The sequence below is a fragment of the Molothrus aeneus genome, chromosome 9, assembly GCF_037042795.1.
Source record: "Molothrus aeneus isolate 106 chromosome 9, BPBGC_Maene_1.0, whole genome shotgun sequence".
Lineage (NCBI taxonomy): Eukaryota > Metazoa > Chordata > Aves > Passeriformes > Icteridae > Molothrus > Molothrus aeneus.
The window spans coordinates 24,064,920-24,186,815 of NC_089654.1; the positions used below are offsets into that span (position 1 = coordinate 24,064,920).

General features: G+C 44.5%; 1 protein-coding gene across 1 annotated transcript; it reads left to right on the forward strand.

The window, feature by feature from the left end:
• The first annotated feature begins 18,452 nt into the window (after positions 1-18,452).
• Positions 18,453-121,524, forward strand: C9H1orf21 (chromosome 9 C1orf21 homolog). Its single transcript, XM_066555947.1, has 6 exons — positions 18,453-18,573; positions 62,826-63,031; positions 80,422-80,516; positions 109,727-109,803; positions 113,482-113,542; positions 120,748-121,524. Exons 2-6 carry the CDS (start codon positions 62,938-62,940, stop codon positions 120,784-120,786), a joined length of 366 nt encoding a protein of 121 aa, XP_066412044.1. The 5' UTR covers positions 18,453-18,573; positions 62,826-62,937; the 3' UTR covers positions 120,787-121,524.
• Positions 121,525-121,896: the final 372 nt, after the last annotated feature.

Consider the following 121,896-nt stretch of genomic DNA (forward strand, 5'->3'; position numbering starts at 1 on the left):
TCCTCAGGCCCATTTTGCATCATGGGTATTTCCATGAGATGGCCATGGGGGTTTCAAAGGCCTCTCAAGGAGAAGGATTTGCCTGGCACTTGTGTCCCCTGACTAGCCAGCCTTGTCCCACAATGTCATGGCATCGGTGCAACCAGGCCGTCAGCCACCCTGCTCTGCCTCAGGAGCCTGTGGCAGGAGAGGACAGCAGAAACATTTCTCCCAGAAAAACATGTCCAACCCAGCAAGTTCACCAGGAAAATGTTTGCCAGCAGCTGGGTTTGTGGCAGCCCCTCAGGATCCCCACAAGACAACTCACTCTGAAATCCAGCCATCCAAAATCCTGGGAGGAGTGAGAACATGCAGGCAGTGTCAGTCTGATCTCACCAGTGCCCTGAGCCTTGGTCTGGGGGCTCCGTGGCTCCTCTTGCAGCCAAGCATTTTGCAGCCATCACAGGAAAGGGATGGGAGAAACAGGCTGTAATTCCTGCAAGTCCATGAACTTCTCCAGTCAACTACAGCACCTTTGGAGCATCTTTGACTCACAGCTCTGAGCATCTGGAGGTATCCCTCCTTCTCCTACCAGGAGAAAGAGATGTTCTTGCTAAAAATGGGGACTGGGGTGGGGTACATAGAACCACAAAATCTTAGAATCATTTAGGTTGGAAAAGACCTCTGAGCCCATGGAAGCCACCAGCTGCCCCAGCACCACCACGGCTACAACTAAAACATGTTCACAAAGCCACGTCCTCATGGCTTTGAAATCTCTCCAGGGATGGGGGCTCCCTCAATAACTGCCCTGGGCACACTGTACCAGTGCTTGACAACCTTTTGGACAAAGAAAAATTTCCAATATCCAACCTACAACACTCCTGGTGCAACATGATCTATTTTCTCTTGTTCTATTGCTTGTTACTTGGGAGAAGTGACCAACACCCCCAAACCTTCTAAGGACCTTCTAGCCTCTCAGGACACTTGCATTTGAACCTCAGATTCATCTTGAGTTAGAAGGAGAATGCCCAGCACAGACATTAAAACAGCTTGGCCAGGTGCGCTCCTCCTCCCTCAAACCCTGAGCTGCATTTTCCTGCAACTGCGACTGGTGCCATCAGATTGTGGTGGCAGCTCTCCATTTCAAATAGTTACTTTTGCTTTATGAGATCAATCCCTTCATTCATTTGTTTTTCTGCCATTACTCCAGACAGCAATGATCAGAATATTTAAAATATTGGACTGCAGCTTTTCTGTAGTGGCCAACAAAAAGTAAATCTGGAATACCAGAGGGTAATGGCAAGGTGACTGGATATTAGGGTATTTTTGTGGTAGGTAGAGTTCATATTTCTGGCCATGATTTGATTTATATTAGACAGGGAAAACGAAGTTTTAATTTAAAACTTGAAGGAGTTGGGGTCCTGAAAGCAAAGAGGATTCTTCTAACTCCATCTACCCTGAGAAAAGATATTCTCCCCCAGTGTTTTGTGTTCCCTGCCCAAGCAGACAAATCTGAAGTTACCCAGACCATGATCTTTGTAACTGCCTGTGGCAGCAGATAGCAGCCCAAAAGCAACACTCATCCAGGGAGATGCACCTGAATAATTTCATTTTCTTTGGTACTATCTTTGCATTGCAAAATTATCCAGTCTTGTCTATTTGTGGTCTAGGGCTTAACACAGCCCAGGTTTATATCATCTGAGTAATTACCAGGATTTGCTCTGTGAAGCAGAGGAGTTCTGGGCAGACATTTCAACTTCCATCAGCTGTCATACCCTGGGAAGATAATGAAACACTCTTCATTTTCCATTTTAAATGATATAGAAATGCCGGACATTAAACCCAGAGAGCTCTCCAAAAGGGAACATGTGGGTAGCTTCAAACTTTCCTTTGGCACCCAGCCACCAGCGAGGGTCAGCCCAAGTTCACCATTTCCCATTGTGTAAGGCTATTTGTTTAACATTTCTTTTGTCTGAAGTGGCCTTGTCAAATGAGATCTCCACATAATTTTCATTTGGCCCTTCACTCCCATCTGAGCTGTCACTCCCATGGAAGCAGTTTGACTTTGAGCTTTACAGGAATGTAGGCATAAGTAGAAAAAGCTTCAAGAAATTAATATAATTTTTCATCTTAACCATAAAGGTATCCCTAAAAAATGGAGTAGGCAGCTTCAGAATCTCATGGTGTAAAAATCCAAAGACACTTCCAAGGACCAAGGCTCAATAACTTGGTTCACTCTGCTGTTGTAGACAGGCTGGTCCAGGTTTTGCAGCCAAATTTCAATCTCTGTATTTTGACTAGATTAAAAAAAATAAGCCTCACATTGTTCTGAGGGGGGACACATCCTCCTTCACATCCTGTCCTGCATGGCACTGCTGAGCAGGGCTGGAAGCTGCCCCTCCTGCAGCGTGAGGCCACCACATGTCGCAGGTGCACGTCATCCCCGGTGCCCTCGGGGTCCCTGTGACACACTGCATCCATGCGTTTGCTCCCTGTGATGCAAGGACATCCCCTGGAACAAATGAATGTCATCTCCTGGCAGGTCTGTGCTCCAGGTTTTAGCTGGGGCTGGAGCTGCAGTCGCTGTAGCTGTTCTAGTTAATCCTCCTCGGCTGCAGTTGTGTTCCAGGATTTCCAGCTGGGCTCATACCTGCTCAGGTACTTGCTCACCAAGCTGCTACTGAACAGGAATGGTGGCAATTTCTCTTGTTTTAAATCTAAATTAAACAAAATATGGAATGGGATGTTGCTGAGCATTTTTATAATTACAAGTGATATTGCTGAACACTGTACAGATCCACTCTAGTGGTATTTGATGTGCAGATGAAAGAGACCACGTTGCTGTTGGCACAGAACCACATGGGTTGGGAAGGGCCTCCAGAGGACCTCTACTCACTCCCACTTCCTCATCAGTGCAGGCACAGAGAGCTGCTTAGAACCATGTCCAGTTAAATTTTGATATCTCCAAAGATGGGGCTTTTACAGCCTCTCTGAGCAACTGATGTCAGTTTTTCTCTACCCTCATGGTAGAAAATTCTTTTCTTCTGTAGAGCTGGAATTTTAAGCTGACATGTACAGCAAGAGGAAAAAACATCTTGCTTTACCAACAGCTAAAGCTGCAACTAGAAGCTACACTCATTTCTGGTGTGGTTTGTAAACCCTTCAAAATTTCTGCTTCCTCCTTAGCATTTTCCCACTGCTAACAAAATAACATTTCTCTAATCATCTCCATTTTCCATACGCTCCATTTGTGTCCTGGAAACTGCCAAGGTTGTGTCTCATTTCAATTTCTTGATGGCCTTGCTCAAAGGCCAGTTGCCATTGTATGGAAGTCCAGTATATTTAAAATAATCAATTACAGAAAATGACACAGTTACAGCTGCCTTCCAGAAAGCTCCTTTGGCAGGAGTTACACACTGCAGCAGGAGCACATACAGGGCTGTCTTCTCATGGGTAAATGCAGAGAAATTTGAGAGTTAAATCAGGAATAGATATTATTTCAATGAGATTTTTAGAAGACTTTTTTTTAGTTAATCATGGCATTGTGGAAGAGCTTTGAACAATCCCTTCCCCACTCCAAATCCCAATCACATCTTCCAAATGTGACGTGGAGTAAAAAGGATGATTCAGATTTCAAACATCTGAAATTATCATTGAAAATGAAAGGTTATATTCTTCACTTTTTAAAATGGGGATAATAAAATACTACGCTAAAGCAAATCTTTAATGCAGCACATTTTTCATGTAACAAGAAAAACCAGGCAATAATTTCCACCCCAGTGGAAGAAGGGCAGCTCTTTGCACGGTGTTCTCAAGCAGGCTCCCTCTGTGTTAACATGCACCACAAGCTGTAGCTATTTTGATGGTTTTTAGCTTCAGCATTCCTACATGTCATTGAAAACATCCGGCTTTCCACTAAACAAATCTGTACTTTATTGAGGTATCTGCCTAGAATACATATTTCTTCCCATGCTATCAGATAGGAAGTTTGGAAATGGAACAATAAAATACACACAAACCAGACCAAAGATGAACATCCTGCCTCCATGGTACAAGGTTCTGCTTATGCCCAGTGTAGCAAACTGTTCCTTCTCTTTCCACAGTTGTTTTATTATTCCATGCCTTTTTTCAGGGCTGATCATAAAATCTGATCACTTCCCTGGTTCTCTATCTATGTGACTTTGCCTTGGGGCTGTGCCCATTCCCTGGGGGGCCTGAGCAGTGCCTGCCCAGTGAGGGACTGCAAAGATACCAGGGCATTACAACATCATTCAAATTTCCAATGCTGCAGCAATAAAACCAGCTCAATGTGTAATTTTATGAAGAAATTCTGTCTTCAGGTCTCAATATGTGTATGTCTCTGCCAGTTCTTCTCTTCTTTGCAAATGAAATTTTTATCTTTGCATCAGTTTCTCCCACAGTTGGGTTCCAAAGAAGGATGTTCAGTTATCTAAACACTGAAGCTGGTTTGGGTGCTTGCCAGCTTCCAAGGCATCATGTTCACTACCCACTGGACTGCTTTGAAGGATGCCTTTCTTCTAAAATACTACACCCTTTAGAGGTATATTTTACTGGATCTTTATTTCTAGAAGTTTCTTTCACCCCTCACTGGCGTGCAGAGGAAATTTTGTGGCAAGGATGAGGTAAATTAAAGCCAGCTATCAGAAGGGAAGGGTTATTTCTGCTAATGAATTCAGCAAATGCCTCTGTCAGGAAGATGTGGATCCCAGGAAGGACAGTTGCTCCACATGAAGCAGGAATACTGGGTTTCCTTAGACAGCACATTTTAATCCTTGGGCAGTGGTCACAAGAGATGCCAGTGGACAATAAGAGGGAGAGCTCAGGACACTTCTGGTCTGGCTCAGAGGAGATGCAGCATCCTGGGGCCACGGGAGGCAAGACTTCCTTGTTTTCCCTTTCAGCTGAAGATCAAGAAGCAGCAGCACATTGCAGCCCCAAGGTGTGCACAAAGAGGAGCTGCAGAAACACAGGCAGCCACCTCACACCACGGGCACAACCAAGAGTTCATCCACTGCAAGGCTGCCAAGGCAACTGCTCGAGCCAACCCACCAGCCTTCCCTGAAAATGAGCCAGAGCTGCTCTCCAGACTCAGCTGCCTGAGGTGCCCTGTCCTGAGGGTTTACATTTGCCTCGGGTTCTGCTCTCTGCAGCTCAGAAGAGCTGCTGTGAAAGCATCTCTGCTCCCAGCCTGTAGCCCACATGGGGACAGGAGCTGTCAGAGCTGTCCGCAGGGAGAACGCGCCTGCTCACATCTCACTGGGCTCTGCTCATTCCTGTGGAGTCCCTGCTCCTCTGGGCACTGCTCTGCACCAAGGTGTCTGCTCTGCCAGCAGCTGGAAGGAAGGCACAGCTAAGTTCTTCCAGTGCTGGGTGATCCAAGCCTGGAATTTTATTCACACCATGCAATATTTCTTCATTAAGGGCACTGTGAAATATTTCTTCGTTAAGAGCACTGTGAAGTCCTGAAGCCAGGGAGATAACAGTTGCTGAACTAAGTCATTGCTGACAGGAAATTTTCATCCTGTGCCCAAGACATGGTTTTTCTTTATTTTAGGAATAAAGTTTTTTCACTATGTTGGGTTTTCACTAGTTTTTTTACTATGTTGCGTGCTATGATGTCTTTCATGACATTAGTGTGGATTACAGAATCTGAGGACACAGTGACAAGCTGTGCCAAGGGAAATATAGGTTGGATATTAGGAAGAAGTTTTTCACAGACAGAGTGATAAAGTTCTGCAATGGCTGCCTGGGGAGGTGGTGGAGTCACCATCCCTGGATGTGTTTAAAAAAGCCTGGATGTGGCACTGGGTGCCAGGGTTTAGTTGAGGTGTTGGGGCATGGGTTGGACTCGATGATCTTTAAGGTCTCTTCCAACCCAGTCATTCTGTGATTCTGTGAATTATCAAAGAACTGAGTTGGAGCATCAGATGATGCAGAGGTCAAAGTGTGTGTTGGTGGTTGAATACAAGATTGGAGTTAAGAGTTGAAATAATCTTCCTGGGAATTGTTTGCCTGGGAAATATTTGAAAAGTGAAAAACTACCATAGATGATTGATAGACTTCGTCCAGTGTAGATTAACTTTCTGAACTTCATATGAATAATTTGTGTCTGTAATTTTAGATTTCACCTAAATCTCTGCCACTATGCAAAAAAACCTGAATGATAAAAACGCTTAGAGGAGTATTTTGCCATGACTTTGAAAGATAGAAAATATTAAAATATGTGAAGTAACATGAACTTAAGCCCACTAACATACAGCAGACAGAAACTGGCAATGGTTACTGGCTAGAAATGGAGAATTTTCAGTAGCAGAAGAACAAGTTCTTTCTTGTGACCCTGTCTAGCAACCTCTGCTGTGAACAGAACTATTGATCCAGGGAGGGTGTTTTGCTCAGAGGCTGGAATTCAGCCTCTCTGTGTGCAGGCAGCTCTGCTCCTAGCCTGCTGCCCAGCAGGGCTCCAGCCAAGTGGAGATGACCTTGCAGTTCACAGTCTCTGTTTTCTGACTGATAAACCCAGCCCCAGCCCAGGCACTGGTTTCCCTTTCAGCTGCACATCTACCGGGGCTTTCTTCTGCATCATTTCAAAAATGCAGTTCCTCTCTCTCACATTGATCCAGATTTCAGTCCAGCTTTCACTTGCATTTCAACCTTCCTATCATCTGCAGCTGAGTCATCTCCCACGTTTCCTGTAGTCTGGATTAATCCCTTCTTTGGCAGATGGGATTTCCACTCCCACTCTTCCTCCACAGACAACTCCTTGAGCAAGTCATCTTGCTTTTCTGCCTTAGCTTTTCCATCTCTAGCATGGGAATCAGGACACTTTCCTTCCTTGGACCAATTCTGAGAACAAATCCACTTCTGTCTACAGAGTGTTGTGATGACTGACCCTGAAAACTGCAGCGTAATCAGCGTCATCTTTAATGTGCTTTCACAAGGGTACCCATGAATAAAGAAATCCACTGTATTCCTCTTCCCAGCTAACCACACCCTAGGAATGGAGAATTACAGTCACAACTATATTATTATAACACAGATGCTGAAGGACAAGTGTCAGCTGTACCACAGACAGGGGCGGTGTGGCAGGAAAAGGACCAAAATGGAGCTCTCCATGTGCAGCTGAGGATTTGTGGGGCTCAACCTGAGCCCACAGAGAAGGAGGAGGAAGAGAAGAAGCTTAATGGACCGAGCACAGACATCTGGTTTCTGGGACAGAAGCAACAGTGATGGAGAATAAAGCTTGGAGAGCCTTTGAGCATCATTCAGGAAATGATCTGAGATTTTAGTAGACAGCCCTGTAAGTGCCCTTCCTCCACAGCCTTGGTCACACCCTGGTGACAGAAAACAATCTCCTGGGGAAATCCACAGAGCTGTAGAGCACTGAAGTTAATGAAAACATCATCCAGCTCTCCACCTGTCAATATTGACCAAATTGCTGATGATGTTAAATAGACTCCCTCTCATTTGAAATGCAAACAGGTAAATATTAGTGCTACCTCTAATGAGACTTGGAGAATGCACACACCACCCCCTGCTCGTTACCCTTAGGCACAGCCTGGAGGGTACAGAGCAATGGAGAGGCTGTGCTCTCTCACAGCTCACTTAGACCCAGCTGGAAGAAAGCTAAAAGCAGAAAGAGCACTCAGATTATACTGGACACAAGCTTGTGCATTGGAAATTATTCCAGATTGCTCTGTATTCATGTTTCATCTGTATTTTCTCAGCTCAGAGTAAGGCCTGAACAACTCCTCCTGCAATCAGAGGTGTGTGAGGACACTGCAGGATGGATGTGCCTGAGGGATCTCCCAGTGGAGAGTGGGACCAAAGGACACCTGAACTCCCTTGGTTTCCAATAATGCTTCAATTTGTTTTCACAGCCACACCAAACCAAAGAAAACACAGCCCTGCACACCCTTTGTATACATTCTTTGGACTCCTTCTTTGGAGAGTAAATAAAATATTTACAGTCTATAAACCTAGGAAAATCGTTTCTCTTTCAGCAGCAGATTGACTTCTCTGGCCTGCTGCAGGGCAAATTGTGTACTGGTCTCCAACTCATCTCCTTGCCTGCAAGATTTCTGTATTTTTAGAGCATCTTGGAAAAGATTCTTGTGATTTACATATGATTTATTTTGCCAGAGAGGATACTAGGGGCTTGTCCTACAATACAAATTATATTCTGCAACCATTGTTACGAGAGTCTTTTGCAATACAACTTTGTAGGATGCAGACTTTCTATTGCTGGCTTTATTTATATCTGCTGTGTTTTATGGGCTCTGCAGCACTCACATTTCTCAATCATTTGCATTGTTCCTCATACCCTTTTGGCTGAGAGCGGTGCTGGGTTTTACACAGCACTTTACAAGCAGGACATGCATGTTGAAACAAATCATAATGCTTGGGATTGTATCCTTAAAGTCCTCTTCAAATACAGCCAAATACAGCTTTGCACCATTGGGGTAGGGAAACAAGAAGAGTTTATTGCTGTTTCAATGGAAATTGAGTGGCCAAAGTGACACTGTGTCCCCACAAAAAACCCCATATGTGCCCAGGTGGGACATCAGTGCTGGCCCCCACCACGCTGACGGAAGAACAGGCTCCTTTTATTTTGGAAATGGTTACTCACACTCAGAGGAGACCTAATGCCATTTTGGACCACAGAAACACAACCTTTGGTGTATTTCCATGCAGTCTCAGAAGTTACTGGCTGATTTCCTCCCTGTCCAACACCACGGAGTTGGGCAAGGCTGAACCTCCTCCAGTGCTTCTTTGGTTGTACACACAAACACATAATGAGATTATGCAAGGTATGCAGGCTCCTCTCTGGTCACAGTACACAAAATATAGATAACACTTAATCCAGTTAAATGGAATAAGATTCATGGGGGCAGTTATTTTCCAAAAGGAAGTGCAGGAGCGCAGGTGGTTGCAGACATGGATCGAGTAGTCTCATTCTCCAGATACTGGGATGTGTTTTAGGACATTTAGGAGCTTGATTTGAAACAAAAACCAAAAAAAACAATCATCCTCTGCTTTTTGATAACTGGGATGTGCTCAATCTCTTAGTTACTCTGGTTTTTCCTTCATTTAACTGCTCCACCACCACTAGTCATAAGCGTGGGCATTTGCTAAAAGAGTAAAATAGGTAAGGCTTCTTCCTCCACCTTCTGCACATTAAATGAACTAATGAAATGTGAGGTCCTGCTCATCCAGACACCTCAAAGCCTGACATGGAGTAGGCCAGCCTAAAGAAAGATGTTTGAGGGCAGACTGACACGTGCTATGACACCAAATGCCACGGCCACTGGTGTCAGATGCCTTTAGGCCCCGTGTTTTCAGCTGGTCTTTACACTTCAGATTCAATCAGGCTTTGCACACCACTCAGACATATCTGGGAAAGGAGATGCACAAGGAACTATGAGAAAGGTTTCCAACAAAGCTGATGGGACAGTGTTCTTCCATTTGTGAAAGGCTTTTCTGGACAGATTCTGGGTACTGAGAACTGCCTTGCCCTTTTTGGTTGAGGGCACAAGTCACAAATAGCATGAGCTGTAGGTTCAGGTTTGCCCCACGCCTTTGCAATGCCAACAGCAGGTCACAGAGGTCAGGACAGTCCCAAGGCCACCGAGGGAGGAAACAACACTTTGCATTCCCTTACCATAGTTGTGCAAAGGTGGGAAATCTCCCTTTACCATTGCACAGATGATGAAAATCAGGGGTTTTTAGAAGCCAGAAGTGGTCCACCTCTGAGCATTAGTAGAGACTTGTTTAAGGATCTTTAAAGAGTTTTCTTTTAATATGGTTCGGTCCCACTTTTCTTTAGCATGGCACCTGGGCCTCTGAGTCACAGCAAGCTCCAGAGATCGGCAGCTCTTTCCCTCTCTGAAAAGCACACACACACACACAGAGCACTCAAAACAAACGACAAACCAGTAACAGATGTTTGCATGGTCTCAGATGTAGCATACCCATAAAAAATGACACTGCCACAGTCCTTGGAGGCAGGTTAATATTTAGTTTGGCTTACAGTTCCTTCAGACTCCCAGGGCAAGAGTAACCTTAGGGGAGATGCCTCCATAATTTTTGGAGCCTGAAGCACCCCATCCCAGGAGCAGCAGACTGCAGATGCTGTTGGAGCTGATGCAGAAGGGTTGCAGCTTTCCTTTCTTCTTCTGTAGCACTGTCAGTAAGACTTTCATCTCTTACCCCCAGCCAGAAAAGGCTGCATTATCTCTATATTTAGCTGGATCACCTGGGTGGGTGTTAATACACAGTCATGTACCCAACTCCTGCCTCTGCTGTGGCTCAGCAATTTAGGGAAGTTGTTAGTGACCTTCAGCTGGTTTTGTAAAACTGCAATTAACATGGACTGTCACAGGCTCAGACTTGGAGGAAATGTCTCTCTCTTTTATTCCTAAGGTCAGATTCCCTTCTAGTCCCCATGGTCACTGGTGACTGACATTCTTCTGGGTATCCACTGTCTTTTTGCCATGAAAAGCACCATTTGACCCACAGGCAGACTTGCATCTCTCCTTGCAGAGATGTTTTCTGAAGGGGGTGACAGGAGGCTGGCATCCTACTCAATCCATTTGGGACCCTGCACAGGGATAAGGAACAGCAGTAGATTTTCTGTGCAGTTCTTCAGAGAAAGGTTGTACCAAAGCAGACTCGGGGAGGGCTGGGCAAGATGTTCAGCCTTCTCCACATCATCCTGTGAACCTGTCCTGGCTTTCCCCTCAGCTCTCCTTATTGTTCAGCAAGAGAAGAAGCTGGTGAGAAGACCCCACTTCACAGAGGTCTTTGGACTTCAAAGAAAGAAATACAGCTGAATTTTGTGATAACAAATAACACAGAACTGCATATTGCTACTGCCTTTCACTGGTTTGAGAGTGGCCAGAATGTTTTCATATCATTTTTAACCAAACAGCCTCTCTGCAACCTCTCACTGGGATGTATAAATCTTTGAACTGGACATTGAATCTGAATTTCTAGGTCCATAATGGCCTCCATTGTCCAGACATTATAATGGAAAACACATTTTTTCATTCTGCTTAAACATGCATAAATAACACCCAAAAAATGTGTCATGTATGAACATATTTTAATTTAAACACTTATTCTGACTTGTCCCCAGACCAACTAAACTTACCTGGAATGAACTCCTAAGTGATTTGCAACTTTAAATCACCTTGAGTTTCTGTTATGACTTTGTGGAAGATTTGCCTTTTAATGTCTCCTATTGCCATCCCAGTTCCCCTCTCTGTGTCTAACCTACAGAGATGATTAAGACAAACCATCCCTGCCTTTTTGTAAGGAACATCCTTCTCTACTAACTTTTTCCTTCTTCCTCACAGACAGAACCTTTTGAGCAGCCTAGGGAGCAAGGGAATTTGTTTTGATAATGAATTGAAAACCCTTTTTTCAGTAGGTACTGCTGAAGTGGGAGCATTTTCACAGATCTGCAAGCTGAAAATGACAAGGAGGAAGAGGGATAGATAGACACTAAAAATGTAGGGAAGAAAGAAAGGAAAGATTTTTGATATGTTTATTCAGAGGAAGCTCCCAAAAATGATGAGGAAATGATTGTCTTCCTAAGCACCATAAAATTGTTCAAGGGTGGATTCACCTTACATTGCTTAGACATCAGGACATAGGTGCCTGAGCTTGTGCCAGTTATCCCAGCAAAACACAAGTCTCTGGAAGGTCATTCACTTCATCTCAACACCAACCAGCCTTTGGAGGTCCTTGTTTCCCTTCGGTGACTCTAAAGGGATCCATGGAGGAGTTGCTGCAGCACTGGTATCTCACTCTGAGATGTCAGGAGAAGGCAGGCAACTCCTAACCCACAGCTCTGTACCATCACCTGTATGTAAAAGCTGTGATGAAAGTGCATTTATGATTAATCACATATCCTTATAAGTTGGGGAATTCCATGTAATAGTTCCCTTATGAACCATAACACACACTTCCTGTCAGCTTAATGTTTTCTCTAAAGGTGTGCAGCAACAATTGCTCCAGAAGAACTCAGTGTTTTGGACCAAGTTACAGTTTCTAAGGGAATCATAACTTTGCCTTGATTTGAATGCAATTAAATTCTCTGCCATAATAGCAGCATAATGACAAGAATATTTTTTCTTTATTTCCTCAGCTTGGAAATTAAAAGGGAATAACACACATTGGTGCACAAGGAAATAGACCTCCAATTCCATACAGACACCAGTATTCTCAAGTAAGTGTGTTCTCCTTTCTGGTATGGAAAGGGATGCAGGAAAACCCAATTATATATTTCTTTTTAATGCCCACTTCCTGTGCATGAGAAGGGGGAAGTTGTGCCAGCAGTTAGAACATAGACTCAGCCATGGCTTGTAGCTTTTCTTCTCAGCCCACTCTGGGCTCTAGGCTACTTATTGAATCTCTGTTTGCCAGCCTGAGATGTTGAGACCTGAGACTTGATCTGATAAAAGCTGTGTACAGGTTTAAGTTTGCATGTGGCACACAGTCCCTGGCTGTGATGCTGATAAATGCCCTGGGTAGAGCACAAATGATGACTTCATCCATGTCAGTTCTACTGCTCAAAGCCATCCTTCAACTAGTCATGAACTTAGAATGTTGTTTGTTGGTTTTTTGTTTGTTTGGGTGTTTTTTGTGCATAAAATACATTTTAAAAATCCCCAAATTCTTCATTACTGTTATAGTCACCTGTTTTTGCTTTATGTTCTTGCAAGCAGTGTTTTTATGGGCCCCTGAAAGACTGATTTACATAAAATTTAACGGTGTTTATCTCCTAATGTAGGAGATACAGTTGAGATCACAACAAGTAAACTGCTGTTATTGTTATAGGTTTTCTTTTTGTCACTTAAAATTCTAACTTAAAACTAGGCTTTAACTTAAAGCTGTGTATATTCCTGAGGGAGGTGAGGAGTGGGAGTGGTTCTGTGCTTTGCAAACAGCTGTGCCAGAGGAGAAATCACCAGTGAGCAGTGTCCCTCCCAAAAGGAGATGTGCACCTCTCCACAGGAGGAGGTAGAACAGCTCTCACAAGTGTTCTCTGTATAATTTAGAGTCAGAATGAGCTGTGTTAAAGCATAAGAGGCTTAAAGAGAAAGTCATGCAAGCCTAACTGGGACTGAGAAACAAATGTGCAGCCTAGAAGAAAATGTTCTTGGCTTTTTTGGTGCTAACTCAGTAAGGAGCAGAACTCAGCCTGTGCTTTGCATCCAATTCTGCACCTTGGAAGGCAGAGGGACCTTCTGCTGGTGACCTGAACAGGACCACAGCACCCAGTGCTCACCTGCCACTCCTTCCCTGGGTTTTCAGACCATATATTGTCTGTTTAGAGAAGTGTCACAATAAAAGGGGGAGGGGTTCTGGTGAACTGGACCTTCAGGCACACAAATAAAAGTCGATCTTGGGAGCTGGATTTGGTGATCCTTGTGGGCCCCTCCCAACTCAGGATATTGCATGATTCTGTGATTCTCTGATCTTCACTGATTTATCTTATTCTAGCACTGGCACATGGCCTTTGATTGCAGCCCCAGCACAAAGCACTCTTCAGGCTAAAACCCCAGTGTATGACTTTGGCAGTATCTGTGCTGCATCCAAATGTTGAACAGTTGGCAATTGAAGTTCCTGCTTAGTCTTTCCTCTCTCAGCCCTTGCCTGAAATTACCAGACAGCTTTGCTAAACTGTTAATCTGGAATTAGGACCTCAGGATTGGATGTTCTGCCACAGACCTTTTCTTCTTGTTTATACAGCTTCCAAAATGTGGGTGGTTTATTGGAGGGTTTATCTACCTATTTTGTCTTATCTTTCCTAATTGGAAGCTCAGGTATAAACAGAATAATTGAATCTGCAGAGTAAATAAACAAGCACTGCACACAGAACTGGGATCAGTAAAGATTGCCTGAAAATTCCCAGGTGTATCTGTAGGTTTCCTCTACAGCTGAGCTTGCTTTCTGTCCTGGGGTTTTGATGTAGGCCCTGCTCTGTGATGATGAAGTTGTAAAACAGAAAACTCTGGAGGATTATGCAGCGTTAAGTGACGCAGAATAATCTTTGACTCTTTCAAAATATTTCATTCTCCTTTTTGCCCTCTGAACAGGTGTAGTGCTGGGTGAGGTGAATGAGAGCAGTTTCTACTTCCAAGGGCATTATTTATTCAGAGATAATTACTTATTGGTTAAAATGCATTCTCTTATATGCCCAGAATTTGCAGTCCACGTTTTTCTGTATTGCAGATTAACATCCATTTCCATTTTAATAACAACAGTGAATGCAACAAGCAGGGCCAGACTGTGCAAAACAAATGTCTGCTAATTTGTAGTTTTTTAAACATGTAAAGCTAGTCTTTGATGTTAATACACCATTAAAAAGGAGCTGGCAAGTTCACAAGTCTGTTCCTGTGTCACTTGTCAAGCAGCAGAACAGCTCAAAGTGCAGCTTGTTGGTTTGCAGCATCAAACTCACCTCAACAACTTTGGCATCCTATAAAAAATTCTGGTACCTGACATCTTCAAATTTTATAGAACATGCAAAATCCATGGGAGGAAGCTGCATCTGCAGGACTCATGCCTTTCTGTGCCCTTTATTCTTTCTCCAGCAGCAACAATGGACAATGTGGTCCATGTGAACCTGACTTGGCTTCTCCAGCAGTCCTGGGGGATGGAGGAATAGCCACATCACCCTGGCAGTGACCATACTTTCCAACCCTGGGGATTATGGTTACAAAAATCCTTGAATATAAACACAGTTAGGAAATAGTTCAATGTTTTGGGACTACAACACCTGAAGGGAAAAAGAATTTGTCATTGTGAGGTTTACTATAGCCAGGGTCGAGGTGATAACAATTAATAAAAATCCTTAAACTGTTTCTGACAGCAGCTCGTGCAGTGTTTTAGTTTTTCTTCTGAACTCCTGTTAATTGGAAAAATGTGCAGCAATTTCACTTATTCTTCTATAAGGTGAGCCATGACTGCTCTCATTTCTCCCATTTCTGAAGTGGAGAGCTTCACTGAAGTATCAGGAAATCATCAGTGCCTTTCAGAAAATAAACCAGGGTAACTTAGGCATTTGAAACAGTTTTCAGCTTGAAACATAGACAGTTGTGCTGATAGCAGCTACCTGATCCAAGAAATGGTCTATTTTTCACCCATAACAAGTAGGGCACAGGTATAGTATATATACTTTTGGCATAAACAATGAACTGCATTCCCATTTTTAGGGGAAGACAGACAGAGCCTCATTAGCATTGCTGTATTGATATAACTGAGACAACATGCAAGGCATGCACACACTGATTGCACTGCAGTACTGTGATGAAAGCCAAATCTTTTTTCCCCTCATAAATAGGCCAAATTGGTGCTTCTACACCACTGTTTTACCTGCTATCTTAAGAAGCTTGTTCCTTTCTTTTGGCACAGAGGTGGAGCTGCTTTCAAAAGAAGACAACCAGGTACAAGTTATTGACTTTCCATACTCAAATATATTCTCATCTTTCATCTTTCCAAGAGTTTTGAGGGGCTTATTATTATAAAAATAATGATAATTTCATCTTTGCAAATATTTGTCTCTGGCTACTTTTAGTCCATGACTCTCCCAGATCCAAGTCAATTAATTCCTACAGCAGCAGGAGAACTCAAGAAGGAAAGCCAATTTCTGTTCCCATGTACAAAAAAGGGAGGATGAAATTTGTCCTCCTCTTGCAGGAACAAACCTCAGCACTTGGTTTTGATATTAAACCAGTAATTTATTTGTGAGTTAATAAACTAATACCTGGTTTGAGCATCACTAGGCAGGGGCAGAGCACAAGGCCCAGCTGATGGTACTCTTAGTACCAAAATTGTCCTAGATATCAGAAATTGTTTACACTGTTTATCATTTTTCAGCTTCTAAAAATAGCTCTCCAGTATGCACTGTCTCATCTCAGAAATGAGTAAAACAAACACCAGAAATCAGGGAAATAACTATTTTCTGCTTTTAAACATTTTGTTGACTACATGAGAGTGGCAGACATAGACTCCATCAAAAAATTTGTGCATAAGGAAATGGATTTTGATGTAAATAATTATTATGAATGTTAACTAGCTGCACACATCATCAGGAAAACATCAGGGAAGTTTGTTTGTGGAAGCTAAACAAAATATGTTTGCTTCCTGCTGTTCTTTTATGGGCATTTTTATTGGAAGCAGAGTTTATAGAGGGATGGCAATCATATATGTTTCACTGTAAAAGCACCATGTTTCTTTGGAAAGAGTATCAGGCTCTCTGCAGAAAAACAAAGTTGGCCAAACTTCACAGTTATCAACCTAGAGTTGAAAATATTCCCTCTTCTGGAATGTCTTGATGTTGTTTATGTGCATCTTTCTGGTAGTGATTTCCAGTGCAGCGAAAAATAATTAATTGCTAGAAAGTTGAAGGTAGAAATTACTTCAAATGGGATCTTGCCAAGGATTTGGCAAACAAGCTGTTATTTATTTCAGCATTTTCATCATGGTGAAGGAAAAAATGTCCTTAGATGAAAACTTGTCTGCCTGGTTTATTGGATGATACTAAAACTGTAAGTGATGAAAAGGATGTAGGCTTGCTGGAATCTTTCTAGTTCACATGGTAGCACTTCCTGGCAGGAACAGTCTGAGACAGCTTTTATAACCCAATCTTCAAACAGGCCTCACCTCCATCTCCAGTTTTTCAGTTGTTTTCATTAAAAACTCTGCCTCTGTGTACAGAAAAGCACAGGTTTCCAGTGAAAGTTTGGGTGCATGGTGCCATAGAGCTGATAGGCATTGCATTCCTGGGAAAACAGCTTCCATGCTAAGGAAAAGAAGCACTCTGGTGTCCCCCTGCTGAGTGGGGCATGGACACCAAAGGCACAGGGGGCTGTGTTTGAGAGCCACATAAATATCCCAGAGGCGGCTGTCAAGACGATGGGGCCAGACTCTTTTCGGTGGTGCTCTGTAACAGGATGAGGAACAATGGACAAAAACTGAAACACAGGAAATTTAACAACATGGAACCATGGAATATCCAGAGTTGGAGGGGACCCACATGGTCATCCAGTCCAGCCCCTGACCCTGCCCAGGCACCCAACAATCCCACCCTGTGCATCCCTGGGAGTGTTGTCCAAACACTCCTGGAGCTCTGGCAGCCTTGGGGCCGTGCCCGTGCCCTGGGGAGCCTGGGCAGTGCCAGCACCCTCTGGGGAAGAACCTTTCCCTGAGATCCAACCTAAACCTCCCTGGCACAGCTCCAGCGGTTCACTGGGTCCTGTCCCTGGGCACAGAGAGCAGAGATAGGAGCTGACCCTCCACTTCCATGGGGATGAACTTCTTTCCATGGAGGGTGGCAGAACCCTGGAACAGCTGCCCAAGGAAGGTGTGGAGCCTCCAACTCTGAAATATCCCAAACCCACCTCTGTCACCTGCTCCGGGTGACCCGCCTTGGTCAGGAGTTGGACTGCATCATCTCCAGAGGTCCCTCCTACCCCACCGATTCCGTGATTCTGTATTTGTGCATCGTGACCTCACCGGGCGCCTGCTTCCTCCCCGCTCAGAGCCCCTGCCCTGCGACACTGAGGATCCGCTGCGGGATGAGCGGTGCCGGTACCCCGGGATCTGTGTGCGAGATGAGCACTCCCGGTACCCCGGGGTTCGAGTGCGGGATGAGCGGTGCCGGTACCCCGGGATCTGTGTGCGGGATGAGCGGTGCCGGTACCCCGGGGTCCGTGTGCGGGATGAGCGGTGCCGGTACCCCGGGATCCCTGTGCGGAATGAGCACTCCCGCTATCCCGGGGTCCGTGAGCGGGATGAGTGGTGCCGGTACCCCGGGATCTGTGTGCGGGATGAGCACTCCCGGTACCCCGGGATCTGTGTTCGGGATGAGCACTCCCGGTACCCCGGGATCTGTGTTCGGGATGAGCACTCCCGGTACCCCGGGGTCCGTGTGCGGGATGACCGGTGCCGGTACCCCGGGATCTGTGTTCGGGATGAGCACTCCCGGTACCCCGGGGTCCGTGTGCGGGATGACCGGTGCCGGTACCCCGGGATCTGTGTTCGGGATGAGCACTCCCGGTACCCCGGGATCTGTGTTCGGGATGAGCACTCCCGGTACCCCGGGGTCCGTGTGCGGGATGACCGGTGCCGGTACCCCGGGATCTGTGTTCGGGATGAGCACTCCCGGTACCCCGGGATCTGTGTTCGGGATGAGCACTCCCGGTACCCCGGGGTCCGTGTGCGGGATGACCGGTGCCGGTACCCCGGGATCTGTGTTCGGGATGAGCACTCCCGGTACCCCGGGATCTGTGTTCGGGATGAGCACTCCCGGTACCCCGGGGTCCGTGTGCGGGATGAGCGGTGCCGGTACTCCGCAGCCGGTGGGGACCCGGCGGGCGGGCGGGCGGCTCCTCCCCGCGGTGACGGCCCCGCTCCGCCCCGCCCCGCCCCGCCCGCTCCCCGAGAGGCCGCTCGGCTCGGCTCGGCTCGGCTCTGCTCCCCGCCGCCGCCGTACAGCGCCCGGGAGCCGCAGCCGCCCGCCGCCCGCTCCGGCCCGGGGGAGCCGCTCCGAGCGCGGCTGCCGAGGTGAGCGCCCGGGACCGGGGCAGCGCGGGTCAGGGGCCGGGTGGAGCCCCCAATCCTCCGCTCCCCTTTCCATTCCCTTATTTCTCGTATCCCGACCCCCCTGGCCGCCGCCTCCGGGCGATGTTTTATTCATGGCCCGGCGGGCTTTGTGCGGAGCGGGCTCGCCGGGAGCGCCGGACCCGCGGCCGCGGCGGGGAAATGGCTGCGGGTGGGCGGCTCGGAGCCCCCCCGGCGCTGCCGGGCCGGGGCCATCGCCACCGCGGGGCTCGGCTGCGGCTCCACGGCCGGGGCGGGAGCGAGCCCTGCGAGCCGCTCTCCGGCGGGTTTGTACGTATAGCTGTGTGTCGATATCTGTGTCTATTTACGTTCTTTTTCGATGCTCGGCAGCAGAGTATTGCAACACCGAGCGCACCGTGCGCCGGGCGGCACTTACACCATCGCCGAGTTAACTGTAGATGTCAGACTGTGCTTGCTCTGGGGTGATGTCAGATTGGTAATAACGCGCAGAAATGGGGATTCGGTGCGGGCAGAGCGTGATGGAGACGGCACGGACCCAGCTGGCGCGGACAGAGCCGGCGGAGCCGCTCCGCTCCCGGCGCAGGGCCTGCTGCGGGGCCAGTGCCCAGGGGTGCGCGGGCGGAGCGTGGGGGCACGGCGATAATTGGCAATTATTTGTGGGTAGCTGCGGACTCGGAGGAGCAGATATTTATGCCTGGAGCGGAGATACTTGGCTGGTTTTGCCTTACGAAGGTATTCAGGCGTGTTTTGGTTAGAGAATCCGCTGATGCCTGTCTTGTCTGCCAGTTGTGCCATAAGGAAACCTCCTTGGCTATCATCAGTCCAGAGGAAGAATTCTGTTGTGTGCTGTGGAGAGCTGGCTGTGATCAATCAAGGCAGTGTAATGTTAGCTCCTGATACCGCCTCTTGATTTCTCCCAAGCTGATCATGGACCAGTGAACTAAAGCTGAGAGATGCTGAAACACATCCCTTGCCTTATTCAGTTCCCCATTCGCCTGCCCTTCACTTTCCCTACACCCTGGTTGGTTGGATTTCAATGGAAAGATTCTGATTCTGGGCCTGTTCAAAAAAATCCGTGTGTTTTGATTTTACTTGTCTAACTTGCTGTTTAATAATAGCTGTGAGGCTGAAGATTCCTGTGCCCAGGGGCTGTGGGGGTATTTGCCCTTCCGTACAAGTGAAGTTAACCGATACTGCTTGATGCTGTTTAACCTTGTATTATCTTAGGTGTCATATGATGAGGCAGCTTGATTTGTTTAAGGCTTTGTGATGATGCAATGCAATAATAATTATAAATCTTCTCATTGTCTGAAGAATCTTTAAATACTATTCTGTCTTGGGAGACATGTGTGTTTATTCCCAAGAGGCATGGGCATGGATGAGCAGATGATATTAATCACGTTCATTTTGGGGTGGGAGCAGTTTGGCACAGGTGCTTTAAGTTGTAATTTATGGGTGTGATGTCATGTGCTAGATAAGCTTTCATAGGATCTGCCGTGTAAATTACAGCCTTTGTTTATATACGTGCAATTTCACGTTTTGGAAATCCACGCTGTATGGTTTGCTTGCGAGCCTGCGCCGAGCTGTGAGTGAGCTCCAGCAGAATGTGCTTCAGTTGCGCAGTGGAGCTCAGGGCTTGGGAACATCTTGCTTTGCCTTGTGTTCCCAGCCTGCTCCAGGTGTGAATGTGCCCCGTAGCATCTGCGTGCTGCCACGTGTCTGGTGGTTGGCTGTGAAAGCAGTGGCCAGGTACTTGGTTTGTTTTCTTCTTTCTCCACGATCTGGTCTGTTCCGTGTTTTAGAAGAAGCGGGGTGCTGAAATGACTGATTTCAATTAATGTGTGCTGGAGAGAGCAGCTTGGTTATTTCAGGCTGCTGTGGTTTGTTATGCAATCAGATTAACAAAGGTTGAAATGATCATTCAGCCTTGGGTAAACACGATCTATAGAACAGCGTGGATTAGGGCAGCTGTTTACATCGGGCAGATCTGCTGCACTTGGCGTGTTGCAAATACTGGGTGGAAACACAATGAGTGGACACAGTAATGTACTAAACAAATTTTCAGCAATCTCTTTGGGATTATGATGTACTTACTATCGATTGTCAGTGCTCCAGGAGCTTCTGCAGCGCCTTAGGTGCTGCCTGCACGCATGGGCAAACTTACTTTTGGCTTCATTTAGTTGACAACCCAAGGCCTCGTGGCAAGTCTTTGTGCACAGCTGCTGGTGCCTGGGGTGCTGTGCAGTCTGTGGGCTACTGCAGTCCAGGGCTTGGGTCAAGCAAGATGACCGATACTCAACTGGAAGCTTCCTGAACTAAACAAAAAATACAATTCCAGCCGTGTTGGCTGAAGCTGGCAGCCCCTCAACTGGTTCATTATTAGTTGGCTGTTCCTTTCGCTGTTGTGGCGGTGGCATTGCTGCAGGAGAGGTTCTCAGGGCTTGTCTCTCTGAATCTGCTCAGCGAGCAGGCAATGACACGCAGGCATTGCCACCGTGCTGGAGGTGACAGGAGCTGAGAGGGGAAGGGGCAGGCTGGGATGTGGGGGAAATACCTGGAACGTGGGGAGGAGAGGGAGGTGTTGGTCAGCATGGACCTCTCTGTAGGTGTGTGCTGGGACCCCCGTCTGCAGCTGCACTGCGGTGGGCTCGCCTGGGCTCTGCTGCTCCAGGAGGGCAACTTCTAACCCAGAGCCCTGTCTAAAGTCTGCTCAGGACTGGATCAATACTCCAGTTAAATCCCTCAGCACTGGCATCTCTTCACTCCAGAATTACCTTCCTTTGAAGCAAGCAAGTGGGCAACTTGTTCTGAAAATACAGGGTGTGATGGCATCAAATGTTTGGGGTAAAGGAGGAGTAAGCAACTCCTGCAGTCAGTTTTCCAGAGGCCTTTGTGTTGGTGTGGAGCCTGAGCCTTCCAATCTTCCTCTCATGCAGGGAAAGGTAAGGGACCCTCGAGGATGCTGCTTTTCCTTGAATACATGCCCAGAAATACTCTGAAAAGAGTTTATTATTGTTGTTGTTGTTGTTATTTATTTCCTTGCTGCCTGTGTTTAATTCTATATAACCAGGTATGTAATTGCAAAGGGATTTCACAGGCACTTGTGAATGTCTGTCACTGTGCTGCTGGCTACTCTGTGTGCTGTATAACATTGTGATAAATATACCCAGGCACATTTTGGGTACACTGAATCTAAAGAGGTACTTCAGGGAATAGGTAATGATATTAAGGCTGTGTTGTAGGATGTTTGGAGGAGGCAGTGTGGAATGTGATATGCAGTCAGTCATGTTAAGGCTATTTCTTTTACTGGTACAAGTTTACTTCAGCTCTGATTTATTAACAGGTTGCTTACTTGTCATCTTCAATCTTGTGAATGAAGTAAGAGCAGTTATTCTCTGTCAGACTAGAGGTCTGTCTGGCTTGGTAGCTCTTCTGATGGGACCACTCCCAGGTGCATAGAAAAACTGCAACAGTGAAGTTCTCCTCCTGCTAAACCCTTGTAGCAGTCACCACCCTAGGAAACCTTTGGGCTGGCAGCTCCAGGGAGGAATTAAACTGTGTTTAATAGCTGCTGATGGATTGTCTTCTCTAAAAAAATGTCCTAATTAGTTTTGAAAAACTTCATGGCATTAGTGTTCGCAGCCTCCTCTGCTGGTGAACTTCTGGTCCAGTCTGAAAAGGATTTTTTATTTTCATTTTACAGTTTGATCTGAATTCTAGAAGAATATATTTCTTTTTAGATTTTCACACAGAAATTAACCCTATGTGGGGGGATGTAAGTGATCTTAGAAGGTAAATGAAGATAACTGCTTTATATTTGCAGTGAGGTATAATCCCAGCCCTGTTTGCAGTCACATTTCAGGCATAGGTACCATTATGGCTGTCATATTTAGGGGACTGCATGCAAAAAAATGTTCAAATACAAGAAGTGATTTCTGCAGCTGTGCATCCTTGACATAGATTGGGGTGAGTCCTGACTCAGAAATCCTCAGATGACAAAAGAGTTGCTGCAAGCCAAGGAGCAATTTCTGCAACTTTGTTGGAAGATTTACCAAAGTAAATCTTAGTAAGGGATCTGGTGCAACGTTTTAGGGCATGCGTAAGAATGCAGAGAACAGAATTTAAAAGTTGTATTAAAGAGCTTGAAGTAATACAGATTCCAGTAAGTGCTGCATGATGCAGAAAAAGCAGTAACTCAGTCCCTGAACTGTTCCATAGGTTGGCTTCCACCACACCATCCTCTACCATTTCAAGAATAGATGGGTGGTAACAAAGTTGTGGTTTAAATTCCATTTTTTCTTTGTGTGGCAGGGAAGCAGGATCCTTTGGCTGTGAATTGATCTACAGTATTTATTTTTGTGCTGGTGGTTCAGGAGTCTGTCTGGGTTACAGGAGCCCTCTGGGTCACAGACTTCTGGATATTGGTGGTAAAGTTGTGTTTGGTTTATTAAAATAAGCTCTTCAAAGGTTGGTAATTTATTCAGAATCATACAATCAAAGAGTATCCTGAGCTGAAAGGGACCCATCAGGAGCATGGAGTCCAACCCTATCCCTGCACAGATACCCTCCAGTCCCACCCTGGATCCCTGGGAGCATTGTTCAAACACTCCTGGAGCCCTGGCAGCCTTGGGGCTGTGCCCATTCCCTGGGAAGCTTGGGCAGTGCCCTTATTGTGGTGGCTTCTGAAATCCTGTTGATAAAAAAGGGTAGAATTTTCATGTTTCTAAAGCAAATAGAAATTCTTGATCTTGTCATTTCTACTACTTTTCTACCCTTAAGTCTGTAAACTTATGATTAAAGTGGGTGGAATTTCAGCCTGATGGTTTATGGGTGGGATAATAGTAGAGACTGACCAGACAAATGTTTTGTTTTAAAAATAGAGAGGCTTACATAATGATGCTATACACAACAACAGTATATGGATATGGATAAGATCTCTGGAGCAGTGTTAATCCAACAGCATCCCTTGCCTACATGTCTGCTGTTGCTTGCTTCAAAGGAAGGCAATTCTGGAGAGAAGAGATGCCAGTGCAAAGTGATTTAACTGGAGTATTGATCCAGTCCTGAGCAGACTTCAGGCAGAGCTCTGGGTTAGGAGTTTGGAGAAACAGGTTTTTAAACCATTGTGAGCTCCTAATGTGTTACCTGAATGAGAGAAAACGATTCTTCCTCTTTTCTTTTTTGTGGAACCCTGTCTGTCTCTTGGTGTTTTGAGTTGTTTACAGAAATTCATGTCTTAATGTGTGGCATGTGCTTAGGAAATTTGAGGCCCCGTTTTGGAGAATAAAAAAAAAAAACCAAAGCAGTGAACATGTCTGAAAGCATCAGGATGGGTTTAGAGGCCTTCCTCTTGCTATGAAAATAGCCTCAGTTTCTTTTCCTTCTGTCTCTGTATCTCTAAGAGAAAAGCACGGGCTTTATCTGTCAAGTTTGGAAAAAGATAAAGAGCAAGTTCACTTGAAATATGTATTTAATAGGGAAAATTTCCCAGGATCTATATATACAGGTGGGCATTTTCCCAAAAGTATGTTAGGTGTTGAGGCCATAAAAATGTTGCTGCTAACCAAAATTCTAGCCCTGAATGTATCTATAAATACCATAGCCTCACCCCTTTGGCTCTGTGAAATTATATGTAGCTGGAATAATTTCATACATCAGGACATAAAAGGACTTTGGTGAACTTGTGCTTTTATAATAAACAAGGAAAAGTTTATCTAGGTTGCCCAGTTGATTCACACAAAGACAGCTCTTTACTTGAGGAGGGGGAGGTACTTACCTCTTAGACTTTCCTCCTTAGGATTTTTATCTCATCCTGTCCCAAGTTTTTATTAATAAAAGCAGAACAACTGAAATGTTTATGCATTTAGACAGACAGAGCTCTGCGTTTTGGAGTCGTGGCTAATTAGATTTGTGGAGCCTGTGTGGTTTTGGATATTGGGCAGGGAGGTTGTTTTTGCAGGAGGACACAGAGGAAGGAACATGTTGCTTGTATTCCCTTTCTTACAGTGGCAGCAGTGCTTTCCATGCCCTGTGCATGTTCATGATGTCGGTGTGCTGCTCCTGGGGAAGCAGGCTTGTTGAAGTTCACATCTGTGTTTGAAGAATTCCTTTTAAATTGCTATTCAGTAAAGCTCTGAGTAGCAGACATTTGCACTTCTCCAGTGGAAAACAGTCTGAGGGAAGAATCGGCTGGTAAACCAAAACAAATGCTGTCTTTCTAAAGGCTGGCAATGGGCTGTAAGCCCATTCTGCTTCAACTTTGAGGGATGACTAAGATGTTTCTCTGCTCTGGCAATATCCACTTGGGATCCTGCTGCTTCATTTCATCTACAGGCCTGCTCACCCCAGCTGCACCTTGAAGGGAGCACGGCTGACGTGCAGTAAATGCACCGAGAGGCTGACGTGCAGTAAATGCACTGCCAGGCTGACTGCAGCGAATGCACGGACAGTGTGCAGGAGCTGCTCTTTTGTTAGTGGTGCCTGTGCCCAGCTCCAGGGCGTTCTCTGAGCTGGGCTGTTTCAGGTTGTGGTCTGAGCTGCTGAGCATGGCCAGCCATGTGATGCTGAAGGACAGGCTGCTGCTCCTCTCCTCCCAGTGCAGCCTATGTGCGTGCAGTAGCTGTGGTCTGGTGGATGCCCAGGGGCTCAGCTTTCCCTTCTGAGCCTTTATTTTTTGCAGGAATCTGAAATAGCAGAGCTGAAGCTGCTGAATAAGCCAGACTGAATCCAGGGGAGCAGATCTGGCTCTCCCCTTCGTCTGCCACAGAAATGTGGAGAGGAGAAACTCCTGCGAGTACTTCAGGGAATTGTTTGATTAGTGGGTGAAGGGAAAGCCAGCCAGGGTTTTCTAATCCCATCTCTATTCTTTTTACCACTCGAAGCTCTAATGGATATAATTGTTTTTTCTTGTGATTTATGTTTTTAAATTACTCCCTAGTTTTCAGGTGTGGGAGTCTATCAGCCAGGGCTGCTGAAATTAAAATCAAAACCTCGTGATGAACAAGCTCCTGAGATGATCTCTGTTTAATAGTAAGAGGGAGCCGTATTCTTTCTGCTTTAGTCATGTTGGATAAGGTGTATCTTTGAGATTAGAAAGTCCTCATGGGAGGAGGGGAGTGCTTCCTTCTTTTGTCTCCAGCATTGCAGCAGAGATGCTAATTAAGTACCAAACAAATTGGATTTGGGCAAGTTTGCCTTTGCTATGGCAGTGAAAATGTTTTGTTTGGGAGAGCTGTGCAAATTACACGGGCAGGCATTCACACAGAGCTAAATCAGCCCCTGGCTGCCCCAAATCTTACAGAAACATGCCAGAGGAGCTTTGGGGATGGCAGGAGTCAGTGAGCATGTTCTGGAGCAGATTGCGTAGGGGCACAGCCCCGAGCAAAGACGTCACAGCAAGGAGTGACTGTGCTGCCAGCACAGAGAGCCTCTGTCAGCGGGACAGGCAGCTCCAAATGTGGGGCTGCTCTGCTGCTCTTCCCCAACAACAGGGCTCTGAGCTGGGTTTTCCTGGAACTACCATTCTGAGCTGTTTTCTGAAAAATCAGACATTAAAACATGGAATAAGAGACCTCAGGCTCAGTAACGACGTTTAGGAGAATAAGAAACGCTCAGCCTCGTGAAGCTGCATTTAGTTGTACATTTATTTGGGGATTTTTTACAAGCATAATGGAAAATTATGCACTCGACTCTTCTCAGAGTTGCCGTGGGATTCAGAGGACCTAATTTCCCTAAGACTATGAAAATCCTAGGCTTTGCCATGTAATTTTTGTTTGCCTTTACACTTCTGTGCTAGTCTTTGAGCCTTCTTTCATCCACAGCAAATGCTTGGGTGCTGCAACAGAAATAGTTTGAAAGCCAATAATTTGAGAGAAAAAGGGCTGGAGCTTCTTAGAAGTCTGGCGACTGGATGAAGTAGGATTAACCTGGCATTAAGGCAGAAATGTGTGAGAGAAGCGTGGTCAAGTGACTGACTGGAGAGAGGGGGGGGTTCATGAAGTCAAAGTCACTTCTTCAGCCAAAGGGGGGATCAGGCTGATACATTTCTGACAGGGTGTTTTGCCTGGCCTTTCCCACAGACTGGGTAGCTGTCACATACTTTCTCTGCAATTGCTTGGCATTCTGAGAGATCGTGCCTTAAAAAAAGACTCTCAGAGTGAGCAGCTTTCCAGAAGGTCATTGGAAATTTAATGCTACAGTGTAATGAGGTTTGTGAGGTACCTGTAACACAAATAACATTGCTGACGAGTTGCTTTTCAATTATTAATTCTTGTACAGTAAGCTGTGGCCATTAAGATGGGTTGCCTATGCAAAGTGGTTCCATAAAATGCAAATTATTAGCTTCTATGTGGGTCAGAAAACATTGCATACTTGGTGTAGCTTGTAGTTAAATAGACTCCTTTGCTAAGCAAATAATTTAAGGACTGGTTACTCTCAGCATCGTCAAAAACATACATGAGTTCTTGCTGAGTGTAAATAAAAGGGTTTCAGCTTTGAATGATGACTGCAGGATTTGGCTTACAAGTTATTTTTGGGCCACGGGCACAGCCCAAAGCCGGGGGACGTATGTGGCTCTGCTCCTGGAATGGCGTCAGGATGGAGGATGACTAAGTCACCCCTGCAACTTCCTGCTTGCTCCAGAAAGGTGGTGATTTATTGCAGCTCTGTGTCAGCAGTAAATCGCTGTCCACCCGCGCTGATTCAGCCACCCAACTTAGCTGGGAGTTAGGGCTGTGCCCCGGCTTCTTCCACCCAGCAGCTGCTGGGTGGGGACGTGGCCATCGCCCTTCCTGCCCCGTGTCCGTCAGGGCCAGCCAGGCCGACTCCTGTCCTGGTGCAGACATGGGATTGGGATGGTGTTCCTGCCCAGTCAGGGAAGACTGGCTGGGCAAAGCTCATGGCCTTGGGTTTCTGAAGGTGCTGAGACTGAAGCAATAGCAAATGTGGCTCCTTCCCACCCAGCAGATGCTGGGCTGGGGACAAGGCCATTGCCCTTCCTGCCCCATGTCCATCAGGGCCAAGCAGGCTCTGACTCCCATCCTCCTGCAAATGTGGGATGGCGTTCCTGCCGTAGGTCAGGGAAGATTGGCTGGGCAGAGCCTCAGGGCTTTGGGCTTCTGAAGGTGCTGAGGTTGAAGCAGTAGCAAATGTGGTTCCTTCATGGCTCCTTCCCATCCAGCAGCTGCTGGGCTGGGGACAGGGCCACCGCCCTTCCTGGCCGGTGTCCGGCAGGGCCAGCTAGGCCCTGACTCCTGTCCTGGTGCAAATGCAGGATTGGGATGGTGTTCCTGCCAGTCAGGGAAGACTGGCTGGCCAAAGCCTGGGGGCTTTGGGCTTCTGAAGGTGCTGAGGTTGAAGCAGCAGCAAATGTGGCTCCCTCCTGGCTCCTTTCATCCAGCAGCTGCCAGGGTGGGGATGGAGCCGTCGCCCTTCCTGGCTGGTGTCCATCAGGGCCAGCTAGGCCCTGACTCCTGTCCTGGTGCAAATGCGGGATTAAGATGGTGTTCCAGCCCAGTCAGGGAAGACTGGCTGGGCAAAGCCTCAGGGCTTTGGGCTTCTGAAGGTGCTGAGGTTGAAGCAACAGCAAATGTGGCAGAATCAGCACATAGCGATGTTGCTGCTTGGGGAAAAATTGGTCCAAACCCTTCCAGGCCCTGCCCAGATTTTCCTTTGTAGGCAGAACAGGTTGGGCAGCAGCACAGGGCTAGGGAGGCTACACAAAAGAAGGGGGAGTTCACTGAAGATGGTCATTAGGTTAGGTGTATCATGTTGAAGGTGCTCCTGTTTTTCTGGGGTTTACAATGCCTCCAGTGCATGAGGATAGATTTCTTTGCTCCTGTTGTGATGAGTAAGCCAAGTAGTTGTTTTACTGCTGCCTTTTCCCTCCTACCTGCCCTCCCAAAGAAAGCCCAAGGTGCAAACCCCCACCAGTCTAAAGACCTGTCTTTGAAATAAACCACTTCATTTCAGATACAGGAATGATCTGGCTGTGATGGAGACTGATGGCAATGCCTCCTCTCCTCTCTTCCACCCTGCTCTCCCAAGACCTGCTGCTATCCTGGGAAAGCACATGAAGAACCCATTTGCTTGCTCTTGTCGTCACAGCCCTTATCTCTTTAGTGGAGTGTAAATAACCAGGATAATTGTTGTGTTCCTGTATGTTTTATGCCCTAAACCAAATGCAGAAGAAACAACTCTTTTCTGGGGCGTTTTTGCACCATCCTGTGCTTTGAAAAGGCACAAACAGGCTGTTGTTTGTCACAATCAGCATCAGCTGCTTCTTGAGGTGTCTCTGGCCAAGCAGGAGACAAGTTTTGATGCAGTCCTGGGCAGAAGCAGAGGTGGGAGGGAAGATCCCAGGTGAATTAGCCATGCCATAAGGATAAGGAAATTATCCTCCAAAATCTGTGAGCTTTGCTAGTGTGTGGGGTCAGCTCTGCTTTTGATCTTGGTTGTGACTGAATATCCTCAGGAATAAAACTGCAAGTAAGAGTGGAGGCAGCTCTGGATTTGTTTCATGGTTGCTACCTGGTGAATGGTGCTGTCTGGTTTTCTGATGGATTATTTTAATTGGTAATCTCTCTGCTTTCTTAAGTGTTCAATTTCCCATTCTTCTTTTCCTCATCTATAATTTTCCATTCCTTACCTGCTACCATCTCCCCTGACATGTCATGAACATGCCTGAATTTTTGTGTTGAAATGGTTTTATTGCTTTCGAAGTACTAAGTGTGACTCGGTGTAAAAATGAAAGTAGCATGTGAGCTTCAGCCTGCTGCTTCAGTGCCAGTGAAACCAAACTCTGTGAGCTAGCATCCATATCCATAAGGTTTTTTCCAAGTGCGGACTGAGCTGTGGTGCTGACTGTGGGAATGCTGACCAATGTTGAGGGAGAAGAGCCCCAGCAGTGGAAGAGTGCAGGGGCCTTTCTGTATCATCAGACTGCAGGACTGGTTTTGGGCCTTGATTTAAATGGCAGAGGAGTGATGGAAAGCAGAATATGGCAATGACTTTGGCCCTTAAGGTAGAGTATGCCTGTTGGTGATAGGGGTTGGAAGCTGTCTCCAGTCTCCTGTTCCTCATCCCTACCTGGCCATTAGCCACCAGGCTGAGTAGGTTGAAGGACTCAAGGAGCTCTAGGACTAAGTTTAAAACTGATGGAAATTACAGTGGGCTCAGGGGCAGTGCTTTAGACCTTCAGTTGTTTATGATTACCGGGAAATGTAGGAGTGCTGTGTGCATCTGTCTTTGGCAGTTCCCCTGCTTTCTCACCTGTTTGCTGCTTTGTTTTAGGGAATAGTGGGGGAAAAGAGAACAAGGATGCACTGGTAAAACAGCTTCAAAGCCTGTGATAAGGAGGAGAACATATATGTGCTTCCAGATATTGCTGGAATAGGATGGGATAGGAAAGGGCCCCTGGGATGGGAGTTGGGAGACCACAGCTCATTTTCCCAGGGGGCTGTGGAGCTGCTGTGGTGGGAGTTGCCCAGCCAGGCTCTCTGCAGCCACAACAGTGTCTTTGTGGTAAGGCTCTGAGCTTGTTCTGTGCTTTGCTATCACAAAAATAAAAACTGGCTCTTTTTCTTGCTTTTGAAGCATTTTTGTTTGGTTTTTTTTTGATCCAGAGTGAAATCTGAATTATTTTTCAAAATCCTTTGATCAACTTCAACCTCAGTATCTTAATTCTGTTCTCGTAGTAGATTTGCGTGTCAAATACTATTTTTAAGGTCAGAATTATGACAGAGAGTATTTCCTTGCTGTGTATGACAAGTACTAATGCTCAGAGTGCAGTCCTGGGGCTGGGGTGTGCATCCCTATTTCCTGATGTTTTCTGAAGCTTCACCTGCCTCCGCAGGGCGAAGGCAGTGCTGATGGGCTGCAGGGTTGCATTGCTAATAACTGTAAACAGCAATTCTGACTCATTGGTCCTGGAAGACAGGAGTACAGTCATAGATTGTGGCTATGGTAATTTGTTTACAAATAGGAAAATTTGTATAGATGAGATTTAGCACATGTCTTTCTGGTTGCCCTTTTTAGAAGGTGTATGGCTCCCCTGCACATCTGGTGTTTGGTTGTCCCCCAACTTCAGCTCCCACCACCCTTCTGCAGTCTCTACCTACCTCATACAGACTGGGGTCTTTAGGTACCTTGGGCTTAGGATGCATTAAAAATCAATTTCTAGGAAGAAGTTCAGGGTAATGGTTGGCCACCATGATACCCAGCAAAGGAGATTTTACAGATGTTCATAGCATGGCCTGGGTTGGAAGGCACCTTGAAGATTGTATCATTCCAACCCCTGGAATGGCTGGGACACCTTCTGCTAGACCAGGTTGCTCCAAGCCTCATCCAGCCTGGCCTTGGGTATTTCATTTTGGCTGACTCTTCATTTTAGGGTAAAGGTAGAGCCTGAGCATGTTGTGTTTGGGTTGTCACCATCCAGAGCTGGTGTCAGTAACCAGAAAAATGACATGGAGAGTGGGAGTATAATGTTCATAAATGTAATGAACAAGGAGGTGGCAAGGTGGAGTGCTGAGATGGAATGTGAAGAGCTAAACAGCTGATGGCATGAGGCTGGAAGCGTGAGCAGGAGAAACTGAGGCACGGCCTAGCAAAACCAGAAGGAGGCACTTGGTGTTGGAAAGGACATTGTGTAAGGGCACACGTGTGCTTGGCATTGCTGTCTCAAGGTGTGTGGTCAGGGGCAGAAATGATCAAATGCTTCTTTCTCCCATCCTTCATATGGTGTGTGCTATGAATAAAAGCTTTCTGAGTGAATGCTCAGGGCCAGAGCTGATTTCTGTGGGCTGCCATGGCTTTGTGTTGCTGTTCTTCATTGTGCACCCTTCTCTTCTAATGGGTGATGTGGATTTGGGCTGGATCCAGACAGAAAACTTGTCACTGAAATCATACTGAACAGCACTGCTAGGTATGGGCAAGGCAGAAGAGGAAAGATTCAGTCAGGGTTTTTCTTCTATTCTGAAATACTGAAGATCAGCGAAAAAGCTTGTAAATATTCCAGTTGTGAACTGCAGTGATTCTGCTTAATGTGCTTTACTGATCTTCCTGTCATCTCTTCCATAGGGAAATGTTAATATTCCACTTAGGAGCAGTATTTCTTTTGATCTCTGGCTGCACCCCTTGTTTGTTCCCTAAACCTTCTCTCTTTCTACCACAAACCACTTAGATAACTGGTGTTACAGCAAAATAATCACCACTTGTGTTACTTCCCTGATTCTCAGTGGTGCTGCTTTGTATTCTGGGATTTGATTGCAAGACAGACAAGTAGATAAGTAAGTAAAAGGCAAAGCAACAGCAACAAGAAGAAAAAGAAACTGCATTTGATTAAAATCCATTTTACTCTGGTACCTTAACTGTAGCTAATTGAGTGTGTGCTTTTTGGGGAGAAATGAGGGTATAGGTGAAATTTAATGGATGAGCCTTCACTTGTTAAACTTGGGATGGGGTTGATGGAAGAAATCAGTCTCATTGTGGGCACACTGTTGGGAAAGAGGGAGCACTAGCTGGCTGTGGGAATACAGAGATTTGATTCCAGTAGCTTTGCCCGGTTAAAGGCCCTGCTCTGTAGATGGAGGCTTGTTGGTATTTCTGTTTTATGTCCCCACCCGTGCTGTGTGGTGTTGCAGTGACCTGCAAAAGCCAGAGCAGCACCAATTCTCGTGCAGTTTCATGTTGCCACTTGTGCTGGCACACAGGATGTTTGACAGGAGAGGTCCTGGCAGGACACCAAGGAACAAGAGCTGGCTTGTCAGCAGAGGTAAGGGAGGGAGGGCACAGAGGTAAGGGAGGTGCAGCAGGGCCTCGTGTCCAGATCAAAGAGCTCCAGTGCTGGTTTTGGGCAGGGAACCTCGTGTGTGTGTGGTATCTGCAAAGTCTTAGGCAATGTAAAGTTGTTCCATGGAGGTCTCCTTTATTGGTTTAAAACTTTAAGGTGTTTCTAAACAGCTCTTAAGAAATTCCTTGGTTAATTTTTCTCCCAAGTCAAAAAGCTGTTCTTCTGGAGTTTCCTCTTTCCAGCACTGGCACCATTTCCCATTTCCTCTTCTTAAATTTCCCGTCACGACATTACCAGTTGTGTTATGTTGGTGCAAGGAAACCCCAGATGAGATCAGGCGTTGTTCTGGGAAGTGCAGTCATTCCTTTCAGCGAGGAGTTTGGTTTTCCAAAGCTCACAAGGTGGGGAAGAGGGAAGGAACCAGGAAATGGACAGGAGAGCCCAACAGATGTGATGGTCAGTCCGTGTTGACTTGCTGCTTTGCACTTCCTACAATTTTAGTTACTCTTTGAGGAGAGAAGAGTTTCCCCTATACTTGAGTTGGGGTAGGAGGGAGTATTACTACCTGATGGTTTTTGTATTCTACACCCCATTTCCCATGTATCTGCTTTTGGTTTCCCTTGGGTGCAGGATGAAATGGACTTCACAGACTGGATGTAGTTGTTGGGAATAAATGCATTGTCAACTCACCTTTAAAGTCTTGGATGAGCTTGTGGGGTCTGTGTAGGAAGGCTGGGGGGATTGGGGGATTCCACTGAAGGCTTCCTAAAGAAGGAATTGCTTCTTTCTTTCTTTCTTTCTTTCTCTACATCCCCAGCTGTTTTTGGGATAACAACAGTTTGAGAAAGCAAAGGAATATAATGAAAGTTTGCCATCAAATTTGAAAATGAAAAAGGCCTGTTCCTAAGAGCAGAGGGATGGAAAGGTGGAACTTTCTTTTGCTTCTGCTGTGCTACTTGCCCTTTGCTTTCCTGTCATGAAATGGTGTCAAAATGCCAACCAGCTCTGCTCAGCACAGGGGAATGAAGGTGTAAAGGGCATTCCCCATTGATGAAAAGGGCAGCTGTTCTGTTGGGTTTGGAGTGGGGCGGGGGGGTGTTTGCCTGTCTTTAATTTGTTTTACATTGTTTTCTCATCTTCCTCTCCCATGACTGCTGAAGGAAGTGCTGGTATTCCTGCAGTCTCTGAGGAATGATGGATTATCATCTGTTAAGGGACTGACAGTCCAATCCAAGTGGTGAATTTTGAGCACACTGTGAGTGCACTTGTTCCTTGTGTGCTGTTACTCAGTGTCTGTGGTATATGACTGTTTGCTAGTGACAAAACTCACTTTCATATTTATAGACTTAATGATTTGTTTAACTCCCTTAATTTAGTCTCTTTGAAGCCAGCAGAAAAATTTATTTACTTTCAGAGTTGGTCACTTCTTTTAAGATCGCATTTTTCCTCACGTTTTCTGTCTACACAACTATGCACAGCCAATCAGAATGTTTTTAGTACTACTATAATTTGTATGGTAAATAAGCAGCTTATTCTATTCTCCATCAGATTCCAGTATAAAATGACTGAAGTGCTTGGGCAGTGACCCTGGGAACAAAGGGTTTGCCATGTCCAGTCTCCTGAAGCGCCTCTGTGCAGATGTGGGAGCAGGGATGGTAGGAATGCACCTGTTCCTCCAGAGCAACTCTAATAAAAGGTGCAAGTGTCCCTAACTGAAGGTATATTCATAACATGGATAATAATAATCTATATTGTAGCTTTTAAGTATAGTTTTGGAGTCATTAAAGTTGAAAAAGATCTCTAAGATCGAGTCCTGCTGTTCCCCCAGCACTAACCCATGTCCCCAAGGGCCACATCTACGTGTCTTGTGAATGCCCCCAGGGATGGTGACTCCATCCCTGCCCTGGGCAGCCTGTTCCAGGGCCTGATTGCCCTTTGAATGAAGAAATTTTCCCTGATATTCAATCCAGTATTCCCAATCTAAGCCTTCCCTGGCACAGCTTGAGGCCATTCCCTCTTGTCTCATCTCTGTTCCCTGGGATCAGAGCCCGACCTGTGAGGGAGCTGTGCAGAGCCAGAGGGTAATAGGGATAAATAAGAAAGTAATAGGGATAAATAACAAGGTAATAGGGATAAATAAGTAGCAGGAGACATGCAGAGACAATGGGGCAGATTGCAGCATAGGACAGCTGTCCAGGTAAGCACCCAGTGTCCCCTGATGACCCTGAGATTAGCGTTGGTGACAGACAGGGGCATTATCTGTGATTCTGGATTGGGTACCTTCTGCGTGTTCTGAGTTAATTAGTGATCTGTGTGCAGATTGGATTGGGTGGCAGTAATTAGTGTGGTGCCTGTGCCCAAGGAGAATGTACAGGTCTGTCAGGATTTTGGGAGGGTGGATATTGTGCAGACAAACCATGGCAGCAGGAAGCTCGGGGTTTAGGTCGAGTTTTCTGCTGACTGCTTGGCACCAAAGCCTCACTTACCCCTGCCTTTCACTCCCCCGCCATTTTCCATGTGTTAATTGGCTTTAGCCAAAAGATGTTCCTGCTGAACTTGTTACAAGTGGAAGCCAATCTAAACCACGTTGTAGCATTGTACATATTCAGGCAATAGCAAATGTGCTGGAGCTTTGTCTGGAGGCGTGGAAATCTGTCCTGGCTGTGGGTTTGGTGTCAGCAGTCACCCTGCTCCTGGTGACTTTTCATTCTCCTTTGTCAGCTTTGGGAGGAAGCAAACTTGGAGTGGGAGGAGAAGGTAAGCAGAGACTGAAATTAATATTAAGCACTTCTAGATTAATTTCACGGACAAAATCGCTGCTTGATTTCTGTGGGAGGAGCATTTGCCAGAACCTTGCCAAATTATCCCAGAAAGCAGCTAGAGAATGTTAAGCAGAAACCCCACAGCATTTCACAGGAGTTTATTCTGTTGTTTCAGTAGTGACTCATCTCCAAAATGATCCATCCTTTTTGCTGTGTATATGTGGGGGGGGGAAAAAACCACTGACAAAAGTCTCACAGCCATCTCAGAGCTATACAAAATGCAATGTCCTGTTCAATTATTAGTTAAAGCATCTGAGTGTCTCAAGCCCTTAGGCAATTTTGAGAGTTATCCTGGCAAAAGATGTTTGCAGTCAAACCTGGTTCACTTTTTGTTAAACATCCTGAATTTTCTTAAGAGCGTGGAATGAGACAGAAGTGGTAACTATAGACAGAGGAGAAAGTGCTAGGTGTGATTCTCTGAATGGACAGAATTGTTGTTTTTGAAACCTCAAGGATTGTTAGAACATCACTTTTTCCTTTCTGTACAGCATGTTTTTAGCTAAATGACCTGAAAATTAAAGATCAGCATTCCAGTGTGTTTGTTAAATGCTTTGCTTCCTGAGGTTGCTGTTCAGAAAGCTGAGGGCTCTCCTCTTGATTTTTCATCCTGCCCTTGCTCAGCGTCCTCAAAAGGCAGCAGTAAGTACAAAAACAGGAAAGGGGAATGATAAAGTGTGGGAATCAAGGGAATACTGAGTTAGCAGTGCCAGGAGGAAACAGCTCTAACCACAGCCTTTCTGCTGGTGAAAAATAAATGGTGGTGAACTGACTTAAAATACTTCTGAAAATGGAGTTTTCTTTCTTGTCACATTTTTCTGTGATTTCTTCTAACAATTTTTAATGCAATAAAGTAGAAAGCAAACCTGTTGTAGTGACTGGATGCTGGCATTAGTGTTTTAGCAAACACCTACACAGCATATATATGGACTAAATTATCTAAAGGGCTTGTTAGCATATCATCTGCATGCAGAAGAAAGTGATGGTGGTGATGCATGCTACTTAGAAATCTTGTGAAGGATTCTAGCTCCTTCTTGCTTTCCTTTTTCTTTTCATTGTTTTCTCCACAATAAAAATGTCCACTGCATTTGGGGAGGACGTTTTCTCTCTGTCATCATTTTTTTGTTGTTGTTTTGAAGGCCTTTAGACATTTTCCCCTATTTTATCATTGGGAAATTTTGTAAGGTATACAGCCAGTGCTTTTGTGAAGTTCATAGAGCACATGAAATAGTGGAGAGCAAAGCCATCTGCCAGTGACAGTATTTGATCTACAGAAAAAGCTATTTCTTAGGGAAGTTGAGTAATGCTTGACTTGGTGTTGTTTTGTTTTGCTTTGGTTTCTTGGCTTCCAAATCAGTGTTGAAAAATACCTGCCAACTGTAATTATTTTACTGGAAGTTTAATACAAGGTCTAATTTTACTGGAAGCCTGGAGGAGAGGAGGAGACAGAGCTGGAGAATGGCATCTGATGTGGAGCAATGGTGATGTCAGGCATATTTAAGATAAGTGAACTTGCTTTTAATAAACACACAATGCTGCTTTTGGCCCACTATGGGCCATGGAAGTACTTGTGGCAAGCTGGGCACTTCACTACTGGACCAAAAGTCTTGGCTGGTGGTTTTGGTTGTCTTTCACCAGACCCTCTTGGCATGTGTGTAACTTTGAGCCCTCAAGCTTGCTGTGATTGAAGTATGTGTATGTTTGAAGTGCTTTGGCTGAAAAGAAAATCAGTATTATTCTGATAAGGAGATGGGAAGTATTAAATTGCTGAAAATACTAGCTTTTCTCATGGGAATCAGGTTTTCTGCTAAAAACTCACTATTGTGCTGGTATTTTTCCATCAGGGAACCTTTGAAGCTGTTTCAGCATTTTGAGATAGGTCTGCTAAAACCTTCCTTGTCCAGCTTTTCTTTTAAGAAGGACAAAAAGTAAAGAGAAGAGAGAAAAAAGTGAATTTTCAGAGGGAATCAACATAAAGAATGAGCTTTGTGGGGAGAATCCAATTTCTTCCACATTATGTGATGCTCCATGGTAGAGATTCCCAGATGTGCAGGCACTGATGTGTAGCTGGTGTGAGACAGGTGAGTTATACCTGGTGGCTTTGCATCCAGCAGAAACCCAGGGACTTGTCTTTGGTCCCAAAAGGAAGGATTTGAGAGGAAGCATCTATTGCTCTTAGAACTTGAGGCTTTTTGATACAATCCTGGTCATTCCCCTGGAGTTCTCTTCCCTGTGTTCAGAGTGAGCTTCATTCATCTTTTGGGTCACTTATTTATTTATTGAGTGAAAGATCAAACCCCCTTTTCAGACCCCCCAAATCTTTCATTTAACTTTACTTAGCAGGTTATGTTGTGTACCACTGACTTCTGGTTTTGCCGCCCATCACAGAAGCATGTGAGGAGCTTTAACTGCAGGACTGATGCATTTCTGAAATTGGAGAGGTGATAAAGGGTTGGTGGTTCACATGTGCTTTGTGGGAAGTGTTTACAGAGCACAAGGGTTGTGGCAGGAGGAGTTACCATTGCCTTTTAATAATTTAGGCAAAGTGTTTGGGAAAAAAACAGTGGGAAACTATTTTCATGTTGTTCTCAAAGGGAAAATAGAGTCCATCCTGTGAGCCTTGGGCAGGACAGTGACAGTGCTGGGCACAACAGTTTTGTAGCTCACTATGAAAATGAAGAAGGATTAAGGGAAAGGGGATTTTCCTCTCTCACCTACTTTTTCTTCAGGGAAAAAACCCAGACCCATAGGTTTTCTCAATTTACTCATTGAGAATAAACTTTTAAAGGTGTTTATAAACCACATGGTTTATGTGATTTGTCTGGTTAAGCAAATCAGCAGAATCTGCTTAGGCAAGGAGTCAGGGAGGGTATTGCTGCCTTTCTTTTAAATTTCAGGTAGAACTTTAAAATTAGAGGTTGCTACAAGTCCCTCCAGCATGTTTCATATAATTTGATATTTACACACAGAATGCTTGTCTAGACTCTTCCCAGCTGTGTTTGTTATGTACAGCATCAATCACTGCGTGTCTGTCCTTGTCAGTTTGTGTATATGAGATTCATTCTGATCTATCTTCGTCTCCCTTTTCCCCATAAAACTCCCCCCAAAAGGCTTTCCTATAAAACTGTTCCTATCAGGAGCCCAGCAGTGTCCTGAGCTTTGGTTCAGTCTATGAGCATGGAATGTTTTACCTGATGCCACAGGCTGGCTGCAGAGACCTCAGCTGGCTGGATCTGCTTCTGGAAAGCATCTGGCCTGGTTTACTAGATGCTGGGAGAATGGGAGAAGAATCAGAAAAAGTTAAAACCTGTGGGTTGAGATAAGAATGGCTTAATACTTGAATTAAGCAATAATGATATTATTAATATTATTATTGTTGTTATTATAATAAGAAGGGAGACCATTGCAGTAGGGAGTACAGTGCAGACAGATGAGTGATCCCAGTGCAGTGAGTGATCCCTCACCCCCACCCAGTGATGCCCAGCCCATCCCTCAGCAGCCTTCAGCCCCTCCTGGCCACTGCCCAGTGCCCACCCTGGGCATGGCATCCCCTGGTGTGGGATATCCCCTGCCCAGGGGGATCAGCTCTCCTGGCCATGCTCCATCCCAGCTCCTGCTGCAGCTCCTCACTGCCACAGCTGGGACACTGCAGAGTCCTTGGCTTGGGGTAGGCTCTGCTCAGCACCAACTGAAGCATCAACATTGTTCTCAGGCTGAATCCAAACCTCAGCCCTGTACCAGCTGCTAGGGAGAAGTTAACTCTCTCCCAGCCTCAGCCAGGACACCATCTTCTAAGCTGAGGGTGATTCATTGTGTTCACAGGGCTGGTCTATTTTAATCTGGAACCCACTGCAATTATGTTTAGGTGTCTCTTTGCAGCTATGTAAGATGGGAATTGTGGCACCCTCCATCTTCTGTGTGGTACTCACCATATTCTGAAAACTTGGCCTGGTGGCTGGAATGAGCAGCATTTTATAGAGGCTGGATGATAGTAGTTATAGTGTTTATTGTTAAACCCAGTTTGAGTTTTTTGTGTATCTAGAAGTAAAATTAATTGGAGTAGGACTTGCAAATTGTCTTCTATGTGACCTTGTGTTAGTGTTTGTTTATCTTCTGTTTTATGCTTTAATCACAGGCTTTCTGGGGGAGTCTGCTCTTGCTCCATTTTACAGTGTCCAGCACAGAGGGATTTTTCTCATGCTGCTCCCACATACCACAGAAGTTGAAGTAATAATGAAATTGCATGCAGCTCTCTTTCCTCTCCTCCACAAACTGCTTTAAATTGTTCAACTCCTCCTTTCTTATCTGCAGCCCTGTGAATTGTGCCTAGAATTGTTCTGAGCTTGTCACAGCTCCCTGCTGCCTGTTTGGTAACAAGGGACACTCTTTACTTACATGGTGGTAAACCCTTTCTGTTAAACAGGAGCAGAAGCTGTTTGCTGTGTTCTGAGGAATTCAAGAAATCTTGAACAACAAACAATTTTTCCTGTTTCTTTTCTAAATGCTGTAATATTTACTTCTTGTCTTAATCTTGCAGTGACATCCTTCACAGAACATGTGTTTAAAAAAGAAGCAAATCTGAAATTTGTAGACAGGAGATTAGAAAGTCAAATCCCAGTTTGGAAGGTAGATATATTTATTCTCTGTGTTCACACTTGTTTACAGTAGATGCAGCATTTGGTTTTGTTTTCTTGGTTTTTTTTCCTATCCCTTGCTATCTTGTTGTTTTTCCTATCCCTTTAATTAACAGTTTCACATTTGAATTACTCCCCACCAAATTTTTGCTTCCCATTATCAGTCTCTTCTGCTGTCATCTGAAACAGTTCTTTCAAGTACAAGAATTGAGGGAACAGTGGGGCTCCTGTTTCTGCTGAGGTGTGTGGATGCAGCCTTGAGAGCATTAAAGGGCAGAAGAAGTGCACAGCAGAGTTCCTTGTGAATAACTGTGGGAGTGTTGGTCCTCCTGGTGCTGCAGGACAGAGCATCTTGTCCTGCACATCTGCAGAGAGCCTTGGCAAAGAGCTCCTCCCATTTCAGGTCTCACTGACCTGCCTGGCAGAGCTTCTTGGCTGTAGGATTGGAGTGAAATCCCTTATTGCCAGATTGCCAGTGCATTCCTGTTGTACAACGTACCAGAATTTGGTTTTTGTGAGTGGCTGAAAACAAAGCCTGATACTGAGAACTAAATCAGTTCATTTCCTCATTTAATGGAATTGTCTTCCTTCCTTTATGTATAAAGAAAACACATGCACATGGAAGGGGAAGATTTCATTGGCTTTTTGGGGGCTGGAATCCTACCAAAGCAGTGATAATTTCCTTTATTGACTTCTTTTCAATTGATTGGAAACAACACAATTTTTTTCCCCCTGACTATGTTCACATTGTGCTCTGTGAATGTTACATGACCTTTTTCTTCCTGACCCATGGTAGAGCAGATTTCTCTGTTGCTAGATGTTTTCCCTGGTCTGTCCTGCCTTGCTCTGTCCCAGCCTTGGTGCAGTTTTCCTGGGCTTTGGTGCCTTTGAGGGTCCTGGTTCCAGCTGTGCAGTACAGGTGGTTTGTGGTAATTATTCCTGTTTTTACCAGGGTCAGGTTGCTTGGAGCATGAATCCATGTTCCCAGTCTGGAATTGAGATTCCAAGTGCAGAGTGATAAATGTGTCACTGTGACCTGCATCTCTGCATCTTCACCTGGAGTCACAGCTCATGAAACTGAACTCATTTGTTTAAAAAAAATAAAATGGAGTGAGGAGTTGGTAAGGGATCCAACAAGATATTTCCCCAGCTCTCTGCAGGGAAGGCATCTTCACAGTTGTAGAAAAGGTCTTGGTCAAAGCTGCCTTGTGTTTCTAGAGAAAAATTCCTGCTGAGGATGCAGAAACCTTCTTCTAATTCAAATCATCAGGATTCTGGATTGTTATTGTTATTTATCAACAGGAATACTCTGCAGTAAAATCCTTCTGTGGATTTTTAAGTTCATAAAAGGCAGACCACAGAGTTGAGACTGGTGGGGTTTTCTCCTCCCTTGGATTTTAATGTTGCTGAATGATAATGGTATCCATTTTTAAACCTGTTTTTGCAGCCTGCAGCCAATTTTTTTCATTGAATTTCATGCAGGTAGACTACATATAAATGCAATATTGTCATTAGTGATATGAGTGGTGTCCTAAATATCCTCATACATGGTGTTTGCCTGGTAAAAATGGTTAACCTTCATTTCAGAGGTCTGATGTTTCTTCAGCAAGAAGATAATTGAATAGTAGAGGAACATGCTCCTGCTCATGCACTGAAGGATGCCCTGTTGTAAGAGAAACTCAAGTGCATGTTAAACAACTGTAGGCTGATCTATTTTGTAATTTAATAGAGGAGCTCATTTGAATGTTTTCCTGAGGGAATGCCATTTCAGTGAGCGTGTTGGTTGGCTTGTAAGTACTAAACCACTTGCATCAGCAGGGAAGCCCTGTGGGAGGTCGTGTTGAGAGGGGATGTTGAACAGGGTGAGTATTTGAATTTTTGGGATATGGATTTGCTGTCACAGTGAAGTTTTGGATGAGGCAGAAAACAAAGGTAATCCTTGGTTCAGGCCCAAAGCCCCTCTCCAGCTCCCCTGTAGCCCCTTTAGGCCCCTGGAAGCACCTTTTCCATTGAACTTTTTCTTTTCTTGCCTTTGCTTCTCTGAGCATTTGGGATACAGGAATTAACACCAAAATGTTTTTTTCTTTTTTTAAAGCAAGTTAGAAAGTTCTTAGCATTTTGCCCCTGTGCTTTGTTCCCCAAATTCTGTTCCTGCTGGCAGTGGGCACCTCTGGCTTGTGCCTGGAATCCAAATTCTTCCAGCTCCTACCCCAGATTTGAAGGTGGCTCCAGAAATCTGAGATGTTAAACTTGCTATTTCAGTTATTATTACCTGTACAGAGCTTTTGTTATCTAGTCTGTCTAGCTGTTAAATGCATGCTTTTTACAATTTGAACACCTCTGGCTCTGCAGTTGAAGTTAAGGCTGTTTGGTAAATGAGGGGGGAGTTGGTTTTGTTTTGGCTTTTCTCCTGAAATACAAATTATTTTAAGAAGTGGATAATGTGCTGAAAAGTGCTTGTGTGCCTCGTGTACACTTTTATCTGTATATAGGGCAGGTTAGTAATGTTTGCAGAATAGCAGCTCTGAAATCATTGTTATTTCCTGTAAAAGTGCTTTTTTATTCCATTAAGAGGTTGTGCCCCTTATGTGTCAGCAGTGATCACCCTTTAGGTCACTGCACTCCTGGCAATTGTTGACTACATAATCTCATACCTTTTAGTGTATGAGAGATTATTCATGAAGCTATCATGATGCCTGGCAAGTATAATTTTTTTAAGATGCATTTTAGTGAGTCTGCTAAAATTTCTTTTTGTAAGGGTTTAGTATTTGCATTGCAATAGCATTAAAACCTTTAATGCTCCTCAACTCTTTGCTTGCCTTCAGGAATACTCAGGATTTTGCAAACTGAATAGAACATGATGCTTTTCCCCTGAAAAATTTCTGCTGCAAGCTTTTTTTCTTGGCAGACAGCCAGCTTTTTCTTAAAAATTATACCTGCACTTTAATAGTGAAAAAAAGCAACACATTTTTCTTGATCTTTTTGTCCAAGTACTAATTATATGATTTGTATAAAGCCCTCAGACTTCAAATGCAGCATATCTCCATTTTGAAGGATAAACCTCAGGTACTGTTTTTTCCAAATGCCATTAAAAAAAAGCCATAAGTGAAAGTGTCTAACATAACTTAGACAGTTCTGTAAGAACACCATTCCAAGGATAGCCAAATCCCTGCAGCTTTAAGCTTCTCTTTGATCCCAGGGATTAGTGGAGGTTTCTGCTTTTGCATGGCAATTTTTTGGCCTGTTAGAGATGCCCAGAGGAGCTGTGTTTTCCAGGGAGATGAGTCAGGTAGGATCAATATTGCTCCTGCTCCGAGTCCTCCTCCAGTGCTTGGAAGAGCAGCTCCAGATGGGTTTGAATATTCCACCTGTGCTTTGTTAAAGCCAGGGCTTTATGATGCAGCTGTTGATGGGGTCAGGGACAGGCAGACACATTCAGGTGACATTGCCACACCAGCCTCATGTCACAGGCTCTCTGAGAAAGACAAAGTTCTTCTTCACCTTGGGTGAAACACTTGCAGTCTTTTTGGGTAATATCAGACAATACATGGGGAATGTTGAAGTCCTGGCGGAATGATTCTCTTGCCCATGCAATAATAACATAAATGCAATAATAACATAATAATAACATAATAACATTATTGCCCATGCAATAATAACATAATAATAACATAATAACTCATGTTTGGGTAGGTGTGGTTGGTCTCACCTGTGAGGATGTTTCTAGAACAGGCTGATGATGAGGAAAGGCTGCAGAGACACCAGAAGGGGATTTTCAGGTGCAAGAAGAAAGGTCCAAGGTGATGTAATAAGAGATATTAGTGATATTTAGAAGGAGATAGATGTTCTGTAGGCCAGCAACATCTCTATGTAAAAGAAGAACTGATTTGTGTCATCCATTTACAGTCTAAAATTAGTATTTACAGTATAAATGCTGTAATGTGCTTGTAGCACCTCTTGTGACAGTCCTGAGCAATGCAGGAATCCTGTTGAGTGGAGCCAGGGTTCAGCTGTCTGGGTGAACTGTGGCTTCTATCAGGCCAGAATGTTATAAATTTAAAACTTAATTATGAAATAGTATCAGGCTAAAGAAATGCTCAAATGAAGAATGGGAACTGTCTCAAAGGATTATCAAAGCCATCATGTGGTGTTATCCTGAGTCCTTCAAGAGCTTCAGGAGCAGTTGGATGTGGTCAGCTGTGGCAGGGCTGTGATGCCAGGCTCACTCTTTCCTCCTGGGGTGACTGTGAGGGACAAGCCAGGTAGGTTTGGCTACCCAGGAGTTTTAATTTGGTCTCACTCAGTGGTGCAGTCATTCTTCATCTTTACTGCTCACCCCAACTGAGCATCCTTGGTCAGACACTCACTGGTGCTGTACCTAGTGAAATGAGACAAGTTCCTTTGGCAGCTCTGGTTGTTCAAACCCAATTTTGTGAATAATTCACCTCTAGCAGGGCCTTACAGCCTGAGCAGCTGCAGGTACCAATTGAGGAGGCCCTTGGCGAATATTTCATCATTTTTTGGGAGGCTGTTTTTGGCTGGAGCTAAAGCAAAGGAATTCAAGGTTGTAAAATATGTGCACTCAGAGATGAATGTTTTTGGGTGTAGAGAGAGGTCACGTGACAGCATCCTATCAAACTCCCAAGTGTGCTTTTGTTATCTAAAGCAAGAAAACAAGATTCTGCTCAGCAGATGAGAGTAAAATTCAAAGCAGGGGTAAAAACAAACAAGCAGGAGACTTTTAGTACCTTTTTTTATGATTTAAAGTTGTACCATTCTGCTGCTATTTTGATAGAATTGTCTGTTTCTTGGTTTGTCTTCTGCAGGGGGTAGGATAGATCATGTTTATGAACGGCATAAAAAATTATTTAAATTTAAAATTTAAATAATTTAAAAAATTATTTTATTTTTAAAATAAAAAATAAAAAAAAATTTAAAAAATTTATTGTATTTTTCATGTGTGTTGTTTCCCATCACCATAGTGTGAAGCTCTAACAATAGAAGCCTACAATTAAGAAAGGATATTATTAGTATCTGAAGGTTTCTGACACTGTTCTTTATTGTAGATTTGTCAACATTTATACTTTGTCCTTGTCTCCTTTCAAGTTTTTAGTAGTGTACAGCATGAAAAGCTTTGTTTTCCATAAGAATATTGTCAGTGCATAACAACTGCATTGTTTTTAGTGAAAAGCCCCAAGCCCACCCTGAACAAAATAATTTCCAAGTGATGTACTTTCATAGCAGCTGATACCAAACTGATACTCGTGGAGAGCTGTGTTTTAATTAAAACCTGTATTACTATTATTATTATTTGTTGCAGCCAAAGATGTTTGCTCTGTTGCAAGACACTTTGCTTTGTCCTGTGAATCTGCTGCTCAGCCAGGCACTGAAAGTCTGAACAATCCTTTAAATTTGTCATCTCCTGTTTGGGAAGCCATGGAGAGCAGAGCCATTTCTTTGCTTGGCATCTGGAATTGTGCTGTGATTTCATGGCTTATTCTTAACCTGAGCCATCAGAGCACAGCTCAGCAGAGGCTGCTGGCTGTTGCTTGGCATTGAGGAGAAATTACATAAATCTGGAGGCTGGGGCTGTTTCTGTCAGGAATGAAGGCTTCCAGGATTACTGGAAATGCATCTGGAGTTGTTGGGAGTGCCTTGGCTTGGGGAGCTTGACATGCACATGTCACAGGGGTTATGGGCCCTTCCTCCCCACCCCATCCTTCCTCTCTTGCAGGCAGTTCTTCCCAGCGTCTTGGAGGAGAGCTGCACAGTCACAGAATACACTGCTTTTAATTCAGAATTCCATACAGTGTTGTTATTTAGAGGAGGAGATCTCATCTGGATTAATATTAATCAACACCACTTGAGGTTTAGGTTAAAGGCAATAAATAAATGCAGCTTTTATAATCAGGGGAAGTATTTGCAATGGTTTTGGAAAATGTTTTAAAACCTGGTGTTGGGATGATTAGCCGGAAGGTCGTTTAAAGCTTGCCTTGCAGCCCCTCTGGAAAGCAGTTTTGATGTTTAAGAGGATGAGAGATGTTTTCTGTCCTGGAAACCAGTTGGCAGAAGCACTGGCACAAAGTGCTCTTAAATCTGTTTGAGCTGAGAGAGCCTGGCACCATGGGGGGAGGAGGAGGTAAGGACTGGCATTTTTAGGAATCCTGGTTTTGAAATGCAAAGATGTATGTACTGGTGCCTTCTAGATGCTTTGTTTGCTTTTATAGGATATACACACATATATTTATATATATACACACGTATGTGTGTACACATTTTTATATGTATCTGTATGGGCAGATAGACCTTTGTGACATTTTCATGCCAGAGGGGAAGATGTAAGGGAGAACAGGAACACATATTCAGAGGTACCCTCAGCTTGCGCTCACTTGCTCATTCATGACTTGTCCTAGATTTGCCTCATTTACCTTGGGGAGTTGGAAGATACAAAGTTTGCTCTCTGAACCAAGAGGGTATCTAGAGGAGCTGAAGGTAGCTGGGCTTTTCCCTTTTTACTTCCAAGCAGTAATTTGTTTGAAACATCTAATGAAGTTTCATAAAACGTCTAAGGAGAGGGGGGAAAAAAAAAAAGCTCATGTAGGGTTTTACTCCAGAGGTAAAGAAGCAGTCCAAAATATATTATGGCAGCCCCAGCTGCACTGTGACAAAAATACTCCTTGAAAAAAGGAAATTCAAGTAACTCTTAGTGTGAGACGAGTGAAAATGTACGGACTCGGTGTGTGGGACCAACAGGAAATGATCCAAGTGGGAAGAGTGCATTGCCCTCAGTCTGGGGAAGTGGGAGGAAATGTGCCAGCCAGGATTGTTTTTCAGCTCTCCTTCTCTGCTATTTTGACTGAGCCTCCTCGTACAAAATACTGTGCTTCTTTACAGGGAGGGAAAACATCCATTGACAGGGCAGCTGATGGAATGGGATGCTCAGGGTTGAGCTGAAGACTCAATGAAGGGCTGTTGGCAAGGAGCTGTCTGGGAGCATGAGCTGCCTGTGATGCTGCTCTGGAATACAAATGCCTTCCTCTTAGGGAAGGCATTGGGGGCTGCATGCAGAGTCTCTCATGCTGAGCATGAAAATTTAATCTGGGTAAACAACATCCCCTGGCTGGTGGAAATGAGGGAAGAGGAGCTGCAGCTCATGGGTCTGCTGATGGTGTCCCAGCAGTGAGGGGCTCATGGGGCTTTCACCAGAGATTGTTTGAGACAGGCATAATCTGCAAGAACTGCCTGGTGTGTTCTGATGCCACATCATGACACCTCTCCAGAGTGTTTTCCTGACTAGAACTTGCTGTGAAATGGTGCTGTGCCTTCAAGAGGGCTTTTTAGAATTTGTGAGAGATCTACTGAATTACAGTCTATCAGGGTGAAGCCTTCTGCTGGTGAGACCAGTTGACTGTTGATGTGCATAAACAAAGTCTGTGTAGGGATGATTGTGAGATGTAATCCTGATCACCAAAATGAAATGTGAGTGTCTGTTACAGCTCATCTTGTTATGCAAATCAGTACACATGTTTTGCTGTAGTTTTTAAAAAGTATTTTAACTCAATATTCAGAATATCCTGTGGTAAATAATGAAATGAAGGCAAAAAACAAAATACCACAGTGCTGATCTAGCTCTGTGTTGTTTTTTATCAGTTTTTCACAGTGTTTTCTGAATCCCAATGAAACATTGTTATTAGTTGTCTACAGTAACACTCTCATCACAGTTGTACATTATTCCTTCTAATCTGTGTTACCTTGTGCTTGTCAAGATAAGATTATTTCAAGTTCAGGCAGCTTATTTGTCTGGCTGTTCTCTGGCCCCTTGGAATTTTGCCATTTTCTCTGGTCTGGATGAATTTGCAGTTTAGCACCACCCATGATATTCAGCTTTTCCTTGGCCACTCCTGGCAGGAAATGTGTTTTAGCCCATATCTGTATTCAAGGATGAATGCTGCTCTGGGGTTTTGGGGTGTTTTTTTGTCACTAAAGTTGATTGGAGTGGGATTGATGAAGACTAGGAGGTCATAGGGCCACTCACCAGTCCCAGGCTCTGGCTCTGGAGTGTTCCCAGAGAAGTTCCTCACTTACACTGACATTCAGTGAAGCCTCTTGAGGGTGAACTTGCTCTTGTGAGGATTTCCCTCTTCTTTTCCCTCTGGCAGGCCAGGTAACATTCTGGGGTTCCTTCCAAGCCACTTCCCAGATGTCTCCAGTAAAGCTCCTTCAAGTCACTGTCCCTGGCTTTTGAATGTTCAAGTAACATGGCATTTTCTTTATTTCAAAAAACCAGGCACACTGACTTCTCTGACTGAAGCTTAAAATTTCTTTGTTTAACATCTTCCTCTAGTTGCTTTCAAACACTAGCATTAATTAATTCTGATTTCAAACAACTTGTAAGGCTGATCAATCTATAATTTTCAAGATCTTTCCAGAGTGTTTCCCACTCTAGCTGGCTTGGATGGGAAATGGAATATTTTCTCAGGTAAATTGTGACTAAAATCAGTCATTTATGGCTTTATATCAGCCAATCAAGCAGGGAAGTGTCAGGGGCTCACCAAGCACCTCGAGCTCTGCTTTAATGCACCCATTAACAACTCCTTGTGCAGTGGGTGAGAAGGGACCAGGGCAGTGTATTTACCTCATGTCTTTAGTTTGGTTTGTTAAAATAAATGGATTTTACTGCTGCACTGTGCTGCCTGTTCTGGAGCCCCTGGTTGGTTCCCAGTTGTCCCATCCCATGTCATTGGTATTCTGTGAGGGTGTGTGGCAGCTTGCAGGGAGAGAAAGAAGTCCAGGGGGCTCAGGGGGAAATTGCCAGCCTGGGCTGGCTTTTCACTCTAAAACCAGGAAGGGAAGCTAAGTGCCATGGTGAAAATACAAAAGTTTGGGATTTTATCATGTATAATTGGATTACCTACTCCTCTCCTAATGAATAAGTCTGCTGTGCTCTGAAATACCTGTCTTGGTTTTAATACACTGATAAAAAATCTGTTTATGTCCCTCTCTGAGGCTGTACTTTGGCTTATATAAAATCAGATCCTTCCCTCCTCCCCCCCCCCAATAAAGCACTTAAACAACCCTAAATTAAGATTAATGTTCCATTACACTTTTATCAGTTACGTTATAGACTGAAATGCACTAGTCACATGCAGATTGATCTTCTGTGTCAAATAATAGCAAAAATCAATACTTTTATTTTTCTTTTTAAACCACTGTAGCTACAGAAACGCTCATTTGCATCAAGTTCTGTTCTGTTGGATCTCAGCTGGGGGATCTGTGTGTTGCCTAGGCTGAAGCTGCTGGAAAGCCCAGCTTTGAGCCCTGGGATCTGTGAGCACCCACATCATTCCTCCTGCCACATTTTGACTTAAATTATTGTTTGTTCTTGGAATTTAGAGGCCTCTACAAGATCTTTTTATGGCCTAAAAAGAGAGGATTAACTGAGCTGTTGGGGTTACAGCCTCCATTCCAGTTGGTGCTGGCTGGCAAATGCCCCATCCTGATTTGGCATCTTGGCTGTATTGAAAGTTTGATCTCTGGTGCTTGCTCAGAAACTCACTTTTTGGGTTGCTTGGGAGGAAGTTGTTGGCATTTGGGTATGGAAATCCAAGTGGCTGCTTTGTGTAGATCCTGATGCTGATCAAGACTTCTGCTGCTTTATTTCTTCACTGGGTAGCTGCTGATTCTTGTTATTTTTGCCCTGCATCCACAACTGGCCCAGGCTGATTTAGCCCATCAAAAACCATCTGAGTAATGTGACTCAGGTCAGCTGAGGACCTTGGAGGAAACAAAGTTTCTATGTTTAATTCCTTTATCTTTTCCACTTTATTCATCCAACTGGCTGTCAGAATAAGAGAGTTGCTAAGCAACTTCTTCCCTTCTTCCCATGGCATTTCTCTCCTTCCCTGGTGTTTTGGTGGACTTTAGAGGGTCTCTTCCATCTCAGTAAGCAGTCACTTCCCATCATCCCACTCTGAGGGGGCAGGATGATACTGGTGCAACACAAAGCTGATTGCACCTAATTCCTTATCAGAACTGCTTCTCTTGCTGCTAGGATTCCTTGTGAGCTCCTGTGGCAGGTTCCAGCCAAGCCCTGGGTCTGGCTGTGTTGAAAAAGCCCTTCCAGGGGTGGTGGTGGTGCTGTCATAAATAGGGAGGGCTCAGGTGTTACCACAAAAAGTGGTAAGGAGTACCATCTCCTTACTAAGGCAAAGTAAGGAGATGAGGGAGTGGTGAATTACAGAAAGCTGCCTATCAGAAAGCAAAGAGAAATGATTTCTGGGCAAAATGTCCTGAGGTTTTTTTTATTTTTGGTTTTAAACGGCATTTTTTGTAAACCTGAGCACTTAGACTTTGTTTCTCTTTTAGTGATGGAGAAGTAAGAAAAAAAAAGAGGAAAACATACAATTTTTAGTTTTTATTTCAAAGTCTTTTAAAACCTGTCATAGAGTCCTAGAATAGTTTGGGTTGGGAGGGATCCCATCTCATTCTACCCACTGCCATGGGAGGGACATGTTTTACTAGCCCAAGTTGCTCCAAGCCCTATCCAGCCTGGCCTCGAGCAGAAACTGGTTGTTCTTGATGAACCAGAGACAGTGTTTCTGTCCTTGCTGTTTTTTAGCTTCAAGCTCTCACAATGACATTCTGGATTTAGCCTTTGGAGTTTTGAGGATGTCATCTTCACCTGGATGCAGTAAGGGTTTTTTATGTGCACTGACATATGTATTAAATGATTCACTGGAGATGAGAAAATAGTGGCTCTCTGTCATGTGATTTTTAATTATAAAACATGCAACTGAAGAGAAACAAAGTCAGGAGAGAAGAATCCAGTTATTATTTCTGGGGTGGATGCTTCTCTGCTGTTGCTGTCTTGAGGATGTGTTTTGCAGTGGGATAAAGGCACCTTTAAATAGTCTGTTTAAAATATCATTGGGAAGTGCTCAGCTACAGTATTATAATTCAGTTGCACAGAATTTGCTTATGACATGGGGATGGAAAAATACAGTAATAGTGAGAAGGATTTATGGTGTTTTGGTGCATATTGCTCTGGATGCTGATTTTCCTGAGCCTGGGTTTATCAGTTGTCTGGCAGTGGATGATTTACAGGTGCTATAAATGACACCAGCATTTACAGTTGTGTTGTTTTGAGTTAAAGGCTGTTCCAGGGAACTGGACTCAGTTAAATGGTTTTTCTTGCAAATAACATTGAATCAGCTTCCAGCTATGGGCTCCTTGCACAGCCATGACCATCCCAGCATGGGTTTGGGAGGGAGGTGCTCAGTCTGCAGGACCTTGCACATTGCACTGTTGGCTCTCCCATTTTTCCTTTTTTCCACCCTCCTTCTTCTTTTTAATATCCAATTCAATGGTTTTTTTTAATTTAGTTTCAGTATTGCTTTCCTAACATAATAAAAGTGTATCTAAGAGAGCCAGCCTGATTCAGCCTTCATAAACTTATCTCTTTTTCTAATTTTAAAAAGGAATCCTCCTCACACTTGACCCTACAAGAGGGAGAGAAAGCCCATAAAGGGATTGCAGAATTGACTCTCAGGAAAGCAGCTGCTATTTTGATGTGCAGAAAGCGAAATGTGGGAGTGAAGGGGCCTTTGAGCTCCACAGTTTCCAGCTGTTGAATGGGTGGCTGCCCCTTTCCAACAGGGGATGCAGCTGTGTCCAAGTGTCTCTGTCATGGGGAATCACAGACCCTGGACAGTGGAATGGTCCTGCTGGACCTGCAGAGCTGGACTTGGAGACCTCAGGTTACTGCAGTTAGTCCTTGCTGGAGACAGGGAGGGAAATAAGAACAAAACAATGAACAAAATATAAATGGAATTTTAGCAACACTGCATCACTTCCCAAATTAATAAATGTGACAGGGTTAAAAAAAACTTGAGAGGCAAGTCCCTGGGGAAGATTATAAAACCTTGACAACCTTTTTGAGAGGCTTTCAAAAATACTGAGCTGATGCTGTGCTGCTGAATCACAAAATCCCAGAACAGTTTGTATTGGAAAGGACCTTTAAAGCTCATCTCATTCCATGCCCTGCCATGGGCAGGGACACCTTCCACTAGACCAGGTTACTCAGAGCCCCATCCAGCCTGGCCTTGGACACTTGAGTATAAGCACCTTTGAAATATGATGGTTTTCTGCCCAAATTATCAGCAGGCCAAAGTACATAAGGTTTGAAGGCTGTTGAAGGTGAATTCTTTATGGCTGTGTGGGTAGTTCACAGAGGTACATGTTCTTTGGCCTCTTACCCAGTGACATTATGTAATAACTGACACTGTAGAATGACTAATTGAATTGGAAAAGGAGCAGTACTTGAACATTTGAAAAATAAAGTAATTGTAAGGAGAATCCTTGTGGGCAGGAGAAGGACTCAACTCCTAGAGGAGCTGAGTTGATCCCCAAGCTCAGTTGATCCCCATGAATAAGGAGATCTACTTGGAGTACAGTGGAGGCATTTGGGAAATACTTTTGAGACAGTGTTGTCCTCAAGATGATGAAAACAGTATGGTGGGTGAAATTTTTACTGGCCCATGGATGTTGTCCTCTGCTCTCAGGTGTGAGTGAGGGTGCCAGCCTGGGGGATGTATTTACACTCTCAGAGCCTGTCCCTGCTCAGTGCCCCCTCAAGCCAAACAGACTGTGCACTCACATTTTCCTTGCTTTTCAAAGTTCTCAGTCTTTTGCAATCCACATTTCTGATTTCTTCAGGGGCCTTGTATAATTTTGTCCCACTGTCACAAATTGAGCAGTGTTGCATCGACTCTTATCCCCATCAGTTTTCTCTTCATGAGAAAACTGCATGAGCATCTGCAGAGCTTTAGCGTGTTTGGATGCCCGCTCTGGCCTATTTTGACCTGGGTTTTCCACATGAATTATGATCCTGTAGCCATTTGTATTGTTTTGACACTACAGTTCTTGAAAAAAAATCCTATTACATTTCAATTCCTACTGATTGTATTCAATAGTCTTTGGAAGCCTTTTCAATTATTTATAATACATTTTTTCTCTGCTCTTACAGCTGAGCAGAATTTGTATTTTTTCCCTGCTCTTTATGGGTTTTCTCCTTGCTTTGACTGCTCTGAGGCTCTTTCCAGCTGGGCTCTTCCCCCCCTTCTATTCATGTGTTGATTTGGCAGGAAAATACCACTGTGGTCTGGCCACAGTGTGGCTGTCAGGGGGCGTGGGAGAAGGCTCCATTTGTCCTGTGCTTTCAGGATTGTTTCCTGCAGCCTGCCCCTGCTCAGGGATAGACCTTTGACAACTGCAGGACACCAGCCAGCACTTCATCTCCCTGCATCCAGAAGTTTCCCAGTCCCACAGCTTGACTGACATGGGACCCCCTGCTCCTTCCTCAATGGGTTACACTCTGTGTGCTGCCTAAAGGGAGTTGGAAGCAGGACCCAAAATTGTTTTGGGTGGTTCCTGGTTGCCAGGTCAGCTCCAGTTTCAGTTTCTGGTGGTGAACAGCACAGATAAGTTTATACCCTTCACTGTTCCTGCACAGATGTGAAGGCACATGCACACTTTGCAAGGATGACTTACATTATTTAATGCCTTCTACAGTCCCTGCATCCATGCTGTGCATGCAGGAAGCCCTGGCATGGTGTTTGCATGCATTGAGGCTGAATCTAACTAATATCTAACTCAATATCTAACCAATATCTAACAGACCTTTCCAAAAGGATGCTGTGTCCCCTTGCTGCATGGGTTTTGCTGGGCTGGGACTCATGGGTGAGGTGTAAATGCTCTCAGGGTGGTTCTTAAACCACTTTATGTACCGAAAGTTGCTTCATCATTACTATTCTGCATGGTATTTGATTTCAATAAATTCAAGTGGTATCCAGGAAAAGTTTACACCATCAAACAGAAAGTTGTGCTTTATACACAGTTGGTTTTAAATGGTGGTTTTTGAGTTCAAACAGGTGCTTAAACTCTGGCTCAAAGCTGAAGGGCACTATGCAGGTGTTATGAAATGCAGAAGAGGGCCCAGCTCTCTATACACAGAAAACTATCACTTTTGGGAAATGTAACATTAAGTCAAAATCCAGAAACAGGATGCTACCAGCTGGAACAAGATGTAGGTAGTTAAAAAAAGACAGAAGCTGGTTTCTGTGTTTTAAATCCTTGTGAGGGCTGTTGCTCTCTTGGCTGCTTCTTGTCATAAGTGGGAGGAGAGATCTGCAGCCCTCCCTGCTCCTGTGCCACTGATCCAGTTCTGCCCTGCCTGGTTGTGTTTGAGTTATAACTGTGTTAACACAAACTGAAAATACTGCAATTGGTTTTGGCTACTCTGCTGCTCATTTATTTATGTCATAGGCTGAAACATGGTTTAGATGTTATTTTGTGAACATCTAGGCTTGGTTATGGATGTATCCATTCAGCATCTCACCATGGAGCAGTAACTGATGATGTTCTAAGACTTTTTTTTTTTAATAAATAAATTAAAGAAAATTTAAAAAAGAGAAAACCACTACCAAAGCTGAGACTGGAGTAAACTCCTAAATCTGTGTTGAAGGAAATGTTTTTCCTCCATGAGGGATGTCCAGAAGCTCCTGTGCCTGGTACTGCATGGAAGGGTGGGATGAAAGTAGGGAGTGGATCAAAACAGGTTTTACAGGAGCAGAACCTGGTTCCTCTCTCACCTGTGTTTTTCCATCTCCCTGTTTTGGGCTGGAGGTTTCTGAAGCTCTGCTGCTTTCAGAGCAGCTTTCTCAGCTCCCCTCCCAGCTGAGGATTCTCAGGGATAACCTGTGGGATAGGGTATGAGATAAAATAGCACAGGGCTCTTGGATCAAAAACCATACCAGCACAACCATTCAGGTACTGTGGCCTTCAGCACCAAAAATCCTGTGTTCTCCTCCTTGATGCTGAGGAGTTATCCTGCAAAGCAGGAGGGAGCAGTCAGTAGTGTCATTTTGGGAATGCAGATTGCAGTGTGCATCCTTTTCATTCCTGCTTGTGCCATTTCCATGGGACTGCAGCTAGGAAATCATAAAAAACTCAAAAAAACCAGGAGAAATACTATGCAGTTGTTCAGAAGAGCTAAGAAGTGAAGTGAGCTGCTTTGTTAGCCCTTATCCTGAATTTTACCTGCTGATTTTTAGCAAGATTGCAGCTGCTGGTTGAGCCATGGAGGAGGCAGACGTGCATGGAATGGGTGCCTGTGCTGGGATTGCTCCTCAGCAGCCTGGATGAGTCACCTCCTGTGGTTTTGAGCAACATCTCTGCACTTATTCTGTCATTTAAGTGTTATCAGGTTAGTGAAGAAAGATTTCTTATTTCTCTAGCTCATCTGCCAGAAGAGGAGGCCCCTTGAAGCTGCTCCATCCCCTAATTGCACAGCAGCAGCAGCAGACGTGCATATGGCAAATGTTTCCTTGCTGACACATTAGCAGCAGGTCCCCAGCATCTCAGCCCCTTCAGTTGTTCTGTGTTATGTTTACCCTCCGTGGCACATAAAGTAACTCCTGCTGTAGCTCTTGGGATGAAAAATGCCTTGGAAGTGAGCTGGGGGTGGGTTGTGGGCTCTGTGTGGGTGCAGACACATCCAGGGACATCCAGCCACCCCTCTCCAGCTGCAGCTGCTTTCCTCTTCCTCTGTGGGCAGCAGTTTGGCCCAGATGTGTTGTTTGGCCAAACTTACCAGCATGCAAGGGAAGATCTCCATGTGGAAGCTCACAGCATAACTGGAAAGTGTATATTCAAGGCAGAGTCAAAGCAGTTTTGTGAGGTGGGGAAATTCTGTGCTGGAGTTTTGGGCAGAGAGGTGACTTGCTGCTGTGTATGAATTCATCATTCATTGATGGAGCTGGAGATGCCAGGGTCTGTCATCACATTTGTGGATATTTTAAAGAATTTTCTAGGGGGTAACCAGTCAGCTGACTGTGGGGCTTTTTATTGTAGAGCTGTTATGATAAATCAGTGGGTCTAAAGGGAGGTGAGACCCTGCAAATGTGCAATTACAGATATTTGCATTAGGACTCATCTCAGAGTGGTTTTTTCTACCTTCATGGTGGCACACAGGAAAGATTAAGAAGTAGTTTGGGAACAAATCAAAGTGTGAAAGAACAAGAAATGAAAATCAAACATTCAAATCTTGAAATTCCAGGTCTCTGCTACCACACTAGTGGGTGGTATTAGGTCCTGTTGAAATAAAGAAGTATGTGCTTCACATTTTTAGGACACACTTGTTAAACCACTGCTTTTTGTGGGAGAGGGGCAGTCCTTAAAAGAGCTCAGCTCCAGGCCAGAGTCAGTGTTGACATTTGGAGATTGATCCCTCAGCCCTGGTGGGAAGATGAGAGGAATTCAGGAGAGCAAGGCTGGTTTTTCAGTGTGGTAATTACCCCTCAAGGTTTTCCTCCAAAGCAGCAGGGTCTTGTTGATGAAGTGGCTGCAGCTTCTACATCAATTATTTTAGTGTGGTTTGACATGATGGTGGTGACTGCCTAGATGTAATGGTTGCATCTTTAAATTATTTTATTAAGGCACAGCAAGGGGAGTGAGTCTTCAAGAGGGAGATGTTGCTCAGACCTGTGCTTGGAGCGTATTAAATATTGTATAAATCTCTGTTCCTGTACCTCAGGGCCTTTCACTGTGTCCTGCTCAGTAAAGCATCTTAAACCTCTTAAACCATGAAGACAGAAATAAAATTAAATGGGAGAGCTTATTGCTTGCTTTTTTTATACTTTAGAGGTGCTTGAGCTACCTTCCCATTACGGTAAATGCTGGAGATTATTCTTAGATACACAGGAAAGTCACATCCTGAAAATGGAACCTGGCTTTTCTGTAGTCCTGCCTAGTGTGTCACATCACATCAGCCCAAGGTGCCACCACCAGCACTGCATTTTCAAAATCCCTTTGGAAATGAATCACAAAACAATCTTTGTTTCATGACACTGGAGGTTCAGGAAGTGACCTCGAGCCACCCAAAGTCAGTGGAAAGGTCTTGTTGCTTTTAATCAGATCCCTCAGGGTGGTTGCTGGTGGGTTTTTAGTTATCTGGTGTTGACTGCAGTCTTTTTTAGTGAGGGTTAGATGGGACATTGGGAAGGAATTGTTCCCTGTGAGGGTGGGCAGGCCCTGGCACAGGGTGCCCAGAGCAGCTGTGGCTGCCCCTGGATCCCTGGCAGTGCCCAAGGCCAGGCTGGATGGGGCTTGGAGCAGCCTGGAATAGTGGAAGGTGTCCCTGCCCATGGCACAGGTAGGATGGTATGGGCTTTAAAGTCCCTGTCCACCCAAACCATTCCATGGTTCTGTGGACATCTCTCTGTCATGTCCTTCTAACAACCACAGCAATCTCTGCTGTAGAAGCAGAAAATATTTAGGTGTTTTCTGCATATTGTCATGTAATCTTATTTTTTTATGAAAAAAACTTGTTTTTTCTGAGGATATTGAGGATAAATGTCCTGAATCTTTGGAAATCTGGTTGAGTAGCACCTGCTTCTGTGTTAAAGGCAAGCTCTGGAACCGCTACTGGCTTGGAAGATGTTGTGCCGATGAAATATGTTTGAAAAGTTTGGGTTCTCACCTGAAACAGGCCATCTCTGTGTGCAAGCTAAAACAAATATTCTACAGTCTTGCCAGCCAGTTAAATTTCATCTAACTTCAAAATTTTGTCTCTTAATTCTCACAGAGGGGGGGATGTTACTAAATATTAGAACTGCATTCTGTAATGGTGGTGGTAATCTTTGTATCACTACTCCTAAAGTACTTGAGGGTAAAAGACATTCAGAATGAAATGCAATTAATTTTCTTTGGAAAAATGGTAAGTGGTATGACTGACTCTCATGTGCTGCTGGACTTTTCACACTGATTTTACTTTAACTCCACGCTGTGTGAATGAAGAGGATGATTGCAATGCAAATCCTTTCCCTTCCGTATTTGTATTTTACTCTGTGATGTTTGAAATCTTCTTCCATGGATTTACTGGTGGTATTTCTCCTTAAGAATCTGAGCAAGGAGAAGATGCTCCCAGGAAGTATCATGATGCTGTTGGGAGCTTTTCTATTTGGAAATCACTTGTTGCATTAACATATCAAAACCCCATGTACTGGATCAGCAGAAATCCTGATTGCAAGCAAAAGAAAATAAGATCAGCAAATTTTGCTGAAATTGCAATAAACACAGGACTTGAGCATCACAGGGGCAGATGTTTCATAGAAGGGCAGAAAATGCTTCATTTCCTGGCTGTTTGTACTAGTGGGTGAGGGCAGCACATTCTGCCCATGGCTCCCAAGGAACAGAAGTCACCACTCACTTTGACTTTTCTTTTCCCCCTCGTGCCACTGGAAGATGTTGCTCCAGAGTGTTTGCACTACTCATTCTGCTGTTCATTTAGCCTGCTTATTTAGCAAGTCAGTGGGTTAATTTTCAGTATAACTGCACTATTCATGCCAATTTGAATAATTTGAAGAAGGAGAAAGAGACCTTATATTAATTTTTTTAAAATATTTTTTTCCTTTCTTCCTTAGGCCATTGGTGCACTTCAAAGGCAAAAGTGATATCTTTCTCCAAAAATGCCTTTTGGCTGTTGAATAAAACCCAAAAAGCCATCTTTTGTGGTGGAAGGTAGCTGAGAAAGAGAGATGTTGCAGTGGAGAAGTCCCAGGTGCTAACTACCAGCACCCCTTGTGCAGGACAAATTCAGAATTCATTTCTGCTTTCTTCTTCTTGGGAAAAAAAAAGAAATGGAAATCAAACAGGCCTATTTCTTATAGAAAATAAATGTAATTAGTAGCAGTAAGTTAAATCCTCAAGTTCTGCCTGGAACAGGTTGTTTCATAGGAAAAGCCAAGGGTGGCTTTTGTAGCTTGGGGGTTTTTCATGGTTGCATGGCATTTGTTGCTTTGATCTCTTGAGCACTGTGAAATTTTAACCTGATTTCCTGTGTAGTCAGCACAGAAAGAAACTTGGGGATGTATCTGCAACCTGAAGATGATGCAAGATCAGTTATCTCAATGCAATAAAGATGAAAACAAATACACCTGTTGTAATAGAAGAATTAACATGCATTTGTTGTAAAACACTGGAAGTCCTCCATTTGTATGAAGTGATTGTGGAAGCAAAATGTGTTTTGTCAAGGATGCAGCCTTTGACCATCAGAAATAAGAGGTGAGGGCGTAATGAGTGGATTAATGAAGTGTTGAAAGAGTTGGTCAAAGAAAAAACACATCATAGACATTGCTCAGAAGAAAGAAAAAAGGAATTGCTGAAGGTTTCCAAAGGTATTCTCTATTCCAAGAGTTGAGCTCCCCCATTTTTAGCTCAGAAGAAACCTGGGGTACAAAGCAAGCATCTGAGAGTGCCTCTAGTCTTCTTCTGACCCACGTGTAAGATGTTAATCCTCAACCTGCTGCATTTCATTTGGGGGTGGTGTAGACACTTTTGATCTGCCTGAGAGATTTTTCTCACCAGCGTTTTGCAGATTGGAGCCTGCAAATTGCCTCTCAAATCTTGATAATTAGTGATGGTGGGTGGTGAACATGAACTGCAAATGGTTTGAGGTTTTCTTCTTCTTTTTATTTTTGGCTTCTGAAAATCTGTGTGCCCCCAAAATGCTCTGGAACACAAAAGGGAAGATTACATTTGTGCAGAAGTGGGGGAGGAGGAGGAGGAGGAGCGGATGTGTTGTTCTGGTGCCCTGTGAAGTGCTGTGTTTCACATCCCCAAAGCTTTGCCAGGCATCCCACTGAGTGAGGACCAGCACCTCTCTTCTGAGTGATTCCCAGACCTCATTCCTGAGGACTCTGGTCCTCAGGGAGGAGAGGTTTCCCAAGGCTGGGGAGCATTGTGCTGCCTTGTACCGTGGATTTCATCCCCTGTGAAATTAATGCTGCTTTCCTCCCACTCTGTTCTTGGTATTAAATCCTTTACTATCCCTGGGTTGTGTTTCGTTACCTGTGTCTCACAGCACTATGTTAACAGCAGCCCAAGGAACATGCCTGGAAGTGTATGTTAGACTCACCTTGGAGATGATTTTTCAGTGGCTTTCTCGGCCCAGTTTATTGGCACCAGGAGAAGTTTGCCTCCATAACCCAACTATTAATTGTATGGCTTTTTCAGGTGCTGCTGTGATTGCTGTTCTTTAATGTAAAAGGTGAAACTTCCAGTTCTTGTACCCCATCTGTTTCCTTTAATCACAGTATGCCTTCAAACGTGACCATATTTTTAGAGGTTGATGTGTGCTACCAAAATGCTGCAGGAGAGATTTGACAGTGGATATTTTTCCCTTTCTTCCCCACAGAGCTTTATCCTTCTGCATTCCTGTTCTGTATCCCCTTGCTCCTGATTGTTCATGCAGCTCAGTGGTCCTGGGACCATCACCATCCTGGGCACTAATCAATAATTAAGTATTTTGCAATTTGTTGTGCTGCATGCTGGCTGTATAAAGCTTCATAAAAAAAATCTCCTTCCTAAACCCAACCCACTGCTCCTATGTGAAATACATTTGGGTTTTATTACTAAGCAGCTGTTTTCCCTTTTGTAAACGGTCCCTGCTGAGAGGCAGAAAAGGAAACAGGAAAAATAATTGAATATGGCAGGAGCATAATTCATTCAACAGGTACTTCTGTGCCTGCAGTTCTGCTGCTCAGAGAGGCTGAGCTGTGGTGGGTAGTGATTCCCCCACGACAGCCACCTACCCAGGTCTCACCTCCACATCCTTTCCAGGGTTACATCAAGCCTTTCCTTGCTCCTTTTCCTATAGTTGGTCCCACCCTTTTCTCTGGAATAATAATACTACTGGTTGTATTGTAAACCAGAAGTCAGTTGGTCAGTCAGACAGCCAGACTCAGTTGGTCATATTTACCCCTTCATTTGTTCCAGCTGGTCCATTAAAAGCTCTTGTCTTTAACCCAGTTTATGTCCTCTGGGAAGATAAGTCCCCATTTCATTTCCAGTCCAGGTAGTAGCAGTTCCCTCTCCCAGTTTGCTGTTTCTCCTCCATCTCCCACACCCCTGTGTGTTTACCAATCTCCAAGCACAGTCTGGCTGATGCTTTAAATCCCTTTGGATCCCTGTTTCCCCCCAGCAGGGAGATGAAGACCTTACTGCAGGCTGCCACTTGGACACAGGAGAGGATGAACTGTCAGCTGTGACCCTCCCTGAACTGCAAAAACAGAGGAACTTCCTGGCTTTATAGTGACTTTCCCTGTAAAATCTAGGTTTTCTGGGATGGGGGCAAGTTGTGTAACCATATAGGGTTTTAAAATAGCTGCAGAGGGGTGTGCTCACTCCCTTCTACTAACAGCAACAATGCCTGGTGTTAGTTGCCCAAAACATTGGCTGCCCCTGGTTCCCTGCAAGTGTCCAAGGCCAGGCTGGATGGGGCTTAGAGCAGCCTGGGCTAGAGGATGGTGTCCCTGCCCATGGCAGAGGTTCAATGAGATGAGCTTAAAGTCCTTCCCAAGCCAAGCTTTTCTGTGATCCTATAAAATCCTGTGTTTTGGGGTGAGTAATTAGCTTTGTCCAAGGGGGAAGAGAAGGATGGGGCAATGAAAATTCAGGCTCAGGTGTGCCTGTGTAAGAGAAGGAAAAAAGGAACAGAGCATGTAGGGGGATGTACTGAAATAAAACTGGGGAGGGGTGGCTGCTGGGAGCAGATGTTAGCAGATACACATTGTGTGTTCTGGAATGCCTTCACCAAGTGGAGGAGAAGCACTGCTCTGTGCAGAGAAGGGGGAAGCTGCTGTGAGTAGGAGTTAGAGGTGGTTCTGCATCCAGAGTTCTTCCCCTTGCTTGCTGAAAGCCATGGTTTGCTGAATGGAATCACTCTGAGCCTGGCTGCCACATCCTCATGTCTGTGGCTTTGGGGATGGGCAGGAAAATCCCTGCAGAGGCAGGAGCAGAACCCTCCTAGACCATGTGCTGGTGTGTCACTGAGCTGCCCAGTGCTGAGTGCTCAGGGAGAGGAAAGTCACCATTTCCCTTGGGATTATCCATTTCTGCTGGAATGGATGCTGCTGTGTCATAGAATGCTTTGGGTTAGAAGGGACCTTAAAGATCACCTTGCTCCAGCTCTCCCTAGGTAAGAGTATGAGTCTGATGTTACACGTGATCTTTAGGTCAGCATGGAGCAAAATGAGCCACAGCCTTGTAAAGTACATGCTCAGAAGTAATGAATTAAGAAATGGTGTGTATGATCTTATGCTATAGCTGAGCTAAAAACTTGGCAAAAGGGAGAGTTTCTTGCTTTTCTTTCTTCTGAAAAGTTTGGCTGGTGGAAAGGCAAACCAGATCACCTCACCAAACTTTGAGGTAGCTTTTGTTCCAGTGCAGAACCATTTAGCAATAAACAGTTCATTAATTTGAATTTCTTTTTAACCTGAAATATTACAGTTCTGGATTCAATTTTTCTTTTCCCTTTTGTTTTATGTGACATCTGGACTGTTCAGGGAGTGTTATTCCATCTTAAAATGGGGGTGGTTGTCTTTTTGAGCGATGGAGGTTTCATGGATTGAGTAGAATAATGAACGCGTAGAGAAAAGATAATACAGCTGACTATCGCCTTTCACATCTGGGAACACAAGATCTTTAATTGATTTAAAGGGGTTATTTTGTCCCAACACTTGCAATTAGCAGCTCTTAATCAGTAAAATGCTTTTAAGAAATCTGGCTCGATGGGTAGATTGGTAAAAGGAGCAGAAGGAGCAGATATTGATGGTTTCTTATCTCCTCTCCCAAAACGCTCTGTGTTCTGTGAGAATAGCTGGCTGGATGGGAAACAGATCTGCATGTTGCTTTCTTCAAGCCATGGATTAAAGAATCAGGCTGGAGGAGGCTTTGAGTTCAACTGCTCTGTCCCAGGGCAGGCTGGAGGCACCTTTATCATGAGCAGCTGTTATGGAATATGGTTTTAGCAGCCTCAGACCGTGGAGGCTGTTTCCTTGTGCTCCTCCTCACAAACTCCATGTTTTATCTCCTCGAAGCTCACCGTGTGGAGGGTGCCCTGTGTGAATGTTTTCCTCTCTCTCTGGCCGTGTTTAGGTGGAAGGCACGCGGGAGCCGAGCGGGGAGGTGGATTCCTCCTGCCAGGATGAGCGGGCGTCGCTAGAGATGATCTGTGGTTCGGTGCAGCTGGAGCTGTCTGAATGAAGCTATGGGCTGTGCCTCCGCCAAGCATGTGTCCACTGTTCAAAACGAAGAGGAAACTCAGAAGGGCAAGAACTACCAGAACGGAGATGTGTTTGGGGGTGAGTGTCGTGGGATTGGCTTTGTCCCAGCACCATGAGTGTGCTGGAAGGTGTACAAGGGAGTCTTAACCTTTCACCAAATACACAGCAAAATGCCTGTTAAAATATAGCACAATGGCAGAGCAGTTGGCCCATCCAGGGGAGGGTACCATGGCACTTGAAACAGGTGAAATCCTTAGTGAAAAAATAACATTTTAAGTGATGTGCGATACTACACGGTCTTTACCTCCACGAGTCCTGGAATAGCTCAAAGACAACAAATTGCAGGACCCCCTCATGTATTTATGTATGTATTTATATAAGTATATTTATATATATTTATATATATTTATATATGTATTTATATATATATTTATATAAGTATATTTTTATCTATTTATATGTGCATTTAAATATGTATTTTTATATATATTTATACATGTATATTTTTATATATATTTATATATGTATTTATATATGTGTCTGTTACACATTTATATGCCATTGGGTAGCAACATAGTTGACTCATTTCCTAAAAATAAAATTGGTAGGAAGAGTAATTCCTCACTTCTATAAAGCAATAAAACATTAGTTCTAAAGTCCTGTAGCAAACAGGGTTTGAAGGTACAGTGGAACTAGAAACTGAGGGATTTAGTGGTGCTGGGAATGTGGGAGGAAAACATCTGGTTCACTGTGAAGGCTGGTCTGTGATCCAGGTCTGTGCATCAGGAGAGGTAAAGTCATAGGAGATAAAATCATAGTCAGCTTCATTGTTTTTTGGTTTTTTTTGCCCCAGGTTCTGTCAGTATACACAAAGTTTTTCTTAGATAAAGATGTAAATCTTTAAATACAGACTTTCAAATGTCAGGAATTATCTGAAAGACTGTTCGGAAATGAAGTTTCTAGATCTGCCTGGATACCTGCCTGAAAGTTAGTTCAGCTGTGAATAAGCTGCCTTGGTACTGTTATTCTTAAAACAAGTGCCTTGGTAATGAGTACACCAAACCTCCCTGCTGTTTTTTCCAGCCTTTCTTGGTCTCCCAGAGTAAGAATTCACAGAGGTGTTACCTGAGGAGAAAGCAGTTGTTGAACAAACTTCAGGACTGTTCAGTCCTCTTTCTCATCCCTGGGAGATGCTGGGTTTGGAATTGTCAGCTCAGTACATTGCTTTTGTTTAAAATAGGCTTTAAGTGCTGTCATAAACAGAAAATTCTATCAGTTGCTCAGAGGAATTTGAGTTTAGATTTTAGCTTATACTTAGTGAGGGAGCAATTTTTGGCAAAATGTGAGTCTCAGTCTTTTTTTTTTTTTTTTGGTGATGGTTTAACCATATGCTGTGGGCCAAAGATCTTAACTTCAACACAGGAAACTTAAAGTAGCTTCTGGAGTCAGAGGATCAAGGAGATTGAAGGGATTTTAAAAAGCTCCCATTTATAGAGCTGGACTGGTGTCAGCAGTATCATTTAGGTATTCTGGGATCCATTTGAGGGCTGTAAATCATTCTGTATTTTACTGTATTTTCTGTATTTACTACCTGCTCTTAACCATTTCCTGGCCCATGCTTTAGGGTGTGGGATTTGTCATTCCTAAAGACCTGAGTCCATGACTGATTCCTTCTTAGCAGAGGTGGAGTCTGACTTAACTCATTGAATGGTAACCACAGAAGTCACATTTTCCCCTTGCTGTTGAAAGACAGCTTCTAGGTCAGGAGCTGGGTGCAGGAGGAGGTTGAGCTGGAGTTTAACAGATCACCCAGTGCCACCCCTGCCATGGGCAGGGAGACACCTTCCACTGTCCCAGGGTGCTCTAAACCCCATCCAAGCTGGCCTTGGACACTGCCAGGGGCAGCCACAGCTTCTCTGGGCACCCTGTGCCAGGGCCTCCCCACCCTGATGCTTCCTTTCTTATTTCTGGGAAGGGGCAGAAGTGTCTCACCCAGCCAGTGGCCATGAGCAGAGTATCTGTGCTGCCTGTGGGGATTGAAAATCCCCTGCAGTAGGAGTAGGCAGAGCTAAACCCAGGTGAGTGGTAGGGAAATGAGGAGCCAGGAGGTGATGCAGAGGGAATTAGAGGTTAGTTCTTGGGGAGGAGGCTGCAAAGTAAAGGAAGCAGAAGTCAGGAGGGGTTGGAAGGTGGCTGATGTGTCAGTAACACCCTGAGACTATCAGTGAGCATGAGCCATGCTGTGCATGCACAGGGAGGGAGCACAGGCAGTGTTGGCAGCTGGGGACCAAGGTGACATCAGGTCCCTGTGCAGAAGCAGCAGGGATGAGCCTCATGGCTGTGATGGCCACATTGCCTCAGATGTTTCACTAGGGGAGGAAGTCCTGAGGGATTTGCACAGCAGTGAGAGAATGATTAAAGGAAAAGAGCAGAGTGCTGGTGCTGCCTTCCCTGGGCAGGCAGTGGGGTCTGAGGGACATGGCTGACAGGAAATTGCCCCTCACTGTGTGACTGCACCCCGCTGGGAGCAGCTCACCTTCCTTCCTCCAGCACCTGCCCCAGACAAGCTGCAGGCAGAAGGAGTCAATAGCAAGGATTCTACTTTCCAATTAAGCAGTGTTTGGATTTTTTTTCCCCAATGAGTAGTTTTTACTTGACTGACATTGAATCCAGAGAGAATTTTGTGAGCTTCTCAGAGTGGTGCAGTTCTGCTTTGGCTCTTCCTCAGAACCTCTGGATCTTTCTCTTCTTTCATGGTGGGATTGGTTGCAGTCAAGTCTATTGACTATTGGGAGATCATGGCTTCTGAGAGATTTCTTTTTTTTTAACTTTTAAAAGTCACTGCAGGTTAAGATTGATCTCCAGTACCCTATTTCTTCCCTAGCTTTTAAACTTTTATTTTAGCTGAGCAGACATATTGAGCTAGATGCTTGCTGTGAATTTGAAATCCTGGTGTTCAAAACCAAGAAACCCATCATGAAACCTGTGAATTCTGTAAGGACAAATCCTAGTAAATGAAACCAAAACATAAAAATCTCCACCCTGTCCCAAGCTGAAGAAGTCATGCTGCATTTTGCTGTAATATATATTTAAATAATTGAGTTAGCAGGCCTATCAAAGGAGATGTTCTAGAGAAGATTGAATATAATATGATTATTATGTCTGTTGGTCTCTAATGACTTTAAAATCCCTCTAATAAGGATAATAATAATAAATCTTCATTTATTCATCATTCCACTTCAAAGCTGATTTCCAGGGCAATACATAAGAACTGTAATATGTAAATACCAATGAAGAACAAAATGCCATGATAGAGCCTTGAGCATTGTTGATTTCAGCATATGTTTTAATAATATAACATCTCCTGTAGATTAATTTTATTTGTCCCTTTATAAAAAATTATGGGATGTTCCACTGAGGAGGAGGTTATTGAAGTAATTCTTTCTGTAAGAAAATAAGTGGTAATATGATTTGGGAAAAAAAAAATTCTAGAATGTGTTCATTAGTCTGAGAGGCTTAATCCAGATCTTTCCATGGAGCTCCTGGGTGCTTTGCAAAAAGAGGAGTTAATATGTCAGGTCAGAATTTCCCGACAAAATGGGAATATCATGGTGGGATTTCTGTTATTAAGAGCAGCTCCAGTTGCTAAACCTGTCTAAATAAAGCTGAACCCAAAGCACAATAGTTTATAAAGCAGTTTATCTCAGAACAGCTGAGAGGGCTAGGAAAGGAAATCTTCAGCAGTAAAGTATTGTAATGAGATTGAAAAATTGATTAATGCACAAGGGCAGGCTGGATGGGGCTTGGAGCAAGCTGGGCTAGTGGAGGGTGTCTGTGCCCATGGCAGGTGTAGGATCATCTTTAAGGTCCTTCCAACCCAAACCATTCTGTGGTTCTGTTCTGTTCAAGGATTCTCTTTCCTTGCCTTGTTTAGCAATTTGTTGATAGCCTGCTTCTTATCTAAGTAAACAGGAGGCAGTTCTAAACAAGTGCTTCAGGAAGTGAGAGAAAGGAATAGAATCAAACCCTACCCACCCTGGTTATATTCATGTGGGAAATGTAACAAAATTGCATGTGTTATCTAGGTTTATGATGTATTTATGATGTATTTGTGTAACTCTGAGAACACCCTTGGTAAGTCAATAATTTACTATTTTATTACCATGAGGAAGCAACAGAGTTTAAAGAAAATCAAAACAAAACCAAACCGCACCCTCAGGTTTTGTCTAGTTATGTTTTTATGATCAATATGTGCAAAAAAAAGTGTTTTCCATATGAATTAAAACTATTTTCACATTTTATGTGCAGAAGTGGCTCATCTTTATAGCTCTTGGGAAAGGTGCTGCTTTTGCAGAAGAGGGAAGAGGCTGCTCTGGACTATGGGTTGGCTCTGAGTGGTAACAAAATAAGCTCTTCCTCCCTCTCCAGCACAGAAATATAGATATATAGATATATAAAGATTGCAAAAAGAGCAGTCCCAGGCATGGCAATGAACCAGATCCAGGGAATGCAGTGAGGAGCACCAGGAGACGAGGCTGGAGACAGGGAGAGAAGATACCTACAATGTGGGGCTGAGGTCCCTCCAGGAGATGGGACCAGAGGCAGGCAGACCTGCTCTGGCAGGGACTGGAGGCCCAGGTCTCAGCAGAAACAGAGCTCCTGGATCCATGGGCAGGAGATGCAGGTGGGCTCTCAAGGGGCTGGTTGTGGCCTCTTAGTGCACTCAGGACTGACAGCAGCTGTCCCTTAATTGTGGTCTGTATGTAATGATGGTGGTTGAAATAGCTCTCCCTTCTCCTACTCTTTTCCCCATTTTTTTCCCCTTTGGAAGTGGAGAAACACTGATCTGGTGTTCCTTTGGGGTGACATCCAGGTCTGTGGAAAGGCTCCCGTGGGCTCACAAGAAGGTACCTTGCCTCTTTTGGCAAGATTGGTTTTCAGTGTCTATTTTCACTAATCCAGCAGAGAAGAAAACCAGTTCAGAAGTGATGGGAGAAGTAGCTTTTTATATACCTGGGTGCTGGAAAATTACTTAGCTGTAAATGGTCCAGGCAGTAAAGCAACAGTGTTTGATGATATTTCTCGGTGTCTATTTGAAAAAAATAATCAGAAAGACCCAAAAAAGAGATGTCTTTCTTGAATGGATAGAAGATCTTTGCCATGGAAAGGTTGCTGAGGTTTTCCTACCTGAAGGAGAGCTGGACTTAGAACAGGTATCCATAAGTTAGTTAGACAGCCCTCACACTCTATAGTGACCTTCTTCTGGTGGTTAATCTTCTTGGACTGTTTTTACAGCCCCTTGTCATGGTGTTAGATGAGGGAATTATTCTGCACAGTCATTCTCCTCAGTGGAAGGGAGCTGTTTTTACCCAGATCTTTGCAGTGCTGGGTTTGGAACGATGCACACACAGTTGGACTCGCCACTTCCAGTGGGGATTTACAGCGCAGAGACAGAAGGTGAGCCAAGGTGGGCAAACAGTTGATATCCCTGTTTTAGGAGCAGAAATTAATCACAGGCAGTCTCAGGATCTCTAGCTGGCCACAGTGACCCCGAGATACGTTAGAAAGTCTCTTTTCCCAGCCCGGCACTCGAAGGAGGAGTCAGAGCTCTTCATTTCTCAGTCTCAAGGTTGTTTATTGTTCCTTATCTGTAAAATTCTTTCTCCTGTCCAGCTGAGGTCGGCTCAGCAAGACAGTCCAGGCACTCTGCCTGCCCTCAGGCAGTGTTATCTTTTTATACAAAAAACTATGTGTACAATATTTACTTCCCAATACCTATCACCTATGTTAGACAATGAGCTTCTACTCTAAACCAATCTAAAAGTGCCAACATCACAGCAGAAGATGGAGGCCAAGAAGAAGAAGGAGAAAGGCTGGACACATGCAGTTCCCTCCATCTTGACTCCTGAACCCCCATTCTAAAACCCCCAAAAATCTATTTTTCACCCCATGATAAATTCACTATCATTTTACTTAAACTGTTGTGGCTTGCAGATCTTCATATAAGATTGGTAATTTGCTCCATGGGTCATAATCAAACCCACAGGTGTTTTGGGCTCTGTGCCAGGGTCTCTGAGCCCTCTGGCAGGGCTCCTGGCCATCCTGGACAGCCAGAGGGATGTCTTGAATTCCAACAAGGCAGGTCATCACTTCCTTGCTGCCTATTTTCATGTGAGCTTTCCCCTTTTGCAAGCTCTCCATCAGCATCAGAGCACCCAGAGGGCTCTGAGGGACCCTGAGTCTCTGCAGTCCTGGAGGGTGGGCAGAGAGAACATGGTGTTATTCTAGGCAGAGTGACCTTTCCTCCAAGCTGCTTAGCCCCATGGAGAGTGCAGTCCCAGCCCACAGAAATGGAGTGCAAGGGGTGTGCATTTCACAATTGCATTAGTGGGCTATAAATAGGGCCATGGATCCGCCTTTAGGGCTGGCTAGGAAGGAGCCAGGATGTGTTTTCTGGCAGCCTTGGTGCTAAAGGAAATCCGTTGATTTTATGGTACAGACACACTTAGTTTTTCACTTAATCTTTTCAAGATGATCTCTGGCATTCATTGCCTACCTGGACATGCAAACAAGGAAAAATCCTGGTAAAAATGCCATTTACTTTCAGCTACTGCAGTGTTCCTTTAGCCATTTTCCAAGTGTTTTATTACTGGGCCACAAATTTGGAGAACTAAAAACCAAAGCATGGAATTTGGCTGGAAAAGACTCACTCTGGGGAATAATTCCCAATTCCCCAGGTAAAGTTTGTGTTGCTGCATGGGTGTGTATTCATTTCAGCAACACAAAACTGAAATTTTTAAGGCTGTAATTTTATAGTAGGAAATATCTACTGGTAGAAATAGCTGTTAAATACAAAGAAAAGGTACCTAACCAATAAGTATTTGTGTATCTTTGGCATGCACAGCCAGAGGTGCCTTTATAGGATAGAGGAAGTGAACATAGAAGGCATTTTTACAGTAGGTAATTCTCAAAACCACTGTGCCATCGTGGTTATTTTAAATAAATATTCCAACCAAGTGGTCTCATGTTCTCCATGGTCAGAGGCCCAAGACTGACAGTGCTCTGCCTTGAGCTAGCACCAGAGAAAAATGGGAGCAAAATGGAAAATATTAAGACTTCTGCCTCATGTGCTTGTGAAAAACAAAGCCTGGCTTCTGCTGAGGGGTGTCATTATGCCCTGCCATGCACTTTTTCTTCTTGCCTGTGTGAGTGGGGGCTCTGGCAGAAAGGATCAGGGTTAGGGTGCTTTTAAATAATGTTTTTCCTTTCTGCTCTTGCCACAGGAGCACTGCAGGGGCTGTTCAGGCAGCTCGGGTGCAGAGCACTTTGTGTTCCGTGGTGCTGGGAAGGAGCATGCAGTCACCTTTGTTCCAGGAGTTATGGCTCCATGAATGATCTCGAGCTATTCAGAGGGAAAAAAAGGGGGTGTAGTGGGTTGGTTTTTTTCCACTGAAGTCTCCTGAATTGTGTAATGGTTGTAGTTGTTACATTTGCATGCATGTTATCCCCTGTATTTTGCTGTCAAGTGGTCACAGCCCCCAAGGCTGCCAGAGCTCTAGGAGTGTTTGGACAATGCTCCCAGGGATGCACAGGGTGGGATTGGCTTTTTTTTAGCTATTACTAAACTCTTTTCTTTCAGACATCAGTATTTTGCTTTCTTTTAAAAAGCGTTGCCCAAAGGGAAGGGAAGAAGGCATGGAAAATCTGTAACCAGAGTAAAATATTAATCTTTCCAATAGGTTACTTTTGGAGCTGCTAGATGGTCTGTAAGTAAAATAATGTAATTAACTTTGGTATCTTTTGCATCTGGAAATGTGTGCTGTATTTTGTAAATCAAGTTTTCATTAGATCTCCCCTCTTGATTTAAAGAAATACTGACAGTGAGGAGATGTTGCTGGTTCAGGGTATTTATTCAGTCCCTTCCATATTGGAATTAATAAAAATTAAATAGCTGCTGATTTACAAACACTCTTTGAGGCCCATGAGCATGGAAAATTTGATAGCCCAATATTAATAGAAAAAAGTTACTATCCCAGGAAGGGTATGAAAATCCATTTCAAGCCATACGTTGCGGGGCAACAATCTCATTTAATAGCTGACCGATTGAGAATGGCATTGCTTGTTAAGGAAAGAGGAATTGGCTTTTTTATTGACAAGGAAACTGAAGGCACCTCATCCTGTGTTTGCAATAATAGGAGATGTGTAATTTCGAGGGTGTGGAGTGGTAATGACTTATTTTCCAGGGAATGCTTGGGGCAGCTCTGTTCAGGAGTGGTTTTGGGTGGGTGGATAGCTTAGAGGGGCTGTAAAAGGCACAGCCTGCAGTGCTGCACGAGGGATGCTCACAGAAATGCTCAGTTAGGTGTTTTTCCTGGAACTGGATAGTCCCTGACAGGTTCTGTGCCAAAGTGAGGAATGTTCAGTGGAGTACATAGACTGATGGGGGTGAAGGGGAGGGTCAGCAGAGACTGGGAGTTTCATTAATGACATTGAAAAACCTGAAAAGAATTAAGTGCTTTGTGCTTGGTGGTTTTTTTTTAAACTTACTGAGGGAGAATTTCAAACCAGAGCAGTGAAATGGATTTGAAGGAGCCTTTCCAAGCTGGCCATGCTGTGCTGTGTTCAAGGCAGCCTGGATCCAGACACCCACCTGGGGACTTCATATGAACAGTCATATTTTCAAGGCACAGACCCCTTGTTTTCCTCCTGTCCATTCCTTTAATTAATCTCTCTGCTGCTTGTTCCCTCTCCTGCTTTCATTTCTCAATTTCATCTTTTTAGTGGGTTAGGTAATTGCATTTACTGGGTATCCTTCCTGCCAAGCACTGTGGCTGTAATCTTCTCTACCTGAGAAATGGTTTCCTTTAAAAAACCTGGTGTCTGCCTCAAAGCTATGTGTTAATTAAATGAAAACAAAAGGTAAAAAAAAAGTGTCTGTGTGTATATATATATTTTTATATATATACACACATATATATGTATATATGAATTATATAGTTTCAGCAAGCAGAAATCTGGGTAGCTGAAAGAGAGTTATGAGTGCACACTACCAGCACTCTTCTTTGGCTTTGTAATTACAGAGGAGTGCACAAAAGTCTTTAATTATATGATCACATGGCAGGTTTTTTCCATACCATCTCACATATGGTGTTTCCTCAGATCCTGAACACAAAGACAGTGGGAGCAAGGCAGAGATTGTGTGTTTAGCATTAACTGGATTTGGGGATGTTGAGGTTGCATTTTCAAATCTTCCCTGAGATAATGAAATGGCCTCTGTGGCTGTGGTTCCTCTGACCTACCTACAGCTAAGGTAGACCTGGCAGATACAGAGCAGTGGGCCTGTGCCCCTGGTGTGAGGTTAGTTAAAACAATCTTTAACTAATAATGTGATGGAAAATTGTATGTACAACTCCCGGTTTCACAGGGCTTGCACTAGATAACAGCTCAAAATGTAGAGTAGCCTTGGGGACTTTTTGACTAAGAAGAAACCAAGTGGTGGATGGAACCAACAAGAAAAAACAAGTAGAGGGAGCTAAGAAGGAAGCAAGTGAAGGTGGGAAGCAAGTAACCCCCTCCTTGATTTGGCTGCACATCTCCTGCTGTGACAGCTGATGTACAGTGGGTTGTTTCTGTGAGCCACGTGCCAAATTTGAGAATTAAACCTATGGATTTAAACAAGGGAGCTAAATTATGGCTTCATCATCAGCTGCCATCTTTAAACTGGGAGGGATCAGAAAATGCCAGATAGATGATCTGAGACACCTGGGGAGCAGCAGTGCAGGGGTTGGGACAGCACCTTCTGCCACAGGCAGACATCAGGCTGGGAGAGGACAGAGCTACCAAGGGATGGAGAGCTGTGAGCAGCTCTGGAAACTGCTGACAGCACTGGGGAGGGGTTGGGCGCTGATACAGAAACATGAGGGGTTGTGCTTCTCCAGCAGCAAAGATCAAAATCGTGTCCAGGACAGCTAATGGAGCTGTGTTCTGTCAGACCTGTTGGCCTTAGGGATTGCTGCTGAAAGATGTCATGACTTGGGTCTGCAGAGGGAGGTTTGGTAAAGTGGAAGGGAAGTTGCTAAATTTCTTCATGTAGGTATCACCCTAAGGGAGTTAATGTTTCATGAAGCACTGGATATGCCATAGGGCTGCTGGATAGCTTAGGAAGGAGCTACCCCTGTCTCGCTGAATGCCCTTCCAGTTCTGCAGGAATCCTCCATTTAGGGACTGGCTTTTGTTTCACTGAATGTCTCAATCCCTTTTTTCCTCCAAAAATCCAGCCCTAGTGGTCACATCTGCCTTGTGCAGAAGCAGTTGTTGGCGTTCCTTGGATACGTGCCAGAGTTGTGTAGGAAGAAGGAAAAGTGTTTTAGGGTGGTCTTTGCAGATGTGCTGCAGTCTGTGTGGTGTGTTGGTTTTTAAAGAGCTGTTCTGCCAGAGGATTTAGATTTTGTTGGCAGAATTGGTGTGTTGCTCATGCACCTGTTCTCTGTTTAGTATCTGGTGGTGTCCACTGCCTCGACTCCCAGCACTGGCTGCATTTTTAGATTGGAATAAGGTAAGGTAAATTAATTTGGGAAATCTGAATGAGCATTTTCAGATAATCCTTTGACAAAAATGGGTTGGCTTATTTCCTAAGCTACTTTTATTATTCTATTCATGTTAGTATAACCATGATCACTTGGAGCAGGAGTTGCCTGTGAATTGATAGCTTTGAGGGTTGGTAACGAGGAAAACAACAGGCTGCTCACCCAATGCTGGTTGATCTCCAATGAAATTTCACTCCCAGCCCACATCCAAGTGGATCAGAAACCCACCCCCACAGCTGAGCAAATGCTTTAACCCTTTAGACTCAAATGAACCATAGAGCTGCTGCTTCCTGCAAGTGCTTGAAGCTGGACCTAAGAAGATAACTTAGATAACTTCAATTTCTTAATATTTAGTTCAAGAAATATTAATTTGTAAGATTTTTGCAACGACTTTCTCTGACTGTTGACTTTTTTGGGGATTTTGGCGTAACTTCTCTGATATCCAGGCAGTTGATAACCACATAAATAACAGGGTTGGAATAACCTGAGTAGCTCATCTCACCCTTCCAGTCCTCCAGACCAGATGCACATGAGCCTGTGGCACTCAAGGCTGATGACTCAGGTGCTGGAAGCTGCAGCCACCCAGGCAATCTAATTCTGCTCCTTGACTCTCCTGGTGCTCTGTGGTTTTGTTTTTATCCCTGATGTGTAGCCTGGCTCCCTCCAGAGCTGGGCCCACCACTGCTCGTGTCCTCCCCGTGCAGCTGTGGATCTTGGAGTGTTCCTCCTTGCCAGTGGCACTGGGATGGGCTCCAGGAGAGCTCATCCAGCTCCAGCATCCCAGCACAGGCAGGACAGGGAGCTGTTGGAGCCAGTCCAGAGGAGGCCATCAAAATGATCAGAGGGATGGAGCAGCTTTGCTGTGAGGGAGGGCTGGGAGAATTGGATTGTTCAGCCTGGAGAAGAGAAGCTTCAGGCCTTCCAATGGCCTTCCAGTGCCTGTAGGGAGATGACAAAAAAGATGGAGTGACTGTTTACAAAGGGTGGAGTGACAGGACACAGGGAATGGCTTCCCACTGCCAGAGGGCAGGGTTAGATGGGATGTTGGGAAGGAATTGTTCCCTGTGAGGGTGGGCAGGCCCTGGCACAGGGTGCCCAGAGCAGCTGTGGCTGCCACTGGATCCCTGGAAGTGTCCAGGGCCAGGCTGGACGGGGCTTGGAGCACCCTGGGATAGTGGAAGGTGTCCCTGCCCATGGCAGGGGTGGCACTGGATGTATTTTTAAGGTCCCTTCCCACCCAAACCATTCTGGGATGTTTGGCATGTTCTGTGCTCAGCATCTAAGTGGCTCACCTGCTGCTCTGTGTTTCAGTTAAATTGCATCAAAATCTCTTACGGTTCTTAACAAATATTTTTAGAAGAAGCGATTCAGTCCTTTATCTAAATATAGCTTTGAGCTTTCAAGCCTTTGGGAGAGGGGAGCACGTGGAGCTTTGATCTGTGGCATTCACAGCAGCAGGAGCACTTTCTGCACCTGGCAGAACCAAGTGCAGTGCAGAGGAATTTGTTAGACAGAAAGCTCCTGTTTTACAGAACAGACCTGTGGTTTAGCAGGGATGGAGGATAAATCCTGGCATGTCATGTGATAGAAAGGCAAGAGAAACTGCAGAAAAATATGTGGTGCAGGGAGACAGATGAAGGTGTGTTTAGAAACTTCCCTCTTGGTGATATCACTGAAGTACCACTCACCTCCTGCCTGATACTTGATATTGTGCTAAAAATAGAGAAGAGGCTCACCCATCATCCCTCTTGATGACAGTGGAACCAAAACTGTTTGTCCTTAGATGTCTGAAATGGGAATCAGTGTAAATCAGCATTCTATTAATTTACTTTTTTAAAGGCTTGCTGTTTAACCAAGTATTTCTCTGAAAGTCACAGTGACTCTAGATATATTTGACTAAGTTATGCTTTTTTCTGTTGTTGCTCTTTCCTTTAAACTGAGCTGGAATTGATGTCATTGCCAATATTCCCATGGTAAAGGCACTTACAGCCGTGTCTGGAAGTGCTGAAGACATTTTTCTCATGGGAAGCACCACAGTTTTGTGTCCCCCACCCAGTAATTGTTTCAATATTCTAAGTTGATATGCTCATTTATCACTGAAATTGTTATTAATGAGTGCTGTTTTTCTTTGTCACATTGCCATGGCAACTGGGTGACATGTTTGAGTGGAATTATCTGTTTCCAGATGGAGATCTTCATTCATAAGATTTGCCTGCTGAGAATTTTTGCAGCATATTCAACTTCAAAATTCTTCCTCCCTGTGCCTTTCCACAGTTTGGAGCTAGAAGCATTTCTGCTCTCTGGTTTATATCCTGTGATTTTGTGGTGGGTGTTATGCTTGCAATATTTCTGTCTTTTGTGGTTCATTTATGTTGTTTTTCTTTTGATTTAATTGAGTTACTTCTCTTCAACTCAGGATTTGCTGTGACAGTCCTGTAAAGCCATTCCTCCCCCATATGAGTTATTGGAAATTTTCTCATTTTATGTAATACACCACACAATGAAAGAGAGGACTTGATTTTGTTTTTACTCCTGAAAAGGAGCATAAGGATGCATGATATATCACATTCTGAGTGATAGTGTCCTTATTTTTTTATCATATTCACTACTTGATTTTTAGTTCTATACAATAAAGAAGCATGAACATGTTTCACTTTTCTTTTCGATATAAAACTGTATTTAGGGAAAAGACCAAGGTAAATGCACATAGAGTACAAATTTCCTTTATCCTGAACTTCTTACAGTTTTAAAGGTCTTGTTAGCTGGCAGACTTAATGAGGTCCTGCTGGATCTCAGTCAACATTTCAGGATTTCTCTGGATTTGTTTCTGATCACTCACATCAAAATACCTGAAAATGCTGTGTTTGCTTCAGTAGAAATTAGAAGGTAAAACTTAAAAGATGGTTTTTATCATCCTTTACTTCTTCAACTCCAGGCTGCTCTTAACTTAGTGAGCAAAACCAGGTTAGCAGTTTTTTGCACATACCTACAGGAAAGGCATTCAGGGCCCCTTCATCCAACCTGTCTTTAATCCAATTTTCATATTCACCTCAAACTATTAATGACCATACACCTCACGATGTGCTTCCAGGTCTGTGTGTTGTGGAAACATCCCTTTTGCACTTGCAGAGCTTTCATCCTGACAGTAGGTTTAGAACAAGAACAAGCTCATAAATAGCTCAGAATCTGTAGTTTCTGAACACCTTGCCTTATGTGTAAAGTATCTATAGAAGACAAATTTTGTCTTCACCTAGTCAAAAGAAGTCTATATGTCATTGTGTCCTCCCAAAAATAACATAATGCAGTGAAAGACCCATCTTCTGAAAATAATTATTTTATTTTAATTCCTATATTTAATCTATTTGAAATAAAGTATGTTGTCTTACTTGTGAATAAGGCTCTCTGTTACACCAGCAAGCAGTGTCCTCCCTAGCTGTATAATTCTGTATAATTACTTAGCTGTTCTTTTCCCTTGCAAAGTGGAACCATATGTATTCATACCTCCCTCCAGCAAGAGACTACTCAATGCTAACAAATATTTCCAATGTATAATACCAGTGCTCCTTGTTTTAAGGAAGGGATTTTGCCTGTGATAGGGAACTAGGAGAGCTTATGAGTAATGATGTTGCTTCAAATGTAACAAATCTCTGGTCCGCTCCCTTCATTTCTGTGTGTAGCTGATAAAACAGTTGTTATGGCTCAGTTATTACCCAAAATGAAGTTGATCCCTGCCTTTCCACAGGCCAGTGCTGCATTTGCCTTTTGGTTTCACCATGGTGTGTGCAGAGAGCCCCTGGATGGCTGGAGCTGCCTGGAGTTCTGGGCTGTTCATCACTCCCTGAGCCACTGGGGGCTGAGTGCTGGCCCCTCAACCCCTTCCCCAGTGGGTCTCATAACAGGAGATAATCTCTTGGCCTTTAAAGCAGATCCTCAGCTTTAGATTGTGTCAAGGCTTTATTGCTTTTTGAGATACAAGCAGAGATTTCTTCTGCTCAAACACAGGCCATCTATTAGAGCCAGGACATTTATATTAATTTTCTAAGACACTTTGTATTACTAGGCTCATTCTGCCAACATCTGCAGGGGCTTCTTGATTTTTGTTTTTATCTTTATCCACAGAATCACAGAATGGTTTGGATTGGAAGGGATCTTGCAGCCCATCCAGTGCCACCCCCTGCCATGGGCAGGGACATTTTCTAGTGTCCCAGCTTGCTCCAAGCCCTGTCCAGCCTGGCCTTGGACACTGCCAGGGATCCAGGGGCAGCCACAGCTTCTCTGGGCACCCTGTGCCAGGGCCTGCCCACCCTCACAGGGAACAATTCCTTCCCAATATCCCATCTGACCCTGCCCTCTGGCAGTGGGAAGCCATTCTCCTGAGGAGAAGCTGGATTTCTCCAGAGTAAGACTTTCTGTTTGCTGTGGTGGATTCCACTTGTCCAGAATATGTTACGAAAAATTACTGGTTTATTTTTCAAAACCTTCTTGCTGCTGCATATCTTGGGTGTAAATTATTCAGTTGTCTGCACTTCTGCGGTTGGTAGGATGGAGGGGAGAGTAACGCCAGCTGTGCCAGAGATAATTTAATACTTATTGTATCATCAGGAAAGTATTGATGTTTACTAGCACTGTTGGAAATAGCTCTGGAAATACCATAAGAAATCTGTGCAAGGTTTTCTGCCACCAGTTCAGAGCTACTTGATGCATCTGGCAAATGATGCAGCATTTGAAGGATCTGTGCCCATGTGCATTGTGAATTTAAAATTTTTGATCTCTAGGGAGACTCTGTCCTGTCCAGGTGTATCAGAATTTCACATGTCAGTCTGATTATCCTGGCTATCAGTCAGGGACTCCTTGGTGCCCTGGTTGACTTGCTCCAAGGGATGATGTGTCCAAGGAAGCACCATCCCCACAGGATCAGCTGCTGCCTGGATGTGGTGTTTAATCACTTTAATCTCTTGGAATAAGCAGCAGACACATTTCAGGGTTATTTTTGTCATGGAACATCAGCCCCTCCATACCTTCCTCGTTTTCCACAAGGCTGGGCTGAACTTCCTCTCTCCTCCAGTGCCCCTGGACTGGCTGTGGGTTGGGAAATGTCCTTCGTGCTGCTTTCTCTTGCTCATCTGTTTCCCCATTCAGATCCCTGCGTGCCTCTGTGGGAGTTTGATGCTTTTTCTGCGTGTGGGTTTTATTGCTAATCACAACACAGAGCACTGAGGCAGGGAGGAAAATGTAAGTTAGATAATTGCAGTCAATCAACTATTTCTAATTCTCAGGCTTTATTGTGTTCAGCCCTTTTGGGCTTATGAATTGTCATCTCCAGACTAGCTGAATTACACTGGATAAAAAGAAAAAAAACCCAAAACCTCAGAGTTGTTCTCATTTACCAATCTGATAATATTGTCTTAAATTCTTCCATCTGGTTCTGTGTCTCAGATGCTTCTATTTGATAGAATAGTTCCGTTTGTTTGAACTCTATAATAAAGAAAATGTATAGATGTGGATTAGTCCAAATGCAAAACCATGATGTATTTTAAAAAAATAAGATTGTTTTTGAAGCAATTTATTTTTAAAATAAGCCTTACTTTTCAAAGCAAGGCTTATTTAACTTCTAGACTCTGTGGTTAACAGTTTCTTGAAAACAGTTTTGTCCAAATAATATTGATTCTTTTTTTAACAACACAGTAACCCAGAAAAATCCATTTGTGCTTTGTTTTTCCCTTAGTATAAGTGAGAGAAATTGCTTGAAAACCCAAAGAAAAAGAGGGAAGTTTGTGCAGTGCCTTCTGATTTGCCATGGTTTTGTCCTTTATTCCAAGTGAACTTTGTCTCATTTCACATTGTATTAATATTTTCCACCTTTGTGGGATGGAGTTTCTCTTCTGCATTGTTTTTCCTGGGTGTAGGAGGATGGATGCACAACTCTGGGTGTTTTTTCCAATAGACTCACATGCTGCAAAGAACAGCAGAGCAAAAAGTGACTGAGCAAGGGCAGTGTTGGTCCTGCAAGAATTGGATTCACAGGCTGCAGGGAAGAATGATTCTCTCTGAAATCCCTTCTTGTCCTGCCAAGGGAAGAAACCCCTTGTTGGAGCTTTGGGTTTACTCTGGTGTAGCACCTCTATGTTAGGTAACATTTCCATAGTGGCACTAGAGCTGGGGATTCTAGTATTTCAAGAGCTGATAAATATTAAGGATGAACCAAGAATCTTACTTTTCTTATTTATTTTCAGGCTGAATTTCTGTCTGGGTGACATTTGTGTGCAGGAAAAATGGTGGTTGGTGGGGGAAATGGGAAAAGGAAGATGGTCAGCATGGGGCCTTTTCTCCAGAAATCATTCTATGACTGTGCATTGTGTCAGTAGGAAAAACAAAATTTAAAAAAGGACAAAGTGATTATGGTGTGGGTTGGCTTTTTTCTAGCTTTTAACCTACATTTTCAGTATTCTCCATCAGCTTTGCTGTGCAGGGAACACCCATGAGCAGCCTTGTCTTGAGTAGCCACTGTCCATGGCTTGTTGGTCCACTGAGAATGAATATCCAGGGAGGGTGCAGGAGCAAAGAACTTGTTTTTGTTGAACATAATCAACAGAAAACTAGGGATTTGGGAGAGACTGCACACCAAACATCCCTGTTTCCTGGTGCCTTGGCTGTATTAGACCAGAGAGCTACTGAAATTCCTATTGAAGCTTTAGGCAGGAGAAACTTCCTTTGTATTAGTCACATGTAAGCCTTTGAAAAGATATACATGTAATTTTTAGTTGCTTTGCTTAACTAGGGTCTATTCTAGTCAGCTGTTTTGGTTTTAGTTTGGTTTTTATCCCAGCTGCTGAACTACACTGGTTCAAATTTTTTTTTCTTTTTTTTTTTCTTGGTGCTCAGATGAGTATAGGATCAAACCAGTGGAAGAGGTCAAATACATGAAAAATGGGGGAGAAGATGATCAGAAAATAGCAGCCAGGAACCAAGAAAACTTGGTAAGGATTGAACTTATCACTTCTCTAATGAACTAACGTGGCTCTGCTTTTGTAATGGAATATGCAGCACCCTCCAGCTCCGGCTTGTGCACAGCAAGAGGATTTTCTCCAAAATGTCACAGCTCCCTGCAAAGCTCTCATGGAAGGTGCAAAATGCAACTTTTTCCTGCTTGTCTTTCTGAATTAGGCTTTACCTGATCTTGGAGTGAGTGCCTTCATGATTTTAAGTCACTCTCCTTCCTTGCAGATCCGAAAATACCCTTTATTTGGAAATACGTGTGTCTGTGTTACAAACGAGCTGGAGTAAAACAGCACTTCTCTGCCATTAAGAAAATGACCTACTTATGTAGATACTTGCTGGTTTTCTGTATTTTAAAATTCCCAAGGAAGGCAATTTGGAACAGAAAGAAACAATATATTCATAACACAGCAGTCACAAAAGTCATGTGTGTTTCTTTTACCCCGATTCGAGCACTTTGCCAGCTTGTAGTTCCATTAAGGGAAGGCAATCACAGGCAAACTCTTAGAACTACTTGAAATAACTTAGATGCTGTTGAAGCAGCTTAAAAATCACAGTTGAGTCACTTCTGGCATTTCTGAGAAGTTGTTTCTTCTCTTCCAAAGCTGAAGGACTGTAGGTTTTGTTATTGGCTGGCTGGGGCTTTGACCAGTCGAAGTTTTCAAAGACATCCCACAGTTCTTGTAGCTGGGTGCAAGTTTTCACATCTGGTTCCACTCATTCAGTGCAGCTTTTCTTCACACAGAATGGTTGGGTTTTCTCCCCTCCATCTGTAGGTCCAGAGGGGAAACTGCAGCAGCAGATTCCAGTGGAACCATAACCATTATCACCAGCTGAGGATTTGCCTTTTGCCATGATTGGGCAGCTGTAGAAAAATCCACTGTTTGGGATTTTTGACTTTTGATGGAGATGTGAGCTCCAGCAACTTGGCTACTTTATATTTCCTCTCCTAGACACACATACATTACACAACTACAAGTGCATTTCTGTAGTAAATGGAGTTTATTTTGCTGCCCTGTCCTGTGGCTGAGCAGCAGGCAATATGATTTCTTCTTCAACCTCCAGATCAGCCATTTGCTACCTGCAATTTTGGTGCAATAGCTGGTGCTCCAATGGGTGGTGCAACTTGAGCTCGGAGCAGGATTTAGAGGTTTTTAACAGATTGCTGGGGAGTCCTGTGCAGGGCTGGGAGTTGGAGTCAGTGGTCCCTGTGAGTCCCTTCCAGCCCTGGATATACTGTGATTCTGTGTTAGATTTTCCACTGGCCTTCAGCTGTAGTTAAATGAGAATATTTGCAGAAGGTCCCATGTCAGAGCAGGGAAGAGCTCAGGAAAGCTCAGGTCTGCTGGGGTGACACACTTGCTGAAGGTCTGTTCAAAACAAGATCAAGCTGTTTTGCACTTTGCTTGGTGCTAGGTGTCTTGTAGCACCCAAGTGTTCTCCTGATTAAATGTAGGAAGAGCACAGTGCTTCTCATTTTATTATTGGTGGGTCATGTTTGATGGGAGCAGTGAGTTTGTTGGAAAATGGCACAGTAAGGATTTGGAAGGGTAGTGTAGGTCTTCTGTCGTGTTTATCAGGAGAAAAAAAAAAAAAGGCAATAACACAACAAAGTCTTCAGCCAGACAGGATGGATATGCCTTAAAACAAAAACTGTCTTGCCCACCAAAAAGGCTTTATTTTCCTTTTCCTCATCTTTCTGTAAGGAGATTACCTTGTCTGTAATATATGCATCTTTTTAATCCTGGGAATTGTCAAGTCCTCATCACTTCTGGTTTTTTTAAAGGGGTTTCACTATTGGAGTTCTCCTTAGTAAACATGTTTTAGCTCACTGCTTAGAGGATGGGTTAAGCTACCCATCACTGAGGCTTTAATTTCCTTAGTGTGTGAGAAGTTGGCAAGCACTTACATAATCCCATCTTATCATCAGCCATTTCCAGGCAACTGAAATTTTAGGAACAAGAAAAGGCGGTGGGAGAATCGACTGGCCCTTTTTCCTCCTCTCTTGTTTCTTAACCCCACATTTCTTTAATGTCATGGGGCTGTAAATGCACATTCCCTTTAGAAACACAGCTCAGATGAGAGGTGTAACCTCAGTGGCTGGGTGGGTTATCTTATCCCCTGATACTGGTGCTTGAATTGTGTTATTCAGATGCCATTGAATTTTTCAATCCCATTATCATCTCTGTTACTTTTTTAAGGTATTTTGAAGTCTTGCTTAAAAAAAAAATCTCAGCTCAAGTGAAAATAAACCTGCTTCCCTTGTATCTTAGGCTCTTTGATGTGCTGCCATCTCTGCCTTTGGTGCTGCAGTATTTCTGAGTCAGGGGGAAAGAAGGTGACATGAGTAGATGAAGAGAATGGGAGGGCATGGCAGTCATCAGGGATGCTGTCATTTCACACTGGGTGCTGAGGCCAGACTCCCAGGCTTTGGTTCTGCTTGAGGAAGGGCCAGAGAAGGGCTGGTACAATGTGGGTATCTGTGGGAGAGATGAGGCTCTGTCAGTGAATCACCACCTTCTCAGCTTCAACCTGAGGCTTAAGCAGAGCTCCACACTTGGGCAGGTCTGGCACAGTGAAGCAGAAATGCTCCAAAGACACAGTGCCAGCAGGAATGGCTGTGCTGGGGCTGTCTGCCAGGGGAAACATAAGATGCTCCATGGGAAGACATTTTCTGCTGGAATCAAAGGCCCCTTTGGATTAAAATGTAGGCTTTTGACAAAGGGGAAAAAATAAGAAAATATAAACTAGGTTTGTTTTCCTTCCTTTGTATCCATAGGCCTGATTCACTTCTTTAGTCAGGTTTCTCCAGTTCTCCACCTGCCACGGGGATCTCTCTGCTCCTGGTTTCATTCTAGGTACCTCTAACACCTTCCAGAGCAGCCTCCACCTTCAAAACAAAGCCAGAGTCATTGCACTTGAGCTGGCAGTCCCACATCCCATCCACATCCCAGCCTGCAGGGTGGGAATGGGATGTAGCAGGACCAGGCACTGCAGAGCTGGGCTGCACTGGATGCTGTCACTGTGCCACGTGCTTTGGTGGCTGCTCAGCTAAACCAGGGCTGTTTGGAGGCAGAACAGTGAAGAACTAGCAGATAGGTGAAAGACAGAAGTAATTTGTACTGCATATTATATGTATTTTTAAATAACAAGTGTTGCTTTGTGCATATATATATATATATATATATATATATATATATATAACATGGGAGCTGTGCTAATTTTCTTGTGAGATGATGCATGGAAGGTAATGTGTGTGCTATTATTCCTGGAGGTAAATGAGCAGCTAGGATGGTTATTTCTGAGTTCAGAAGCAGAAGGCCTGGCTGGGATGGTTTGTTGGGATGCTGGACTTTGTCTCCATGCCCAGCTTGGTGCCAATGTGCCACATGTGGTGCTGAACTCCAGCTTGTGTTAAAACTAAACTTCAGCTCCCCAGGACTCCACAGGAGCTCTACAGAACCTCTCCTGCATTTCCCTGTCTTTGTGGGGGAAGGTTTTATGCTAAGCCTTCTCCAAAACAATGGGAGTTTTACCACTCAGCAGATCTGGGTGGGGTTTTTTTGGCCCTAAGGATTAGCCAAAGCTAAGGGTGGATTTGTCACTGTGAAAGCTAAAATGCCAAACTCAGGCAGTATTAATATTTTACAAGCAGGTATGACCAAAATAAATAACATATTAATAAAGACCTATTAACTTTTTGTTTGGAGGGGACTGTTTAGCTCTTACACCATCATGTTAAATATACAGAGTACAATTACATAACAGCCTTTTTAATACTCATAATAGGGCAGATTTAATTGTCCTCATTTCCATACTCTCACAGCACTCCTGGCTTTCCATTGTAAAATATTTCTGCCAGAAGAGGTAAAATGAGAAGGTGTGTGGTATTTCTGCAGCTTAGCATTGCTTTGGCAAACTTCAGGAGCTGGATCAATTTTCCTGTGAACTGGGCTGTCATAGTACAGATATCCCTGAAAATACCAAATCCCCAAAGCTGAATTTCTTTTCTGTTGGGTAGTTATCTTGATATTTATGGCAGTTCAGGTTTTGGATGTTTTTATAAGTTTTATTCATCATTTTCTGGGCTGTACTGGCACAAAAGGCCAGTTACTGGGATTTTTATGCTTTGTTATCCAAACCCCTAAAACAATTAGATATAATCCTGTGTTTCATCCTGGAGTTCCGTGGTGAAATTGCATGTTAGAGCTTGAGATGAATTCCTGCTGGAGCTGGGAGAAAATTGCCTCTCTGTTGCTCTTGCTACCTCTCACTCCACCTTTAATAACAATGTTTTGCTTTTTGTTTTACCCAATTTCCACAAATTTCCACTCCACTTACCTGCAAATGTGATTTTTGTCTCTCTTGAGCTTCTTAGTCCAGCTGCTGTTCTCCATTTATCACCCAGCTCCACATTACTTGGAATTGCAAACCCCCTGCCTCCCTGACTCTGTATTCAACACCAGTTATCATTTTCTGTAGTGATTTGTATAAAGTAGGCAGTAATATCTGATAGATGAAGTGTGTGAAATTAAAAGCCTGGCAGAAAATGCAGAGTGAAACACCTTAATAACCATATAAAATGTAATATGTGAAAGGGAAGACCCCTATTTAAATATATATATTACACACAAGATGTAAAATGCATGTTATAGATACATCAATCATAGATATTTTTGATGTGCAGTGCCAATATTGGTATATGTTGAATTCCACATCCATTTAGGAAAATACATTCTAATTCTATTACCAACCTGCCCAATCTAGCTGCTAAAAAAACTAAATAAAAAAGAAATAAGCCAGCTAAAAGAAATAGAGTAGCCACCACTGAGTTTATTGGGGGTATTTGTGGTGTTTTCCTTTCTACAGATGTAAAATACCACAAGGGCAAATTTAAGCATGGAAATAGAATTAATTTGGTACTTTAAAATACTTAAAGCCAGTGCTGCTTATTATTGCTAGGTAAGCTTTGAATTGCAGTGTTTTAAATGAATAACTGCATTTCTATTTCAGCACTGGTGCAGTACATTGGTGAAGAGCTTTTTAAAAACTGAAGTTAGCACATATTAATGCATATTCCAGTGTGAGGATTTCTCTCCCTAATGTCCTAATTATTTATTTCAAACCACTGTGCCGTGGCAGTGTTTCAGAACACACCATTTCAGGATAGAACCTGCTCATGCTCTGCTTATAAGGGGAAAGAAACCAAAAAATGCCCGAGAGCCTTCAAGCCCTTAGAAAGAAGAGGTTTTCCTGGGTTTTGTCCATTCTGAAGAGTTGGGGTGTGTTAAATCCTGTGCTGGCCCCTTGTTTGCTTTCCTTGCTGCTTGTGACATTCTCCAGGAGCCCTGTTCCACCAGCACAGGGTCAGCTCCAGTTCAAGTGTTGGGAAAACTTCATCCTGTTGGTTCATTATCCACTCTAAAGGATGGATATCTAGAAATATATTTTCTATATATAAAAGAGAGGGTCTTAATTTCTCTGCACCTTGCCCCCCTTATTTCCCTGTGCGCTTTCAGATCACAGAATCCCAGGTTGGTTTAGGTTGGAAGGAGCTTAAAGCTCATCCAGTGCCACCCCCTGCCATGGGCAGGGACCCCTTCCACGGTCCCTGGTTGCTCCAGGCCCCATCCAAGCTGGCCTTGGGCACTTCCTGGGATGGGGCAACTGTGCCAGGGCCTCCTCACCCTCACAGAGAGGAGTGTCTGCTCAGTAACTCACCCAACCCTGCCCTCTGTGAGCTTGAAGACACTTCCCCTTGTCCTGTCACTCCAGACCGTTATCCAAATTCCCTCTCCGCCTCTCTTGGAGCCTCTTTAGGTATGGAGTGCCAGTACATAGAGATGTAGCATTAAGTGTGTATATAGATATAGATATATATATAGATATAGATATATATAGGCTCATCTTAATGAAAAACTTGGAGATGTTGTTGGTTCTTGTGTTGGAGTCCAGGCAGGGTGAAACCCACAAAAAGCCACAGCAAAATGCAGCTTGGGTCATTGTGGCAGGGGAGAAAGAAATTGAGACACTCTTTTTCTTCAGGTCCTGGGGCATGGGAGTGCTAAAAGGATAAAAGGACAAAGTGAGCATCAGCAGATGTGCCTGGAGGTGGGATAATGTGCAGAGGTTCCTGTGGTGTTCATCCACACAGCGCCTGTGCTGCTGAGAGTGAGGAGAGAGCAGGAATGGAGGGCTCCAAAGCCAGCCTGCACCCCAGCACGTTTTCCCACAGGGACAGGCATCCACTTTGCCCAGGTGCTGTGTCAGCCAAAGCCCAGGGCCCGGGGCAGCTCTGTGGGAACAGGTCCCACAGGTTCCTCACAGCCCAGCATGGAGCTGCTCCACATCTGGACTCGCCTCCCTCCACCCAAAGAAACAAACCACAAAACAAAAGCCGCCGCTACAAAAGCCGCAGCTCCAAAATCAGCGAGTAAAGGGAAGCCAGGGATTAAAATTCAAAAGTAAGGAGGTGCAGGAGGGAGGGGTGTAACACCAAGTTCCTTCTGCCCGAGGTGGCAGGGTTCACCCTGGGATAGAGGTGGGTGGGTGGGCACCCCTGCCCCGGGCACCTGCGAGGGCAGAGTGGGGATTCCTCCAGACAGAGCCATTCTGAGCAGTGCTGGGACAGAGGGGGCAAAGCAGGGCTGGGCCCCACTGGGGGAAGGTGCATTCCAGACCCAGGGAGGAAAATACCTCTGTAGTTCTGGATTCCTCATACCCCATCCCTGAAAGTGTCCCAAGGCCAGGCTGGCCAGGGCTTGGGGCAGTTGGTGATAGTGGGAGGTGTCACTGCCCATGGCAGAGGGTGGGACTGGGATGAGCTTTAAGGTCCCTTCCAAGCCAAACCTTTGTAGGATATGAAGAGAAATTTGGCATTCTACTTTTATAAGCTGATACCTAGAAAACTCCCTGGAAATACACGGTATTTTTTCCAGTCTTTGTTGACAGGGCCTGGGTTGGTACATTTTGCACTGCATGCCATCTGAGGTTCCCTTTCTCAGAGAAATGAGAATTATAGAATCATCTTCTGGATTTCTTTTTTCCCCCAGAGCCTGAGATCCTAAATGAATGCTGCCCTATCACTATCAGTGCTAAGTAATTACAGCATTTCAATTTTCATAACCCAGCCTCTCCAGTGTTTTTTGCAGCTGAAATAGAAGTGCACAGAAAGGACATTGCTGCTGGAGCCAGTTATTTTAAACGCTGTGCAATTAGCTCATTTCCATATTGCTCATTTCATTTCAAATTTGCATTGATATTCTTCAAAGAATGGTTTCTCATAATGAATTTATGACAGTTTTAGCTCATTCCACTTACGGGTCACTACATATTATATAGACATCAAAGTAAACGATTGCACTGGGTATTAATATTCTTCTTCTGGATTCCATTAAAATGGTTCTGGTGAGGAAGTATTCATTTTTTTCCTCCAGTATTTAATTTTGAAAATTTCGAAGATAAATGAACATCATTAATAAATATTTTTAGCAAGTCAGAAAATCATACAAAAGTTGTTGAGCTCCAGGTGCATTGCTTCAGACCAGACCTTGTTTCCTTCTTCCCCCTTTGTTGAATAAATCTGCACAGTGCCCTGTGGAGAGGTAGAATGATACCATTTCTCAAGTTCTTGATAATTTTAAAGTAGAAAGCTTAAAAATATGTAATTCTATTTCTTTCAAAGTGTGTTAAAATAACAGTGTCCAGGAGCAACATGTAATTGTGGGCTTGATGATGGAGAAAATGTATCAGTGATGGGCAGCTCTCAGGAACACAGTTCAGGACCAGCCCACATCGCTGGTGGAAAGGATTCTTGCAAAACCTGCAGAGACATTCCCACTGTCACTTGTGGAAGCAGGTCATTTTCCATACAGCTTCTGTTCTTTCCTTGCCTGTATTATTTTAACAGGTGAATTTCTCCCTGGGATTTTTTCCCCCCCTCTCTGGGAAAGCTGATGCTGTTGAGGAGGATGGACACAGGGCTGTTGGTGAAACAGAGGAGTCAGCAGTCATGGCAAGGTGTCAAGTTCTTGATTTAAGAGTTTCTTCCATGATTGTGAGGACCATGAACCTTCAGATTCTTTTTCATTCTTCTTATTTTTTTAAAGAACATGAGCATCTCCACACTTGCAGAACTGAAGCTTTAAGAAAGATGAGCTGTAGGATTTTGCAAGCTGTCAGCAAGAGAAGAGGATATAGAAGCTCTCTGTATCCTCTGTTTTGGTACTTGCTATTCAGCAATTGCCTAGTAGCAATTGCCTAGTAGGTGTTAATTATTAACTCTGCTGTTTGGAACAGAGGATGAGGCAAGATACAGACAGAATGGATCGTGCAGAAATACCTAAAATCATCAGTCACTGATAGAGACTAAAGCTGTAAATGCAGGTAACTGCTGTGGCCTGGGAGTCTGAGTTTGGAGCACTCCTGACCAGTGGTGAGCTCTGATCTTCTGACCTCCTTGTGATAGTGGCAAACTCAGCCTTTCATCTGTTCACATTTAATTACAGATATAATGTGGTCCGCTCACACTTTCTTTTAAGAGACTCCTAGAGTCAAAGTGGTTGTGGTGGAAATGTAGGGTCTGGGATTTTCATATCTGGTGAGCTGCTAATTTCAGACTGTTGTAGAGCATGGAGATAACAACAAATTCATCCCTAGGTGCTTCATTACGTGTTTACCCCTCCAGCCTTTGTGATCTCTCAGTTTCAGTAGTCACTGCTTTGGTTAACTTTCCATCTATTAGGCAATTTTATGCTCACATCATCCTTGAGCAGGAACATTCCCACCACTGCAAGCTGGAGTTTTGTGTTTGCTTGTTCCATGTTTTGGTTGTGCTTCACCACTAGATGTGAGCAAAGGTGGGAAACGTTTGACATTTGTAGTGGAGAAAATGGTGTTTTGCTCAAAATTACTTGAAACTGTGGTGAACATTTTTGAGTGGACTTCTTTTCTTCTTAACTCTTCCAGGGAAATGCAGGGGCTGGGCTACCCAGGCTGAGGCTTTTTGAGATGTGAGGGCACACATCAGCAGGAAAGATCTTGATTTAATGTTGTCTTCTCTAGAGAAAGGAAAAGAGAGCTGCTGGGGAAGCTCATTAGCTGCATTAACAGGTCCTTTAGCTCTTTAGCCTTAATTGCTGTGTGCTCAGGGTGACAGGGTTGGCAGATCCAGGTTTCCCCAGGAGCTGGTGTGAACCTGGGATGTGTTCTGGGAGCATCCCAGAAGGGCACAGCAGCCTCACCACAGCCTGCCCAGGGCTGCAGCCATGGCATGACCCTCAGGGAGCTGGTGGGTGACCCAGGAGGGGGATTTATCCCTGGTGGGTCACCCAGGAGGGGGATTTATCCCTGATGATGGGTTAAAGCAGGATGGGTGTGTGTGCAGCTCCCCCAGGAAAAAGGAGCTGGGCTGCCTGTAGCTGAACTAGAAGTGCTTCAGCCACCTCCAGGAATAAAACAGTGAGTGTGTCCATCCTTCTGCACTGTGTATTCCTGCAGCAGGGCTGGAAGGAGTTCAGCCTGGTTTGTTTTTCATTGTAATTGAGCTTTTGGACTTTGGTTGTTTCCCTTTGATTTTGTGGATAGCCAAGACCAGCTGCTCTGCAGGCAGCTGGGAGACTCAAATGTGTGTTGGAAGGGATTTCTGCATTTCAGCTGGTGGAAAGAAGAGTAAGCAATTGGACTGGGAGGAGGGGAAACAATGTAAGAATATAACATTCAAGAGTTCAGGATTTTTTTAAGTAAGAAAAAGTCAGGGATGGAAAGAAAATCTCTATGGAAATAAGTTGATGCCAGTAAAGGCAAGTACTTCAATATTCTGAAAAAGCTGAGCAGATAATTCAGACTCTTGTGCATACAGAGTTTTGAATTACACATAGGTATGTTAAAAAATCTCCTGAATAATTCATGAATAATTTCTGAAAGAAAGCAGTGGTTTATACAGATATCAAAGTAATACTGACCTAGGTTAATATGCAGCTTCATATTTGTTCTCACTCAGAAGAAAATCCTTTTTTTTTTTTTTTTTTGCTTAAATTGTTTGTTCCTTGCTCCTGGAAGAAGCAGTGTTGGAGCTCAAACAGAGCTCTAGATGCTCTGCTTTCATTTCCCACATTTGGTCTGTGTGGACCATGTGCTGCTCTATCCAATATGTAATCTTTCCATGGGATACCATCAAAGACAGGCAGCTTTAAAAAAAAAAAAATTAAGCCAACAGATAATCTCTGCATGGGAATACAAAGCCAGTGCTTCTTAATAAGGTAATCATATTATAATTGTGTGTGTGTATGTATTTAAATGTAGTTTGTATTGCAGCAGCACCTGAAGGCAAGTGTTGGGAACCAGAAGCAGCTGCTGTGCCTGCAAACACAGCAAGAATGGGCCTGCACATTACCAGTTCTTCCCCAGAATTTCATCCAAACGAGTACTTTTATTCCAAAACCCTTGTACTTCCAGGACAGTGAGCTGGGGGGAGTTTCCAGGGCCCAGGATGTTAAAAACAAAGGTACAGCCTGGTGAGGGGAAAGTTCTGTGCCGCAGGGGTGTTGTGCTGTCCTCTTCCCCCAGTATGGGCCTACAAGAGAGAGGGACCTGGCACTGGGGTCTGGAGTAAAACTGCCAGAGGGCAGAGTTGAATTGGATATTTGGAAGAAATTCTTCCTGGCACAGGTTGCCCAGAAAAGCTTTGGCTGCCCCTGGATCCCTGGAAGCGTCCAAGGCCAGGCTGGATGGGAATTGGAGCAACCTGGGATAGTGGAAGGTGTCCCTGCCCGTGGAGGGGGGTGGAATGAGATGGATTTTAGGGTGCCTTCCAACACAAACTTTGTGATTTTGTGGATATTTGGATGTTGGGCTCCATGGTGTGGAGGGTCAGTTTGAGAGGGAGTGCCATCAGGCTGCCCTTTTCCCTTTGTTTTCTCCTCTCCTTTAGCCTTTCAAAGAAACAAAGGTGCTGTGGGAGAGAGGAGGGGCAGATTTGGCTTTCAGGTGTGGTGGAACACAGAGGGTGTTTTGGTTGCAGCAATGCTGATAGTGTGGCGCTTCTGCTGAAATGCTGTGGGTTTGCCACATTACCCTTTCCTTTTCATGGAATCATGGAATCACAGACTGGTTTGGGTGGGAAGGGACCTTAAAGATTGTATAGTCCCACCCCCTGCCATGGACAGGGACACCTCCTGCTATCCCAGTTTGCTCCAAGCCCTGTCCAACCTGGCCTTGGGCACTTCCAGGGATCCAGGGGTGTCAGCAACTTCTCTGGCATCAGCAACTTCTTTGTAGAGTTGGAGAGCTCGTTTCCTTAGACAAGCAGTCACCTGAGCTAGGCACAGGAAATCTCAGCCATCTCAGCTGACTGGTGGGGCTCTGAAATAACCAGCTTCAAGTTGCTTCACAGTGTCTAAGAGTGAGTCAAGGTCAAAACGTGCCTTACTTTTTTTCATACAGGCTTGGCTGCATTCACAAGTTTAGCAGCTTGTATATTTGTGGGATTTGTTGCTGCTGGAGATCTCCTGGCTCTCTAAGTCACTGCATCCTGCCCAGCTTTTCCAAAGAATAACATCCGTATGGGAACGCTGCCTCTGAAGTGTTTACACTCATTTCCTTCCTAGGGAAAACATTCAGCCCCGAAGCAGGCCTTGGGTGACAGCAAGGAGACAGTGGCACATCTTTCCAGAGTACAGCTCGTTCTCAGCTGCTTGTGTATGGAGTTCTCTGCATCCTCTTTTCCTTTTCTTCATTAGAAAAGCGAGCAGAAATCTCTTCCAGAGCTAAGGCATCGCTCAGCCTCGCAACAAACCCAGCCAGGGCTGGCCACCGGCCAAGCCTTCGCTCGCTGCAACCTGCACACCATGTAACTCCTCTAAGAATAGCCCTGGTGATCTTAAAAAAAAAAAAATCACAATATCAAAAAAAGAGGGCTATTTTAGCGATGTATTATCTTCATCCCTTCAGTGAAGCAGTGGAGTTTGGAGGGGATTTTTTCCCCCCCACACCCGTGTCCGTTGTTCCTCCCGCAATGAGCTGTCACTAATACCGAGAAATATTTTCGGACTTAATGCAGTGAGTCAGGGCTTAGCTGTAAATTGGTCATGGGATGGGAGGGATTCAGATTGTCTGTTAGCCAGGGTCTGCTTTCAGCCATTTCAGTAACATGAGCAGTGTCTCAACTGACGGTAATTACACTCATAACTCTCTCTGAGATGATTTAAGGCGAGGATTAATTATAAAAGTTTCTCGGTGTTAGAACATGTTTCTTTAGTTAAAGTTTGGCATGCTTTCGTTTTATGATGGGCCTGAAAGAATGTTCCTCTACTTAAAATGTCTAAATACACCATTCTGTCATGCTGTGTAAATACCCATATTTGTGAGTTTATCTAAACAAATCTCTTAAATTGGAAAAATACATAGAAGGGCCAAGAGCCAATTCAAAGGCTCGTGGAGTAGACTTGCATATTCCTTGTGGGCCTGCTTGGGTTTTGGTAACTGTTTTTCTGGCTGTGCTTGATTTCTCACTAAAATAAACAAAATACAGTAGTTTTTTCTATCTTCATTAAAAGATAAGTGACCTAAGTACCCTGATGTGCTTCTCCTTTTGTCTCTATAGACAGGGGCTTTGCCAAGGCCAGCTCAGTGGGTTCTTGATGGAGCTGGGGATCCAGTAGTCCCATGTTAAACTGCCTCCTTTGGTTGTATTGCCTTAAAAAAATATGTAAAATTGTCAGGTGTGAAAAGAGCCAGTTCACATCAACCTTGACAGTCTGCCTTTTAGAAAACCTAAATAAAAGTGGTTGGATGGGATTATGGAAGGCTTGGCTTGACTTGATGGCATAGATTCACAAAAGGCTAGATGGTATGACACATCTTCTCTATGTTCCTTATTTTCCTGGGGGTAAATTCCAGCCAATTCTCACAGCATAATAAAAGAGTATTCCCAGTTAATATTTGAAAAACTGGTCCAAGTTTTCATTTTGTTCACTTTTTTACTTCATAAACCTATTTTCTTATGATTAAGTCACATAGCCAAATAGTGATGTCATTATTTTTTTTTCTTTTTGCTATTCTACTTCTGTGAGTACTTTTAAAAGATAAGAGATCCATATCTGGCTCCTTGGCTGCTGTGTTTGAAGTCTGTTTTTTAGAAAAACATTGTGTTATTAGCCTGTCCTTAAGCTCCGGGAACAGAAAGTTGTTGAGGTGTTTTTGCTTGTAATAAATTTAGACTTAGATTCATATCGTATGTTAATGTTTTTAATAACCTGCCACTCCAGATCTCCCTTGCTTTATGGCCTGCACTTATGACTCCTGCATTATGGATGCTGATGATTACTATGAGCATATAAGTTATTGAATTGATTTTATGAATGGTAGCATAGAGCATGAAGCCGAGTTCACTTAAGGAAATAAAACAAGGCAAACAGACTAAAATATTAACAGTGTGTTTAGTGTCGTGGTGGGTGGCTTGTAATTCATTGAAACCCTTTTGTGAAGTGGTGCTTCAGCATCACTCACCCTCCAGTCCCCAGTGTCCCCAAACTCGGCCCAGTTACCTTTGAGACCAAATGTATTGGATCCACTTTGAGTTTACAAGTGGTGACAGATTAATTTGGAAAGATAGATTGCAAACATGCATCATGGGCTCGGCCTGAGTCATAAAAATGTAATGTATGGCTGGTGCAGAATGATAAAAATTCATATCAGGGGAGCAGCTTAATTAACTATTCTTGATTAAAGTAATACAGTATGTGAATTTAATAGCTTGCCTTCAAAAGCAGAATGTGAAATCACTTATTACTTTGGTGTATCTTGCTGGCAAATAGGGAGCTGCCAGCAGTTCTTCGTGATTAATTGAGTTTAGAGGAACTTAACTCTGGGGTGGGAGATACCAAATAATTATTCTGCTCTTGCTTCAAGCTCATTGCCTTACATGAATAAAGAAGTTGTCAGGAACAAAATTGTGGGAGTGGACTAGGAAAAGGATCGAGAATGCATGAAATGGGATTGATAGCTAGGAATAGGATTGATAGAGGAGGGATGGCATGTTGGGATTGTGAAGAATACAGTGCAAGGGCTGGAGCTCTGCCACCACAGTATTAGTTAAACACTTTGCCATCCAGATCCCCGTGTTGCTGACCCATTTGTTGGTCCTTGGGGTGGTGGTAGCTATGGATAGCAGGAGTCACTGCTGTCACCTTGGAGGCTGAGGAGTTCTGGTTCATGGGGTGTTTTCTCTACTTCATGTGGAGCCATTGTCGTTCTTTGACACCTTCCTGGTGCCTGTAGCCAAGTCACTCATTCTGCAGCCATCCCAGCTTCTAGATGCATCAGGACAAGGCCTGGCTTGGTTGCAGGAGCAGGATACTGAGGGCTGGTGTCCAGCAAGCTTCTAGATCCTGTCCAGCAGAGCTACTGCATAAACTAGTGCTTCCATGTTGGCTGTTTTATTATTGATATATCAGTGTGTTATTGTACCCTGTTGGTTATTTCTGCCGGCGCACTCCTAGGACTTGGCCCTTGTTGGAATGATCTCCTGACTTCTTCAGGACATCTCTCCAAGTTGTCAAGATAACTTTGAATTCTGCAAAACAGAACCTTTCCTGGCTTGGTGCTCTCTGGGGTTTTAGAAAGCAGTTGCAGTCTCCAGTTCATTATCATTCCAGTCCCTAGTGAAAATCCCTCTGCAGGACAGATACCAGCAAAATCCTCCTTGATGTATTCCTCCATTTAAACAATGTGCCATTGTAAAGTACTTTCTTCTTCTCAGCCAGCTTTGCACTTTGGTATTAGTCACAGCTTAGATTCAGCCACTCTGATCAATTAGCACAGACGTGTAAGTAGTGAACTTTTGACATCTTTATATTGTGTCAAAATGAGCTTGGAGAAGGGTTTTCTTATCCTCTTTAAAATAGTGAACATATCCTGCTTTACATTTCTTCCAGAGTCAGTACCTTTAATATATTTACACATGAACTCATCTGAAGAACTTTCCAGTCATTGATAGTTTTCAGGGCATTTTTTCACTTTAAATAGGTAAATGTTCTAGTTAGACAGCTGAGCATTGCTGATGCTTTACAGTATGCTTTTACCCATAGGGTAGGTGAAAATAGGATCTCAAAGCAGCTTTCCTGGCTTGGAGGCTGGGCATCTGCACACCTGTGACTGAGCCAAGATGCAGAATTCGGGTTTGGTCACAATTTTTTCCTGATCTAAGATGAAGAAATAGGGTTCCTAATGTTTTCCTAATTTGTTAGGTCCGGGCATGGGATTTACCTTGACTAGTGTTACTGAATGTCTGGGTTCTGAGTTGCACAGCAAAGAGGTTTCCTTGGGAGACACTCATTCCTGCTGGTGTCTTTCTCCTGGGAGAAGGGCTTACTGCAGCAGGTGGGCTGGCTGAAATGAGTAGGACTGCCTGTGGCTGAAGATATTGTACCTGACAGTAAGGAAATATAAAGCCCAAACTTCTTAGGGGCATGTCTGTGTCAACACATTCTCCTTGGAGACACACGTGTTGCAGAAGCTGCTGCTGCAATTACACCTCGTTACAAGACACCATGTTTTTTGTATTTTATGAGTGCTTTGAAAAAATTAGCAAAGTCCATTAATAACGTGGCCAGTGAACTCAAATTGCCTGACGATGCTGTTCTGTGCACACAGTGGAAAAATCAATCACTTTAATCCAAGGTAAAGCTGTCTGGCTCTCCAGAGGAGGAGGCTGCCTTGGTTGCTGAGGGCTGGAAATCATTGCCTCACGCTAATTGAGTAACATCCAGCAATTGTGAGGCTGAATCTTCCAGACTGGTTTGACTCACAGGGGCTGAGTATCTAAATGAAGTGTATTTGTCATGCTGCAGTCCTACAGGATTAAGAGTACTTGGATTCGTTTGATCTGATGCATTCCAACAATATTAAGTAAGTCCATTTTTTATTGTCCTTTGCACCTTATATTTTTCTGGCTGTAAAAGTCCAGCATCTTACTTTTTGGAAACTGAGCTGTGATATGACAAATATTTCTGGCTAGTATTTGTAGCTCTGGCAGGGCTGGAAGAATTCATGGCTGGCTTTTACACTAGGCTGGTAGCTGAGACCAGATATAACAAGAAGCAGAGTACTGCATGTAGAATTAAATCATATTACTAGTTATTTTATTAGTTTTCTTGTCTTGAAATTATTCACTGTTCTCTGTTTTTTGTGATAAATAGTAACTCTACAGTGTTTAAAGCTATACTTTGATGTTAAAGAATTTTAAACAACACTTTGAGAGATCCTTTTGTCTTTCAGCAAGATAATTATGCTGCAAAATTTTCTTTCTGAATTCATTTGGGAAGTCCAGCTTATTGAATGTTTGGAATGAAGGACTTAGTCCTGATACATCTGTGGCTTCTCCTCTGCAGTCTTCTTTGTTTAGTGTCAGACCTCAGTCAAATGACCATGAATTGTGGCTGCTCCACCCCTGGAAGTGTCCACGGCCAGGTTGGATGGGGCTTGGAGCACCCTGGGATAATGGAAGGTGTCCCTGCCCATGGCAGGGGGTGGAACAGAATGAGCTTTAAGGTCCCTTCCAACCCAAACCACTCCATGATTCCAAACTGACTGTGAACTTGCACTCTTAATGAAAGAGAGACCTGCTGAGAGGAAAATAAATACCTTTAGATATTGAAAAATATTCTCAGAACACATATTGTGTTATTTATGGTGACCAGAGTTTCTGGTCAGTTCAGGAGAGCATGTGCTGAGTGTCCATGGGGGTGGCTATAGGGCCCAATGTGCCTAGTATTAAAATTAATTGAAAGCAATTTTAAGCCCCAGGAATTTGGGGCTTAAACTAAACTTTGAATTTGAGGATTATGAACAGACTTGCTAATCATCTAAGCACTTGTCTTCCCAGATAAGCCTTGACAACATCCTGAGCATTCCTTGCATCCCAGCTGCTGAGTGAGCTGCTTGATGTGGCCTTTCAGAAGTGAGGGGATGGGGAAGAGAGCTGAGAACCATCCCAGTCTGGCGCTGCATGATCACAGATTGCTCACTTGGTGCTGCCAAGCAGCAGGAAAGTCCATGGAGGAGAGAGTCCATGGGTGCAGGAGCTCAGGTTTGAGGCAGGAACTCGGGTGAGCAGCGCATGGCAAGGCCTTGCAAAGGCTGAGGCACAGCAGCAAGCCCTGTGCATAGTAACAGAAAGGATTTAATGACCCTAGAACTTAATTAGGACAGTGCAGTGTTACCACCTGCTTATTTATAGCTGTAAGTTTAGGCCATGTGTGACTCTTCATTTAGAAAAAAGGAGTACAGGAGCCTTGGCTGAAAGGAACAAATTTCCTTCTGCTCATTACACTCAGATGATCACTGTTGTTTAAGTGAAGTTTAAACATCATAAAATGTGCCCTCATCTTGTGATTCCCATCTGCTGCTCGCCCTTCCTTTCTCTGCTGAAGGTTATTTCAGCAATTTTGCCAATGGCACAGGATGCTGTTCCTGGGGTGGGTTGTTCACCCATCTTTCCCTCCCTGCGGTCCTTACCCAGCTGTTCTAAACAGAGTCCTTCCAGCATGAAGTCATTCCTCTTATCATCATGTTTAATAACTGCAAGATAACTCTTCAGCACATGCTGGAGGACTTGTGCAGGCCGTGGTTCAGGAGAGCAGCGAGTGGGCCTGTGCACCATTGACCTACAGGGGATTTAGGCACCTCTGTGTTTAGGGGCATTTAAGGACCTCTGGTCCTTCTGGTGCTTTGCAGATCCAGGAGCAAAGTGTTGAAGTTTGCATCAGGAAAACTGTTAACAGTGAGTTTAGGCATATTTTGTTAAGGACATACTCCACTTCATCCCAAAGCCTCAGTGATGTGGAAGGTTTTGCTCTCCATGAGCAGTCAGGGAATTAGAGCAGTTCTGCATTTCACTAGTGGGGAAAACACATGATTCTCACACTCATTTTGTGCCTCTGTTTGTTTCAAAACTGCTTTTGCAGTCCTTCAGGTTGGGAAGTTTAGGGGAGATTTGTCAGATTGTTAGGTTTGGCTGCTAAGTGCCTAGCATGATGTTTCCAGTTATCCTTGTAAAGTTACACGATCTGTTTTTTGTTGGTGTTTCTTAGGGAGTTGAAGGGCCTGCTGGAAGATCAGGTGAGCTCCTTGCTGGGTCTTGATGTTCTGGGTTTGGTAGGTCTCTAGTCTGGTTTTGAGTGTTTATGAAGTGTGAGGCATGGAAGGGCCAAGAGAGGGATTCATATCATGGGGTCTCTGCTGTGGGTTGTTCAAAAGGTGAAAGTTTTGTCAGAATGAATGATCTAACCAGGTACTTGAACATACATACAGGGTCTCCAGAGAGCCTCGATCACCATCTCTGCTGCTTTTCAGTTTGCAGATAGATGAACAAGTGATAACTATTAATCACAGCCAACTGATTTTGATTTCAAAATAGATTTTGTTAATCTTTTTAGTGGCAATCAGGGAAGATTCTTGTCCTGATGCATCTGCTGTGCTTTTATATGAATCACAGTGTTATAAAAAGGAAGAGGAATTATGGGGCTTGGGTGACTTAAATAAAATCTATTTTTGCTGTTAGGATCATAGCATTGACATGGTATATGGTTTGAATTAAAGTTCTCATTATCACATTAAGATTCAACAAGGAGTTAATTAAGTGTAGGGAAGTAATTGAATGCTAATAGTACAACATTGCAGTGAAAAATGAGGCCAAATCTCCATACTCCAAAACTCTAGTTTTCTCCTCATTTTAAGTAGTATGCCTATGACCATGCACTGGAGTTCACTTCTGTCTCAGGCAGAGAGCTTTCTTGTTTGGGACATGCTGGTCCATCCTTTTTCAACATTCCTGTGATGGGACAACCCTGTTAAATTTTAAAGGTGCTTATCTTTTCACTCACCTCACTTGAAAAGAAAATAGACCTTGTGTTAAAACTTGGTGTCTGCAAATGGCTGGAAATCAACTATAGACTTGGAAGCCAGTTTTGCTTAGATAGCACAATTGAAATTATTTAAGAACACCTGTTTTGCATGTTGCATGTGATTTTGGTTAATTTTAAGGAGACCTGATGGACTGTGAATCATAGAACTTGTGGATTTTTTACCTCCTGATATTTCTGTTAGCACCAAATTGTTTTGTTTAATATGTTGAGCATTGAGGCAGGAAGACAGACCATCCCCACTAATTTTTTGGCATAAGACACATCTTGAGCACTGTACCACAAATGTTTTGTAGCCATTAGAGAAGGTGAGCTAATTTCTCCTTCAACATTCTTTTACCTTAGGTTTTTTTGAGTATGAATGCATAGTTTACAGGTGCACCCTGTATCTGTTGTAGGTCAACCTTGCTTGTTTGAGGTAATGAATTAAAAGCAGGAATTAAAAAATACATATGGTAATGCACGTGATCCATCCTGACTTCAGAGGGGCTTTAAATAATGTGGCTGAAATTGGAAATGTGCTCAGTAGAAAAGATGTGGGCAAATGGGGAAGAGCCAGAGGGGAGCAACAAGAATAGGACACTTAGCAAACGTAAGCTGTAATGGAAGATGGAAGGAATTGATTTATTTAGCCTAAAAATACAGAAGGAAACGAGTCATCCAGTATTGGAAAGGTTGCTTTAAAAGGCACCACAATTGTATTTTCTCCATGAGAGAGGCAGGAAGGCACCAGGCAAGGATAGTAGTAAAAGCTACTACCCAAAGCTGGGTAGTAGGTTAAACATTTGAACTTTCAGGAAAGTGGTGAAATGAAAGACAGCCTCTTGGGAAAACCTATGGGATGGGAGTTTGGAGAACAGGTTAGACAGAAATCTGTTGAAGTGGTTTGGGTCCATGCCCTGAGGTGGTGCAGTTGGGTGGTATTTGGAAATATCTTACTTTTGTGATGGTTGATACCAGGTGAAGATCTGAGGAGACTGATCTTGTAGAGTTTCACTATGCTATTTCATGTTCTGATCAAGAGAGACATTGAAATTCTGTGGGTGAAGGATGGATCCATCCCTGCTTGCCTGATCTTGCACAGCATGGTGTCTCCTTTTCCATGGCTGGTCGCTCCCAAGGGAGCTGACACCTCATTCTGAGCCTTTCCTGGAGGAAAGATTTGCTGCCTTCTGCAAGAGGAGGGCAGAGCTCATTTTAAGTCTCCTCCATGTCCTCTCCCACCTACGAGGAGTGGTTTTGGAAAGAGAGGATGCAGAAGATGAGAGGATGGAAAAGCAGAGTGGGTATTAAAGGCTATAACAGGCATACAGTCATTTTGGGACTCTGGCCATCTTAGGTTGATAGAATCATAGAATTGCTAAGGTTGGAAAAGGCCTCTAAGATCATTGAATCTAACCATTAATGTCCTAAATGATGGACTTGAGTATTTCCAGGCCTGTAGTTTTATTTTAGGCTAGTTCTTCTCCCAGTATTGGTTTGGATATCATCTAACCTGCACTACCCTGAGCATCAGAGCTATATTTCTACATCCTCATTGGAATATATTGGTGCCTCATTTTGCCAGCACTTAAGAGTTACACTTATTTATCTGCTGTTCTTTCAAGGAAACTTAGAGGAGATAAACGCTTTAAACCCAGCCTCCATTACTGATTTAAATGGCTTATGAAATTTTTAAGCCATTTATGATTGTCTTCCATTCTGATGTATATGGTTTCTCTTCTCAGATAAATGTGTTGGGAGAATCCAGGCAAAATCCGTGCTTATACAGCTGAGATTGGAAATGCAGTAAGTGAGCAGGCCACTGTACTCTGTGAAACAATAATGATTCTTTCTGCTGTTCAAAAGTAACTGCTAACTAAAACAAGGAGAAGGTGGTACAAATACACAGATCAGATGTAAGGCTTCTCCTGCAGTCCTAATGTTTCTCGTGTGTGTCATAGTACATATGTGATACTTAATAGTATTCCAACTATTACATCCTTTAAAATGCACATTTTACCCAGGCATGCTGGAATTTGCCATGTAGCAAGAGCTGTTATTCATTCTCTTGGGTCTTAAATCTTACGCCTGGTGCAAATTTGAGAATTAATGCAAATAAAACAGATGTTGAGAAGAGCAAAATACAGACATTGAAAATATGTTCCAGCAATGGCATTTACATAATTGCAATTACTGAAAATCTCAAAATTAGAGCCTTGGACAGTGCTGGGAGAATGAGAGCTTATTGTAGGAAACTCTTGCTGGTTTGGAACACAAACCCTTCTGAAGTTAATGTATGTGTATTGCTGAGTAGCACCACTCTTGGTTTTCTGTTATCTCACTTCTCAGGGTTACATCATTCATAATTTCTTGCTACCGTTTCACTCTGCTTACCTATGTTGTAAGAGTATCTTTTCATTTGCACCACATCTTTTAGTTCGGGTTTTCCTCTTAATCATAAGCAACAAACCCAGGAGGACTTGGTCTTTGTTTTCCCTTGTTCTATCTTTGTAAATCCCAGGTTAGAACAAGAGGGGAAAAAAATATTTTCATAGGATCATAGAGTGGTTTGGGTTGAAGGAACCTTAAAGCTCATCTCATCCCACCCCCTGCCATGGGCAGGGACACCTTCCACTGTCCCAGGTTGGTCCAAGCCCCGTCCAGCCTGGCCTTGGACACTGCCAGGGATCCAGGGGCAGCCACAGCTGCTCTGGGCACCCTGTGCCAGGGCCTGCCCACCCTCACAGGGAACAATTCCTCCCCAACATCCGATCTAACCCTGCCCTCTGGCAGTGGGAAGCCATTCCCTGTGTCCTGGCACTCAGTTTCTTGTAGACAGTCTCTCTCCATGTTTCCTTTTGGCTCCTTCAGGCACTGGAGGCCACAATTAGGCCACCCTGAAGCTTCTCTTCTCCAGGCTGAACAATCCCAATTCTCTCAGCCTTTCCTCACAGCAAAGCTGCTCCATCTCACGTGTATCCTGCTAAATTCCCTGTTAAGACTTGGTCAATGGGACACTGTCATTATCCTGACATCTAGGAGGATGTCAGTACACTTCATGGAACTGCTTGGATGCAATAAATAAAATGTAATAAGCATAGTCAGCCCAAACCTGCAGTTGACAGATCAAAGGCAGTGACCACCATAACTCCAGAGGAAGCACCATCACCATGCTGTTGTTTGCAGATGGGGAGAACCAACTGCTATTTTTACCCTCTCCTCAACGTGGCTGTTTGGTGGTCACTATCATTTCCATGAACCCATCCTATGATGTGACCCCAAATGTTGTATTTAGGCAGTGAGGTCGGAGCTGTGTGCATCTGCATCAGTCCTGTTTGGTTTTGACAGCACAGGGAGATCACAGGAGGCTTTGCTTGCATGAGAATGCATCTCTCAGGAAACTGATTTTACAGAGGGTAAAGTAGAGCATGTTCCAAAAACAGGCTGAAAAAGGCCAGTTTTGGCTCTAGAAAAGCAGCTTAAAAATCTGCTACAGCTGCTGAAATGTAGACCCAGCTATTTAACCAGGGCACACCCCTTTCTCTAGCTATGTTCTCTCATATATGTTTGAAGGCCATAAAACTCTTCAAAACGATCCCACTCAAAAGTTCTGCAAAACTGTGGTGCTATAGCCCTCCTGCCATTCCAGCAAGGTGTCTTCGTGGAGCAGGAGTACCCTGACACCCTCTGACACCATTTGTCCCTGGTTGTAAATGTTTCACAGACTTTATGCAGTCCTGTTGTTTCATGCTCATTGCCAGCTCTTTCTGTGCTACTGCACTTGGTGGAAAAAGGCCTTCAGGAGACACACATGAGGAACTGGGAGCATGAGTAATATCTACATTTACTATAAATAAGTGTATTTCTGTAAAAGCTGGTTGAGCGAGAGAGACAGAATAGGCACAGAAAATTATTAAGCAGAAGATTAATTTTTGAGCCACGTTTTGTTATCTAGGGTGGTTCTACAATCCAGAAGAGCAACATACCTGCAGAAGTGCAAGGTTGCCAAGGGCTTTTTGTTGCCAAATGTTCTTTGAGGTTTCCTCAAGAGTCAGCCTAGTCTTCCACGTCATCAGCAATGGAGTTTTAAACTTCTTTCTATCTGTTTTTTATTTGCTAGATAAAAGTTTCAACCAGTCTGATGTACCCAAGCTATTGAAGACCAGGTGTATTAATGAGAGCTGGAGAGCAGGTCGCCTTCCTGCCCTTCCTGGCATTTTGTTGGCAGTATTTTGGATATCTTCTGATGCCACTGTTCCTCTTGCTCTAAGGCACTTGCCACCTGGATTTCTGGGGCATACAGCTGTGAGGGGCAGTTTTCAGCCTCCTGCCAAGGAGAGGGAATGTTCTCCATCTTCACTCTGCAAATCCCCTCCTGCTGGCAGTCCTGCAGACGTGTCCCTTCCTCTGCTTCCTGCCCGGGCTCTCTGGGGTTATTACACGGATGGGCAGGGCTCCTTGCAGGAGCAAGGCAATTTCCTGTGTGACCTGAGACTTCATGCACCTTTGGAGACAAGTGCTCTGGCTTTATTTATCTCTACTATGCTCATTTTCTTATCCTGACTGACCTTTTGGAGTGCTGTGGAGGCTGAAGGAATCAGAAAACCCTGATTGTCAGGGCAGCATAATCCTTATATTACACAACAGAGGCATTTCACCAGTGATTACTCCTCTTGTTTTCTCTAAGGGACACCTTGAAGTCTATCAGTCTGTGTGCAGAAAGGAACTTTGAGATAGAAATCCAGATTTTATTTTTCTGGACCTTAGTGTCCCAAGCTATAAAGAACCCTAAGGATTACTCCCATGTGGGTTGATAAAAGCTCAGAGCTCTGAAAGGGAGCAGGATGGCAAGGTGGCAGGGAAGAGTTTCCCTGCAGGATTTATTGGTAGGACTTATTTATCATTTATGTGCCTTATTTGTAATTTCATCTGTTTACCTGCCCTAATTTCCTGTCTTCAGGCCAGCTGCTGCTCCCATGTCTGCTTTTCACACAAAGCCCTGGTGTTTGGCTGCTGCTCGACAGAATTAACTGGAATTACTGTAACTAATTAGCCCAGACTTTCTAATATTGCCTGGGAGAAAAGATGATGGGATGCTTAGAAAGTTGTAGCCATTAGACTTAGTAAATACCTGCTCTGTGAAAACCCTTCAGTGCTGGGAATTGCCCTCCTTTTTTTATCTCCTGCTCTTCAGTGATGTCCTCCATCAAAGCTCAAAGGCCACTGGCTTGGGCTGAGGGTGAGCTATATTTAGGTACTGGAGGAGAAGTCCTGCAACTCATTCCAGAGGGAGCTTTTTCCTTCATCTTCCTTTGTTTTCTTCTTTATTTTTCCCCCTGATTTTATATTTTTGGCTGGATTTTTCTGATTTTTGAGCTCTTGCAGCTCGAGTTGAGTGTAAAGGGCATGTTAGATGTTCTTCTGAAAATAATCCCTTCACAGTTTTTAACATCTCAAAAGCATTTTAAAATAATTATCAATGTGTTACTGCCCCACTCACTGTGTGTGCCCCTCTGCATGACTGGTAAATAAACACTGAAAGCATCATTCCCTATCTTCTCAGCAGTGGAGGCCTTTTGGTGGGCTGCAGGAAGCTGCTCAGGATTTACACATTTCTCTTTTTTTTTACCTGTTTTTATCCCATTTTGAGTAATGGTTTGGGGTTTTTTTGGGCTTTACGAACCCTGCTTTTCCATATTGCATTCCAGGAGCTGGAGTTCCTACAGCAGAATTTCCCAGCAGTTTCCCTGGGAAGGAGGAGCTCCATTAAGTGGCTGGTTTCAGGGTGAGGTCTGCCCTCTGGAACACGTTTTGGATCCCTGATGAAAGCACAGGAATTTTCCCTGCCAAGCCTGGGTTACACTCCCTGTGTCAGTGCAGACTCACTGCGTGATGCTGGCTGGGTTTGCAGAATCAGGATTTTTTCCTAAAATGAATGCCAGGCACTGTGTCTGCTGCTGCATTCCTGAATGGCCTCACTCTCCTCCACTGCTGCTTGGGGATAAAACTCAACAAACCTACTCAAAAGTGGGTTTTCCCAGGCTCTGATTACACTTCATCACAGAACTAAAGGCTGGATGAGGTTGGAAGAGACCTCTGGATGTCATCTGGTCCAGCCCCATGACTCAGGCAGAGCTATCTAGAACCTCCTGCCCAGGGTCCAGTCCAGACAGCTTTTAGACAGCTCCAAGGATCGAGATACTGACAGGGGTGGGGCAGCCCTTCATGCTGGGCTGAGGAGATCCTGACCTGACACAGCAAGAGTGTGATTTAATAAATCACAATTTAATAAAACTTTCTGTTTCAGACACCCTCCTGGACTGGATGCCTGAACACATTCTGGCAGGGCTAATGTGAATCCTCTGATGAAATTGCATCCAAGAATAATCTCCTTTGACTATATCTGAGATTTTTCTGTATTTGATTTGCCCCTTCATTATAAAGTTTCCCTAAATAGGTGGTTTGCTTCCAGGTAGGTAGAGGAGAGAAGAGAGGCTCTCATCCTGTCAAAGGATAGCACAAAAAATGAGCCCTTAAGTACATATAAAGCAAGGAAACTTGAGTAAATCTCATGGGTCAGTGCTTCTCCCTTGTTCATCCTGATGGATGCAGACAGCCCATGTGAGATTTTACTGCCTGAGCCTGGTGCTCATGACTGAGTGAGGTTAAAAAGTGCTGGGCTGGCATATTGAAATTTTACATCTCGTCATTCAGTCCATTTCTACCTGATGCATTGGTTCCTCCTTTTCAAATACAATTATTGTTAAGAATATTTTATGGTATAAAAAGAAAGCAAATGCTTCATTTTTCCTCTAACTGACTTTAATGATGATTTGCTCAGGTCTAGAAAGCAGCTAAAGGTGCTGTTGGCTCCTTTGAAGGAAAGTGTCATCTTGATATAAATCAGGAATATTATTTTACAAGGACTGTTAGCAGCTTACCTGAGTCAATCTGTGGCAGCCTTATGAAGAAAAGCAAAATACTTCAAATGAAGTTCACATGTCTCTAGAAATGGGCTCATCAGAGGGGAGGCATCAAGGGAAATGTTGACAGATATTTAATTATAATGGCAGTAGTGGCTGTTGCTGTGTTAATAGCATCTGGCAACAGAGTCACTGCCATCTGTTAGTGCCCTGAAATCCTGGAGATGGTGCATCCTTTATGGAGGAATTAACAATAATTAACAAATCTATCACATGAAATCACCTTGATTGGATGACAGCCCTACCTTGATAATGATTAATTGCAAAATAATGTGGAATAAAATGTCCACTATTCTCCTTTTTTGCTACTGCTGCTCTACAAATGCAGCATGCTGGGGGATTTCCTTTCAAGCCTGTGGTGTGAGGCAGCATTTTCTGCATTTATTGTAAATAATCCTTATAAGCAGAGCTAGATTAAAACCAAGCTTCTGCATATTCATTTCAGTTTGCAATAGATTAGGTCTCAAAAACCAGTTATGGTTCTTTTGGTGCATGGTAACTTACTTAATGTTAAATAAGGGAGAAAATGGTAACTTACTTAATGTTAAATAAGGGAGAAAATGAGGTTGGACTGCCAGAAGTGACCCTTCAGCCAAAGTCAAGTCAGTCTGGAAGAACAATCTGACTGCATTAAAGCATTTCAAGGTGTTTTTGTTAGCTCATTATTAGAAGCCAAGCCATTAATTTCTGATGAGTCAGTTTGTCTTCAGAGCTATGAGCAAAAAAATATTGTATTTGTTTGCATTTGGAAGAATTATTTTTGAATATCTATTCTTATCCAAGCCAATATTTCGATCAGTGCTGTTATGAAATATCACTGCTGTAAATAAGAGTTACAAATAAAGCAATGAGCCAATCTGAGACCTGCTTGGGTTTTATTTTTCTCTTAACTCTTCCTTTTCTGTCTGCTCCTGCTGAGCAACAGATGGAGAAGGTAACATACTCTTTGCTTAAATAGGAGAATTGTAATAGATAATTGAGGTGTGGTAATTAACAGGAACAATAGGAGGGAAAGAGTAAACTCTGGAATCTTGAAGTCAACTAAACAGGAATTTTATTTCTCTTTTCCCAAGTGTGTCAGTTAATATTCTGAATATTGCTCTGGGACCCACAGTGAGTAGGCAACATATACTTTTCTTGTGTCTTTCTGTTTGTTGCTAAGTGCCAGAAGTTTCTTTAGGCTGGGATTTGGACTGAGTCCAGCTCCTGACAGAGCTGCACTGACACCAAACCACGAGCAGAGATGTGGAAAGCTGAGTTTGTGCTGCCTTGATTTATCACAGCTTCCAACACAGGAGCTGTAGATCAGAGTCTTCCCTTCCCCTTCCTGTCCTATGGGGTAGATCTGAGCATAAAGGCACAGGAGGCTGGGGTTCAGCTGATTTATGGCTGTGTTCTCTTCTCCATGAGACCCATGCCCCTCTTTTTGTTCTGCTCTGACAGCCATGTGAGTCAGACATGAGCTCATGGGTTGTGTGTTTGTGTACACACCAGTGTTCATCACACACAACATGTACATGTCACACCCTCCTAGCACTGTTGAGATTGGAAGATGCTTTGAAAAAAGGGATTTTGTTTTTTGTTCTGCTGCTCTGGCGTGATATCACAGGATCCTGAGCAGGCAGTGGCTGGTGGGGTGTAGCAAACACTGACACCCTTGTTAAGGCTTGGAAGAAGGGCTTGTTTCTCTCTCACTGCTATTTTCATGCAAGGCACTGTTCCCTGGTTAGGAGGATTAGAAGATATGCATTAAACAGTGTTAAATATGCTGAGGCAGTTGATGTTTACAGCCCTTGTAGAATTATTCATTAAAATATTAACTGCTAGACAGCCTCCTTTTTTTTTAATTCAGTGATTTAGTAGCCCTTTCCAAAATCTCGTGTGATTCAGACATTCAAATACTAAATAAAGCTAAATAAAACCACCAAAATTACCCACAAAAACACTGATTCTTGGGTTTATGTTTCTTAAATTGCCATGGCTGTGATGTGCCTAAGGAATACAGAGGGATTTGTGGAGCGGGTGAGCTCTAAGATTTGACTCAGACCTCTCCCATCTGCAGCAGCAGCTTTCCCTACCACATGGCACTGGGAAGATCTGGAAGGGGCTGTATCCCTCTGAAGGATTTTGGAGATAATGGATAGGTGTTTGCACTAAGTTTTGGGTTACAGAAGCTCATGACATGATGAGGAGGTCTTGCCAAGCAGTGATGCCTCTCAACTCTCCCCTCCCAGGCCTTTTTAAAAGGGTTTTTAATTATTCTGGTCCTCTGCAAAGGACAGGGTTGTGATTTTGTCTATAAACACAGACTGGTTTGTCTTGGAAGGAACCTTAGAGCCCATCCAGTGCCACTCCTGCCATGGGCAGGGACACCTTCCACTGTCCCAGGTTGCTCCAAGCCCCGTCCAGCCTGGCCTTGGGCACTGCCAGGGATCCAGGGGCAGCCACAGCTTCTCTGGGCACCCTGTGCCAGGGCCTGCCCACCCTCACAGGGAACAATTCCTTCCCAATATCCCATCTGTCCCTGCCCTCTGGCAGTGGGAAGGCATTTCCCCTTGTCTTTTCCCTCCACCCCTTGTCCCAAGTCCCTCTCCAGCTCTCCTGGATCCCCTTTTGGCACTGGAAAGGGCTGTAAGGTCTCCCTGGAGCCTTTTCCAGGTGAACTCCCCCAGCTCTCCCAGCCTGGCTCCAGAGCAGAGGGGCTCCAGCCCTTGACACATCTCTGTGGCCTTCTCTGGACTCTCTCCAGCAGTCCCACATCCTTATTTTTGGGATCTTCAGAAGTGATTTGCTTCCTTGGGCCCCCTGTGCCCAGTTTCGTGGCTGAGCAGTTGCTGCTCTTCCCCAGCACATCTGACAGTGCTTCCTCCTGCAGACATTCCCTGATGCTGATGTTTCCCCACTCTGCTCTGAGCCAGCCTGGGGTGCTGGCTGACTCTGGGACTGCCTTCCCAGTGCTCTGCCTTGCTCTGGGGGAGGTGGAGCCTGGTGTTGGTATTGATTTATATGAGCACCCCCCATCTTCCATGGACCGCTGGAGAGTTACCGGCCAGCCTGGAGTTTGATCTCTGGATTTCATCCAGCAACCCAGAGGCAATTCCACATGCCACCGAGCCCAGGGCGTTTAAAAATTGCCCACCTGGGGTCATTTCATCTCTTGTGTTACCTCTAATTTCATTTTTGCTGAGCTTTTCTCATTCAGCTGGGCCTGGACCCAGCCGAGTGTGACACCCTGATGACAAATGCCTGTCACCTTTGTGTGCTTCATAAATACTGATGCTGTTGTGTGCTCTTTGTGTGTTTCAGGAAAAAAGTGCCAGTTCAAATTCAAGACTTAAATCTAATAAAGAGATCCCAGGATTAGTACATCAACCCAGAGCAAAGTAAGTTCAATTTTTTGTTGTTTAAATCATAATACAAATAAATACAGGCAGTGTCTGTGAGGTTCACAATTACTGCCTAGGCAAAGACCAAATGACCCAGCAGCCCTAAAGTCATGCAAAGGACTAGAGGTAAGATCACCTGTGTCCCAAGGATGGGAAAACATCCTCTCCTTTGCACAGCAAAGATGCAGGACTTGAAAAAAGGTGAGATGCATCCCATTGTGCCCAAGAGAAGACCCTGTGCTATTTCTCAGCTTTCTATACAACTTACACAGAGCAAACTTCTCTACATCCACTAGTGTTCCTAAATACAGCTGGGTCAGTCCCAGGGAGGTTTTTGCTAGCTCCTGGTGTAGATTAGCAGCTGTTCTGGATGGGACTGGGAATGGTCAGGTTGTTAAAATGAACTTGTTCTGTAGCTGCTTGGTTGGCAATTCAATGCCCATGCCCTGCCTGGGGTCAGTGTTACATGAAATATTTGCCTCCTGTGGCAGAGCTGGTTATTGATAGTAATAACTCATTTCTTTTCTAACTCAGTGTTACATTTTAATCACTAATTGGCTGAGGAATAACTGATTACACAGAGCCACATCCTGGGTTTGTGAAGAACAAGTGATAAAGGTTTGTGATTTGGTTTTGGACACCAGTGGAAATGCTGTTCCTTGTGCCCAGCCCTTAGGGCACTTACCAACCTAAACTTGCTGTCTCTCAAGTGCCTTGAAAACGATTTCAAGTCTGGAAGCTTCAGTTATTTCCTAATCAGCTGACAGTGTAACTCAGCCTCTTTTCAAAAGTGCTTTGGATGTAATTGCAAAGAAATTCATGGTAGGGAGGTGAAGGTAGAAGCACTCTTCAGCAAAGCTGGGCTTCATTATTGTGGCTCAGGGTCAGAAATGTATTTAAGATGCTCTAACATGAGGTTAATTACCCCGGGATAAAAAAGAGCTGTTCTTTTGTTGGGTCATCTTTTGGTACAGCCACAGCAAAGGAATTGCATGGGGGCATGGCTTCAATTCCTTCATAAAACTCTAGTTTGAAAAGTCCCTGCAGAAATCAGAACTGACCAAAAAGCCTATTTTTTACATTGCGTTGACAGAGATAAATATTTCTGTCACAGACCTGCAAAAATAAGGAAACTCCCAGAGAGGTGCAGAATGTAACATAAGGTTGTTGGGTAGATCCTCCAGTGTTTGCCCAAGGCTCTGCTGTTTGCCCAACCTACCACAGCATTTCTGTTTAGTAATAAAGTGGCCACATGTGTTTGAGTTGCTAATTGCCAAGTCAGCAAACAGCTGTCATAATGTACAATTTCTATTTTAAGGTTTATCATCTAAAAGCCATGACATTTTTGACTGCAGGGTGGGGTGGCATTGGGTGGGAAAGATCCACTCAGCTGGAAGAGCAGTAATTAATGGATAGATCCTTAGATGCATCTTATAGTACTGTTCTGGTACAATGGATGTTACTTCTAAACAACACATGGACTAAGTACCAAATTATAAATTTGGTAATTAACAATTCTTTTACAATATTTTGATGTCAGCTGAAGAGTAAGATTGTGAGGGCTCTTCCCCCTGCAGGAGGATTTGGATTTTTCCATCCAGAGCCCTGGACTTTAAAACCAGGGGATGTAGGGAGCCAGCAGTAGCTTTATGGGGGTCTCTGGCAGAGGGAGAAGGGTTGGTCCTTCCTCTTCACACCCAGTCCTGGTACCTGCCACGCCTTCAGGGCTTCCCCTGCCCTCTGCTCTGACCTCACAGGTATTTGCTCTGTCTGTTCATTTCCAAACTCACCCCCTGAGACCTTGAATGATCAAACACAGCCACCAAGCACCCTGGGACAAGTTCATAACTCAGGGAGTGACAGCAGCCTGAAGCATCAAGGGAAAGTGGTTATTTCAGACCACTTTTACCCTGCCAAATCACAAACTCTCAGAATGGGTTGGGTTGGCACATGAAAAATCAGCTAATCCAGCCTCCCTGCCATGGGCAGGGACACCTTCCACTGGAGCAGGTCTGTAGGATTATCCTGTGGGAATTCTCAGGGATATGACTGAAAATACATACACAATGCTCCTTTTTTCCCCTGCCTTCTTTTAGTTCTCGTACAAATTATGGCTGGGGTGAGTCACTACAGTATTATCTCATTTTATTAGGAACTGGATTTATGATGTTGTAAAGGCAAGACTATTTTTCAAGCACTTGCCTACTCAAAAGGGGCTGCACTGCCCTCAAATCCCTCTGCAAGGCACCTGAATGTGCAGATGATGGGGTCAGCTGTCCCAGAAAAAGCATCTCTTCCCCATCTGAGGAGGAGGTGGGAACCTGAGGAACAGGCAGACAGCTGGGGACAGGAACTCCCTCACCCACTGAAAGGTGAATTGTTCCTGCTCCTGAATCACCAGCTTTAGGTTTTAATGCCATTTCTGAGCCCTGTGGTGTGAACTGAGCTCCATTTATGTCCCACATAAGCAGATCTTTGTATACGTTCAGCCCATAGCAGGGAGGGCTCAATGCTGAGCTTTGTGGGGAAGTGCAGCCCGTTGTTGGGCACTTAGGGAGAGCATGAACTCATTACAGCTGAAAGGATCACTCTGAGGAAGAGGGGATGGGTGGGAATTCAGCAAGCCAAGCCAGCTCTGTGTGCTGGGGAGCAGCTCCAAGAGCTGTGTGTCCTTCTGACCGTTTGTCATCATTGTCACCGCTGGCTCCGGTCCCCATCCTCCCCTTTCTGCATCTTTTTGTGCTGCACATGGAGTCCCTGGCACATTTCCACAGCTGCCTGGGAGCCCAGTGCTCCTCCCAGAGCTGGTCCAGAGGATGCTCCAGCCTCACCTTCCTGGAGGGGTTTTGCTCCTGCAGGAGGGAGGCTCTAACCATCCCCTGGCATAGATAAACACCCCAAAAAACCATAAACACCTGCTCCATAAATAAACACCTGCCATCCATCCTCACCTTGTCTCCTCATCCTTTTTGGATTTTTAGCTTGCAAGTTCCCCATGGGGAAGGACCTGTGGTCTTGTGTGACCATCAGCATTTTATGGACCATGAAAAAAGAGTGTTTTACTAATGCACAATCATGTCACTGAGCCTCTCGGTGCTGAAGAATTGAAGTTGAAGGGTCTGGAGCACCAGGAGGGGCTGAGGGAGCTGGGAAGGGGGCTCAGCCTGGAGGAAAGGAGGCTCAGGGGGGCCCTTCTGGCTCTGCACAGCTCCTGACAGGAGGCTGTAGCAGTTGTCAGTCCCTTCTCCCCCATTACAAGTGGCAGGACAAGAGGACAGATGTTGTGGGTGTCTCATTCTGTGCTGGTGAGGCTGGCAGTCCTGGAAAAGCTCCTGTCCTGAAGGAGAGGGGTCACTCTCCCTCTCAGAGGGAGAGGTACTGTGCTATCAGCTCCCTGCAGTCAGCCTGGAAAAGGGAACAGTCTCCTCTGGGTGCGTGAGGATCCCAGATACCACCCCAAATGTTGCACATGTGCACAGAACTAAATGCAGTAATTTTTCATGGGCAAACAGAAAACAGAGGGAAAAAGATTAAAAGTTGGCAATGTAGATGAAAGCATAAAGTGATTTGTTTTTGACAGTGGTGGAAGCTGACAGCTGGGCCCCCCAACAACCCTGGGCTGTTCTATAATGGAGGAAATCCTGTTGGTATTGATACTGTTCCTTTGCCTTCCAGCATGCACATCTCTGAAAGCCAACAAGAATTCTTCAGAATGCTTGATGAAAAAATTGAAAAGGTAAGGCACAGTATTGTGAGCATCCAGTGTCCCTCAGGGGTGGCACAGCTGCATGGGGAGGACAGTGCCCTGCTGCTGCAGCTCTCTGTGTCCTCCATGACTTGGAGGGGTCTGGCCCAAGATTTCCCTTGCAGCTCCTCGGTTAGATAGCTCAAGTGCAAAGAAGACCAGGAAGGTGAAGAGTTTCCAGGGGGTACTGAGGGAATCCTTTGTTTGGGGGGAATGTCACCAGTCTGGGATTCATGGCAGGCCAACTCAGGTGTTCAGGACATACATGCTGGGTAAAAGTGGGATTTTCCATCATTGCTGATTTGATCTTTCATCTCACTGGGAGACAGCTGGAGTGTTAATGCTGTAGTAGCTGGGATAGCCCAGGAATTCTTGCTGAACCTCCTCGAAACAGCCACTGGCTCCAAGGGATGGCGTGGCTGTGAGTGTTCCCCAGGGCTGTGCCAGTGAAATAATGGTGCTGGAGATGTTTGGAAGAAGAGGATGAATAATTCTTTGCATATCTCAGCTGTCCTGAGAGCAGCTGCTGTGTGTTTCAGAAAGCTTTTAAATGACACGCTTGGCTTCTTTGTGAGACAGCAGTGAAGGAGCTGGAGCACAGCTCATACTGGGAGTATGAGGGAGGGAGATGGGGGAGCTGATGTTCACACACCAATTTACCCTTCACACTGCCTGTTTGGGAGCTGTGCATCTTGTTTAAATACTTTGTATTAAATATTTGCTTCCTCAGTAGCAGTACACTGGGGAACTACTTTGTTCAGAGTACAGTACACTGAGTACCAGTTTGTACTCCCAGTTTCAGACTGGATTCCTTTATGGAAAGGGAAGTCAGACACTGGGACAGGCTTCCCAGAGAGCTGCTGGATGCCCCAGGCCTGTCAGTGTTTGAGACATTTGGACAATGCCCTTAACAGCACACTGTAATTTCTGGTCAGCCCTGAAGTGCTCAGGCAGTTGATGATTGTAGGTCCCCTCCAAGTGAAATACTTCTAGTCTAGTCTAGTCTATTCTTCTGCTCTTTTCTGTTTGTTCTATTAAGTTGTCATGTTGGGTTGCAGAGTAGAATGGAAATTTTTACTTGCATGGCTCTGAACTTGTGCCTTTTTTGCCAGCACTCCTGGTCCCAGGAGTCAGAGTGCTCCAGTGGGTGCATCTTGTATTTGTCCCAAGGAACACATTTGTCACTTTCCTCATAAAGAATAAAAATTATAAAAACAAAAGAAGACATAAAAGGGGAAGAGTAAAAGTGAGGAGTTCATAGATTCCTGAGAAGAATATTTCTGTACCCAGTGTTGCACCGGGGTAAGATTTTATGTAACCTAATGCATTTAAAATGAGAATTTCTACATATCCATAATACAGCTATATCTCCTTTGAATAAATGCATTCACCCTATGAATATTCAGATTGCTTTTCCTGGACATCATCACCTGCCAGAAGGTTGAGCACAGAATCTCCAGTAAAATGGATTTTCCAAAGATGTATCTTATCTGCAGACCAGACAATGCCATCAGGCTGTATCTAATTATGAATTTTGGTTAATTTTTGTTCCTGAGGTCAGGGCAATAACACCCTCATTCCCCAGCTGCCACACTGAGGTGCAGCTGACCCTGTCTCCTGTGCTTGGAGCTGTTTGGATCCTCTTTGAGCTGTTCCCAGGTGCTCTCCAGGGCTAATTTATCTTGGGGATAATTTATCCTGGGGATCAGGAGATTGTCTGTTCAGAGGAAATCCACAGTTTATCTGTCAAAGAGACCAAGTTGCTGACAGCTGATGGGATTGGCAGGAGTTAATGTGTAGCTGAATGTGGGATTTGTGTTCCCTGGGGACCTCCTGTGCCTGAGGAAATAATCTTCATTAGAGAACTTTTGGGGTTTTTAATTCATCTTTGCTCAGAATGCATTTTTTCCTAGGCGTTGTCACAAATGCCAAAAAAGATTGGAAAATATAAGGGGCTTTGTCTGATCCTTAAATAGCATTTTCAGTCCCTTCTGCAGGGAGATGGAGGAAGCACAGCAGTCAGACATTGAGCAGGATTGTGTCAGTGGCAGCTGCAAAGGTCTGTGGAGGTGTGGGGGGTGTTGCCTGTGCCTGGTGAGGTCCCAAACCTTGTGGTGTTCCCATGGTTACCAGGGCTGTTGGATGTGTGATGGAGACTCCAGTCAGGAGCAAAACACCCTCAGCTCCACTGGGATCCCCCAGGGTCACCAAACCCAAGTGCCCAGCAGCAGCTCTGACCTGGGAGCATTGGGCAGGAGCATTGCATGGGGGCTTGGAGCTGGCACAGCCACTCTGTGGAATAAAACTCCTGCAGCCAGGGTGGGAAATGGAAAGAACACGGGCTGGTGTTCTGTCAGCTGCACACAGGAAGTGTTGGTGAGTCCTGGAGATCAAAAAAAGCCTTATTGAAACAGTCTGGAGAGCTTCTGCCCCCAGTAGAGCATTCCTGGCTGCCCCTACAAAGCTCCACTGCCTCCTGCAAATGTCACCCGAAGGTAAAAAACAGAATGTCATGAAGCATGGAGCTGCTGTCTACCAAAATTCAGTGTCAAAACACTGTGAGTCGTTCAGAGGGGGACATCTGCTCTGTCTCTGAGTGAGTCTGTCCCTGCTTCAGGAGCTGGGGCTGAGCTGGCACGAACAGAGCTGCCTGTGGTGGTGGTAATGCCATTCAAAGGGTTTGCTGGAAGGAGGAAATACTGGGATGAGGGCTGGGGTGGGACTGGCTGAGAATGTGGAAGTCAGCCTCCAATGTAGGCTTGGATATGGGTTCTGCTGGAGTCAGCCCAGTCCTTTCAGAAACAGGAGAATTTGAGGTAAAAATGCTCCCAAATTCTCATCAGAATTCTGATGAGAAGCCAGGGTTAGAGGTTGGATGGGAGCAGCTGGAGAGGGCTGAGCAGTGGACAGCACAAGAAGCTGTAGTTACTGCTGTAGGTGTAGTGAGAATATCCTGAGCTGGCAGAGACCCACAGGGAGCATGGAGTCCAGCTCACAGGACAAGCCCAAGGATCCCACCACGTGCCTGAAAACCTTGTCCAAACTCTTTCTGACCTGTGGCAGAGCATGGAGAGGAGGGCAGAGGGGAGCACCAGGGAGCTGAGTGCAGCACAAGGCCCTGAGTGGTGGCAGAGCAAGCTCAGAAATGTTCCCAACATCTGGCAGCAGCTGCAGCCAGTCCTCCTGGGGCTTCCCACTCACTGAGGTTATTGGGAGTAGAGTCACAGGCTTTGCTTTGGGAGACAAAAAGCACCTGTGTTCCAGAGTTCAGGGGGAAATGGAACAGAGACAGGCAGTGGGAAGGAGGCAGCTCATCTGCTGTCAGCATTATCATCATTTATTGAAAATTAGCCTGAAATCACAGAAATATATTCCAGTGGAGGATGAGCAACAGGTAATAGCAGCAATTAAGCTTGAGGAGAGCATTCCCTGGAGTAAATGAGAAAGATGTGGGTCAGGAGTACAAGTGATTTGCTTGACCTGAGAGATGAAGGCAGAAATACACAGAAATGTGGCTTTGGAGAGCAGAGAAGGAGGCAGAGAGTGACTGAACAGTCCTCCTAAAGGGAACTCTGCTGGATAAATCTGAGATCTGCTGTGCCCAGCAGAGGAGAAATGGGCTCCACTGCTGCAGCTGGGACTGGGACAATCACTGCACTCCTGTGGTGGGATAAATCTGCTTTTGAACGATCAGCTATGATTCAGGAGATAGAAACATGTCCTGGTATCAGGCCATTTGTGTTGGTATTCAGGCAAGTAAATGAATGACATGGGTTCTCTCCTGGGTCAGCTTGGTCTTGAGCACCAGCACTGTGTTGGGGTGGTGTGCAGGGATTTCTGCACCATTCCACTCACCTGGAGCTGGTGGGAGAGCACCCATCCCGTGGGAAGGATGGCTGGCAGCAGCTCCTGCATCCCTGGTTAGTGATGCTGGCCGTGGCAGCAGGGAGGGGGCACAAAGCAGCTCCCTGTATGGGATGGAGGGAAGGGAGTGCCCTGGGGAGAGGGCTGCCAGCCCCACGTTCACCAGGGCACGGGGATTAGGCTGAAACTCATTAGCAAAGTGGATTGCTCTTAATGACTCCATTGATTTTTCCCTAACAAAATGAGAACGGGACAGAAATTAGCACAGTACGCAGTGATTTAGTGCCGCCTCCCGGCATTTTCTTCCCGTCCTTTCTGAGAGCTGTAAACAAAGCCAGCCTGGTGAAAAGGGTTCCCAGGGCGGGCCCCTCAAAGGGGCCACTGTGTCCCCAGACCTTCAGACCACAGGAGAAAGGGCTGATGCTGGCCCTCTCCATCTCTGCCTCCTCTTCCTCCCCTCCCACCTCTCCCTCCCTTCCTCCTCTCCGTCCCCTGCATCCCCTCCATCCTCGTCCTGCTGTCCCTCCCCTGCCTGCCCAGTCCTCAGGCACAAGGGGCCATTGAGCAGGGATGTTTATTGGCCTGTCACCCACACAATGGGGAAAAGGCCTTTTTCCTTCTCTTTTTATTCCCTAAAGGATATCATGAGCATTCCCTGGAGGGGCATCAGGAGGGGGGCGCTTTGGAGGTGCAGCAAGGGGAGAGAGGGGGATGAGCCCTTCTGGTTTGGGTGCAGGCAGCAGGAAAGGAGCATCAGGCTGCTCTTTAATTTACCTTAAATTCACTCACTCATTTAGAAGCACTCATGGTGTTCTGTGGACTTCCACAGAAGCTGACAGTTATATTTTGAAACTGCAGAGGTGGGAGATGGGATTCCTCAGGGATTAGCTGGACTTGGAGGCACATATTACAGTTCTCATCTTCCTCAACATAGTTCATTTACACTTTCAATCATTAAAACTTCTCAGAAATCACAGAATTGGAAGGGACCCACAATAATCATTGAGTCCAGCTTTTAAGTGAATGGCCCATACAGATTGACCCCACAACTTAGTCCATGGGTGGCCCATACATTCCTGTTAGTAGCCCCCTGCTTTGTGCCTCTGGCCCTTCTGGATGCAGGAGCCTGCTCCCCCAGACAGAATTTGACTGCCAGCCATGGAACTGTAGAATCAGAGAGTGGTTTGGGTTGGAAGGGACCTTTAAAGGCCCCCTGGTCCAACCCCTGCAGTGAGCAGGGACACTTCCACTGGAGCAGGGTGGTTTCTGCCAGCTCTGAGCTGACCATTTCCCATCAGGTGTTCCCAGGCCCATCTCAAACACTGCAGCCTCTCACTAATTGAGGGATCATCTCCTCCAGCATCTGGCAGACATCCTCTGAAACAACCCACAGGCCCAAAATGGACATTTTAGAGTATTTCACTGGATTGTGGCTGAGGCTGCCTTTCCTCTGCCAGCAGGGAGTGGCAGCCCCTCCCCAGGAGCACCAAGGGCACAGCCCTTGTCTGGTGCAGTGAGGAGGGCTGTGACAACAGGGCCCTTTGTTCTTTCTCTGATCTTGAGCAATGCTGACCTTGTTGTTATTGACAGAAATGCATTTGGGGAGTGACATTTATACCAAAGCTCTGTTGGGCACCACTGGGACTCACAGGAGTCTGGGCATCACCTGAGCTGGCCAGGCCACCAGAAGGTGTGTGTGATGTGTCCCCATGCCCAGCAGAGTGCAGATGGAAGTGGTGTGTCTCTGCCATGGCCAGGACTGGCTCAGCACGTTGGTTTGGAGCAGTTCTTGGTGTCCATTTGAGAATTGATGCACTTGGCAGCCAGGGAGCAAACCCAGAAGCAGGAGAACAGCAGCAGGAGTAGGAGGGGAAGTGCAGGATGGCTTTTCCTCTGTCAGATTTGGGTCTGCTCCAGGCTTTAATAGCAGTGATGGCCTCCAGTGGGGAGTGCTGGACTATGGGGCTCCCTCTTGAGCAGGTAAAGGGATGTCCTGGAAATGCTCTGAGCTCAGCCCTCAGTCACTGCTGCCTTTCACAGCTCTGAAGCATTTTGGACAAAGCCTTCATCACCACCAGCTCAATCTCCTGGATTTGTCCAAATGTGGCCCCTGGCCTGGAGAAAACTAAGAGATTTGAGCTTCACTGCAAAGAATTTCAGTGTTCCTTCTTTTTGAGTTACAGCTTTGAGTTCAAAAAATGTAATTTTTTTCCCTTCTTTCTGGGTCAGTGATAGCTGAGTTGGAATTTTGGCTGATGAGTCTCTTGGGGGCTATTTTACTGTACTTAGAAAGCCCAGCTCTCAGTGCTGGGCCACTGGGAGTTGTCAGAGCCCTGCACATCCTGGGTCTGGGCGCCAGCAAAGCCAGCTCTGCAGTCCCACCATTGGCACTGGCACTGCAGGGACGTTTTGGAGCCTTTGTTCCAGCTGTGCAGCCCAGCTGTGTGCCCCAAATCAACTGATCACTCCTGCCAAACATCTCCCTTTTTTTGTGTCTTTCTGGCTCTCCTTCTCCAGGTGCTCAGGTGATGCACTCAGGAACAATGGGAAATAGTCCAGAGGTGGAGATGTTGGGTCCTGCACTCGAAGCACGTTGATGGAAGATGCCCTGGGTGGCTTGTGCTGAGCAGCTCAGCTCCAGCTGGTTTTGTGCAGGGCAGCAGGGACAGGGGCTCCCACTGGTCCTTTCCTGCTCCTGTGCAGGAGCTGGGTAGGGAGGGATGGGATGTGCCTGCTCCAGGCCATCCCAAAGGGAATAAACACCCAGAGAGATGCTGCTCCACACCTGTGTTTGGGATGGGATAGAAGGCATTACATGACTGGCCTGATAAGAAATCCATGTTTGGTTGAGCTTAGGCTGAATCCCCTGTAGTACAAGCTTAATTTCAATACCAATGGCATCTTTTGCTCTGGGGTTAAACTTCTGCTGGGGTTATCAGATGGGTGATTCTTGTTCACAGCAGCTGCCTTGTGCTGCTCATAGGATTATGTGCTTTGTTGCTTTTGCCTCGGAGATTATCCTTTCACAACAAATCTCGGGGCTGTGTCCATCAAGGTGGATCTTTGCATAAAGCTGGTTTGTAAATCAGTCTGTTGGAGCCTCCCCCTGGAATTCACTATATGGGGGATGACGTTTATGAGATTAATAGTGACAGAAAGGGAAGTGTCTCCTGTCCCGGTTTTCCTGCCAATTCCCTGTGTCTGAGATTTCTACCCAGCTCTGAATTTAACCCCCCCAGGTTCAGAGACCTGCTCTCAGTAAGTGTTGCCTGGATTTATGCCTGTGTGCTTCTCCAAGTACCAACCTTTGTGCCTGGCCTTTGTCCCTGCAGGGTCGTGACTACTGTTCAGAGGAGGAGGATGTCACATAGTGCCAGCTCTGCCCTCGCCCCAGGAGCACCTCCAGTGTAAATAGATCCAACCCAGCCTTCTGGATACAACCTTTGGAACGTCTGCTCGAGTGAACAGCACTCCATAAACAGAAGAAGACCATTTCCACATTATATGCTCCATTCAGTTACAGTGTTTCCTAATGAACACATGAGGAATATTGCTAAGAACTCGTAAGGAACTGTTTTTGTTGCTGCTAGTTAAAACTTGTTGCAACTTCTCACTTTTTTCTGTGTCCAGATACGCAGCAAATCCTTAAAAGTTAATCCAAAAGACGTTGTTGATTTTCTTGAGGCTTCTGGCCTGTTTTCTATCAGATGAGGTAGTGTTATTACCAAGCTTCCATAAGTGACCATCCAAGCATCTAAGAAACACCCCTGAGCTGTGTGTCCGTCCGTGTTGGGGCCAGAGTGCTTGTTAGTGCTGGTGATGCCAAGCTTTGGAGATGGGATGGTTTTTGCCATGGCAGGCCTTGTTTCTCAGCTGAGAAGAAGCTGAGAAACTGTTATCCATTAAAAGCATGTTATCACTGAAATACTGGAAGTGATACAGGAGCAGGAACTTGTACTTTAAGAGGAAAAAAAGTTTCATTTAAAAGGTATCTTAATCAAGGACTAAGCTTGCAGTATTGGCTTTGCTGAGCACGAATGGGAGTGTGATCACAATCATTTTGAATCTCTTTTTTTCTAAGAAAATAAACATTTTACTGTTTTTATGTATTCTTGTCTTTTACCATTCCTACAACACGATGTTTTAAGAGTCTGGGGACAAGGAAGACCAAGCCTCTCCTCTGCCTTGATGTGTCCCGTGGATCTGATCTCTTAAAGCAGCTCTGTGCCAACTGGGGGGATGTGTTGTGTGTCCTGTAGAGTTTATTTTTCCATATTAAATGGAGAGGATATTACCTTCTCAAAAGCAGATGTAATATTTTTAACAAATGCTGTCATGAGTTAAAAAAAAAAAAAGGAAAAAAATACAGTTTTTGTATTTATTATTTCAAAGAAGATTGTTACCTGTGCTGATATTTCTTCCAGCTTTGATGCCATACGTGGGCAGGGTTTGCACTGCAGCCATGGAGAAGCTTTGTCAGC

Coding starts and splice junctions, on each gene's coding strand:
- C9H1orf21 (XM_066555947.1), top strand. CDS start 62,938: ATGGGCTGTGCCTCCGCCAAGCATGTGTCCACTGTTCAAAACGAAGAG. Junction 109,804..113,481: donor GTACATCAACCCAGAGCAAA/GTAAGTTCAATT, acceptor TTTGCCTTCCAG/CATGCACATCTCTGAAAGCC. Junction 113,543..120,747: donor TTGATGAAAAAATTGAAAAG/GTAAGGCACAGT, acceptor TTGTCCCTGCAG/GGTCGTGACTACTGTTCAGA.